The sequence below is a fragment of the Pseudophryne corroboree genome, chromosome 1 (assembly GCF_028390025.1).
Source record: "Pseudophryne corroboree isolate aPseCor3 chromosome 1, aPseCor3.hap2, whole genome shotgun sequence".
Lineage (NCBI taxonomy): Eukaryota > Metazoa > Chordata > Amphibia > Anura > Myobatrachidae > Pseudophryne > Pseudophryne corroboree.
Genome location: NC_086444.1, coordinates 600,785,666 through 600,929,844, shown reverse-complemented (window position 1 = coordinate 600,929,844; position 144,179 = coordinate 600,785,666). Strand labels below are relative to the sequence as shown.

The 144,179-nt window shown below is 47.1% G+C and overlaps 1 long non-coding RNA gene and 2 pseudogenes across 1 annotated transcript; 1 reads left to right on the top strand and 2 right to left on the bottom strand.

Moving 5' to 3' along the window:
- Positions 1 to 42,341: 42,341 nt before the first annotated feature.
- LOC134927306 (uncharacterized) lies at positions 42,342 to 97,565 on the bottom strand. The gene is made up of 4 exons (XR_010177612.1): positions 97,446 to 97,565; positions 84,521 to 84,685; positions 47,790 to 47,848; positions 42,342 to 42,928 (listed from the first exon to the last, which is right to left on the bottom strand). It is a non-coding gene; the product is annotated as an uncharacterized LOC134927306 (long non-coding RNA).
- On the bottom strand, positions 52,846 to 52,963 carry LOC134948608 (5S ribosomal RNA; annotated as a pseudogene).
- Positions 57,412 to 57,529, top strand: LOC134949340 (5S ribosomal RNA; annotated as a pseudogene).
- Positions 97,566 to 144,179: the final 46,614 nt, after the last annotated feature.

Here is a 144,179-nt window from a genome sequence, read left to right as displayed (position 1 = left end):
TAGATATAAAGAGAGAGTGGGAGCTGAGGGGGAGATAGATATAAAGAGAGAGTGGGAGCTGAGGGGGAGATAGAGAGAGTGGGAGCTGAGGGGGAGATAGATATAAAGAGAGAGTGGGAGCTGAGGGGGAGATAGATAGAGAGAGTGGGAGCTGAGGGGGAGATAGATATAAAGAGAGAGTGGGAGCTGAGGGGGAGATAGATAGAGTGAGTTGGAGCTGAGGGGGAGATAGATAGAGAGAGTGGGAGCTGAGGGGGAGATAGATAGAAAGAGAGAGTGGGAGCTGAGGGGGAGATAGATAGAGAGAGTGGGAGCTGAGGGGGAGATAGATATAAAGAGAGAGTGGGAGCTGAGGGGGAGATAGATATAAAGAGAGAGTGGGAGCTGAGGGGGAGATAGAAAGAGAGAGTGGGAGCTGAGGGGGAGATAGATAGAGAGAGTGGGAGCTGAGGGGGAGATAGATAGAAAGAGAGAGTGGGAGCTGAGGGGGAGATAGATAGAGAGAGTGGGAGCTGAGGGGGAGATAGATATAAAGAGAGAGTGGGAGCTGAGGGGGAGATAGATATAAAGAGAGAGTGGGAGCTGAGGGGGAGATAGAGAGAGTGGGAGCTGAGGGGGAGATAGATATAAAGAGAGAGTGGGAGCTGAGGGGGAGATAGATAGAGAGAGTGGGAGCTGAGGGGGAGATAGATATAAAGAGAGAGTGGGAGCTGAGGGGGAGATAGATAGAGTGAGTTGGAGCTGAGGGGGAGATAGATAGAGAGAGTGGGGGGCCAACGGACTGACAAAGAGATGCTGAACAGCACTTGCCACCTTTACAACTCGTTTGTTTTTCCTACCTGCTACTGTGGCGTGGACAATCATGCTGCTGCTGCACATTGATTCCCTCTCATGGACATGATCATGTCAGGGGACATGGAGAAGTATTGATAATTGACCCCTTCTCCCACCTCTAGCTGTGGAGTCCCAAACAGGCAGCATGGGGGAGAATGGGGGAGGAGCTAAGAGAGAGGCCCCTCCTCCCCCTCCGGCTGGCCAATTCACATCCACACAGGCTGTATTACTGACTCTGGGGGGAGGAGCTGAGAACGCGGCTCCTCCTCCCCCTCCTGTCCGGAACCCGAACACTACAGCAGTAGGTGGCCACATTACCGCGGACTCTGGGGCACTGGCAGCGGGCAGCGCAGCGATGGCAGCAACGCTGCCCGCTGCCAGTGCCCCAGAGTCCGCGGCCCTGAACACTGGCGCTGTCTGAGAAAGTCGGCGGCGGGCGGCTCTCGGTGGGGGGGCAGGATCTCCGCTGCAGCGCCCTGCATATAATCGGCTGTACAATCCAGCAGGGAGGGGGGGCGATTATTGGCCGCTGCTGGTATAAAATCGGGGGCAGGGGGGTGTGTTACTCGTATCTGCCAGCCCAAGAATGGGGAGTGGTTTGGTGCCGGGCAGCCAGTTCGGCCCTGCCCACTGCCCAATCACATCAGTGTTAGTGACAGGGGCGTGCTTTCGTATGAGCTGAAAGCACGCCCCTGTCGCAGAGGCACTTCTATGGGTGCCGCTTATGTGGCTTTTTTTAATGGGCTTCTACTGCCGCTTCTACTGTGTTTGGCCCCGCCCCCCATTTCCGGACCTTTTATATTGACAGCAGGAGGCATCGAAAACGGTGCCTCCGAACATGTTTAAAACTTTTTTTTTTTACATGCTTTAAATAATATAAAGAATAACAGATACATATGACACAGAACCTGTGTCATAACGTATCTTCTTTGTAATTTGAATGATTAGGGACAGGGGAGGCACTGCCTCCCCTGCCTCCCCTGACTGCACGTCCCTGCTAGAGACTGCTCATGGCACACTAGTGTGCGACGGCACAGTGGTTGAAAAACACTGCTGTTGCCTATGCAGAATCAAACCAATCAGATTATGTTTGTGCTTTTCACAGATTTACTCCGATTTTCTAATTGTTTTGTCCTGTCCGCCCCCTCCCGCCCAGCGAACGCCTCTGCCTGTCAATCAGGCAGAGGCGATCGCTGGGCAGAGATGCTAATCGCATCTCTGGCACCCGCTGTGTGAAAACGCACAGCAGCGATCTGGTCTGAATTAGCCCCATAGACCTTTTTTTTTGAGAATTATATTTCTAGGGACTGTTTAATGACCATCGAGACAAAAAAAAAATATAAAGTGAAATTTAGTCTGTTTGTCTGTACGTTCTGGTATCACACTAAAACTATTGTATGAATTTATGTGGCATTTCACTATTGTATAGTTTAGTGTCCTAGAAAAGAACTGAGGTATGTATGATCTCGATCTGACATCAGGGAGAGGAACAATAAATGAAAAAACAGACGCTTGCAGTGTGCAGGCTTCTCAAGTTCAAAAAGGATGCGGTTATGTGACCGGCGGTCAGAATACCGGCGCCGGCATCCCGAACACTGACTAGCCCGCCGTTTGGCATGCCGACCAACAGGGACTATTCCCATAGAACCTGTGGCGAGCCCGCTGCGTGGCAAGTAGAGATGAGCGCCGGAAATTTTTCGGGTTTTGTGTTTTGGTTTTGGGTTCGGTTCCGCGGCCGTGTTTTGGGTTCGACCGCGTTTTGGCAAAACCTAACCGAATTTTTTTTGTCGGATTCGGGTGTGTTTTGGATTCGGGTGTTTTTTTCCAAAAAACCTAAAAAACAGCTTAAATCATAGAATTTGGGGGTCATTTTGATCCCAAAGTATTATTAACCTCAAAAACCATCATTTCCACTCATTTTCAGTCTATTCTGAATACCTCACACCTCACAATATTATTTTTAGTCCTAAAATTTGCACCGAGGTCGCTGGATGACTAAGCTAAGCGACCCTAGTGGCCGACACAAACACCTGGCCCATCTAGGAGTGGCACTGCAGTGTCACGCAGGATGTCCCTTCCAAAAAAACCTCCCCAAACAGCACATGACGCAAAGAAAAAAAGAGGCGCAATGAGGTAGCTGTGTGAGTAAGATAAGCGACCCTAGTGGCCGACACAAACACCGGGCCCATCTAGGAGTGGCACTGCAGTGTCACGCAGGATGTCCCTTCCAAAAAAACCTCCCCAAACAGCACATGACGCAAAGAAAAAAAGAGGCGCAATGAGGTAGCTGTGTGAGTAAGATAAGCGACCCTAGTGGCCGACACAAACACCGGGCCCATCTAGGAGTGGCACTGCAGTGTCACGCAGGATGTCCCTTCCAAAAAACCCTCCCCAAACAGCACATGACGCAAAGAAAAAAAGAGGCGCAATGAGGTAGCTGTGTGAGTAAGATAAGTGACCCTAGTGGCCGACACAAACACCGGGCCCATCTAGGAGTGGCACTGCAGTGTCACGCAGGATGTCCCTTCCAAAAAACCCTCCCCAAACAGCACATGACGCAAAGAAAAAAAGAGGCGCAATGAGGTAGCTGTGTGAGTAAGATAAGCGACCCTAGTGGCCGACACAAACACCGGGCCCATCTAGGAGTGGCACTGCAGTGTCACGCAGGATGTCCCTTCCAAAAAACCCTCCCCAAACAGCACATGACGCAAAGAAAAAAAGAGGCGCAATGAGGTAGCTGTGTGAGTAAGATAAGCGACCCTAGTGGCCGACACAAACACCGGGCCCATCTAGGAGTGGCACTGCAGTGTCACGCAGGATGTCCCTTCCAAAAAACCCTCCCCAAACAGCACATGACGCAAAGAAAAAAAGAGGCGCAATGAGGTAGCTGTGTGAGTAAGATAAGCGACCCTAGTGGCCGACACAAACACAGGGCACATCTAGGAGTGCCACTGCAGTGTCACGCAGGATGGCCCTTCCAAAAAACACTCCCCAAACAGCACATGATGCAAAGAAAAATTAAAGAAAAAAGAGGTGCAAGATGGAATTGTCCTTGGGCCCTCCCACCCACCCTTATGTTGTATAAACAGGACATGCACACTTTAACCAACCCATCATTTCAGTGACAGGGTCTGCCACACGACTGTGACTGATATGACGGGTTGGTTTGGACCCCCACCAAAAAAGAAGCAATTAATCTCTCCTTGCACAAACTGGCTCTACAGAGGCAAGATGTCCACCTCATCATCATCCTCCGATATATCACCGTGTACATCCCCCTCCTCACACATTATCAATTCGTCCCCACTGGAATCCACCATCTCAGCTCCCTGTGTACTTTGTGGAGGCAATTGCTGCTGGTCAATGTCTCCGCGGAGGAATTGATTATAATTCATTTTAATGAACATCATCTTCTCCACATTTTCTGGATGTAACCTCGTACGCCGATTGCTGACAAGGTGAGCGGCGGCACTAAACACTCTTTCGGAGTACACACTTGTGGGAGGGCAACTTAGGTAGAATAAAGCCAGTTTGTGCAAGGGCCTCCAAATTGCCTCTTTTTCCTGCCAGTATAAGTACGGACTGTGTGACGTGCCTACTTGGATGCGGTCACTCATATAATCCTCCACCATTCTTTCAATGTTGAGAGAATCATATGCAGTGACAGTAGACGACATGTCCGTAATCGTTGTCAGGTCCTTCAGTCCGGACCAGATGTCAGCATCAGCAGTCGCTCCAGACTGCCCTGCATCACCGCCAGCGGGTGGGCTCGGAATTCTGAGCCTTTTCCTCGCACCCCCAGTTGCGGGAGAATGTGAAGGAGGAGATGTTGACGGGTCGCGTTCCGCTTGACTTGACAATTTTCTCACCAGCAGGTCTTTCAACCCCAGCAGACTTGTGTCTGCCGGAAAGAGAGATCCAAGGTAGGCTTTAAATCTAGGATCGAGCACGGTGGCCAAAATGTAGTGCTCTGATTTCAACAGATTGACCACCCGTGAATCCTTGTTAAGCGAATTAAGGGCTCCATCCACAAGTCCCACATGCCTAGCGGAATCGCTCCGTGTTAGCTCCTCCTTTAATGTCTCCAGCTTCTTCTGCAAAAGCCTGATGAGGGGAATGACCTGACTCAGGCTGGCAGTGTCTGAACTGACTTCACGTGTGGCAAGTTCAAAGGGCATCAGAACCTTGCACAACGTTGAAATCATTCTCCACTGCGCTTGAGACAGGTGCATTCCACCTCCTATATCGTGCTCAATTGTATAGGCTTGAATGGCCTTTTGCTGCTCCTCCAACCTCTGAAGCATATAGAGGGTTGAATTCCACCTCGTTACCACTTCTTGCTTCAGATGATGGCAGGGCAGGTTCAGTAGTTTTTGGTGTTGCTCCAGTCTTCTGTACGTGGTGCCTGTACGCCGAAAGTGTCCTGCAATTCTTCTGGCCACCGACAGCATCTCTTGCACGCCCCTGTCGTTTTTTAAATAATTCTGCACCACCAAATTCAAGGTATGTGCAAAACATGGGACGTGCTGGAATTTGCCCATATTTAATGCACACACAATATTGCTGGCGTTGTCCGATGCCACAAATCCACAGGAGAGTCCAATTGGGGTAAGCCATTCCGCGATGATCTTCCTCAGTTGCCGTAAGTGGTTTTCAGCTGTGTGCGTATTCTGGAAACCGGTGATACAAAGCGTAGCCTGCCTAGGAAAGAGTTGGCGTTTGCGAGATGCTGCTACTGGTGCCGCCGCTGCTGTTCTTGCGGCGGGAGTCCATACATCTACCCAGTGGGCTGTCACAGTCATATAGTCCTGACCCTGCCCTGCTCCACTTGTCCACATGTCCGTGGTTAAGTGGACATTGGGTACAGCTGCATTTTTTAGGACACTGGTGACTCTTTTTCTGAGGTCTGTGTACATTTTCGGTATCGCCTGCCTAGAGAAATGGAACCTAGATGGTATTTGGTACCGGGGACACAGTACCTCCAACAAGTCTCTAGTTGGCTCTGCAGTAATGATGGATACCGGAACCACGTTTCTCACCACCCAGGATGCCAAGGCCTCAGTTATCCGCTTTGCAGTAGGATGACTGCTGTGATATTTAATCTTCCTCGCAAAGGACTGTTGGACAGTCAATTGCTTGGTGGAAGTAGTAAAAGTGGTCTTACGACTTCCCCTCTGGGATGACCATCGACTCCCAGCAGCAACAACAGCAGCGCCAGCAGCAGTAGGCGTTACACGCAAGGATGCATCGGAGGAATCCCAGGCAGGAGAGGAATCGTCAGAATTGCCAGTGACATGGCCTGCAGGACTATTGGCATTCCTGGGGAAGGAGGAAATTGACACTGAGGGAGTTGGTGGGGTGGTTTGCGTGAGCTTGGTTACAAGAGGAAGGGATTTACTGGTCAGTGGACTGCTTCCGCTGTCACCCAAAGTTTTTGAACTTGTCACTGACTTATTATGAATGCGCTGCAGGTGACGTATAAGGGAGGATGTTCCGAGGTGGTTAACGTCCTTACCCCTACTTATTACAGCTTGACAAAGGCAATACACGGCTTGACACCTGTTGTCCGCATTTCTGTTGAAATACTTCCACACCGAAGAGCTGATTTTTTTGGTATTTTCACCAGGCATGTCAGTGGCCATATTCCTCCCACGGACAACAGGTGTCTCCCCGGGTGCCTGACTTAAACAAACCACCTCACCATCAGAATCCTCCTGGTCAATTTCCTCCCCAGCGCCAGCAACACCCATATCCTCCTCATCCTGGTGTACTTCAACACTGACATCTTCAATCTGACTATCAGGAACTGGACTGCGGGTGCTCCTTCCAGCACTTGCAGGGGGCGTGCAAATGGTGGAAGGCGCATGCTCTTCACGTCCAGTGTTGGGAAGGTCAGGCATCGCAACCGACACAATTGGACTCTCCTTGTGGATTTGGGATTTCGAAGAACGCACAGTTCTTTGCGGTGCTTTTGCCAGCTTGAGTCTTTTCAGTTTTCTAGCGAGAGGCTGAGTGCTTCCATCCTCATGTGAAGCTGAACCACTAGCCATGAACATAGGCCAGGGCCTCAGCCGTTCCTTGCCACTCCGTGTGGTAAATGGCATATTGGCAAGTTTACGCTTCTCCTCCGACAATTTTATTTTAGGTTTTGGAGTCCTTTTTTTACTGATATTTGGTGTTTTGGATTTGACATGCTCTGTACTATGACATTGGGCATCGGCCTTGGCAGACGACGTTGCTGGCATTTCATCGTCTCGGCCATGACTAGTGGCAGCAGCTTCAGCACGAGGTGGAAGTGGATCTTGATCTTTCCCTAATTTTGGAACCTCAACATTTTTGTTCTCCATATTTTAATAGGCACAACTAAAAGGCACCTCAGGTAAACAATGGAGATGGATGGATACTAGTATACTTATGGATGGACTGCCGAGTGCCGACACAGAGGTAGCTACAGCCGTGGACTAACGTACTGTGTCTGCTGCTAATATAGACTGGATGATTGATAATGAGATGAAATCAATATATATATGTATGTATATATAATATCACTAGTACTGCAGCCGGACAGGTAGATAATATATTTATTAGGTAATGATGACTGATGACGGACCTGCTGGACACTGTCAGCTCAGCAGCACCGCAGACTGCTACAGTAAGCTACTATACTCTATAGTAGTATGTACAAAGAAGAAAGAAAAAAAAAAACCACGGGTAGGTGGTATACAATTATGGATGGACTGCCGAGTGCCGACACAGAGGTAGCTACAGCCGTGGACTAACGTACTGTGTCTGCTGCTAATATAGACTGGATGATTGATAATGAGATGAAATCAATATATATATGTATGTATATATAATATCACTAGTACTGCAGCCGGACAGGTAGATAATATATTTATTAGGTAATGATGACTGATGACGGACCTGCTGGACACTGTCAGCTCAGCAGCACCGCAGACTGCTACAGTAAGCTACTATACTCTATAGTAGTATGTACAAAGAAGAAAGAAAAAAAAAACCACGGGTAGGTGGTATACAATTATGGATGGACTGCTGAGTGCCGACACAGAGGTAGCTACAGCCGTGGACTACCGTACTGTGTCTGCTGCTAATATAGACTGGTTGATAATGAGATGTAGTATGTATAAAGAAGAAAGAAAAAAAAAACCACGGGTAGGTGGTATACAATTATGGATGGACTGCCGAGTGCCGACACAGAGGTAGCTACAGCCGTGGACTACCGTACTGTGTCTGCTGCTAATATAGACTGGATGATAATGAGATGTAGTATGTATAAAGAAGAAAGAAAAAAAAAACCACGGGTAGGTGGTGGTATACAATTATGGATGGACTGCCGAGTGCCGACACAGAGATAGCTACAGCCGTGGACTACCGTACTGTACTGTGTCTGCTGCTAATATAGACTGGATGATAATGAGATGTAGTATGTATAAAGAAGAAAGAAAAAAAAAAACCACGGGTAGGTGGTATACAATTATGGATGGACTGCCGAGTGCTGACACAGAGGTAGCTACAGCCGTGAACTACCGTACTGTGTCTGCTGCTAGTATAGACTGGATGATAAATAATGATATAAAAAATATATATATCACTACTGCAGCCGGACAGGTATATATTATATAATGACGGACCTGCTGGACACTGTCTGTCAGCAGAATGAGTTTTTTATAGAATAAAAAAACACCACACAAGTCACACGACGAGTGTTTAACTTTTTCAGGCAGACAATCACAATATACTGGTGGTCAGTGTGGTCAGGTCACTGGTCAGTCACACTGGCAGTGGCACTCTGGCAGCAAAAGTGTGCACTGTTTAATATGTACTCCTGGCTCCTGCTATAACCTATAACTGCTCCCCAGTCTCCCCCACAATTAAGCTGTGTGAGCACAGTCAGATATTATACATAGATGATGCAGCACACTGGGCTGAGCACAGATATGGTATGTGACTGAGTCACTGTGTATCGTTTTTTTCAGGCAGAGAACGGATTATATTAAATAATAATAAAACTGCACTGGTGGTCTCACTGGTCAGTCACTAGTATAACTAACTAACTACTATCAGCAAAATTCTGCACTCTCTGAGTACTCCTCCTAAGCTCCAGTAAATGAAGTGTCTCACGCTCACTCTCCTATCTATTTCTAAACGGAGAGGACGCCAGCCACGTCCTCTCCCTATCAATCTCAATGCACGTGTGAAAATGGCGGCGACGCGCGGCTCCTTATATAGAATCCGAGTCTCGCGATAGAATCCGAGCCTCGCGAGAATCCGACAGCGTGATGATGACGTTCGGGCGCGCTCGGGTTAACCGAGCAAGGCGGGAAGATCCGAGTCGCTCGGACCCGTGTAAAAAAACATGAAGTTCGGGCGGGTTCGGATTCAGAGGAACCGAACCCGCTCATCTCTAGTGGCAAGCACAGCGAGCCTGCAAGGGGCTTTGTTGTGCTCCCCCTATCCCCCCGCTGGTTATCTGACAGACAGGATCCCTGCGTCGGTATGGTGACTACCGGTCTCCCAACCACCAGTCACCCCATACCAACCTGTCCAAAATGACTATACATTATGAGTGGAATTTTTAAACTCACTTAGTGCAGCTGGACTTCCAGCATGTAGCACTGCACTGACAGTTGGTGTTCCGGTCATGCTTCTGCAGACCTTGACTCTGCCCAGGTCATACAACAGAACCCGTCTTAAAGCATACTTGACTACTTTTGAAAAAATATTTGAGGGAGATGCAAAAGTAACATTTATCAGTGCGGACGTGTACTGCTACATCTACATCCAAATGTAAATGAGCCCCAAAGTTAGTAAGATCTACTTGTTGAAGAAAAGACACTTTGTGTATTGTGCTTTGCAAGAGGTTCCATATACTGTAAGTGGCCGCGAGAAACTTTATTTCAAATGCATGTAGCCACAGGGATCATTGTGCCTTATAACCAATGCAGGGAAATGGCAATGATGTTCCCATTTCAATTTTTTCCCCCCCCAAGAATGTAACCAGAGGCGTCACCGGGTGTGGTGACACCTGGGGCGCAACCTGTATCTCCCTACGCATCGGAGGCGCACTCGCAGAGAAAATGGAGTGTGGCATTGTATTAGGGGGCGTGACCACGTTAATAGAGGGCATGGCCTCGCAGGGATCCCAAACTTGTAACTCCAGGGGCGTGCCCAGCATCTCCGGAGATGCTGGGCTGTACTGGGAAGCCCCCGGAGACACTGTTTCTTAGCTGTCGGCTCCTCATCAGTGACAGGAGCCAGGTGCAGTACAAGGCTGTCACACTGCAGCACCTGGCTCCTGTCACTGCGGAGGTGCAAGCACTTTGGTGTCACCCCCTCCGAGGGTGACACCCAGGTGCGGGCCCCACCACCCGCACCCACCTTATGACGCCACTGAATGTAACAGTTGCATAATGGGGTTAAGGTGCAATAAAGTTGCAATCAGGGAGATTGCTGAATTATTCAGGGAGCAGAGGCGTAACTAGGGTTTTCGGAGCCCAGGGCAAGATGAAGAGAGGCGCCCCTCCCCCCCTAAAAAATACCCATAAAATGGGTACCCTGAAAAATGGGTGTGGTCACGCACCAGAAGGGGCATGGCCACAAACCAGAAGGGGCATGGTTACTGAAAATGGGGCATGCAAACATGACTATCACCTACCCCCGTGTCACCTCTCAGCACACTATCACCTACCCCTTGTGTCGTCTTTCAGCACACCTTCATTCAATTTTTGCACATTACAGCAGTAGAGTCCCCTTTTTACACAGTACACACGCAGAGTCCCCTTTTTACACAGTGTGCATGCAGAATCCTCTTTTTACACAGTACGCAGGAAGAGTCCCCTTTTTACACAGTACACACAGTGCCAGATACACAATTGCCCCACAGTGCCAGATACACATTGCCCCACAGTGCCAGATACACATTGCCCCACAGTGCCAGATACACAAATGCTCCCAGACGCGATAGCTGTCACGTGACCGGGTCTCTGGACATGTGATACTCACAGGGGATAACCCTGTGTTACTTACAACTTCGTCCCCATCCAATAGTGGTGCATTAAAATTATCTCCATAGTGACACTAGTCACAACAAATACATTGATTGGCTGTGAAGTACATTTGTACTTCCTGGTTCTCTCAGCTGCTAAAAGTACATATATGTTGTTTATTTGTATTTTATTATTAAAATTGAATTTTTGTCTACATTTTCCCCATCATATGAGAAGTAGGTCTGTCTTCTATACAATTCTGTTGTATTTATATGTTTATTATTTAGTAACCATGCAACACCAGTTTCAGGTGCTAATTAGCCACCATATTGAAATGGGTATATAAACCCCACACACTTAAACCAATGTTACCTTTGAAAAAGCTGCTATCTGACTGCAGCGAAACGCGTCAGGTGTACAGGGACCCATGCCAGGATTTTAATTGGAGACCGAACCATCCCCTACGGCAATCCAGAATACCATCTATACTTGGAGGACTTTGCATCTAGCTGAACCGATGAACTTTGCTCACCGCACTGCATGAGGAGCTCACCATTCAAATATCTGGAGCATCATACCCTCTAGCGGTAAAGTTTCAACATTGGACAATTGCATACCTCCAATTTAATTGCCTATGCTGGACTTTAATATTGGGGAAAACACTTTGGAACGGACTTCCTGTATTGAAAGCTTTCTCAACATTCCAGGCAGTTTGGGTAACCCTTGTTTTATCTATTGTACTAATTGTACTTTTTATCCTTATTATTGGTGCATGCATTAGGGTGTATTTACCCTAAAATTTTACTGTATTAATCCATATTATTAAATTTTGAAGTACTAAATACATCAATACTGTTGTTACATATTAATTTTAGCGCAGCCTCCATTCTGTTTTGTACCAGATACACATTACCCCACAGTGCCAGATACACAATTGCCCCATGGTGCCACATACACATTGCCCCACATAGAGACAGTCAGATACACATTGCCCCACACAGTGAGATACACATTGCCCCACACAGTGACAGATACCCACTGCCCCACACAGTGTCAGATATACATAGCCCCAAGATACACATTACCACCCCGCTCCCCCGCTGGCCGCTCACCGCTACCTCTGTAATGTGAGGGGAGGAGAACTCAGTGCAGTGCCTCTCCTGCCCCTCAATGCTGCTCCTTGAAGTCTGACTCTGGTCTCCGGCGGCAGGTATCTTCTTGGCGCTGGTTCATTAGCCAATCAGAGCTCGCAGACCGGCAGCCAATCAGGAGCCGGTCCGCGAGCTCTGTTTGGCTAACAAACCAAACGGAGACCAGACACAGCACATTGAGGGGCAGGAGAGGCGCTGCGCTCTCCTACCCTCACATAGCCGCGGGATGGGGGACGGCCCAGGGGCAGACAGAACAATAGTGGGGTCGAGTGGACATGATGCCCTGGTCGGCGGTGGCGCCCCCCCCTCTGATGGGCCTGCCAAGGTGCCCAGGGCACTTGCCCTGCTCGACCCCCCCATAGTTACGCCTCTGTCAGGGAGTCAGGGAGATTACTGTTATTTCAGGGAGTCTCCTGCAGAATGAGGGAGGGTAGGAAAGTATGGTATAAATAAATGTAGTACAGATAAAATTAGGTGATGTGGGACACAGATGATAACTGGAATTGGGCATCAACTTCTGATGTGAATAAGTCATATTTGCCTGATGTGAAAGTAACACCTATTAGTGCGGATATGTACTGCTACATCTGAGAGGCGTGTCATAATGATGACTTACAGTACCTCCATATGCTGCAGTGACCCCTGTTGAGTCACACAGTGCCCCCCTACACTGCAGTATCCCAACATGCAACACTGTCTCACCTGTTATGTTGCATAATGTCATTTGTTATGTCACACACAGAGGCGTAACAAGGGTAGGGAGAGTGGGGCACGTGCCCTGGGCGCCTTGGCAGGCCCAGGAGAGGGGGGCGCCGGCGGCGGCCAGGGCATCATGCCCCACTCGCCCCCGTCACGCCATAATGTGAGGGGAGGAGAGCGCAGCATCTCTCCCTCCCCTCACCGCCGCTGCCAGCACTAGCAGCGCTGCGTGTGTCCGGTCTCCGGCGGCGTTAGCCAATCAGAGCTTGCGGACCGGCTCCTGATTGGTTGCCGGTCCGCAAGCTCTGATTGGCTAGCGAACCGGTGCCACACAGCCGCCGGAGACCTGGAGCGGTGAGGGGAAGGAGACGCGCTGCGCTGCGCTCTCCTCCCCTCACATATCAACAAGCAGTGAGTGACCGCATTATCTGGCACTGAGTGGGGCATGTAACTGGCACTGAGTGGGGCATGTAACTGGCACAGTGGGGAATGTAACTGGCACAGTGGGGCATGTAACTGGCACTGTGGGGCAATGTAACTGGCACTGTGGGGCATGTATCTGGCACTGTGGGGCATGTATCTGGCACTGTGGGGCATGTATCTGGCACTGTGGGGCATGTAACTGGCACTGTGGGGCTATGTAACTGGCACTGTGGGGCATGTAACTGGCACTGTGGGGCATGTATCTGGCACTGTGGGGCATGTATCTGGCACTGTGGGGCATGTATCTGGCACTGTGGGGCAATGTATCCGGCACTGTGGGGCATGTAACTGGCACTGTGGGGCATGTATCTGGCACTGTGGGGCAATGTAACTTGCACTGTGGGGCAGTGTATCTGGCACTGTGGGGCAATGTAACTGGCACTGTGAGGCAATGTAACTGGCACTGTGGGGCAATGTAACTGGCACTGTGAGGCATGTAACTGGCACTGTGGGGCAATGTATCTGGCACTGTGGGGCAATGTAACTGGCACTGTGGGGCAATGTATCTGGCACTGTGGGGCATGTATCCGGCACTGTGAGGCATTGTATCTGGCACTGTGGGGCATATATCCGGCACTGTGAGGCATTGTATCTGGCACTGTGGGGCAATGTAACTGGCACTATGGGCCATTTACAGTGGCCACACTCCTTCTGGTGCGTGGCCGCGCCCATTTTTTTGCCGCGCACGCACATGTTTCTTTTGGTGTGTTTTGGTGTGGTCACACAGTTATGTCTATGCTGCCGTGTCCGATAGTATGCCTTACAGTGTCCTCGATATGCCACCATGTCCCCCGTATGGTACACAGTCAAGGACGCAGCTACCATAGATATGTGTTAAATACATTTTTCACCTTACAAACTTTGGCCTTGTGGCATGCAATATATCTAGGAATGCCCTGGGCCTGCTCATTGGAATGTGGTACCAAACGAACTAGAGGGCATTATAATGTTACATAATATGAACAATCCGTTAGGGTCATCCACTCATTTAAATACAGTATAATGTATTGAATCAGGTGGCATTCAGGGGTAGAAAAGCACAGGAGCAGACAGGGGTGGACTGGCCCACAGGGGAAACCACCGGTGGGCCCCACCTCTTCATCTAGGGACCAGGTTCCAGACTGTACACTTGAATTACCCCGGTGGGCCCTTCATGCCCCAGTCCGACACTGGGAGCAGATATAAGTGGCAGGGTAGTGGCAGACAGGATGGCAGTTTAATAAACTATACAACCCCACAGAAAGTAACCAAGAATGTTTTCATTAATCAAAAACTAGATCAGAGACCCAAAGGAGGTACAGGGAATGCAGGTAATAAAATTAAAAAATATTGATTGATTGTGGTAGGCAACTGTATGGTCCACTACGAAGGAGAGTGACTGATGTGAATGACTAATTATTCTCTGTGAAGCGACCGCCAAAAAGACAATAAAAAATTAACAAAATGATTGATTGATTGATTGATTGATTGATTATGGTAGGCAACTGTATGTAGAAGAATGACTGACTGACTGACTGACTGACTGATTGATTGATTGATTGATTAAAATTGATCCATGTGATGCACAGATTACTTCGTAATGTTGGAGAAATAACCAATAAATATGTTTGTCTTTGCAAAATAGACCATCACCAGTAAAATAAAATATCTCCCAGCACTTATATTTCTCAAGTGTATCAATATATTTCCTACTATAGTAATCAAAATATTCAAATTTATAAATAAATACAATAAAAATGTTTTTATAAAAATAATTATATATTCTTTATTCAAAATATGGTGTTTACAACACATAAAAGGGAATTTAATCTAACACTACTGTCCAATTAAAATCAATATAATTGTGATCCTAATACCGGTATACTTTAGACAAAAAACAAACCAACATAGAACATATACTATTGGTGATACGCTTATTTCAGCGGCTAACTTAAAAAGTCCACAGTTGCAATTTCCAAGCATGTTTTCATTCCTAGCTGGAGAATTGAATTTTTACTGGGGAAATAGATTCTGTGTTTCCAGAAAAAAAGGCTGTGCCCAACTGGATCAAATGGCTCTGCTCACCGCAGTAATTAGTCCTTAACTCACATCAGCATATTTCTATGGTTAAATCAGCATTCTTAGCCGGGAGTATGTCATGTATACATAGGCGTGCGCAGCACATTTTATTAGGGGGTGCACCGTCGGAGGGGTGTGTCTAGCACCACCTTTTGGGCGTGTCTAGCACCATCTATTGACGGTCATCGCAATATAAAATATCCACCCTTGTACCAGTCCTAATAAAGCAGATACATTGTCAGATATTGTGGTGTGCACCAAACAAACACCCCTGATGGCACTCACTGCAATTATACTGCTCCTCCTCTGCCTGGTCTGGCTCCCCCTCTCTTTCCCCTGCAAGCTGCAGCAGCTTACTTACAAGTCAGTCACTCACTGACAGTCGCAGAAGGAGAGAGGTGGGCATGTGGCGGGTGTGGCGGGTGGGCGTGCGAGCAGCATGACATAATCACATCACGCTGTTTTTGTACATGGAGGTAGAGCCGGGAGTTTGAAAGCCGGTGGCAGTGGCACCCTTGATTAACCCAGGCGTCCGTTCAGTAATGCAGTCCTGACAGGGTGCAGCGCAGAGGGGACAGTAATCAGCCTGCTCGGCTGCATCGGGCATGTGAGATCGGGGAGCCGGACATTAGGGGGTGCCTGTGCGCACCAGGCACCCCCCCTGCGCACACCTATGCATGTATAGACTTACTTAGATGCCAGAGGTCCAGAATGGTGCGGGTGTCTGCCGGCAGACAGTTGTTGGTGCCTCTGCGATCAACTAGTTTCGCCTGTCTAAGCAGGCTTCCTCAGGAAGCCTGCTTAGACAGGCGAATCTATTTCCCCAGTAAAAATTCAATTCTCCAGCTAGGAATGAAAACATGCTTGGAAATTGCAAATGTGGACTTTTTAAGTAAGCCGCTGAAATAAGCGTATCACCAATAGTATATGTTCTTTGTTGGTTTGTTTTTTGTCTAAAGTATACTGGTATTAGGATCACAATTATATTGATTTTAATTGGACAGTAGTGTTAGATTAAATTCCCTTTTATGTGTTGTAAACATCATATTTTGAATAAAGAATATATAATTATTTTTATAAAAACATTTTTATTGTATTTACCATATTTGCCGGCGTATAAGACGACTGGGCGTATAAGACGACCCCCAACATTTCCACTCAAAATATAGAGTTTGTTATATACTCGCCGTATAAGACTACCCCCTCTTCCGCACACCTTCCACACACCAAATAAAACGTAAAAGAAGTGGAACAAAGAAGTTTAAAACTTGCATCATATTTCTTTCTTTTTGCTGGTGCCATGATAGGGTTGATAGGGGTTTGACGGCTGGACATTTTCTATGCTGTATTGTACTGTACAATGGTGCAGTACTGTGGTTGGCTGTTGGCTGTATACAAAGCCTGATTGGATTGGTCCCTGCTCCCTGTCTGCCCTCCCTGTCTCCCTGTCAATAGCAGCAGTCTATTAATACCAAGTGACATACTGTATATTATGACCGCGTGTGCAAGGGGCGGGTTGGAGCGCCGCTGCTTCCCGCCGAGCAGAACGGGCCGGTCACGCCGAAAAGGCTGGCACCCCTGTATCGCTTCTGATGCTCGCCGCAGCCACGCTGATGACCCGCCGCGGCCGCAGTGCATCGGGAGGCCACTATGGCACCCGGCGTATGAAGTGCACCCGGCGTATAAGACGACCCCCCCACTTGGAGGCATGTTTTGCAGGGCAAAAAAGTCGTCTTATACGCCGGCAAATACGGTATTTATAAATTTGAATATTTTGATTACTATAGTAGGAAATATATTGATACACTTGAGAAATATAAGCGCTGGGAGATATTTTATTTTACTTTTTGGTTTAGATTTTAAGAGGCTAGTGGAAAGCCTCTTCTCCATAGCAGCTTTTACCGATCAAGTGAGACGAACAAGCGCAGTCCTCAAATCCCCCCCTTTTTGTTAGACCATCACCAGTGCCCCCAATACTACAACCCATAATGAAAAGTGGTGCAAGATGGTATTGACCTTGGGCAATCCACCCATTTTTATGTTGGATAGTAAAAGCTTGGACATGTAAAGTTTACCTAACCAACCACTTCAGTGTCAGGGACTGCCACTTTTGTGGCTGAAATGATTGGCTTGTTTGGGCCTCCACAAAACAATTTTTTGGAAGAATTACCTTTGATCACTAATGAGGAGTAAATAGTGAGGGTGTTAATTATATTATAATCTTGTAAAATATATTTCATGAACTTGCTGCAAATTATGTAACATGGAGGAGATGCCTACATGGTTTAATGTCCCTACCTCTACTATCTTTGCCTCACAAATGGAGCAGATGCCTTTAGAAACATTGCCAGGATTTGGGTAACAATTATTCCACACCCAATAGGTGGCATTTTTGGTCCTATGTCCAGTCATCACAGTAATTTTCTATTTTTTATAGGAAAGATCTGCAGCCACTGGTGGCTGACTTACACAAACATCAGTGTCAGATAGTAGTCATACACACATATCCTCCTCATCCTGTTTCACTTCCACACAAGCAACCTCAATTTCTATTATTATTTATTTATTTATTAACAGTTTCTTATATAGCGCAGCAAATTCCGTTGCGCTTTACAATTTGAAATAACAATAACAAACTGGGTGATAACAGTCATAGAGGTAGGAAGGCCCTGCTCGCAAGCTTACAATCTATAGGGAATATTATGTCCTCATCACCATCTTTACTTGCACTGCTCCAGGGGCTGGATTAACAATGGGGCTGATAGAGTTGCAGCTCCAGGCCCGCTCTCCAGAATAGGCTCACAGCTTCTGCAGATTTCACTGCTCTAAATAGGAAACAAATATTTCCTTCAATTGCAGCCTCCAAGGTCCTAAGCCCCGTCCCCTCCGACATAAACACCTCCCCTTTTACCTCTGTGCTTAGTTCATCCCACCATGTTGCTCACCTCTGCTGGTGTACCTGCTGGGATGCTGTTGCTGGTCCCTCCCCCAGCCATGGGATGTCCTGCTGCTGCATTTTGAGTGAGTAGGCAGAGACGTCCAGTTAGCCCCTCCCACCTCTAGGACCATGCCTCTCCAGCTCTTATACTCTCCCAGCTGCCTCCCTCTTTTCTTCTGTTCCACCCATCTCCACCCTCAGGCCCCTTCCCTTCTTACCCAATCCTATTTGATGCCTGTCCTTTTTATGCTGATTCTCTGGAAGCAGATCCTCTGTGCATGCAGCCAGGAACCCGTGGAAAGGGACAGAGACATCCTCCTTACAGGTAACTTCCTGTGTAGAGTATGTTCTAATGTAATGGGAGAGAGGATTAGTGGTGTGTAGTGCAGCGATGTAGTGTGGGGAGTTTATGCTATTCTGTAATGTGTGTGTGTGGGGAGCATTGTAGTGATATAGTGTGGGTAGGTAGGTAGTGTAGTGATATAGTGTAGTGATAGAGTGTGCAAAGGTAGGCAGTATGGTGGTGTGGTGTGGGAAGGTAGTGTGGAGATGTGCCCTGTGTCCCAGGGCACATCACCACAACAGTTTGCAGGGGATCTGTGTCCCCTGCAGAGCGTGAGGGTGGACAGCGCTGGGGCAGCTTGTCTGTTCCCAGCGCTGGGTGTGCGGCGGCGGCGGCGGGTGTCTGGTGCAGGGATCGGACGTTTCCCTGCACCAGGCTGTCGTTGGCGGCGGGTAGCGGCGCGGCAGCGGCGCTTTAAACTTGGCGCCATTCTGGCCGCCAATTAGAAGCGCCGCCCGCGGCTTTTCAAATCTGGCGCCGTCCGCGAGCCAATTGCAGCTCGCGGGGCGCCGGCCAATCGGAGGTGGACGTGGCGAGCCAATCGGCGCTCGCCGCATCATGGGCCCCGCCCCCGGCGTCTGACGTCAGACGCCGGCCGGGAACCAGAGAAGAAGCCGCGCGCGGGAGCGCGGAGGAAGTAGAAGACGCCGGGCGGGAGCCGAGGACGGAGGGCGCGCGGAAGAGCGCTGAAGAGCTCCGGTGGCCGCGGAAGAGGCCAGAAGACTCCAGGCTCCGGGAAGAAGATGTCCAGCGGCGGCGGCGCCGCTGGCCAGGACGGGCCAGCGGCCGAAGAGTGAAGGGGAGCGCCGGAGAGGCCACCAGGGGTGGGAAGGAAGAGAGCTGACGAAGCTCCCCCCTGGTGCCTCTCCCACCTGGTCAGGTAGGCCCTTATCAGGTGCCCCTGTACCCTCTCTCTCCTCCCTAGACCACTGGGTGTTCGGGCATTAGGCCCGTGGGCACAGTCAGGCCCTCCCGGCCTGTGGGCAGATAGTCGGGCCCTCCCGGCCCTTGGGCACTTTGTCGGGCCCGTGGGCACATAGTCGGGCCCCCGGCCCGTGGGGCATGTTAGGCGGGCATTAGGCCCGTGGGTAATTCAGGCATTAGGCCTGTGGGAGCATTAGAGGGCATTAGGCCCTAGTTCCTTTTGGCTTAGGGACATAAGGTGACCCTGGGCACCAGGCCCAGGTCACCCAACGAGGGACCAGTTAGGCGGGCGCTAGGCCCATGGGTAATGTCGGGCCTCGGGTCCGTGCGCAAATAGGGGACGCTAGGCCCAATAAATAAGCGGTTCCCCCGAAGTGAATAGAGGTGGCACTGGGCACTAGGCCCAATCCACCCCAACGTGTTTAGGTAGGCAGGCCCGCTCAGCCTGGGCCCCTGGAAAGACAGAGTACGGGAGGTGGATGAGCTGTGCGGCCCCCACTACCTGGTGCTCTGAGTCGGGTACGTAAAGGGACAGCACCGTGGTAGTTGCTTGCACTGTGTATCGTGATGTATGTTGTTACCGTGCGGGGCAAAGTGTAAGCTTGTTAAGTGTGTTTAGTTTTGTTGCACCACACCCACAGAGCTAGTTTGAGGGCTCTGCCGTTGTAGTTAGTGTATTGGTGTTACACTAGGTTAGAGTTAGGCCCTGCACGGCTGTTTGCTTGTTTGTTTGTCTCCTTACAGGGACCTGTAAGAGAAGAAGACGTTCGCAGTGCGGAACTGACGGTGAGTAGGTGTACGTTTGTCCCTTGTCTGTCCCCGAGCGCTGGAATAGGGATTGCTCACGGACGTGAGAATCCCCTTCATCACACTACGCGCGAGAGTGCGAGTGTGTGAAATCTGGGTGGCTGAGGCTTTGTGCCAGTGATGACCTTTCACCCAACCGATGAAGGTCGCCGTCACCCCTGGGGTATCCCCCTTTCCGGTGGAAGAAGGGTTGATACCCCCCTTAAGGTAGACTATTTTCTCCTCAGCTCTTTCGTCTGTCAGCTCCGAGAGGGAATCGCCGTGTCCGGATCCAACTGAAGATTGCCAGGTCCGTTGAAGGTTCCGGTACCTGAAGGTGAGAGAGAGCGGCGCCTGGTGAGTACCGAAACAACACCTGCACGGCAGCAGGCACCACCACACGCACCGCTGCCCTCTTACAGTAGCACAGTAATGTGGTGTGGGAAGGTAGCGCAGTACGGTGGTGTGGGAAGGTAGCACAGTAACGTGGTGTGGGAAGGTAGCGCAGTAATGTGTGGGAAGGTAGCTCAGTAACGTGGTGTGGGAAGGTAGTGCAGTACAGTGATGTGGGAAGGTAGAGCAGTACAGTGGTGTGAAAAGGTAGCACAGTATGGTGGTGTGGGAAGGTAGCGCAGTAATGTGGTGTGGGAAGGTATCGAAGTAATGTAGTGTGGGAAGGTAGCGCAGTAATGTGGTGTGGGAAGGTAGCTTCGTAATGTGGTGTGAGAAGGTAATGCAGTATGGTGGTGTGGGTAGGTGTGGAGGTGTAGTGTGGGGAGGTAGCATATTGATATACTGCAAGGATGTAGTGCAGTGTTGTAGTGTGAATAACTATCACAGTCTGTGGTGAAAGTAGAAAAAATGTCTTACAGGTACTGTGTGCGCGCGCCAAAAAATAGGTGTGACCAAATGCCACATGGGGCATGGCCAATGAAATGGGAGCGTGATACACATATGGGGGGGCAGATACACATATGACCCCAATAGTGCCAGATACACGTTACCCCACAGTGCCAGATATACATTGCCCCACAGTGCCAGATACACATTGCCCCATAGTTCCAGATACACATTGCCCCACAGTGCCAGATACACAAATGCCCCCAGAGTGCCAGATATACATTGCCCCACAGTGCCAAATACACAAATTCCCCCACTGTGTCAGCTATACATTGTCCCCCAGTGCCAGATACACAAATGACCCCACTGTGTCATTTATACATTGCCCCCCAGTGCCAGATACAGAAATGCCCTCACAGTGCCAGATATGCCCCCAGTGCCAGATACACATGTCCCCCCAGTGCCAGATATGCCCCTAGTGCCAGATACACCCCCCAGTGCCAGATACAGAGATGCCCTCAGTGCCAGATACAGAAATGTCCCCGCAAATGCCCCCAGTGACAGGTACACATGCCCCCTCCCCCCCTTCCCCTGCTGCTTACCTCGCTGCTGCTTCCTGTGTGTGAGGGGAGGAGAGCACAACCTGCGCCTCTCCTGACCCTCAGTGTCTACCTTGAATTAAGCGCCGATCTGTGAGCCAATCAAAGCTCGCGGACCGGCAGCCAATCAGGAGCCTTGGCTGCCGGTCCGCGAGCTCTGATTGGCTCACGGGCCAGCACCGAATTAAAGGAAAACACTGAGGGGCAGGAGAGGCGCAGACTGCGCTCTCCTCCCCTCATGCAGCAGCAGCGCTGGTGAGCAGCAGCAGGGGAGGGAGGTAGGGAGCGGCGACCCTGCGGCATGGGTATGGCGTACCCACGGCTAAATACTTAAGGGTACGCCAAACCCACGTGTACCCGCTCACTTGCAGAGCTGATCACAGTGATATAGTGTGGGTATGTAGTGTGGGGAAGTAGCACAGTAATGTAATATCGGGAGGTAGCTTAGTGATGTAGTGCAGGAAGGTAGCTTTGTGATGTAGGGCCTAATTCAAGGTTGTTTGCAAAAGCAAAATCTTCTTCTAATGCGCAAAACCATGGGCCCTCATTCCGAGTTGATCGGTCGCAAGGCGAATTTAGCAGAGTTACACACACTTAGTCTACGCCTACTGGGAGTGAATCTTAGCTTCTTAAAATTGCGACCGATGTATTCGCAATATTGCGATTACTAACTACTTAGCAGTTTCAGAGTAGCTCCAGACTTACTCTGCCTGTGCGATCATTTCAGTGCTTGTCGTTCCTGGTTGACGTCACAAACACACCCAGCGTTCGCCCAGGCACTCCCACCGTTTCTCCGGCCACTCCTGCGTTTTTTCCGGAAACGGTAGCGTTTTCAGCCACACGCCCATAAAACGGCCTGTTTCCGCCCAGTAACACCCATTTCCTGTCAATCACATTACGATCGCCGGAGCGAAGAAAAAGCCGTGAGTAAAAATACTTTCTTCATAGTAAAGTTACTTGGCGCAGTCGCAGTGCGAACATTGCGCATGCATACTAAGCGGATTTTCACTGCGATGCGATGAAAAATACCGAGCGAACAACTCGGAATGAGGGCCCATGTGCACTGCAGGGGGGGCAGATATAACATGTGCAGAGAGAGTTAGATTTGGGTGAAGTGTGTTCAAACTGAAATCTAAATTGCAGTATAAAAATAAAGCAGCCAGTATTTACTCTGCACAGAAACAATATAGCCCACCCAAATCTAACTCTCTCTGCACGTGTTATATCTGCCCCCCCTCCCCGCAGTGCACATGGTTTTGCCCATTAGAGGAAGATTTTGCCTTTGAAATCAACCTTGAATTAGTCCCGTAGTTTGGGGGTAGGTATGCAGTGATATAGTAAATCACCACACCCCCTCTTCCCACCCAGGAGAACTTCTCTACAGCACTTATCACACTACCTGCGTCGGCATATAATAGGTCATTCCTAAATCTCAGCTCCAGTCCCATGCGGAACTTATTCTGGCACTGACTGCTCCCCACATGTGTAGATGGTGCAGAAATTGTGGAAGGAAGCGAAAAACAGTGTGAGAAATGTCAGACTCACACATAGCTCACTCATGTGGACACCCCTAGACTCTCCTCAGGGATTTCTGAATCTGAACACTGGGGGTCATTCCGAGTTGTTCGCTCGCAAGCTGCTTTTAGCAGCTTTGCACACGCTAAGCCGCCGCCTACTGGGAGTGAATCTTAGCTTATCAAAATTGCGAACGAAAGATTCGCAATATTGCGAAAATACTTCTCTGTGCAGTTTCTGAGTAGCTCGAGACTTACTCTGCCAGTGCGATCAGTTCAGTCAGTTTCGTTCCTGGTTTGACATCACAAACACACCCAGCGTTCGCCCAGACACTCCTCCGTTTCTCCAGCCACTCCCGCGTTTTTCCCCGAAACGGTAGCGTTTTTTCACACACTCCCATAAAACGGCCAGTTTCCGCCCAGAAACACCCACTTCCTGTCAATCACATTACGATCACCAGAACGAAGAAAAAACCTCGTAATGCCGTGAGTAAAATACCTAACTGCATAGCAAATTTACTTGGCGCAGTCGCACTGCGGACATTGCGCATGCGCATTAGCGACTAATCGCTCCGTTGCGACAAAAAAATAACGAGCGAACAACTCGGAATGACCCCCACAGTTTGAGCTTTTGGGGGTATATATACTAAATGTCGATTTTCACTTTTAGTCCATTTTGAGGTGATTCTGAGGTGATTTGGTGGTGCATTTGACAATCAGGTATTTACTAAAGGCAAAACTGTCAGAAATTCAACTTGACACACAGACATCAAATACATCATCAGTACTTTCCCATAGACATCAATATGAAAAGTTAATTTACTAATAGATGATTTGAAAATAGGACCTCAATTTAACCAAAAATCGACCAAAAATCACAATTTCTATTTGATTTTAATTCATGTGGAATTGCCTGAAACCTCAATATGATGGAAAAACATTGGGAGAGAAGCATGTTGGGCAGTCTGGCTGCATATATCATGGCTTTTAAAGGCACATCATTCATATAAAAATAATGTGGATATACAAATTAGCCCATGAATGAAGGTGTTTGTGGGTAATACACTGAATGTGTCATGTTTTCACTAATAGGAATGCTTTTGTATAATTTTGTCGATTTTGAAGGTGACACCTTGGTGCGGTCTGCACCTCTCACATTCCCCTAGTGACGCTTTTGATATTTATGAATGTAGTTTGTGTCACTATGGGGGTAATTCCAAGTTGATCGCAGCAGGATTTTTTTTTAGCAATTGGGCAAAATCATGTGCACTGCAGGGGAGGCAGATATAACATGTGCAGAAAGAGTTAGATTTGGGTGGGTTATTTTGTTTCTGTGCAGGGTAAATACTGGCTGCTTTATTTTTACACTGAAAATTAGATTGCAGATTGAACACACCCCACCAAATCTAACTCTCTCTGCACATGTTATATCTGCCTCCCCTGCAGTGCACATGGTTTTGCCCAATTGCTAACAAAAATCCTGCTGCGATCATCTTGGAATTACCCCCTATATGCACCATGCTGCACTGCATTTTTTTCTCCTCTTTCAGTGCCTCTGAAATGGATTATAGTTTAGAAATAATCTACTGTACAGATGGAGGCACATTTAGGGAATAGTGATCACAACATAGTAATATTTAGCTTCAGATTCAATAAATATTATGAAAGGGAGCTAGAAAAACTATGAATTTTAGACAGGCAATGTTTTATCAGTTCAGAGAAGCATTGAAGCTTATTTACTGGGAAAGTGTACTATTACATAAAAGCACAGACACCAAATGGGAAATTTTAGAAGTACTTAAAATAAATATCGTTTGAAGTACATACATATGGCAACAAAATGTCTAGGAATAAAAGGCAACCAATGTGGCAAATAACAAAATATTGTTATGAGAGGAAAAAACAGAGCATAGATATTGTTGAAACCAGAATAGATTATAGAAAATTCATAAACTGCTTATTGGCTGAGAATTGCTATATCTTGGCACACTGCCCTAAAACCTGTGCACTTACTACACTTAGGGGGTAATTCAGAGTTGACCTCAGTAGCAAATTTGTTAACAGTTGGGCAAAACCATGGCCCTCATTCCGAGTTGTTCGCAGCGGATCATCGCATCGCAAACGGCAGGAAAACCTCATACTGCGCAAGTGCAAAAGCGGAAATACGCATGCGCAAAGATAGCGATACGACACTTGTGCAGAATTACTATAAGAAAAACTGCTCGTAATACACAAACGAAAACGGGGAGTGTCGGAGGCGTGGCAGAGGCACGGCTTCGCAATCCTACTAAATGGGCGTGAAAGTGGGCGGCTAGTGTGGGAGTATGCATCCAGCAGTAGGCGTGTTTTTGGCAAAAATGCGTATCCTATGTTAAAAGTACATAACAAATGTTCGCTATCTTGACGCAGCTGAAGAGTGAGTCTGCAGCTACTCAGCACTTGCGAAGTACTGTTACAAGTGTGTGTCTGCTCTAATTAGCAATTAATTAGCAACTGAATTCATCTGTTGAGCATTTACTCGCAAAACACTGCTCTTACAAAATAATACAAACAGCAATTATATGGCCACTTCATATTTGTATTGTTAGCACAAACAAATCTGACACACTCACAAATAATGCACTGTATTTTTTGTACCAATAAAAATTAACTGATGTTAAATGCATGTTTTAATTATTTGTTTAATAATCTCAAATGTGACTAAACAAACTTATAAACTACATCAGCTAAATCTTCTCAACATAGACATATTCCTTTGTACATACCAAATAACATGAGCACCATAAGGCAGCCTACATTTCATGTGACTTAATATGTTTTTTTTTTTTTGGGAATATGTGTCCATATCTAATACTATGGCATGTTGCCCCTAGTAACCCAAGTTTTTTTTTTTTTTTAATATGGTAAATTAAGTGTTGTGCAAGGCATACAGATTTAAAATTACACTATGCAATGTTTGTCTTAATATTCTGATTGTTCCCTTGTTCCACAAATGTCAATATGCCATGTTCAAGTTTACAGGGCACAGTTTTCATGAGTGCATAACCTTTAATAAAACACACAAACAATTGTAAAGTAATTTTTTTTTTACTTCAAAAAAAGTTCAAAATCAACAACACAACATGGCTACAAATGAGCATCACATACAGAGATGGACATAGCAGCAAGCAGATGGCATTGGGCAAATGCACATAGCAGAACCCAGTACTATGGTAACCCCTTCTTCTGACAAAATATGATGTTTTCAATTAAGTAAGTGAACCCCCAGCCAGACTAAACTTTTAGGGGAACTGAGGTAGAGTCCGGAACAAACACACAAACACAAACATACACAGCACGCTAGGAAGAGGAAGATGGCTCAGGTGTAGGCACAAATAACTCACAGGCTACAATTTAAAGAAAACCTTTCACTTTGAGGGAGTTCTACATTCTGGCCACACAAGCCAATATAAAAAAATACATTGAGGCAACATGTAAAACATGGGTGCTGCCCATCTGGAGAGACATCACTTTCTCTTTTTTTTCCCCGCCTGATGATGTTCTTCTTGGCTTGGTCTGCGGAGCAACCTTCGAGTGCCCTGCCCAGTGGGATGTTCTTCCTGGGCAGGGTGAGGGGAGGGAGCCGATGTGGCTGACTCTCTGCCACTGTGGGCAAGGGAGACAGCGATGTCCTGGAGCCCTTGCCGAATGGAATTGGCAAGTTCATGGAAGGAGGAGGCGAGTTGATCTTGTCCCTGCCTGATCTCTGCCAGACCTTGGCAGAGTTGAGCTACACCTTGCTCCACACTGGTTCTGTGCTCAGTGAGCCGGACAGGTATCTGGCTTACCTCCCAGAGCATCCTGTCCTGAAAAGCATTCAGGCTCTCACCATACCTGGCTATTTCAGTCAGGATTTCCGGGATAGCAGAGGGTTGGGTGAGGGGGCCAGTTGGAATCTGGATGGGTGGGATTTGTGGTCCCACGCTGCCAGACACACTAGGTCCCTCCACCTCAGCCTCAGCCACATAACCCTCCTGTGACTCTACCTGCTCACCCCCCTGTGCTGTGTTATGTGCAAAGCAAATAGAAGAATGAGTGGAAAAAGAGTAGATAAAAACAATATGAGACTTTTGTATCCAAAAAAATTTCAACAAAAAAAACGTGTGTAAACTTACCTGGCAAGTCATGTGCATGGAGTATTTCAGGCAGGTCCGTGTCCATATAAGACACCCCAACCCCCTCCTCGTAGCTCACACAGTCCATCGCTATCTCCTCCAGATCTGTGTATTCCACAGTGGCAGCTGGTCCTCCCCCTGTTGCCCTCGAGGCATTCCACTCCGCAGACCTCTTGCCCTTCAGGCGGGATTTGAAGTCGGCCCAACTACATATGTGGGGAAAAATAGGGGCAAGGTAGTGTTAAATTTTGAAAACCTGCTTTAATATATAGTACACATGCTATGCATTTGGTTGCTATAGGCAACATCACATCTAAGTTACTTTTTAATAATACTTGGCACAGAAAATGGACTGGCAATATACACTTACCGTCTTCGAACTTCCTGCGAGGTGCGGACTATTGAGCCGAATTCATTAATAGAATTAGTGATGTCCCTCCAAATTCTGTCTTTGGTTGCAGCACCCATGTTTTTGGGTCCTCAATGTATTTTTTGCATGGCCTGTGTGACCAAAATCCGTAACTCCCTCTTAGTGAAGGCGGGCTGTCTTTTCTTTATTTTGGAAGTAGCCTGTGAGCTATCACCCTGACCTTCATCACCATCTTCCTCTTCACTAGCTGCTTGTGTAGTTTGTGTTGGAGCTGCTAGTCCAGAATCACCCTCAGTTTCCCCACTAGCTATGTCTGGCAGGGGATTCACTCCTAACTCCTGGGTAGCAGAAGAAGGAGTTTGTATAGTACTGGGTCCTGCTATTTCTAAGTCAGCATTGGCAAAGTCAAGCATCTGCCTCCGCAGTGCTAAGCTTCTATGTGCTAAAGCTGCCATCTGCTTCTGCACCTCGTCCATCTCTGCTGCCGTCTGCTCACGAGTAGCCATGTTGCTGGTAGCATGTGTGTATGCACGAGTGTTCGGGTATTTATAGCTGCTTGCGTTTTCCGGTGCGGAATTCCGCGCAGGTGTATATTATGCTAATTGGTCCAGTAATTGCTGCACTGGCTATATGAACGCCCTGCATGCAGCCTATGTGTGGGTGTGTGCGGAAAATTACTGAAGCACGGTGGACATTTCTGAGTGAGCACATTTCTGAGTGAGTTTTGAGAGTATTTTATATTGTTTCAGTACATTTTCTCTAACGTCCTAGTGGATGCTGGGGACTCCGTAAGGACCATGGGGAATAGTGGGCTCCGCAGGAGACTGGGCACTCTAAAGAAAGATTTAGTACTATCTGGTGTGCACTGGCTCCTCCCTCTATGCCCCTCCTCCAGTTAGAATCTGTGCCCGGCCGAGCTGGGTGCTCCTAGTGGGCTCTCCTTAGCTTGCTAGAATAGAAAGTATTTTGTTAGGTTTTTTGTTTTCAGAGAGCTTCTGCTGGCAACAGACTCTCTGCTACGAGGGACTGAGGGGAGAGAAGCAAACCTACTCACGGCAGCTAGGTAGCGCTTCTTAGGCTACTGGACACCATTAGCTCCAGAGGGATCGAACACAGGTACCTAACCTTGATCGTCCGTTCCCGGAGCCGCGCCGCTGTCCCCCTCGCAGAGCCAGAAGCAGCAGAAGCATGAAGACATCGAAATCGGCGGCTGAAGACTCCTGTCTTCACTTAAAGTAGCGCACAGCACTGCAGCTGTGCGCCATTGCTCCCACAGCACACCGCACACTCCGGTCACTGTAGGGTGCAGGGCGCAGGGGGGGGGGGGGCGCCCTGGGCAGCAATTAAGTACCTTTTTTGGCAAAAAGAGGCATATATACAGTCTGGGACTGTATATATGCCAGAGCCCCCGCCATTTTTTACACATTAAAGCGGGACAGAAGCCCGCCGCTGAGGGGGCGGGGCCTTCTTCCTCAGCACACCAGCGCCATTTTCTCTTCACAGCTCCGCTGGAAGGACGCTCCCCAGGCTCTCCCCTGCAGTATACAGGTGCAATAGAGGGTAAAAAAGAGAGGAGGGGGGGCACATAAATTTAGGCGCAGTATATATATTAACAGCAGCTACAGGGTAAACACTAGGTTACAGTGTAATCCCTGGGTTATATAGCGCTGGGGTGTGTGCTGGCATACTCTCTCTCTGTCTCCTCAAAAGCCTTTGTGGGGTCCTGTCCTCAGTCAGAGCTTTCCCTGTGTGTGTGCTGTGTGTCGGTACGCCTGTGTCGACATGTTTGATGAGGAAGGATATGTGGAGGCAGAACAAGTGCAGCTGAGTGTGGTGTCGCCGCCGACGGTGCCGACACCTGATTGGATGGATATGTGGAAGGTGTTAAATGATAATGTAAACTCCTTGCATAACAGATTGGATAAAACTGTAACCGGGGGACAGTCAGGGTCTCAACCCATGCCTGATCCTACAGCGCAGAGGCCGTCAGGGTCCCAAAAGCGCACACTATCCCAGATAGTTGACACAGATGTCGACACGGAATCTGACTCCAGTGTCGATGACGATGAGGCAAAGTTGCAGCCTAAAATGACTAAAGCCATCCGCTACATGATTGTAGCTATGAAGGATGTATTACACATTTCTGAGGAAAATCCTGTCCCTGACAAGAGGATTTATATGTATGGGGAGAAAAAACATGAAGTGACTTTTCCCACTTCACATGAGTTAAATGAATTATGTGAAAAAGCGTGGGATTCCCCTGACAGGAAGGTGATAGTTTCAAAGAGATTACTTATGGCGTATCCTTTCCCGCCAACGGACAGGTTACGCTGGGAATCCTCCCCTAGGGTAGACAAGGCGTTGACACGCTTGTCTAAGAAGGTGGCCCTGCCGTCTCCGGATACGGCCGCCCTAAAGGATCCTGCGGATAGAAAGCAGGAAGCTATCCTGAAGTCAGTTTATACACATTCTGGCACACTGCTGAGGCCAGCAATTGCTTCGGCCTGGATGTGTAGTGCAGTAGCTGCATGGACGGATTCTCTGTCTGAGGAGTTGGATACCCTGGACAGGGACACTGTTCTACTGACCCTGGCACATATCAAGGACGCGGTCCTATATATGCGGGATGCCCAGAGGGACATTTGCCAGCTGGGCTCTAGAGTTAACGCTATGTCCATTTCTGCCAGAAGGGTCTTATGGACTCGGCAATGGACAGGGGATACCGACTCTAAAAAACACATGGAGGTTTTACCTTATAAGGGTGAGGAATTGTTTGGGGACGGTCTCTCGGACCTAGTTTCCACAGCTATGGCTGGGAAGTCAAATTTCTTGCCTTATGTCCCTCCACAACCTAAGAAAGCACCGTATTACCAAATGCAGTCCTTTCGTTCTCAGAGGAGCAAGAAGGTCAGAGGTGCGTCCTTTCTTGCCAGAGGCAGGGGTAGAGGAAAAAAGCTGCACCACGCAGCTAGTTCCCAGGAACAAAAGTCCTCCCCCGCTTCCACTAAATCCACCGCATGACGCTGGGGCTCCACAGGCGGAGCCAGGAGCTGTGGGGGCGCGTCTCCGACATTTCAGCCACCAGTGGGTTTGCTCACAGGTGGATCCTTGGGCTATACAAATTGTGTCTCAGGGATACAAGCTGGAATTCGAGGTAATGCCCCCTCACCGTTACCTAAAATCGGCCTTACCAGCTTCCCCCATGGAAAGGGAGATAGTGGTGGAGGCAATTCACAAACTTTTCTCCAGAAAGTGGTGGTAGAGGTCCCCCCCCCTTCAACGGGGAAGGGGCTACTATTCCACTATGTTTGTGGTACCGAAACCGGACGGTTCGGTCAGACCCATTTTAAATTTAAAATCCCTGAACTTTTATCTGAAGAAATTCAAGTTCAAAATGGAATCGCTCAGAGCGGTCATTGCAAGCCTGGAGGAAGGGGATTTTATGGTGTCTCTGGACATCAAGGATGCTTACTTGCATGTCCCCATTTATCCGCCTCATCAGGAGTACCTCAGGTTTGTGGTACGGGACTGTCATTACCAATTCCAGACGTTGCCGTTTGGCCTGTCCACGGCACCGAGAGTTTTTACCAAAGTGATGGCGGAGATGATGGTGCTCCTTCGGAAGCAAGGGGTTACAATTATCCCATACTTGGACGATCTCCTCATAAAGGCGAGGTCCAGGGAGCAGTTGCTGATCAGTGTAGCACACTCTCAGGAAGTGTTGCGTCAGCACGGCTGGATTCTGAACATTCCAAAGTCGCAGCTGATTCCTGCGACGCGTCTGCCCTTCCTGGGCATGATTCTGGACACAGACCAGAAGAAGGTGTTTCTCCCGGAGGAGAAGGCTCAGGAGCTCGTGACTCTGGTCAGAGACCTCCTAAAGCCAAAACAGGTGTCGGTGCATCACTGCACACGAGTCCTGGGAAAGATAGTGGCGTCTTACGAAGCCATTCCCTTCGGCAGGTTCCATGCGAGGATCTTTCAGTGGGATCTGCTGGACAAGTGGTCCGGATCGCATCTTCAGATGCATCGGATGATCACCCTGTCCCCCAGGGCTAGGGTGTCTCTTCTGTGGTGTCTGCAAGGTGCTCACTTCCTCGAGGGCCGCAGATTCGGCATACAGGACTGGGTCCTGGTGACCACGGATGCAAGTCTCCGAGGGTGGGGGGCAGTCACTCAAGGAGGAAACTTCCAAGGGTTGTGGTCAAGTCAGGAGACTTGTCTGCACATCAATATCCTGGAACTAAGGGCCATATACAACGCCCTGAGTCAAGGGGAGCCTCTGCTTCGAAATCAACCGGTGCTGATTCAGTCAGACAACATCACGGCAGTGGCCCATGTAAACCGCCAGGGCGGCACAAGAAGCAGGGTGGCAATGGCAGAAGCCACCAGGATTCTTCGGTGGGCGGAGAATCACGTACTAGCACTGTCAGCAGTGTTCATTCCGGGAGTGGACAACTGGGAAGCAGACTTCCTCAGCAGACACGACCTCCACCCGGGAGAGTGGGGACTTCATCAAGAAGTCTTCACGCAGATTGCAAATCGATGGGAACTGCCACAGGTGGACATGATGGCGTCCCATCTCAACAAAAAGCTAAAAAGATATTGCACCAGGTCCAGGGACCCTCAGGCGATAGCTGTGGACGCACTGGTAACACCGTGGGTGTTCCAGTCGGTCTATGTGTTTCCTCCTCTTCCTCTCATACCAAAGGTGCTGAGAATTGTAAGAAAAAGAGGAGTGAGAACAATACTCATTGTTCCGGATTGGCCAAGAAGGACTTGGTACCCGGAACTGCAAGAAATGCTCACAGAGCACCCATGGCCTCTGCCTCTCAGACAGGACCTGTTACAACAGGGGCCCTGTCAGTTCCAAGACTTACCGTGGCTGCGTTTGACGGCATGGCGGTTGAACACCGGATCCTAGCAGAAAAGGGCATTCCGGAAGCAGTTAATTCTGCGCTGATAAAGGCTAGGAAGGACGTGACAGCGAAACATTATCACCGTATATGGCGAAAATATGTTGCTTGGTGTGAGGCCAGGAAGGCCCCTACAGAGGAATTCCAACTGGGTCGATTCCTGCACTTCCTACAGTCGGGTGTGACTATGGGCCTGAAATTGGGGTCCATAAAAGTCCAGATTTCGGCCCTATCCATTTTCTTTCAAAAAGAACTGGCTTCACTGCCTGAGGTTCAGACGTTTGTTAAGGGAGTGCTGCATATACAGCCTCCTTTTGTGCCACCAGTGGCACCTTGGGATCTTAACGTGGTTTTGGCTTTCATGAAATCCCATTGGTTTGAGCCACTTAAGACGGTGGAGCTAAAGTATCTTACGTGGAAAGTGGTCATGCTGTTGGCCCTAGCCTCAGCTAGACGTGTGTCAGAATTAGCGGCTTTGTCATGTAAAAGCCCCTATCTGGTTTTCCATATGGACAGGGCAGAATTGCGAACTCGTCCGCAGTTTCTGCCAAAGGTGGTGTCATCTTTTCATCTGAACCAACCCATGCGGCTACTCGTGACTTGGAGGATTCCAAGTTGCTTGATGTAGTCAGGGCTTTGAAGATCTATGTTGCCAGGACGGCTGGAGTCAGGAAGACTGACTCGTTGTTTATCCTGTATGCATCCAACAAGCTGGGTGCTCCTGCTTCAAAGCAAACCATTGCTCACTGGATCTGTAACACGATTCAGCAGGCTCATTCTGCGGCTGGATTGCCGCATCTAAAATCAGTAAAAGCCCATTCCACAAGGAAGGTGGGCTCTTCTTGGGCGGCTGCCCGAGGGGTCTCGGCATTACAGCTTTGCCGAGCTGCTACTTGGTCGGGTTCAAACACATTTGCTAAGTTCTACAAGTTTGATACCCTGGCTGAGGAAGACCTGGTGTTTGCCCATTCGGTGCTGCAGAGTCATCCGCACTCTCCCGACCTTTTGGGAGCTTTGGTATAATCCCCATGGTCCTTACGGAGTCCCCAGCATCCACTAGGACGTTAGAGAAAATAAGAATTTACTCACCGGTAATTCTATTTCTCGTAGTCCGTAGTGGATGCTGGGCGCCCGTCCCTAGTGCGGACTTTCTGCAATACGTGTATATAGTTATTGCTTAATAAAGGGTTATGTTATGTTGGCATCCATTGGTTGATGCTTTATAGTTTGTTCATACTGTTAACTGGGTATGTTTATCACAAGTTATACGGTGTGATTGGTGTGGCTGGTATGAGTCTTACCCGGGATTCCAAAATCCTTTCCTTGTAATGTCAGCTCTTCCGGGCACAGTTTCCTTAACTGAGGTCTGGAGGAGGGGCATAGAGGGAGGAGCCAGTGCACACCAGATAGTACTAAATCTTTCTTTAGAGTGCCCAGTCTCCTGCGGAGCCCGCTATTCCCCATGGTCCTTACGGAGTCCCCAGCATCCACTACGGACTACGAGAAATAGAATTACCGGTGAGTAAATTCTTATTTTTTTAATGCAGTATTCTCCTTTTCATGTATGTTGTGTAAGATTGTTGTATCCAATGGTTTATATTTTTTTTAAATGTTTTTATTTTATATATATATATATGTGAAGATTAATATGTTTATGATTTTAAGCCATATTTGAATGATATGTGTGTGTTTCTGTGTGTGTGTCCGCGGGTGCGAATCACCGCCCATGAGAACTATACAAACTGTCCTGCACATCAATGTACACATATCAATAAAGTTTATTACAGATGACACCATACATTTCCAACCAATCACATGCAACCACAAACTATAAATATAAGCCCATATATGGAAAACGCCATTGCCATGATGCGCGCAGCAGCATTCACACGCCGCGAGCTGCGCGTCCTGGTGGCAGTGATGGACCGCCGCGTAGGCAAATAGGGTAAAGCGTGAGGCCTACGCGGAGGTCCGCCGCTTATTGAGGACCTGCGTCCGCAGCAGGCGGACCCTCATACAGCTGGAGAGGCGGTGGAGCGAACTCCGCAGGCGTACACCGGACCTGTTGGCGGAGCTCCGCCAACAAATCCGTAACCTACGTAGGCGCAGTAAGTAAAATATTACAGTACATAACAGATTTTTGCCATAAACTTTGCCTACTTTCACTAAGTGAGAGTGTGAAAATTAGCACACTTACAATAAACTATTGTAGAATACACATGACTGTGTGTGTGGGTAGGGCAAGCAGTACTGACTGTGTATCAAGGTGCTTCTGCAAAAGTTAATGTTGTTGTGCATAATTGCTACACAGGCTGTCACTGAACCCAATAGCTTGCTCAGTGGGTTTATTCTTATAATGTGGGTGGTTTTTGGAACTGGTGATGTTGGCTATATCAAACAATCAGATTCTATATATTATCTGATAGAAGCAGCTTAATAAAGTTTACGTATAATCTGATTGGTTGCTATGGGCAACATCACCAGTTTAAACATTTTACAAACTTATTAATGTTACCCCTGTATCTTTAACATAGGACAGAACAGAGTAATAGGAATATGCTGATGTTAAAAATGTATATGCTAAAACCTAAATATTACATATGTCATTCTAGGGCGAACACAACGGCAAGCTGCTGCTGCTACTGGGAGCCCACACCAGGCCCCTTCTGAGGCCCCCTCCCCCTCTCCAGCCCACTCCCCCTCTCCAGCCCACACCCCCTCTCCGGACCACTCCCCCTCTCCAGCCCATTCCCCCTCTCCGGACCACTCCCCCTCTCCAGCCACCTCACCCTCTCCGGCCCACTCCCCCTCTTCAGCCACCTCACCCTCTCTGGCCCACACCCCCTCTCCGGACCACTCCCCCTCTCCAGTCACCTCACCCTCTCCGGCCCACACCCCCTCTCCGGCCCAATCCCACTCTTTCCCAATCCCCCTCTCCAGCCCAATCCCACTCTCTTTCCCAATCCCCCTCTCCAGCTCAATCCCACTCTTTCCCAATCCCACTCTCTTTCCTAATTCCCCTCTGCCCCCCTCCCCCTCTGTGTCCCAAAAAACCACTCCACCACCCTCACCCTATTCATTCACAAACCCCCTCTGTAAGGACCTCCCCCTTCCATACTCTTACACAATTAGACCCTCCTTCCCCCATCCTGCCTCCTTCCCCCATCCAGCACCCATCCCCCATGCAGCCAACCTCACCCATCCAGCCTCCATCCCCCAGCCAGCCACCTTCGCCACCATGTGAATGGGCAGCAGAGTCCCCTGAGCCACTTGAGGGAGGTGGGCAAGTGGCAGAGGAGAGTAAGTTCACATTCATTCCTTAATTTTTATTTTGGTTCAAAAACAACACATTCAAATAAATGCAGTGTTGTACTGTGGCCAATCTTTTGTCAAGGTTAAATGCTTGTCTTCATCATGGTATGGATGATGCATTTACATTTGTGTAAGGAACATTATATGTACAGTGTCTACATCTGCAATGTTGAGGATGGCCACTCTGGTTCGCCAATCACTATGTCGACAGGTTTGGCTGCACAACAGGGTTTGTTTGTGATACATTATATGCAAAACATTTAGACATGAGTGGTACTTTTTGTGTGGTTTTACTTTTACAATTGTGCTTTGGTATTGCAAGATTTTCAAATTAAAGTCGCAGGAGTCACTTTGTTAGGCAGGCTAAGGACACAGTGATTTGTGTTGTGAAAGTTACACTCCTACTATTTAGGATTTATACATTTATAAAGCTGTTCGACCTTATGTTGTAAGGCAGGCTTTCATGGAGTGTGGGCATGCTACGATATGTGGTCCTTCTGAAGATGTTGATATGCAGTGTGATGATGCAGGGCCAACCCCAAAAAAGATAAGTTGGCTTCACTCCAGATGTGAATGAATGCCAACATGGTGTTACATTTACTAAGATGGTAGTTCTCTTTAAGATGGGATGTTGCCCATAGCAACCAATAAGATTATACTTGTAAATTTTTATACCCCTTCTACAAGATAATATGTCTTATTTGTTTGGTTGCTATGGTTAACGTCCCATCTTAAATAGAACTCCCATAGTAGTAAATGTACCCCATGGTGTGGTACACTTTAAAAAACAAACAAAAAAAAAACATTGCTGAGCAGGCTTGTGTGTTGTTCTGCTACTGATTTATCCTTAAAACAGCCATGATGTAGTCACTTTGGCATTAAAGTGTGCTTTCTGCCTTGCTTGTATAATAGGTAATGTGAGTAAGTTAGTAATGTTTTCTTTGACTCTTCTTTTCAGATGCTGCAGTTGGAGATCCCAACAGTTTTCCGGCAATTTTCCTGCGCAAAAAAGGCCATTTGAGGGCAGTAATTGCCGATATAGAGGCAATGAAGAAATTTTTTTAATTTTCAATTTTTTATTGGGTTAACAGTTTTATATCTGAAAATAAATAAATAAATAAATAAATACAAAAATTGATTAAGTTAAGCGGATGTTGTGTTTATTTATGCTATAAAGGAACAGCACATTGGCGTGCAGAAATTGGTGACCTAAAACAGTTCACACATCTTACTTTAGAATAATTTTATAAAAATACACCAACAAAAATTTTAATTAAAAAAACACGTTAGGAGGTTATGGATTATAAATACATGTGAACACATTTATTCACACACTACACATCTACACAATACTACAAACATTTGCATTAGACCAGGCACATTACCCATATCTATATTTGTAAATTTCCCAGATCAATGTTTACGGCCAATTATGCCTACAAAGTTTTCTTCTGGTATTCTTTGAAGACTTAATTGGTCAGGACCATTGTCATTCATTACACTAATTGGATTCGTAATTGAGGAGGGCTTGTGGTCTTTAACTGAAAGGTGTAATTTCACTCAATAGGAAAAAAAAACCCATTGTTGTGCGTTTTTCCGCAAAAGTGTGCACTTTTAAGAAGAATGTGTAAATCTACGAAAACGTAGTATTTTTACGTTGAGGTTTGTGTTAATGCGATGGTTTCGCATTGCTGTGATGTCATTTGGCATACGCCCACTTTGTGTTATACTGCGGACGAATTAGCAAAAACATGTTGGAGGCGGATATTCGCTATTTTGCAACATGTTCGCAATTTTGCGCATACCTTGTGCGAACGAAAAAAATAGCGAACAACTCGGAATGACCACCCATGTGCACTGCAGGGAGGGGGGGGGGGGGGGGAGCAGATATAACATGTGCAGGGAGAGTTAGATTTGGGTGGGTTATTTTGTTTCTGTGCAGGGTAAATACTGGCTGCTTTATTTTTAGTCTGCAATTTAGTTTGCAGTTTGAACATACCCCACCCGAATCTAACTCTCTCTGCACGTTATATCTGCCCCCCCTGCAGTGCACATGGGTGTTCATTCCGAGTTGATCGCAAGCTGCATTCGTTCGCTGTGCAGCGATGAGACTAAAAAAATGCACTTCTGCGCATGCGTATGCGGCGCAATGCGCACGCGCGACGTACTATTACAATGAACAATGTAGTTTCACACAGGGTCTAGCGAAGCATTTCAGTCGCACTGTTGGCCGCAGAGTGATTGACATGAAGTGGGCGTTTCTAGGTGTCATCTGACCGTTTTCAGGGAGTGTTCGAAAAAACGCAGGCGCGCCAGGAAAAACACAGGCGTGGCTGGGCGAACGCAGGGCGTGTTTGTGACGTCAAAACAGGAATTGAACAGTCTGAAGTGATCGCAAGCGCTTAGGTATTGAGCTACTCTAAAACTGCACAAAAAAACTTTGCCGCCGCTCTGCGATCCTTTCGTTAGCACTTCTGCTAAGCTAAAATACACTCCCAGTGGGAGGCGGCATAGCGTTTGCATGGCTGCTAAAAACTGCTAGCGAGCGTTCAACTCAGAATGACCATCCTGGTTTTACCCAACTACTAACAAATTTGCTGCTGCAATCAACTCTGAATTAGGCCCTTACTGCAGACCTAAACCTGAGCACTTACTACACTTACTGTAGACCTACACCGAGATTAGACTTGTGTTTGGCAACAAATTTTGACCCTGCACCAACAGACCTCGGCCACTACAGGGGAAAAAAAATTCCATCATATTAAGCCCCACACAGTAATAACCCTTGCACCATATTATGCCACACACCACAATGCTGTGATACATTATGCCCTACAGTAAAGCTTCTAATTACTTTAAAAATTACCTGCCAAGGGTTTCACACGCTGAGTGTCTTGCTCGTTGCCAGGGTTTTCATGCTCTGGGATCCATGCTTGTTGCCATGAGTTTCATGCTCTGGGATGGGTGTCATGCTCATTGCCAGGGGTTTTATGCTCTGGGATCCATGCTCATTTCCACGGGTTTCATGCTCTGGAACGGGTGTCATGCTCATTGCCAGGGGTGTGTAATGCTCGTTGCCACAGGTGTGTAATGCTCGTTGCCGGGGGTGTGTAATGCTTGTTGCCAGGGGTAATGCTCATTGCCAGGTGTGTGTAATTCTAGTTGCCAAGGGTGATGCTAGTTGCCAGGTGTGTGTAATTCTAGTTGCCAGGGGTAATGCTAGTTGCCAGGGGTGTGTAATGCTCGTTGCCTGGGGTAATACTCATTGTCAGGGCTCAGGGGTAATGCTAGTAGTTTCCAGGGTTGTGTAATGCCAGGGGTGCGTAATGCTAGTTGTCAGGCGTGTGTAATGCTTGTCATCAGCCCGCCAATTGCTCCCCCTTCTACTCTACCTCCCTGTCATAGTTCTCCGCTCGGGGGGCGGAGTTTCGTGAAATGACGTATTGCGTAATGACATCACTACACAAACGCGTCATTCCGTGAAACTCCCCCCCCCCCCCCCCCCGAGCGGAGTACTATTGTAGGAGGGGGAGCACCCAGAGCAGTGAGGGACATTGAAAAATGCCACAGCGGACGCCCCGTGCGACCGTACGGCTGGCCTGCCGCTAGAAACGGCACTGGGTGTATCCAGTGATCACAATACACATACAGCAACCAAGATGTGCATGCAGTTTACTCACTCGCAAGGTCTCCCTGCTAGGGTTGTGACATAAGCTCATCTCAGTCAAAATATCTCACAACTTACTCTGCACACGGTGATACACACATGCAACCAATGTGGTCAAAATGTGTATGGATTTTTACCTACAGTATATAAATTAATACCCATTTTTGCCTTTACCTCTTTACAAATAATGGGGTGGAGCAAGGGGGGTTATTCAGTTTTGTTAGCAAACCAAAATAGCACACTAATGGGCAAAACCATGTTGCACTGCAGGGGGTGCGGATGTAACGTGCAGAGAGAGTTAGATTTGGGTGGGGTATATTGTTTCTGTGCAGGGTAAATACTGGCTGCTTTATTTTTAGACTGCAATTTAGATTTCAGTTTGAACACACCCTGCCCAAATCTAACTCTCTCTGCACATGTTACACCTGCCTCACCTGCACTGCACATGGTTTTGCCAATTAGTATGCTTTTTTGGTTTGCTATCAAACCTGAATAAGGCCCAAAGTCCCCCATTTATCAAGCCTTGGAGAGTGATAAATAGCACGGTGATAAAGTACCAACCAATCAACTCCTACCTGCCATGTCATAGACTGTGTTTGAAAAATGACAGTTAAGACCTGGTTGGCTGGTACTTTATCACTCTGCTATTTATCACTCTCCCAGGCTTTATAAATCTGGGCCTATGTGTGGAGCAGGAGTTGGTGCAGTATGTACACTGTACAGTATAGAAGGGCTCAAGGGGAGGCAGTCAATTTCCCGGCTGTCGGGAACCCAGCTGTCAGGATACCGACACCGGAATCCCGTCAACTGGTGAAATACCAGAGGTTGGAATACTGACCGCCGACTGGAATCCCCACACGGGTGGTGGTCCACGCCACGACCCGAGGGGGAATATAACCCTGTGGCAACCAAAGGTCGCCACCGGGCATGAAGCATTGTGAATGCAGAGTGCCCGTGAGGGGACATGCTGCACTCGCCGCCGGTATCCCGGTGTAGGTCTACTGACCGCCGGGATCCCGACAGCCGGATATCATACTGATTCCAGCTCAAATGTATCCAATGCAGATGACAACAAGGATGCATAAACACCTGTCAGTAGAAAGATCACTTGCAGGTGACTGACCCATGGTGCAAAATACAAATGGACGATAATGGCAAGTGAAAAACCCTGCAGAGTGCATCACGATCTGTCCTACTGAAACTTTTACTATTTATTTATAGTGTGGCTGCTGTGATGGGTTCAGTATGGTATGCCGGCGGTCGGGCTCCCGGCGACCAGCATACCGGCGCCGGGAGCCCGACCACCGGCTTACCGACAGTGTGGCGAGCGCAAATGAGCCCCTTGCGGGCATGGTGGCATGCTACGCGCGCCACACTATTTTATTCTCCCTCCAGGGGGGTCGTGGACCCCCACGAGGGAGAATAAGTGTCGGAATGCCGGCTGTCGGGATTCCGGCGCCGGTATACTGTGCGCCGGGATCCCGTCAGTCGGCATACTGAAGACCACCCGCTGTGATCTATGCACATTGTTAAAGGGATACTTGCAATCTTTTCGTAGCACAAGAGCAAATTCCAATTTGATGTTTTAAGGGGGAAAACAAGGGATGTTTGTATTTAATTCAACTTAATTAATATTAATTGTATTTTACATGGTAACAATGCCTTTATTATTTATTAATAACATTGTCTAGACTTAGACAGACTGTATTGTGTATGAATTGTGTTTGTGTGCACCATGTTAGCATTTACAACTAGCAATGTGAAGCCACATATCCTGGCGTAAACCAGGTGCAAATGCTACCCTTGCAGAGTGACCACATCTTGTGATACATCCAGCTCCATAAGCAGCTGAAAACGCACCTCTTCTTGTTGATCATTTTATGCCTGCAGTTTTGGCACATAATCCGCCCAACTCATCACAAGCCCTTAAATGTTACTTGTCTCACACAGGGGGAGGCGGCGTTATGCATAAACAAGGTTCAAATTGTAAAAGCACCTGGCTTATATGGCATTCTGTGTTATTAGAGGAACTACGTACATTCAGGACCTTAAAAGAGAAACTGATTTCATTTAATAAAAGCTTTCAGTCCTGTTCCTCATAGCAGTCTGGTACTGTACCTAAGATGAGAATACTGGGTCTTAAGGGAAAAGAGAATGTGTATCTGTAGAAAACAGGACAAATAACAGAAGACAAGGGGGTAAATTTACTAAGGTGGGAGATTTTTAGAACTAGTGACGTTGCCCATAGCAACCTATCAGATTCTACTTAACATTTATCAAGCTGCTTCTAGAAGATAATAGATAAAATCTGATTGGTTGCTATAGGCAACATCACCAGTTCTAAAAAACTCCCACCTTAGTAAATTTACCCCAAGGGGTCTATTTAGCAAGATGTGCACAATGGTGAACATAATGATCTACGGTTTTTGCCATACTGTATTAGTGTTGTGACCACCATACTGTATTCACTAGTAGATACCTGCTGGAACAGCGCTCACGAAAACCACATTTTTTTTCTTTAGTTGCTGTCTTGCGCAAATGCAATAGATGGGAATATATGTTTGTAGGCTAGTGCCTATGAATGGGTGTCTCAGTTAGACACTAGTTGCCGCCAGACACTGCTACATGACAACTGAACTGACCAATGCCAAACATTGACCAAGACAGCAGTACTGTCTCTACTCTGCTTTTCTCCAGTGAAAAAGACATGGAGATGGTATTATGTTTAGAAAAAAAGATGAGAAAATAAAAGCTTCTCACATTTATAAAGAATGGACCTGCACAGCCACCATTGTGACCTATGGGGGCTGCTATAATATGACATCTGTGATTACTCTGCACCTTTGTGATCTGTTTACTGCGCTTTTGTGGTATACTTATGTAGCACTAAATAAAAATTATGTATCACTGAATAACGCGTTGAAAGAGACGCTACTACGTATACTTCAGTCATCCTGGAGGCTTCATGCCCTATCCTAAGATGGCCACTGGGATCTCTACTAAGAATGTGCAGGGGCCATCTTGTCTTTTACTGTGTGAGACTGTGTAGTGTGACATGGTGGGCTCAAGCTCTGATCCATAACCAGTATACATGTAACAGTTAATACAGTTGTGCCAGCTATCTTTCAATGAACGAACACCACTGGTTAAGTAATTGAGTTGTTCATACTGTAGTTTGATATATCCGCTGGTGTGTGCCTATATAACTGCAATATCAACACCTGTACACCCACTTTTCCAACATAACACAGTGATACCATGCCAGGGCATAGGACACCTGGAAACTAGTTGATTGGAAAGCTGAGTAGCAGTGACTGCAAAGGTGAATTAACCCTGGAAAACATAAAAAGACAAATAAATGCATGTGATTCAAACAAAGGGCTATCATTATATTAGATGACATGTTACTGTAAATATAGGAACCAATTTTGGACACTGAAGAGTCGGACATCTTTATTTAAAAAGGGAATGGAGAAGCTCATTTAAATTAAAGGAAGACATTACAAAAACAAGATTTGTTTGCTCTATAAAAAAAGGAGCGTGATAGATGATCCTGACGGTCGGGATGCCGACGGTCACATGACCGACACCGGCATCCAGGCGATTAGAATGCTGGCAGGTCACAAGGAAAATAATTTTGGGGGTTGGCGTCTAACGATAAGTCATGGGGGGTGGCGGCTAGGGCTAAGACTCAGGATGGGTGGCTGCTATGGCTAACCACACCTCTAGTGCCTAACCCTAACCTTTCCCCCAGGCTCTAACCTTAACCTTCACCCTGATACTTACCTTTGAGATGTCGCCGGTCTGTGTTCCGGTGCCGAGATTCCAGCGTCGGTCACATGACCTCCGGCATCCAGAACCCCAAGATGCTGACCGCATCCCAAAAAAAGTAACCATAAAGGTAACCTTATTAATAAGTCTACAGTACATTTGTTTTTAGAACATTTAAATTCACTAACATCATTTAAAAGTGGAGCTGATATGGAACACATCTGTGCTTTATAACACAATTTGTAAAAATACTTGAACCAATCTATGTTTAACTATGTTTTCCATGCAGTGGTGCACGCAAGGGGGTTTCCAAGTACCTGGAAACCCGCCTGATGACCCAATTTTTTATTTTAGAGACAGAGACAACTGTGTCTCCGTCTCAACAATAGCCACAACCGCAATCACAATCGCGGAGCTGCAGGATCGGAGAGCTCCGTAGCTCTATGCATATACAAAGGGTGTAATTCAGAGTTGTTACCAAACCAAAAAAGTTAGCTATTGGGCAAAAGCATGTTGTACTGCAGGTGGGGCAGATGTAACATGTGCAGAGAGATTTACATTTGGGTGGGTTATATTGTTTCTGTGCAGGGTAAATACTGGCTGCTTTATTTTTACACCGCAATTTAGATTTCAGTTTGAACACACCCCACCCAAATCTAATCTCTACTTGCACATGTTATATCTGCCCCACCTGCAGTGCACATGGGGTGTAATTCCATGTTGATCGCAGCAGGAATTTTGTTAGCAGTTGGGCAAAACCATGTGCACTGCAGGGGAGGCAGATATAACATGTGCAGAAAGAGTTAGATTTGGATGGTTATTTTATTTCTGTGCAGGGTAAATACTGGCTGCTTTATTTTTACACTGCAAAGTAGATTGCAGATTGAACACACCCCACCCAAATCTAACTCTTTCTGCACATGTTAAATCTGCCTCCCCTGCAGTGCACATGGGCCCTCATTCCGAGTTGTTCGCTCGCAAGGCGATTTTAGCAGAGTTGCTCACGCTAAGCCGCCGCCTACTGGGAGTGTATCTTAGCTTCTTAAAATTGCGAACGATGTATTCGCAATATTGCGATTACAAACTACTTAGCAGTTTCAGAGTAGCTTCAGACTTACTCGGCATCTGCGATCAGTTCAGTGCTTGTCGTTCCTGGTTTGACGTCACAAACACACCCAGCGTTCGCCCAGACACTCCTCCGTTTCTCCAGCCACTCCTGCGTTTTTTCCGGAAACGGTAGCGTTTTCATCCACACGCCCATAAAACGCCGTGTTTCCGCCCAGTAACACCCATTTCCTGTCAATCACATTACGTTCGCTGAAGCGAAGAAAAAGCCGTGAGTAAAAAAACTATCTTCATAGCAAAATTACTTGGCGCAGTCGCAGTGCGAACATTGCGCATGCGTACTAAGCAGAAAAACGCTGCGATGCGAAGAAAATTACAGAGCGAACGACTCGGAATGAGGGCCCTGGTTTTGCCCAACTGCTAACAAAATTCCTGCTGCGATCAACTTGGAATTACCCCCATGGTTTTGCCCAATTGCTAACTTTTTTGGTTTGCTAACAACTCTGAATAACGCACACACGGTAACCCCACAAAGTAAATTCTGTGTTTGCCCCTGTGATGTGTCCATTGTTACAGATGGGCCAAGACCCCATCATATGGTATAAATGACAGAGATGGGGAGTTCTCCATACTGGGAGGCTGAAACCTGTGCTCTTGGAGTCACCGATTAGCCCAAGCCAGGGAATTCTGCAAAGGAAACTTAGACGAGAGATCAAAAGCAAGTGTTCCCAGTTGAGCAGGAGATTGTTGAATCATAGTGAAATCTGGTACCATGGGGGTAATTCCAAGTTGATCGCAGCAGGATTTTTGTTAGCAATTGGGCAAAACCATGTGCACTGCAGGGGAGGCAGATATAACATGTGCAGAGAGAGTTAGATTTGGGTGGGGTGTGTTCAATCTGCAATCTAATTTGCAGTGTAAAAATAAAGCAGCCAGTATTTACCATGCACAGAAATAAAATAACCCACCCAAATCTAACTCTTTCTGCACATGTTATATCTGCCTCCCCTGCAGTGCACATGGTTTTGCCCAATTGCTATCAAAAATCCTGCTGCGATCAACTTGGAATTACCCCCTATGAGTAAATAAGACTCTGCATTTCGTTGAGAAATTAAATATTTTCAAAACATATTCCAATCCATATTCCATTTATAGATTAGGTAATCACCAAAAGTAATTCTATGATTTCACATATAGTATAAGTAGGCTTTAGTACACTTAGGGGGACATGTACTAAGCAGTGATAAAAGTAGAGAAGTGAGCCCGTGGAGAAGTTGCCTATGGCAACCAATCAGCACTGATGTAACATTTATCATTTGCATACTATAAACATATACAGAGCAGCTGATTGGTTGCCATGGGCAGCTTCTCCACTGGCTCACTTCTCCACTTTTATCACTGCTTAGTACATGTCCCTGTTAATCAGTGCTGTAATTAGACATTTTAGCGCTGTGTGCAAGAAACGGCATTGGCGCCCCCACCCCTCTTATGTAAAACAGGGGCAGTGCGCGCCGTGGCTTCATGGGGAAGGAGTGTGGCCACAAAATATTACCAATTCAAATTACGCAGCACAATAGCGCCACTATACCAGGTAAAGCCCCCTTTTTACACATTACGGCAGACAGAGTTCATCTTTTACACATTACAGGAGACAGCGTCCCCTTTTTACACATTACGACAGGCAGAGTCCATCTTTTACACATTATGGCAGACAGCGTGCCCTTTTTACACATTACGATATGCAAAGTCCACCTTTTACACGTTATGGCAGACAGCGTCCCCTTTTTACAAATTACGACAGGCAGAGTCCCCTTTTTACACATTACGGCAGACAGTGTGACCTTTTTACACATTCCGGCAGACAGCGTCCCCTTTTACACATTACGGCAGACAGCATCCCCCTTTTACACATTACGGCAGACAGCGTCCCCTTTATATAGCTGAGGCAACACAAATACTCTGTGTTTTTAGTTATGTGAACTCAGATTTGACATTTGGGCCTCAGACTACAGTGTTCTTTAAATAAGGCCCTGGCCGGGATGTACTTTAGCAAAACTGTTGTAAAAATCTTGTTTTCCTGGTTTTCATCGCATTTTCAGATGTACTAAGGGGTCTATTCATGCAGCAGAGAAAAGCCCTGTTTTGCGTTAAACAGGGCTTTTCTCTGCTTACCGCAATTCACAGAGCCGGTTACCGTGGAGAAGTCTCTGACTTCTCCAGCGGTACCCCCGCTCTGTGCCTGAATCGCACCACCATACCTTTGTATGGTGAGTGCAATTCATGAAGGTGCGGAAAGCTCTGCTTTCCGCTTCTCCATGGAGTTCAGGTTCGCCATCTGATGACGGTGTAACCTGAACTGCAGTGCGGAGACGTCAGGGAAGCTCAATGCTTCCCTGATCGCTACTCGGCACCTCGTGCTGGCTCCGCCCCCCGACCTCCCAGCAACCACTGCGGCCTGCCGGGAGGTCATCAAGCTGCGCATGCGCAAAGGGACCCGCCGCTGGACTCCGCGCATCGCAGGGAGGGACCGCTGGAGAAGACCTCACCGCAGGAGCCCCAGACACCGCAGCGCATCGTCGGAAGGGTGAGTATACATGAATTGCTACTTATCACAGCTATACATCGCATCGAAGAGATGCGATGTATAGTGATAAGTAGCAATTATGTTTTCGTTTTCTACATGAATAGACCCCTAAGTCCCGTCCACCTGCTTACCGATGCGGAGGGTAACGCATTTTGCTTGCATTACCCTATAGAAGCCTGTGGGCTTCTTTCCGCAACCCAACACCTCCACCGCATCCCGCCGCTCAGCGCCGATCACACCGGCCCCCCTCACCTGCGTGCTGCCAGCTTCCCTGGCGAGCTCCCAGATCCCCCAACCTCCCCCAGCAACACTGCCAGCTGGAAAGACAACCCCCCTACCCCCCGTTTCGGCAATTGTATGGATTTCTCTGACAATTGCTACCAGGAATCCATTAACTTTCACTGGGCTGCCCCCAACTTTTGCTTTCTACATTATATGTCCCTTCTCCCCAATTTATCTCCTACACCGAAAAATTCTCAATAAAGGGTTTTATATTGTTCCTAGTAGAGAACAGGCATATTATCAAATTGTAACATTTGTCTGATCACAAAGGGGTTAAAAAAGAGTAATGTTACAGGATCATGTTCTAATATTATAGACTACTAACCGCCCTACTGTATATAGGATAATATTGCAGAGTACCTTTGTTCTAACAGTGGCTTAGACAAAAAAAATATAATTGCACATATACAGTATCATGTCTGTAATAATTATATAGTATGTCCTTTAATGTGGACCTTTGTGTGGGCCCAAACAGAAAAATAAAAACATCACCTGGGACAGTGTTGCAACAAGAACAAGCCACTTCACTTCACCCTCCATCCGTTCCGTCTCTGAAACACATTGTAAGAGCACTTAAAATCCATTCTACTGTCTCTTTGCATAATGCACAATTGTGTGTGTGTGCCATTCACGTTAATTTAAGTCATTTTGTATGTGTTTCAATGTAATTAGTTGAATAGAAAAGATCCTCGCTAATTAATTCATTCGTACACAGCTCAACTAGTCTGAAGTTTTCCACAAGAGGGTGAGCGACTAATTTTGTTTTTAATGAGGACCATCTGTGTTGGGAGAGCAGTGTATGATAATAAAATAGTAATAAAGGCCACTGCTGTGGTGTGGTATTCCCACATTTGAAACAACACAGGACGCACTACCAACACAACAAAGCATGGGCTATAATAGCCATCCTGTCAGTGCTGCATTCACTCTTCCCTGCATTGTGCTTAACCACTTACTCCCATACTTTCAGTAGCTGTTGTATTTTATTCCTTTCCCACTCCAGTTTTGTTAGTTGCTAGTGACTGTCTTGTTGCTAAGTGACGTCTGTAAAAGCCATACTTGGCTTGATTTAGTGATGCTAAAGCAGGAGTCCAGATTAGCTTCTGGGCTAAATTTGGGTTCAGGAAGAAGAAGCAAACCATATGCCTCGACTGGAGACTTGTCTGCGTGACCTAAAACGCGAGCCAAGGAATAGTGTTTGGTGGCAGTGCTCCTGATCACTACTATGGGATAAACTGGCATGGGTGCAGAACACGACTTAGATCAGCATGCACTCTGTTAAAGTTGGCTGACAAAATGTCCAAAATTGGTTCTTTCCTCTGCTGATTTAAAGCAAGTTGCTAAACTGGAATAAGTGATAAAAAAGCAATAATCTAGTAATAATCAGTGGAAATGTTAACAGGACAATAACAGTAACAGAGGAAATGACTTCAGCAGGCTGGGACATTGGGCAGAATACGTACGTCCCTTGCTGTGTATGGGATAGGAATTCTAGGGGAGGGGGGGATAGCTTTGTGGAGTAGCCCAATGACGAGATTTCATTTCACGTAACATGACTATTGAAATGAAATAGCGAGGTGGAAAGGGTGCAATTATAGGGGAGTTCCACAAAAGGACTTGATTTTGCCTCAGCTCTACAATGGCAAAGATTGGGTTTATCTCCATTACTTTTAATGAGATGCATTTTCTTTCCTACAGTATTTCACTTCAGCAGGGAACACATTTCAAAGGAAAGAAAAGTGAAAAGTTTCAATTTTATTTTCACTGAATGAGATGATTAAATAGTGTGGGGAAGTGATACAAAATTATTATTTATTTAGCTACAGTATGTATCATTTTCTACTTTATAGCATTGTAATATTATTTTTGTTACTTTAATACATTTATTAGTAATCTAATGTCCTGACAATTGATAATGGTTAATACCAGTTATACAGTAGCATACATTTCGCAAAATTGCATACTTCATTTATTTATTTATTTTTGGCCCATTCTGGTTTAGGGGAATATTTAATAATTACACTGATCAACACTCATTGGGAGGAATTAAATTGCACCCCCCTCCGGCTGCCACTAGATGGCACCTAACGGGCCTCCTGAGGTGCGATCTGAAATGTGCGTCAACTCCGAGCACCCTAACCTGTACTTTGTACGGGTTTTGCCGCTTTGAGCGGTTAAACCCGGTACTAATGGGCGTGCATATGGGTATGTGTTCCCAATGGGGGCAATAATTAATTAGCCCGTTGTTCGCCCAATACATTTGGGTGCCCACAAGACAACTGAATCGGCCACATAGTATTGCCAATCATATTAGAGCAGGATAACTTTGTGGTACGGATTACAAATATGACCTGTTTTCTAGATTGGCTCTAATTTTTAAATACACAAAACACAAATGACAACGCTAACTGCTCAACTGGTAACTGATAGTGGTCGATCACATATATACGGAGGGGGAATATTCTACTATCATCATGAAATGAACACCTAGAATCTTTGTGTGTGTGTCTCACCTTCTAGAATGTTTCAGTAGATTCCCATATGCACGTGTTATGGATAAGTTCCCTATTAATTGAGGGTACAGTAGAAAAATGACTTCTTTAAAATTAGAAACCCCCCCCTCAAGAGAACCCCAAAAAACAAATTCACTCAAATATCCTTGGCAACTGACCAAATATACGTATGTATATCTATCTATCTACGCATGTATGTCTATATATATATATATATATATATATATATATGTGTTGCAGGCTGTGGTATTTGTGGGATAATCAGCAGTTTGCAGGGTTACCCACAAATATTAAGAATCCCTGGGATTTATGAAGGCGGGACTGCAGCAGATATCTCCAATATCTGTTTAGTCCTTCTATTTCTGACATCAAAGCAGCCCCCAAAGGTTTTTATTGGGGCTGCTAAGGGGTCAGATTTACCAAACTCTGGGATGTAGAGCATTGAGAACTACTGATGTAGAAGTCTGTTTGACTGGGTTCCTCCCTCTGAGTGAGAAGCAGCTTAGATGGCAAGCTAAAAAACACACCAGCACCAGGCACAGTTAGGAAATGTGTTAGTGGGACCAATAAATCTAGAATGGCCTTGAATCCCTCAGATAAGGAGATGGTTCAGATGTTTCCGTTGAATCACACAAAGCTCCTGAATCTCTATGAGCAGGTGAGAGATGATAAGAAGCTTTGTCAGGCAGAAACTAAGCAGTGCATAGACTGCATATATGATTGTGTCCTGCACTTTATAGCCACAGGCTACGTTGTGGTGTCCTTCTTTATGATCTCATTAAAGTGGTAGTAGACATTATAAATGCGTGCTGTATGCTTCATAATATTGTCCTACAGCAAGATAAGTCAGAACTAGACAATACAGAGTGTACAGAAAAGAGCCAGCGGTCGCTTTAGCATATCAATATGTGGTGAATACACAGTGGGAAAGGAAGTTAGAGGAAGGATCATCCACTAGTTCTGCACAGCTTTACATGTACTGTATGTCAAATAACCAGACTCTGGAATTATTTTGAGGTGTATGTTTTAGTAAGGTTTTCATAACCATTTTGTACCTTACATCACTCTACAGTTTTAAGGTGCTGACATTACTCTGCTTCTGTTGTATGTGGTACAGTAAGTCATAAGTCTTTGCCCCCAAAAATGTGAATAAATAACACAATGTACATTACTTTTTAATAGTGTAAGTAAGTTAGCTGGAAATTATTATCCAAGGAGCGCAAGTACTCAACAGTAGAACAAGAGTGCTTGGCAATTAAATGGTCAGTAGAGTCTCTAAGGTACTATCTGTTAGGGAGAGAGTTCCGGCTAATTACAGATCATGCACCCTTACATTGGATGCACATGAACAAAGAGGGGAACGCTTGTGTGACCTGATGGTTTTTGGCCCTATAGCCATACAAATTTGAGGTGCAACATCGCCCTGGGAAGTTCCACCTCAATGTAGATACTATCTCAAGTAAATGTATGAATCCCAACCCTCCAGTCAACCCTGTGGTGAAGCTAGGAAAGGGGGAAGAGAGTAATGAGGAGGGAAAGAGGTGGAGAAGATGTGTCTTCCCAGACGAGCAATGGGAATAAAGGTAGGCAAGGTAGTGCCTTTGCCTGGAGAACTTAACTTCACCAGGATGATTGAAGCTAAGGAGGAAGGAGTGTGACAGGGTCAGCATGAACATACATGGTATGGATATAGATCCTCAGGGTGTGGGTGGAAAGAATCCAGGCCAGGTGTTCGGGGTGGTAAAGGCTAGGAGCTGCAAGCCTGATTGCAGACATCTATCAGGTTGTTTTAAAAATGGTATCAGACAGAAGAAACAGTACTCCTAATGGTGAACTAGTCATCCAGGTTATACTGAAGGCCAGGGCGTGGTTACTGTTAAGGGTCCTAGTACTTAGCGTTCTCTGGAGAAGTTATACCCTGTTTGCAAAAGACCTGGTGTGATCTGTTATATGACCTGTGACTTGCTTGTAAACTGCTGACAAACTGCTAACAACTGCTTATCTGTGGAAAAATAAAACCTTTCAGTTGGAACATTTACCTGGTGTATGTGATCCTTGTCACAAATGCAAATAGCTATAGCACTGGGTTGATGGTGCGCCCAGATAATATTTCAGAAAACTGTTTTGCGTAAGATTTTTTGCTAAATGTAAAATTTTCACTCATTACAAGTCAATTTTGACCACCTCACAGCTCACAATATTGTTTTCATCCAGTTTAGGCCAAAAGGTTGCACTGAGGTAGCTGGATGACTAAGCTAAGCGACAGCTGTGGGCGGCACAAACATGTGACACTTAGACTTCCAACGTGGCACATTAACAGAATGGTCCTGCAGCGGCAGACCGGGTGGCAGGTTACAAACAAATATGGTTTGATTCCGCACTGGTAGTATTTTTATGAAAGATATGTATACTTAAATTATAATAACCAGTATGTAATCGATACTAGGGCCCCAATGCCCCTGTTAATTAAACTGGTGGTGCGCCCAGAAGTCAGTAATTGCTTACTGTGAGTCTAATGTACAAGAAAAAGAAAGTAGACTTCTTTGTGGGCGCACTCTTAAGAAACAATTTTAATGTGACATCTGTGTCAGATTAGTGAGTTAAAGCTTAACTTTTAATATATGTCCTTAAAAAATTATAGTCCTATATCTCCTGAGACAAAACAACATTCAACGTCCCTAGGGTATCTTGACAAAACAAAGATAGAAATTAAAGACAGTTACAAGTAATTACAAACAAATAACAAATATTAAAACAGCGGTAGGCAGTGGAAGCATGTATAGTCCATACATACAATTCGGACGTATATTCTGTCCATCAAAATTCATGCGAATTGTAACCGGCGGGCAGATCCTTTGTTTATTATTGAGTTTAGTAACATAACAAAGGATACTTTCTGAGTGTAGTAAATAAGAGCTGATGATAATTCCTAAATCTCAGCCCTTGGCCATAACTTAGGGATGCCTAATAGGAAGGTGAAAGATATAGAAGTGTGAATCTGCTGTCAATGTTAGACAGGAGGTTTCCTAGTTCTGAACCTACTGCACCAGGTATTCCCAGGTGGTCACCCACCAGGTACTAACCAAGCCCTCAGCTGTTTAGCTTCCAAGATCGGACGGTATTGGGCATGGGCAGTGAGGTATGAAAGTAGGTTTAGAGATGTTTGTAATTGCCCTTCTCCCGAATCATTGATGAGCGTTCAGAAACACTATAGTAGAGATGGGCACCGGAAATTTTTCGGGTTTTGTGTTTTGGTTTTGGATTCGGTTCCGCGGCCGTGTTTTGGATTCGGACGCTTTTTGGCAAAACCTCCCCGAAATTTTTTTGTCGGATTCGGGTGTGTTTTGGATTCGGGTGTTTTTTTTTAAAAAAACCCTCAAAAACAGCTTAAATCATAGAATTTGGTGGTAATTTTGATCCCATAGTATTATTAACCTCAATAACCATAATTTCCACTCATTTCCAGTCTATTCTGAACACCTCACACCTCACAATATTATTTTTAGTCCTAAAATTTGCACGAGGTCGCTGGATGACTAAGCTATGCGACCCAAGTGGGCGGCACAAACACCTGGCCCATCTAGGAGTGGCACTGCAGTGTCAGACAGGATGGCACTTAAAAAAAATTAGCCCCAAACATCACATGATGCAGAGATAAAAAAAAAAAAAGAGGTTCAAGATGGATTTGTCCTTGGGCCCTCCCACCCACCCTTATGTTGTATAAGCAGGACATGCACACTTTAACAAACCCATCATTTCAGCCACAGGGTCAGCCACACGACTGTGGCTGAAATGACTGGTTGGTTTGGGCCCCCACCAAAAAAGAAGCAATCAATCTCTCCTTGCACAAACTGGCTCTACAGAGGCAAGATGTCCACCTCCCCCTCATCGTCCGATTCATCACCCCTTTCACTGTACATCCCCCTTCTCACAGAGTATTATTCGTCCCCACTGGAATCCACCATCTCAGGTCCCTGTGTACTTTCTGGAGGCAATTGCTGGTGAATGTCTCCACGGATGAATTGATTATAGTTCATTTTGATGAACATCATCTTCTCCACATTTTGTGGAAGTAACCTCGTACGCCGATCGCTAACAAGGTGAGCGGCTGCACTAAACACTCTTTCGGAGTACACACTGGAGGGGGGGGGGGCAACTTAGGTAAAATAAAGCCAGTTTGTGCAAGGGCCTCCAAATTGCCTCTTTTTCCTGCCAGTATACGTACGGACTGTCTGACGTGCCTACTTGGATGCTGTCACTCATATAATCCTCCACTATTCTTTCAATGGTGACAGAATCATATGCAGTGACAGTAGACGACATGTCAGTAATCGTTGGCAGGTCCTTCAGTCCGGACCAGATGTCAGCACTCGCTCCAGACTGCCCTGCATCACCGCCAGTGGGTGGGCTCGGAATTCTTAGCCTTTTCCTCGCAGCCCCAGTTGCGGGAGAATGTGAAGGAGGAGCTGTTGACGGGTCACGTTCCGCTTGACTTGACAAGTGTCTCACCAGCAGGTCTTTGAACATCTGCAGACTTGTGTCTGCTGGAAAGAGAGATACAACGTAGGCTTTAAACCTAGGATCGAGCACGGTGGCCAAAATGTAGTGCTCTGATTTCAACAGATTGACCACCCGTGAATCCTGGTTAAGCGAATTAAGGGCTCCATCCACAAGTCCCACATGCCTAGCGGAATCGCTCCGTTTTAGCTCCTCCTTCAATCTCCCCAGCTGCTTCTGCAAAAGCCTGATGAGGGGAATGACACGACTCAGGCTGGCAGTGTCTGAACTGATTTCACGTGTGGCAAGTTCAAAGGGTTGCAGAATCTTGCACAACGTTGAAATCATTCTCCACTGCGCTTGAGTCAGGTGCATTCCTCCTCCTTTGCCTATATCGTAAGCAGATGTATAGGCTTGAATGGCCGTTTGCTGCTCCTCCATCCTCTGAAGCATATAGAGGGTTGAATTCCACCTCGTTACCACCTCTTGCTTCAGATGATGGTGGGGCAGGTTCAGGAGTGTTTGCTGGTGCTCCAGTCTTTGGCACGCGGTGGCTGAATGCCGAAAGTGGCCCGCAATTCTTTGGGCCACCGACAGCATCTCTTGCACGCCCCTGTCATTTTTTAAATAATTCTGCACCACCAAATTCAATGTATGTGCAAAACATGGGACGTGCTGGAATTTGCCCACATGTAATGCACGCACAATATTGGTGGTGTTGTCCGATGTCACAAATCCCCAGGAGAGTCCAATTGGGGTAAGCCATTCTGCGATGATGTTCCTCAGTTTCCGTAAGAGGTTGTCAGCTGTATGCCTCTTATGGAAAGCAGTGATACAAAGCATAGCCTGCCTAGGAACGAGTTGGCGTTTGCGAGATGCTGCTACTGGTGCCGCCGCTGCTGTTCTTGCTGCGGGAGGCAATACATCTACCCAGTGGGCTGTCACAGTCATATAGTTCTGAGTCTGCCCTGCTCCACTTGTCCACATGTCTGTGGTTAAGTGGACATTGGGTACAACTGCATTTTTTAGGACACTGGTGAGTCTTTTTCTGACGTCTGTGTACATTTTCGGTACCGGGGGCACACTACCTCAAGAAATTCTCTAATTTCCTGTGAATTAACGGTGGATACCGGACACACGTTTAACAGCAACGCAGCTGCTAAGGCCTGAGTTATCTGCTTTGCAGCAGGATGACTGCTGTGATATTTAATCTTCCTCGCAAAGGACTGTTGGACAGTCAATTGCTTACTGGAAGTAGTACAAGTGGTCTTCCGACTTCCCCTCTGGGATGACGATCGACTCCCAGCAGCAACAACAGCAGCGCCAGCAGCAGTAGGCGTTGCACTCAAGGATCCATCGGAGGAATCCCAGTTAGGAGAGGACTCGTCAGACTTGCCAGTGACATGGCCTGCAGAACTATTGGCGTTCCTGTCTAAGGAGGAAATTGACACTGAGGGAGTTGGTGGTGTGGTTTGCAGGAGTTTGGGTACAAGAGGAAGGGATTTAGTTGTCAGTGGACTGCTTCCGCTGTCACCCAAAGTTTTTGAACTTGTCAATGACCTCTGATGAATGCGCTCCGGGTGACGTATAAGGGAGGATGTTCCTAGGTGGTTAACGTCCTTACCCCGACTTATTACAGCTTGACAAAGGCAACACACGGCTTGACACCTGTTGTCCGCATTTCTGTTAAAATAATTCCACACCGAAGAGGTGATTTTTTTTGTAATTTGACCAGGCATGTCAATGGCCATATTCATCCCACGGACAACAGGTGTCTCCCCGGGTGCCTGACTTAAACAAACCACCTCACCATCAGAATCCTCCTTGTCAATTTCCTCCTCAGCGCCAGCAACACCCATATCCTCATCCTGGTGTACTTCATCAGTGACATCTTCAATTTGAATATCAGGAACTGGACTGTGGGTGCTCTTTCCAGCACTTGCAGGGGGCGTGCAAATGGTGGAAGGCGCCACCTCTTCCCGTCCAGTGTTGGGAGGGTCAGGCATCACAACCGACACAATTGGACTCTCCTTGGGGATTTGTGATTTAGAAGAACGCACAGTTCTTTGCTGTGCTTTAGCCAGCTTAAGTCTTTTCATTTTTCTAGCTGGAGGATGAGGGCTTCCATCATCATGTGAAGCTGAACCACTAGCCATGAACATAGGCCAGGGCCTCAGCCGTTCCTTGCCACTCCGTGTCGTAAATGGCATATTGGCAAGTTTACGCTTCTCCTCAGACGCTTTTAATTTAGATTTTTGGGTCATTTTACTGAACTTTAGTTGTTTGGATTTTACATGCTCTCTACTAGGACATTGGGCATTGGCCTTGGCAGACGACGTTGATGGCACAGAGCTTCAAGATACAGCAATGGCCTACTGTACTGTACTATATGTATACTGCTGGTCACTAAAATGCTGCACTGTCCTACTATATACTGCTCACAATAATGCAGCACAGAGATAGTATACTTGACACAGAGCTGCAAGATACAGCAATGGCCTACTGTACTGTACTATATGTATACTGCTGGTTTCCAAAATGCTGCACTGTCTTACTATATACTGCTCACAATAATGCAGCACAGAGATAGTATACTTGACACAGAGCTGCAAGATACAGCAATGGCCTACTGTACTGTACTATATGTATACTGCTGGTCACCAAAATGCAGCACACTGAGCACAGATATTTGCAGCACACTGAGCACAGATATGGAGCGTTTTCAGGCAGAGAACGTAGATATTTGCAGCACACTGAGCACAGATATTTGCAGCACACTGAGCACAGATATGGAGCTTTTCAGGGAGAGAACACAGCCACGTCCTCTCCGTTCAATCTCCAATGCACGAGTGAAAATGGCGGCGACGCGCGGCTCTTTATACAGAATACGAATCTCGCGAGAATCCGACAGCGGGATGATGACGTTCAGCCGCGTTCGGGTTAACCGAGCAAGGCGGGAAGATCCGAGGCTGCCTCGGAACTGTGTAAAATAGGTGAAGTGTCCAAACTAGGAGAGTCCAAACTTTCTCTCCTAGTTTGGACACTATAGTGTTTCTGAACTCTCATCAATGATTCGGGAGAAGGGCAATTACAAACATCTCTAAACCTACTTTCATACCTCACTGCCCATGCCCAATACCGTCCGATCTTGGAAGCTAAACAGCTGAGGGCTAGGTTAGTACCTGGTGGGTGACCACCTGGGAATACCTTGTGCAGTAGGTTCAGAACTAGGAAACCTCCTGTCTAACATTGACAGCAGATTCACACTTCTACTATATCTTTCACCTTCCTATTAGGCATCCCTAAGTTATTGCCAAGGGCTGAGATTTAGGAATTACCATCAGCTCTTATTTACTACAGTCAGAAAGTATCCTTTGTTATGTTACTAAACTCAATAATAAACAAAGGATCTGCCCGCCGGTTACAATTCGCATGAATTTTGATGGACAGAATATGCGTCCGAATTGTATGTATGGACTATACATGCTTCCACTGCCTACCGCTGTTTTAATATTTGTTATTTGTTTGTAATTACTTGTAACTGTCTTTAATTTCTATCTTTGTTTTGTCAAGATACCCTAGGGACTTTGAATGTTGTTTTGTCTCAGGAGATATAGAACTATCATTTTTTTAAGGACATATATTAAAAGTTAAGCTTTAACTCACTAATCTGACACAGATGTCACATTAAAATTGTTTCTTAAGAGTGCGCCCACAAAGAAGTCTACTTTCTTTTTCTTGTACATTAGGGAGGCAGGTTAATAAACTATGAAGATGTTTGTTGTCTACACAAGAAGACAGTCATCAATACTCCAAACAGCACATAGGGGGTCATTCCGAGTTGATCGCAGCGCAGCGATCAGGTGAACAAATGGCATTTATGCGCATGCGCATGCCCCGCAATACGCATGCACGACATACGGGTACAAAGCCCTTTGTGGTTGTGCTCAAGTTCTAGTAAGAAGATTGGCAGGGTGTCGACTGTCCGTTTTCAGGGAGTGTTTGCAAAAACGCAGGCGTGTCTGAAAATACGCAGGCGTGGCTGGGCGTTTCCTGGGCGGGTGTATCGTCAAATCCGGACACGAATAGGCTGAAGTGATCGCAAGCGCTGAGTAGGTTCAGAGCTACTCTGAAACTGCACAAACTGTTTTTGCAGTGCTCGGCTGCACAAGCGTTCGCACTTCTGCTAAGCTAAAATACACTCCCCAGTGGGCGGCGGCATAGCGTTTGCACGGCTGCTAAAACTAGCTAGCGAGCGATCAACTCGGAATGACCCCCATAATGCACAAAAAAAAGAGGTGCAAGATGGAACTGTCCTTGGGCTCTCCCACCTACCCTTATGTTGGATATATTAAATAAGACACAGTTTAACAAACCAATTACTTCAGTGACAGGGACTGCCACTTGTAGCTGTAATGATTGGTTTATTTGGGCCCCTACAAAACAAGCTGCCATTGGTCTCTACATACACAAACTGGCTCTACGTAGGTTTGATGTCACCATCGTCATCCTCATCCAATTCCTCTTCCCCATCAGTGTGTACATCCTCTTCTTCACACACTATTAATTTGTCCCAACTAGAATCCACCATTACGGGTTATTCTGCATTTTTTGGACGTAATTGCCGGTAAAGGTCTTCCTCGTGGAATTTGTAATTAATTTTGATGACAATATTCTTTTCCACATTTTGGGGAAGTAACCTCCTATGCCGATGGCTGACAAGGTTCGTGGCTGAGCTGAAAACTCTTTCTGAGTACACACTGGAGGGTGGGCAACTTAAGTCAAGCAAAGCCACTTTGTGCAAGGTCCTCCAAATTGCCTTTTTTTCCTCCCAGTAGTGAAATGGACTATCTGACATGCCTATTTGTATGCTAAACACATGGCACTAAAATAATCATCAACCATTCTTTGACTGGTGACCGTATCATATGCAGTCACGGTAGACAAGTTCACTTATTGAAGGCAGTTCCTTCAGTGCGGATCAGATGTTAAACGTTTTTGCTGACTGATCTGCATCACCACCAATTGTACTCTTAGGAAAATGTAGTGTCTTATCCTGGCAGCCACAGTTGCCAGAGAAACTGAAGGAGGAGATGTTGCTGCATCACATTTCACTTGAGCTGACAATTTGCTCACCAACAGCTCTTTGCATCTCTTCAGATTTGTGCCCATTGAAAAGAAAGACACAATGTATGGCTTAAACCTAGGATCAAGTATGGTCACCAAAATATAGTGATCTGATTTCAAGATATTGACGACCCTTGGATCCTGGTGAATTGAATTAAGGGCTTGATCTACAAGTCCGACATGCTTAGCGGAATTACTTTCTTTCAGCTCTTCCTACAGTTTCTCCAGCAGCTTTTCCAAGAGTATAATAAGGGGAATTACCTGCCTCAAGCTGGCAGGGTGTGAACTAACTTCACATTAGGCAACTTCAAAGTTTTTGAAACCTTGCACAACACAGAAAGTGCATTCCCCCTCCTTTCCCTATGTCATAGGTCACTGTGTAGCCTTGGATAGATTTTTGCAGTTCCTCCATCCGCTGAAGCATATAAGGGGGACCCCGTTACTAACTCTTCCTTTGACAGTCCTTGCGGGTGCTGCAGTCTTCTACATGGACTTGCTGAATGGCGAAAATGTCCCAACATTTTTCAGGCCACAGAGAGCATCTCTTGCACACCCTTGTCATTTTAAACAAGAAATTTGAACCACTAAGTTAATTGTGTGAGCAAAACATGGGACATGTTGGAATTCACCCAGCTGTAATGCTCTCACAATATTGGTGGCATTGTCAAAAATCACAAATCCTGAGGAGAGTCCAAGCAGTTTAAGCCATTTCGCAATGATTTCCCTGACTTTTTCTAAGAGGTTGTCAGCTGTATGACTCTTTGTGAAACCGGTGATACACAGTGTAGCCTGCCTCTGAATGAGCTGGCATTTGTAAGATGCTTTTCTAGTGGAATGGAGTCTAGATGGGATTTGGTAGCGGGGACATAGGACCTCAATTAACTGTCTAAAACCCACTAAATTATTGGAAGATTCTGGACGCACATCTAATACCAGCATAGCTGTTTTGGTGTCAATGATCTGCTGTACAACTGGGTGGCAGCTGTCATACTTGCTCCCCCTTGCAAAGGATTGTTTAGCAGTCAATTATTTTGTTAAACTACTACAAGTAGTATTCCTGGTCCCCTTCTGGGTTAAGATCCACTTACAGCAGTAGCAGAAGGTGTAGCACTCAAGGATCCTTCTGAGCAGGGACGTGCGGTGAGCTAAATGGCTCAGGAGGCACTGGCTAACCCCAGAGCCAGATTTTCATGCAATATATAAGCCAAAGGGTGCATCTGGACATTATACAAAGGTACAGCAGTATATATATATACTTTATTCAATCAAAACTCTGGTTTAAACGTAAGTATGACAGGAAAGGCTCTGCCTCACCCCACCACACGTCACTGCTTCTGAGGAATCCTGGATAGGAGAGAAGTCATTCATGCTTATGAAATTGCATGCAGGACTACTATCAATCATGATTGAGGAAATTGACAATGAAGGTGTTGATGGTGGAGATTGCAGGTGCTTGGATCTAACAGAGAGACAGGAGTTAGGTGACGCTGGACTGGTTATTATGTTTTTAGCCAAAGTTTTTGAATTTGTCCAAAACTTTTGGTGAATACGCTGCAAGTAACATAAAAGGGGGAGGTTCCTAGATGGTTAAGGTCCATAACTCTACTTACTATGGCTTTACAAAGGGTGGCTTGACAGTTCTTGACAGCCTTGACAGGTGGCTTGACAGTTCTTGTCCAGATTCTGGTAGAAATAGTTCCACACATAAGAGGTGGATTTTTTAGTCTTTTCCCAGGCATGACAATGGGCTTTTTTATATCATGGGCAACTACTGTTTCCACTGGTGCCTGATTTACACAAACAACATCTTTACCAACATCCTAATCATCAACATCCTTATTAGTGCCAACCATATAAATATACTGCTCATCCTGGTGCACTTTCACAGGAAGCATCCCCAATTTCTATAACAGCATGTTGACTTTTGCTGCTCATCCCCACATTTGCAGAGGGCTCACAAATGGTGGAAGAAGCCTCCTCTTCGAGTACAGTATTGGAAAGGTCAGTCTCACACATGGCACTTGCAGACACACTTAGACTCTCTTTAGGATTTGTGTTGTCTCTGAGCACTCAGTTGTTTCCTGTGCCTTGACAAGTTAAATCTTTTTGACACTGCTACAATAAAAAGGCATTATGCAGGATGGATTTGAGAGCAATGAATGGACAAAATGAACAACAGACACCATCTTGTTACATAATTTTGTGTCTCCTACAACAGGGTACCACCTACAGTGTCACAATATGTGTATGAATATTACACCGCGGTATGACCTACAGTGTCACAATGCATGTATGAATTTTACACTGCAGTACCAACTACAGTGTCACAATACATGTATTTATATTACACTGCAGTACCACCTACAGCAGACATGTGAACTGCACATATGTGCACTGACAGATTCAGGGGGTGGCACCAAGGCACATGCCCCCCTGTCATTTTTTTTTTTTTTATTAAAATTGCTGCTCTGCCGAGGAAGCTGTTTCAGCTGCTGCTACTGGCAGCCAGTTACATAGCGGCTGCTGCAGCAGGTGGCTGAAGAGCTCCGCATCCTTGAGCTCTGGTGAGTCTGCTCTGCAAGCTTCTCGGCTACTCATTCCCCACGCAGCGCATGTAGTGGAGGCACTGCGGACATGTTGGCAGAGCAACAGCACCTCTACCTGCTGAGCCCGGACAATGGCACCAGGAAACAGACCGAGGTGAGTGAATGTATGAGCAGAGCATTGCAGTGGCAGGAGGCGGGCTGTTCTGCTAGGAGGCATCCTGTGCCCAGCTCTTATCTCTCGCTTACTTGGCAGAACCCCATGAGTGAGTATGATAGCACTGTGCAGCTTTATCCTGCCCTATGACTGTGTGTGTGTCCCATAATTATAGGTACTGTCTACTCATTGCCACTATTGCTGTAGCCATAGCCATAGGTCTGTGCTGGGCCCCATGCTCTGTGCCTCTGCTGGGTGTGGGGGGTTGGGGGCACTGGGTATGATGCTGCCGCACACTGTCACTATGCTCAGCCAAAACTTTCCAGCAGCAGCCCTTGTGTCTTTTTTGCTCTTAACCCCTCTAAGCAGGGAGTCCTTAGGGTTGAGTTTAAATTCAAGTGGTCTAATGGACCTTGGCTAAATCTAACTCTAACCCTGCCCCCCGGTGCCTAACCCTAACCTCCCCTACCTTAGCCTAACCCTAACCGCCCCTTCTCCCTGTGCCTAACCCTAACCTCCTCTCCCGCAGCCTAACCCTATCCTCCCCTTACTCAGCCTAACCCTAATCATAATTGCATACACTGTAAGATGGGTTTTTTTTTCTTACGGCTTACACAAATCATAGACATTGATTATTCAGCCAGGTTGGAATTTTGAGTTTGACATGTCAGACCTACAGTGTCACAATATGAATATTACACTGTGGTACCACCTACAGTATCACAATACTTGGATGAAATTGTGGACCCACCTACAGTTTCACAATACTTGTATTAATATTATACTGCAGTACCAGCTACAGTGTCACAATACTTGTATGAAATTTGGGTACGACCTGCAGCATCACAATACTTGTATAAATATATTACACTGCGGTCTAACCTGCAAATTTACAATACTTGTATGAATATTACACTGCGGTCTGACCGGCAGTGTCACAGTACATGTATATGAAAAATAATAGTATAGTACACTGGGGTGCAGCACAAACAAACAAAAAATATATCCCTGGATGGACAGACAGAGCACCCTTGGAGGACAGAGCATCTCTGGAGGCAGGGCCGGTGCTAGAGTGTTCGGCGCCTCCTTGCAAACTATAAATTTGCGCCCTCTCCCCCATTTTTGATAAAAAGGATAGCGTGCGGCATAGGCGCGAGCCACATAAAAGGGGTGTGGTCTCCCAAGGAAGGGGCATGGCCACACAATAGTACCTCCAAGTCAAATTACGCCACACAGTAACACACTCTAATTCACATTATACCGTACATAGGGGGTCATTCCGAGTTGAAAGGACGTAGCAACTTTTTGCTGCTCGTGCGATCAACTAGACGCCGCCTATGGGGGACTGTATTTTAGCATAGCAGGGCTGCGATCGCTTGTGCAACCCTGCTATGCTAAAAAAGTTTTGTGTAAAACAAGACTAACCCTGCAGTTACTTACCCTGTGCGATGGATCCAGCGATGAAGGTCCCGGAATTGACGTCAGACATCTGCCCTCCAAACGACTCGACACACCAGCGTTCGGATCTCCACGGCCGGAAAACGGGGAGTTGATGCCCCGGAATGCCTTCCTCCTGTTAATCTTCTTGCGGGTGCCGCTGCGACTGCTCTCTTCGTACGCGGCATCGCATGCGCAGTTCCGTCCCGTTCACACCGCTGCGATGAACTGCAGCGTGCGAATGGGTCGGAATGACCCCTATAGTGCCCCTGATTCATATTACACCATAAAGTAGTAACCGTTATTCACGTTATGACACACAATTGTGCCCCTTAGATATAATGCACATAGTATTACTCATTATACTCATTATGTCCACAATAGTAGTGCCCCTTATACACATTACAGTATGTCTACAGTACACACACACACACACACACACACACACACACACACACACACACACACACACACTGAGTATATCTACAAACCCCCTTCCTGCATCCTAACCCTAATTCTCCCTTCTCCGCAGCATAACCATAACCCTCCCCGGTGGTACCTAAGCCGCCCTTTCCACAGCCTAAACCAGGGTTGGGAGCCATAACCCCCTCTCTGCAGCCTAACCCAAACCCTTCTTCCCTCGCAGCCTAACCCTACCCCACCTCCCCCCCCCCGCAGCCTAACCCTAACCTGCCACCCCCCGCGCAGCATAATCCTAACCTTCAACCTTCCCCCACAGCCTAACTCTAACCCTCCCTGGCGTTGCGTAAACCTAATCCTCCCACCCTCACAGCCTAACACCATCCCACTCCCGCAGCCTAACCTTAACCCTCACCATGGGTGCCTAGCCATAACCAGCCTCTCTGCATCCTAACTCTCCCCCAGCAGCCTAACCCTAACCCTCTCCCCACAGCCTAAACTTAACACACAACAACCCCCCTGTTCCCCCCCACCCCCCGTGCCAGAGCTCGATCGGGATCCTGGCGCCTGCATTTCGATCCATGTTGTGATTCTGGCGTCGGCATTCTGACTACCGAAATGCAGAACGCCGGTATCCTGAATGTATCCCCTCCAATGTATAGTACAGTCCACATGCACCAATATATTGTATAGCACAGATTCAAACCCCCCCCCCCGCCCCAGCATTTCTCTTGTTACAGTACTTACCTGCTCTCTACTTCTGTCTTCTCTCTGTGCTGCTTCTCACAGGCTGGTCTCTTGCTTGCTGGCTCTGGCTGCTGCTCTTCTGGGTATGAGACTTCCTCTTGCTGTCTCACAACCCTGTGAGGAGGGGGACTCAGGCTGGGACCGTTGAGTCTGTCTGTCAGTGTCACATTCGGGCTGGGTGCACCCTCACTTCCCCACGTGATCGCGGCCCACATAGCCCCGACCCTTGCAGAAATGGGCGTGGCTTTAAAGCAGCGGTGGCAATCTGTGGATTACCTGGCTCCAGAACGAACCCTCTGTTCTTGATAGAACCTGTGCGGCTGTAAGTTTGGAGAGGGAGGGTAGGGGGGGGGGGGGGGTGTAGTGCTTTTGGCTGCAACATCCAGCTTAGTGGGAGAGGGGGAGTTGCTCTATCAGCGCTGGTTGCAAGCTCCAACTCCTCCCTCCCTTAACTTGTAAGGGCACAGCAGCACTTCTCAGCTCTGCAGGCTCAGCCTAACTTGGAGAGCCGATGCAGGCAACACATATCCCTTTTAAGCGACTGTACAGTAGTCTTCAGAGCGCTTCCTGCATGGTAGTACACTCAGCGCTCAGCACAGGGATGCAGAGCAGAAAGAGCGCCTCTCCTGCCTGGCGCCTACCTGCTTTGCATCCCTTTGCTGAGCGGGTTGCGCCGAGCCTGCCTGGAGGACATAGCAGCACTTGGATGGACGGACAGAGCACCCTTGGATGGACAGAGCACCCCTGGAGGACAGAGCCACCCCTTGATGGACAGCACAGCACCTCTGGATGGACAATACAGCATCCCTTCACGTACACAGCAAAAGGATGGACACAGCATGTCTGCACTATACAAGTTCCACAGCCAGAGTGAAAATGGAGCAATCACCAGGAACCTTTATAGAATCAAAGGGGGAGATTCAAATGTTTGAAAAGTCAGTTGGGTGTCTGTTTTTTCCTATCTTATAGACAGGAAAAAACAGACACCCAACTGGCTTTTCAAACATTTGAATTCCACCCAAAAACTAAGTAGAATACGACAGTGGGAGGTTGAGCCTGAGCTGGCTCGGATCGTGAAGTTTGGGTGGGTCCAGCTCCCGGAGAACTGGAACTGCTCATCTCTAGTAAAAAGCAGACTATGGGCCAAATGTAATAGAGTGAGAGATTCAGAAAGTGAGAGATTTGGTTAGGTTTTTCAGTTTTTTTTTTAAAGTGGCAATCATTTACACTGAAAAACCAGGTTGATCTTACTGTGAAAAATGATTGCCACTTTAAAAAAAAACGGCAAAACCTTACCAAATCTTACCAGTTTCACTTTCTGAAACTCTCACTCTATTACATTTGGCCCTATATGTATTTTCTGGGGCACACTTTAAGTAAATTGTTAACATTTAACTTTTATTATTATACACATAGAAAGGCAAAACATAAATAAATACATTAATTAATAAATAGAGTAAAATATATCTCACTAATATATATATATATATATATATATATAAAAAAAAAATATATATATATATATATACACAGTGGGGCAAAAAAGTATTTGGACAGCCACCGATTGTGCAAGTTGACCCACTTAAAAAGATGAGAGAGGTCTGTAATTTCCATCATAGGTATACTTCAACTGTGAGAGTCAGAATCTAAAAAAAAACACCTAGGAAATAAAATTGTATGATTTTTAAACAATTTATTTGTATATTCTTGCAGAAAATAAATATTTGGACAATCAAAAAGTTTAACTCAATACTTTGTAATATAACCTTGGTTGGCAATTACAGGTCTTGACCAGGTTTGCACACACTGTAGCAGGTATTTTGGCCCACTCTTCCATGCAGATCTTCTCTAGATGTGTCATGTTTTGTGGCTGTCGCCGGGCAACACGAACTTTCAACTTCCTCCACATATTTTCTATTGGGTTGAGGTCTGGAGACTGGCTAGGCCACTCCAGGACCTTGAAATGCTTCTTACAGAACCACTCCTTAGTTGCCTGGGCGGGGTGTTTTGGGTAATTGTCATGCTGGAAGACCCAGCCACGTTCCATCTTCAATGCTCTTACTGAGGGAAGGAGGTTTTTGCCCAAAATCTCACGATACATTCATCCTCTTCTTAATACAGATCAGTCGTCCTGTCCCCTTTGCAGAAAAGCAGCCCCAAAGCATGATGTTTCCATCCCCATGCTTCACAGTGGGTATGGTGTTCTTGGGATGCCATTCATCATTCTTCTCTCTCCAAACAAGGCGAGTGGAGTTTATACCAAAAAGTTAAATTTTGCTCTCATCTGACCACATTACATTCTCCCAATCCTCCTCTGGATCATGCAGATGGTCACTGGTTTAGACGGGCCTGGACATGTGCTGGCTTAAGCAGGGGGACCTTTCGGGCGCTGCAGGATTTCAATCCATGACGACGTAGTGTAATACTAATGGTAACCTTTGTGACTGTGGTCCCAGCACTCTTGAGGTCATTGACCAGGTCCCCCTGTGTAGTTCTGGGCTGATTCCTCACTGTTCTCAAGATCATTGATACCCCACGAGGTGAGATCTTGCATGGAGCCCCAGGTCGAGGGAGATTGTCAGTGATCTTGTATTTCTTCCATTTTTTAATAATTGCGCCAACAGTTGATCTCTTCTCACCAAGCTGCTTGCCTATTGTAGAGTAGCTCATCCCAGCCTTGTGCAGCTCTACAATTTTGTCCCTGGGGTCCTTAGACAGCTCTCTAGTCTTGGCCATGGTGGAGAGGTAGCAGTCTGACTGTTTGAGGGTGTGGACTGGTGTCTTTATTACAGATAACCAGTTCAAACAGGTGCCATTAATACAGGTAACGAGTGGAGGATAGAAGAGCTTCTTAAAGAAGAAGTAACAGGTCTGTGAGAGACAGAAATCTTGTTGCTTGGTAGGTGTCCAAATATTTATTTTTCACAAGAATATACAAGTTAATTGTTTAAAAATCATACAATGTGATTTCCTGTTTTTTCTCTCCCAGATTCTATCTCTCACAGTTGAAGTGTACCTATGATGGTAATTATAGACCTCTCTCATCTTTTTAAGTGGGTCAACTTGCACAATCGGTGGCTGTCCAAATACTTTTTTGCCCCACTATATATATATATATATATATATATATATATTTCAAGGTATGGCAATTGTTCAATAATTGCTTAAGTATACCCATTTAAGACTGCTTTACCCTTTCAGACAGGCTGCTTTGCGGTCTGAAAGGGTCCAGTTGAAATAATCCGGGATGATCAACCTGGTATTTCAATCCTGGTAGCGACCAGGGTTGAATACGGCTTCAACCCGGGTCACTGTGCAGTGTGTGAGGGGGAAAGCCGACGTGACCGGGTACCTGTTCACTGTATAGGATGAGGCAGAATTTGGAGATCATCTGATCACCAAACTCTGCCTCTGCACGTGTCACCGCTGACGTCACCAACCTGGCAATATGCTGGGCTGGGGACACCTTCTGAATGGGGTCTCAAGCGAGTTGCACCCGGGTAGCACCCATGTATGATGCTCTACATCAATTAGCAAGTCAGAGCTCTTTGAGAATACAGCATAGCAGAGGTTATGTGATATATGCAATATTGGAGTGGATGCACACATTGTGATGCTTTCAACTGAAAGAAGGTTGAGATTGCGCTTTGTTTGTATTAGAATGAATGAGTGATTGTGCAGGAGGTCCAATGTGCTGTACTAAAACACAGTTCAAAGATTTGTGGTGATGGGAGATGAACAGCCTGGGGTTTTCCCTTAATATTGACATAATTTAATTCAATTGATTTAATTCAATAAGGAAAATCTATTATAGTTTTATCATTCTCACATCCTACTTTCCCTGCTATATGGCAAACTCTTTATTTGATGATTGATATATGACCATAGGGAAAAGCTATTATAATTCGCCATTGCTATGCTCACTAATTGAGCAATTATTGAGCAATAATCACACATTGAGACAGAAATAAACGAATGAGATATATTTTACTCACACAGGTTTATTTTTCTATTTTTTAATATTTTGCCCTTTTAAGTGTATAGTAACAAAAGTTACATTTTAACAATTTTACTAAAAGTGTGCCCTGGAAACGACATACAGTATACGGCTAAGGGTGCGTACACACTATGCAATATCGCATATGGGGGGAGATTCCGAGTTGTTCGCTCGCTAGCTGCTTTTAGCAGCATTGCACACGCTAAGCCGCCGCCTACTGGGAGTGTATCTTAGCATAGCAGAATTGCTAACGAAAGCTTCGCTAATTTTCTCGTAACGATTACCCCGCAGTTTCTGAGTAGCTCCAGACTTACTCAGCCATTGCGACCAGCTCAGTCCTTTTCGTTCCTGGTTTGACGTCACAAACACACCCAGCGTTCGCCCAGCCGCTCCCCCGTTTCTCCAGCTACTCATGCGCTTTGCAACTCGAACGCCGGCGTTTTTCCGCACACTCCCATAAAACGGCCAGTTTCCGCCCAGAAACACCCACTTCCTGTCAATCACACTACGATCAGCACAGTGATGAAAAAGCTTTGTTATGCCGTGAGTAAAATACCTAACTTTTGTGTAAAATAACTAAGCGCATGCGCTCTGCGAACCTTGCGCATGCGCAGTAAGCGACTAATCGCAGTATAGCGAAAATCGGCAACGAGCGAACAACTCGGAATTACCCCCATGATCCGGTTGATATCAATATTGTGTTTTATGTGCGCTCCCACAAGTTGTATGCTGCATCGCACGTCGGACCTGCATGCAGGTTTATTTACTAACCATAGATTTTATTTACTAACCATACAGTATATTAGTGTTGACACACAATTACATCAACAGAGCAATCATATCTGTATATGTGGACAGCTTCATTATCTCCTTTGTTCCCACATTAAGTAGAGATGAGCGGGTTCGGTTTCTCTGAATCCGAACCCGCACGAACTTCATGTTTTTTTCACGGGTCCGAGCAGACTCGGATCCTCCCGCCTTGCTCGGTTAACCCGAGCGCGCCCGAACGTCATCATGACGCTGTCGGATTCTCGCGAGACTCGGATTCTATATAAGGAGCCGCGCGTCGCCGCCATTTTCACACGTGCATTGAGATTGATAGGGAGAGGACGTGGCTGGCGTCCTCTCCATTTAGATTAGGGTTGAGAGAGAGAGAGATTGACCTGAGGCTGTGATACTGTAGAAGAGAGTGCAGAGTTTAGTGACTGACGACCACAGTGACCACCAGACAGTGCAGTTGTTTGTTTTATTTAATATATCCGTTCTCTGCCTGAAAAAAACGATACACACAGTGACTCAGTCACATACCATATCTGTGTGCACTGCTCAGCCCAGTGTGCTGCATCAATGTATATATATATCTGACTGTGCTCAGCTCACACAGCTTATAATTGTGGGGGAGACTGGGGAGCACTGCAGTGCCAGTTATAGGTTATAGCAGGAGCCAGGAGTACATAATATTATATTAAAATTAAACAGTGCACACTTTTGCTGCAGGAGTGCCACTGCCAGTGTGACTAGTGACCAGTGACCTGACCACCAGTATATATAATATTAGTAGTATACTATCTCTTTATCAACCAGTCTATATTAGCAGCAGACACAGTACAGTGCGGTAGTTCACGGCTGTGGCTACCTCTGTGTCGGCACTCGGCAGCCCGTCCATAATTGTATATACCACCTAACCGTGGTTTTTTTTTCTTTCTTTATAGTCATACTAGTTACGAGTATACTATCTCTTTATCAACCAGTCTATATTAGCAGCAGACACAGTACAGTGCGGTAGTTCACGGCTGTGGCTACCTCTGTGTCGGCACTCGGCAGCCCGTCCATAATTGTATATACCACCTAACCGTGGTTTTTCTTTCTTTCTTTATACATACATACTAGTTACGAGTATACTATCTCTTTATCAACCAGTCTATATTAGCAGCAGACACAGTACAGTGCGGTAGTTCACGGCTGTGGCTACCTCTGTGTCGGCACTCGGCAGCCCGTCCATAATTGTATATACCACCTAACCGTGGTTTTTTTTTCTTTCTTTATACATACATACTAGTTACGAGTATACTATCTCTTTATCAACCAGTCTATATTAGCAGCAGACACAGTACAGTGCGGTAGTTCACGGCTGTGGCTACCTCTGTGTCGGCACTCGGCAGCCCGTCCATAATTGTATATACCACCTAACCGTGGTTTTTCTTTCTTTCTTTATACATACATACTAGTTACGAGTATACTATCTCTTTATCAACCAGTCTATATATTAGCAGCAGACACAGTACAGTGCGGTAGTTCACGGCTGTGGCTACCTCTGTGTCGGCACTCGGCAGCCCGTCCATAATTGTATATACCACCTAACCGTGGTTTTTTTTTCTTTCTTTATACATACATACTAGTTACGAGTATACTATCTCTTTATCAACCAGTCTATATTAGCAGCAGACACAGTACAGTGCGGTAGTTCACGGCTGTGGCTACCTCTGTGTCGGCACTCGGCAGCCCGTCCATAATTGTATATACCACCTAACCGTGGTTTTTTTTTCTTTCTTTATACATACATACTAGTTACGAGTATACTATCTCTTTATCAACCAGTCTATATATTAGCAGCAGACACAGTACAGTGCGGTAGTTCACGGCTGTGGCTACCTCTGTGTCGGCACTCGGCAGCCCGTCCATAATTGTATATACCACCTAACCGTGGTTTTTTTTTCTTTCTTTATACATACATACTAGTTACGAGTATACTATCTCTTTATCAACCAGTCTATATATTAGCAGCAGACACAGTACAGTGCGGTAGTTCACGGCTGTGGCTACCTCTGTGTCGGCACTCGGCAGCCCGTCCATAATTGTATATACCACCTAACCGTGGTTTTTTTTTCTTTCTTTATACATACATACTAGTTACGAGTATACTATCTCTTTATCAACCAGTCTATATTAGCAGCAGACACAGTACAGTGCGGTAGTTCACGGCTGTGGCTACCTCTGTGTCGGCACTCGGCAGCCCGTCCATAATTGTATATACCACCTAACCGTGGTTTTTTTTTCTTTCTTTATACATACATACTAGTTACGAGTATACTATCTCTTTATCAACCAGTCTATATATTAGCAGCAGACACAGTACAGTGCGGTAGTTCACGGCTGTGGCTACCTCTGTGTCGGCACTCGGCAGCCCGTCCATAATTGTATATACCACCTAACCGTGGTTTTTCTTTCTTTCTTTATACATACATACTAGTTACGAGTATACTATCTCTTTATCAACCAGTCTATATTAGCAGCAGACACAGTACAGTACGGTAGTTCACGGCTGTGGCTACCTCTGTGTCTGCACTCGGCAGGCAGTCCATAATTGTATACTAGTATCCATCTCCATTGTTTACCTGAGGTGCCTTTTAGTTGTGCCTATTAAAATATGGAGAACAAAAATGTTGAGGTTCCAAAATTAGGGAAAGATCAAGATCCACTTCCACCTCGTGCTGAAGCTGCTGCCACTAGTCATGGCCGAGACGATGAAATGCCAGCAACGTCGTCTGCCAAGGCCGATGCCCAATGTCATAGTACAGAGCATGTCAAATCCAAAACACCAAATATCAGAAAAAAAAGGACTCCAAAACCTAAAATAAAATTGTCGGAGGAGAAGCGTAAACTTGCCAATATGCCATTTACGACACGGAGTGGCAAGGAACGGCTGAGGCCCTGGCCTATGTTCATGGCTAGTGGTTCAGCTTCACATGAGGATGGAAGCACTCAGCCTCTCGCTAGAAAAATGAAAAGACTCAAGCTGGCAAAAGCAGCACAGCAAAGAACTGTGCATTCTTCGAAATCCCAAATCCACAAGGAGAGTCCAATTGTGTCAGTTGCGATGCCTGACCTTCCCAACACTGGACGTGAAGAGCATGCGCCTTCCACCATTTGCACGCCCCCTGCAAGTGCTGGAAGGAGCACCCGCAGTCCAGTTCCTGATAGTCAGATTGAAGATGTCAGTGTTGAAGTACACCAGGATGAGGAGGATATGGGTGTTGCTGGCGCTGGGGAGGAAATTGACCAGGAGGATTCTGATGGTGAGGTGGTTTGTTTAAGTCAGGCACCCGGGGAGACACCTGTTGTCCGTGGGAGGAATATGGCCGTTGACATGCCAGGTGAAAATACCAAAAAAATCAGCTCTTCGGTGTGGAGGTATTTCACCAGAAATGCGGACAACAGGTGTCAAGCCGTGTGTTCCCTTTGTCAAGCTGTAATAAGTAGGGGTAAGGACGTTAACCACCTCGGAACATCCTCCCTTATACGTCACCTGCAGCGCATTCATAATAAGTCAGTGACAAGTTCAAAAACTTTGGGTGACAGCGGAAGCAGTCCACTGACCAGTAAATCCCTTCCTCTTGTAACCAAGCTCACGCAAACCACCCCACCAACTCCCTCAGTGTCAATTTCCTCCTTCCCCAGGAATGCCAATAGTCCTGCAGGCCATGTCACTGGCAATTCTGACGAGTCCTCTCCTGCCTGGGATTCCTCCGATGCATCCTTGCGTGTAACGCCTACTGCTGCTGGCGCTGCTGTTGTTGCCGCTGGGAGTCGATGGTCATCCCAGAGGGGAAGTCGTAAGCCCACTTGTACTACTTCCAGTAAGCAATTGACTGTTCAACAGTCCTTTGCGAGGAAGATGAAATATCACAGCAGTCATCCTACTGCAAAGCGGATAACTGAGGCCTTGACAACTATGTTGGTGTTAGACGTGCGTCCGGTATCCGCCGTTAGTTCACAGGGAACTAGACAATTTATTGAGGCAGTGTGCCCCCGTTACCAAATACCATCTAGGTTCCACTTCTCTAGGCAGGCGATACCGAGAATGTACACGGACGTCAGAAAAAGACTCACCAGTGTCCTAAAAAATGCAGTTGTACCCAATGTCCACTTAACCACGGACATGTGGACAAGTGGAGCAGGGCAGGGTCAGGACTATATGACTGTGACAGCCCACTGGGTAGATGTATGGACTCCCGCCGCAAGAACAGCAGCGGCGGCACCAGTAGCAGCATCTCGCAAACGCCAACTCTTTCCTAGGCAGGCTACGCTTTGTATCACCGCTTTCCAGAATACGCACACAGCTGAAAACCTCTTACGGCAACTGAGGAAGATCATCGCGGAATGGCTTACCCCAATTGGACTCTCCTGTGGATTTGTGGCATCGGACAACGCCAGCAATATTGTGTGTGCATTAAATATGGGCAAATTCCAGCACGTCCCATGTTTTGCACATACCTTGAATTTGGTGGTGCAGAATTTTTTAAAAAACGATAGGGGCGTGCAAGAGATGCTGTCGGTGGCCAGAAGAATTGCGGGACACTTTCGGCGTACAGGCACCACGTACAGAAGACTGGAGCACCACCAAAAACTACTGAACCTGCCCTGCCATCATCTGAAGCAAGAAGTGGTAACGAGGTGGAATTCAACCCTCTATATGCTTCAGAGGTTGGAGGAGCAGCAAAAGGCCATTCAAGCCTATACAATTGAGCACGATATAGTAGGTGGAATGCACCTGTCTCAAGCGCAGTGGAGAATGATTTCAACGTTGTGCAAGGTTCTGATGCCCTTTGAACTTGCCACACGTGAAGTCAGTTCAGACACTGCCAGCCTGAGTCAGGTCATTCCCCTCATCAGGCTTTTGCAGAAGAAGCTGGAGACATTGAAGGAGGAGCTAACACGGAGCGATTCCGCTAGGCATGTGGGACTTGTGGATGGAGCCCTTAATTCGCTTAACAAGGATTCACGGGTGGTCAATCTGTTGAAATCAGAGCACTACATTTTGGCCACCGTGCTCGATCCTAGATTTAAAGCCTACCTTGGATCTCTCTTTCCGGCAGACACAAGTCTGCTGGGGTTGAAAGACCTGCTGGTGACAAAATTGTCAAGTCAAGCGGAACGCGACCTGTCAACATCTCCTCCTTCACATTCTCCCGCAACTGGGGGTGCGAGGAAAAGGCTCAGAATTCCGAGCCCACCCGCTGGCGGTGATGCAGGGCAGTCTGGAGCGACTGCTGATGCTGACATCTGGTCCGGACTGAAGGACCTGACAACGATTACGGACATGTCGTCTACTGTCACTGCATATGATTCTCTCAACATTGATAGAATGGTGGAGGATTATATGAGTGACCGCATCCAAGTAGGCACGTCACACAGTCCGTACTTATACTGGCAGGAAAAAGAGGCAATTTGGAGGCCCTTGCACAAACTGGCTTTATTCTACCTAAGTTGCCCTCCCACAAGTGTGTACTCCGAAAGAGTGTTTAGTGCCGCCGCTCACCTTGTCAGCAATCGGCGTACGAGGTTACATCCAGAAAATGTGGAGAAGATGATGTTCATTAAAATGAATTATAATCAATTCCTCCGCGGAGACATTGACCAGCAGCAATTGCCTCCACAAAGTACACAGGGAGCTGAGATGGTGGATTCCAGTGGGGACGAATTGATAATCTGTGAGGAGGGGGATGTACACGGTGATATATCGGAGGGTGATGATGAGGTGGACATCTTGCCTCTGTAGAGCCAGTTTGTGCAAGGAGAGATTAATTGCTTCTTTTTGGGGGGGTCCAAACCAACCCGTCATATCAGTCACAGTCGTGTGGCAGACCCTGTCACTGAAATGATGGGTTGGTTAAAGTGTGCATGTCCTGTTTTGTTTATACAACATAAGGGTGGGTGGGAGGGCCCAAGGACAATTCCATCTTGCACCTCTTTTTTCTTTTCTTTTTCTTTGCATCATGTGCTGATTGGGGAGGGTTTTTTGGAAGGGACATCCTGCGTGACACTGCAGTGCCACTCCTAAATGGGCCCGGTGTTTGTGTCGGCCACTAGGGTCGCTAATCTTACTCACACAGTCAGCTACCTCATTGCGCCTCTTTTTTTCTTTGCGTCATGTGCTGTTTGGGGAGGGTTTTTTAGAAGGGACATCCTGCGTGACACTGCAGTGCCACTCCTAGATGGGCCCGGTGTTTGTGTCGGCCACTAGGGTCGCTAATCTTACTCACACAGCTACCTCATTGCGCCTCTTTTTTTCTTTGCATCATGTGCTGTTTGGGGAGGGTTTTTTGGAAGGGACATCCTGCGTGACACTGCAGTGCCACTCCTAGATGGGCCCGGTGTTTGTGTCGGCCACTAGGGTCGCTAATCTTACTCACACAGTCAGCTACCTCATTGCGCCTCTTTTTTTCTTTGCGTCATGTGCTGTTTGGGGAGGGTTTTTTGGAAGGGACATCCTGCGTGACACTGCAGTGCCACTCCTAGATGGGCCCGGTGTTTGTGTCGGCCACTAGGGTCGCTAATCTTACTCACACAGCTACCTCATTGCGCCTCTTTTTTTCTTTGCGTCATGTGCTGTTTGGGGAGGGTTTTTTGGAAGGGACATCCTGCGTGACACTGCAGTGCCACTCCTAGATGGGCCCGGTGTTTGTGTCGGCCACTAGGGTCGCTTATCTTACTCACACAGCGACCTCGGTGCAAATTTTAGGACTAAAAATAATATTGTGAGGTGTGAGGTATTCAGAATAGACTGAAAATGAGTGTAAATTATGGTTTTTGAGGTTAATAATACTTTGGGATCAAAATGACCCCCAAATTCTATGATTTAAGCTGTTTTTTAGTGTTTTTTGAAAAAAACACCCGAATCCAAAACACTCCCGAATCCGACAAAAAAAATTCGGTGAGGTTTTGCCAAAACGCGTTCGAACCCAAAACACGGCCGCGGAACCGAACCCAAAACCCAAACACAAAACCCGAAAAATTTCAGGCGCTCATCTCTAACATTAAGTCTTTCTCACAATCATACTGCTTCCACCTGTAATCTCTATAATGAGACCTTTTCTCACCATGGCATACCTCTCAACTACCCACATTCAGTGGAGCAGTCCCATTTTTCTGGAACTGTCCCGCTGTCCCACACACAGGCCGCAGAGACCCACTGTGGGGGGGAGTTAGGGGGGAGGCCACACACAGGATAAGTAGTGGCATGCACACACAGAGACGTAAATGGGGGTGCTGCAAGGTTCTACCCCTTTCATCAAGTCTTTGTCCCCTTTTCGGATGTGCACGCAGTTTCCTGCCTCTGTAGGGAACACTGTTGGGAGGTATGTCATGAATGTTACCAAAACTCTCCTTGATGCCCTTGTCATTTTCCACCTGGACTATTGCAACCTCCTTCAATTTATCCTTAATGCTTCCACCTATCTCCTTTACCTCTCCAGCCACTGTACTTCTACCTCACTAACTCTACACATTGCTTTAATCGCTCTCCATCCAGAATAGTTTAATCTAATCATCCACAGATATAAAGCCCTCAGTTGCACCACTAACTCCTACATTTTCAACCTCTTTTCTGTCCACACTCCATCTTGCCCTCTCCACTGCTTCACTGACTCAACGTTGCTTTCGTTACCTTCTCTAAAATTTGCATCTGGAACTTACTCTCATTATTAAACTCTTTGCCAGCATCCATACCTTCATGAGTCATTAAGATTCACCTCTTTATAAAAGCATATCAACCCTCATTTTAACATCACCCCATTTTCTCATTCACTCATCCTAGCATTTGTCCTGCCACCAGTGAACCCCAGTTCCTTTTTTACCAACCAACAACTGTGATGCTTTCTGTCTGCAATCTTGTTGGGTACAGGTTCATTTACTTCCTACTCCCCCTTTCCCCACACTTATCACTGCTTGTTTTTACTAGAAATAGTGAGTCCCAATGCACTAATCAGGAGGATTACATACGTAATCCCGCCGGGCGGGATGCCGACCGTCAGTATCCCGACAGCAGCATCCCGCCCGGCAGTGGGGCGAGCAGTGCGAGTCCCTTGAGGGCTCGCTGCGCTCACTACAGGTTCTTATCCCACTCTATGGACACCCACAAGTGGAAATAGCCCCTGTGTGCCGGTATTCCGGCTGGCGGAATTACCGGCTGGTGGGATTACGGCGTAGGCATCCCGGTCACCGGGATCTCAACAGCCGCCAAATTGAAGGGATCCCATTGTGGAGATGTGTTCCAGCAGCCTCACTGCAGCAGATGGCGCTGGGATCAGGTGTTAGATGCCAGCACTGGAGATAAAACCATGGCGATTGTCTGGCACCGGGACCACCTATAGGCTCCCAGTGCTGGTCTGGTGTTGGTTTAAACTTGGACTGGTAGCCAATAGAATGTGGTGGAGGCAGACTTTTGAATATGGCGGCACCCACCAGCCAATCACGGCTCATGGATTGGCAACCAATAGGAAAAGGCACCCTCTCACAGCACCTTATATTTAATGCTGCCAGTCAGAACACACAGTCCATCTGCAGAGAGGGAGCAATGAACAGCTCCTGAAGAGAGGGAGAGTTCCAGCAGTTATGGAAAATGCCAGAAGCCAATGAGATCAACTCAGAAGATCGCAGGAACAGACTTGGAAGATCTGATGGTGGCTGAGCTTGGAAGCAGCGTCAGTCAGCAGCAGAAGATGACGGAGGGCCAGAGAGTGCTGCTAGTGGTGGGATGCAGAAGAACTAATGAAGCTCCCTATTGCAGCCTCTTCCAACAGACTAGGAAGGTACTCAGTGAGGCCCTGTGTCAATAACTCCAACCTAGACTACCAGAATCAGGCACTAGGCCTCTGGGCATAGTCAGGCTTTAGGCCTGTTGGCATAATATGCAAGCACTAGGCCCATGGTCATAAGTCAGGCCTGTGGGGAATTAGGCCCTGAGGTTCTTAAGTCTGCACCCCTTTCTCATCCAGGTGATTAGTGATCTGGGCACTAGACTCAGGTCACTTGGTGCTATTAATAGGCATGCTTTAAAACCTGATCCCCATAATTAGAGTGACTCTGGGCACTAGCCTCAGGTACAATGGGGGTCATTTCGAGTTGATCGTTAGCTGCCGTTGTTCTCTGCGTAGCGATCAGTGAAAAAAATGGCTAATCTGCGCATGCGTATGCTCCGCAATGCGCACGTGCATCGTACGGGTACAAAGTCCATTGTGGTTTTGCACTGGTTCCAGCGACGATTCCAATCGCACAGCCGGCCGCAAGGAGATTGACAGAAAGTGGGCGTTTCTGGTTGTCAACTGACCGTTTTCAGGGAGTGCTTAGAAAAAAGCAGGCATGGCAGAAAAAATGCAGGCGTGGCTGGGCGTTCGCTGGGCGGGTGTATGACGTCAAAAGCCGTCCCTCCGTCCTTAGAATCAACGCACACAAAGAGTAACTACAGGGCCACTCTTGTTTTGCACAAAAAGATTTTGCAGGCACTCTGATGCACAAGCGTTCTCACTTCTGCAAAGCGAAATTACACTCCCCAGTGGGCGGCGACAATGGGTTTGCACGGCTGCTAAAACTGTTAGCGAGCGATCAACTCGGAATGACCCCCAATATCTCCAACTGGCCACAATTAGGCGTGCCAAAGGGCCTAAGCCTATGTCTGATAAAGTGGGTCTGGCCAGATGAATATTGTGTGTGGGATCCTTGGTGAGTGTGGGAAGCTCTTCAAAAGTAGAGGGCTGTCAGGCCCCCAATTAAAAAGTTGATTTCCTGCCACATTCCTTAGGTCCTTACTAGCTAGAAGAGGAGCTGGCCAGCTCTCCAGAGGCATTTCTATGTTATTCTTTTCTTGTCTGATATAACTGCTATTGCTGTATTGTTCCGTGGAGGGTTAACTGTATAGTAGTTTGTAGGTTGTGTTGCACTATACTTACTGTTCTCATACTGTACATTAGGTCAGTAAGTTGAGGGCCTTGTTTATTATACAGATGGAGCCACGCTAATTGTGGCTCAGTCTGTGCCGCAGCGAGCCCACCGAGGCGTTCCTATCGCAGGGTCTGGGACGTGCATGCGTGTGAGACGCTCACACGCCTCAATCAATGCAATGAGAGCATCTCTGTGAACTCCCGTAGTGTGACTAGGCGCCGGATTGCGCCAGGAGTGCATGTTTGCGATGGAGCCGCATTAGATGAGCGTGGCTCCATGTGTAGTTTTGTTAGTGAGGATAGAGTTGTGACCAGGGCTGCCATCAGAAATTGTGGGGCCCGGGACCGCCATAACAGGCAGGCTGCTCTCCCTCCCCTCCCCATCACCCCCTCCCGACTGAACAAGTGGAGAATGGGAACAACCTTAGAGTCTCTGAGGATTCCAAGGCTGGACATGAGTTTCATCAGGCTCCTCTGAGCTTGACCTGGGCTCCATCTGTTTCTTCATGATAGCTTGTCATGGTAGTGACAGAATCCCCCTTGCAATGCCAGTTCCAGTGGCAGAAAGGGGCTTCTCATCTCTTCTCCTTCAAGTGTGATGTGATGAGTTATCTCTCATTCCCCAGCAACAGCAGAGGAGAAGGAGAGTGGATCAGTTCCAGCCTGCAGTCAGCCTATCCCCTTACCTCTGCTACTTGCATTAGTGAGTCACCAGCACAGCAGCGTAGTATTTTAATGAGTGACTCCCACTATGATTGTCTGGAGAGTAATGAATAACCATAGTTATTCATATCATTCATATAACTAGTCATTCATATCACTCTCCAGCCAATGCCAGCCACTTGCACTGTCCTGTGTGACAGTGATTAATTAGCAATTAACTCGGCCGGCAGCTGGGCCCCCTCGGCTGTCTGGGCCCAGGACAAAAGTCCCCTCCTGATGGTGCTCTTGCTTGTAACCAATGCTATTTTTGTTGAAAAATAGGTTCAGGAACTCCCGTGTATGGGCAGTGGTGGGTGGAGCTCTAGGTAATGTGGGAGGAGCTACAGTGGGTGTGGGGGGGTCACCTTTGCAAGAATAAAGAATTTGCGGTGTGGCCTCGCTGTAAGGGATGTGGCTTTGCTGCAAGGGGCATGACCTTGCAGGAAAAGACTACCTTATACACCAGTTTTTGCAACCCATACACCCAGATATTGCCTACCACAGGAAAAATTAAATCCTGATTCATGCCCCTTACATTATTTGTCATTTTTCCTCCTTATAGTAATGCCCATTGCACATTATGCAATACACCGTAATGCCCATTACACATTATTCCACACACCGTAATTCCAATTATGCAATATACCACACACCATAATTCCCATTACGCCACACACCGTAATGCCCATTATGCATTATGCCACACAGTAATGCCCATTACACATTATGTCACACATTGTAATGTCTATTACACGTTATGCTACACACCATGACACCCATTATGCGGTATGCTACACACCGTAACGCCCATTACATATTATGCCACACAGAGGTATGGCCCTGACACCATATTATGCCCCACACACAATAATGGCCTTTACAAATTATGTCACAGAGTAAGCCTTCTAATTACTTTTACGTTACCTGCCTGTTGTCAGGGGTCTCATGCTCATTGCCAAGAATTTCATGCACGTTGTGAGGGGATTCATGTTCTGGGTTCCATGCTCGTTGCCAGGGGTCTCATGCTCATTGCCAGAGGTTTCATATGCGTTGCCAGGGGTCTCCTGTGCGCTGCCAAGGGTTTCATGTGCTTTGCCAGGGGTTTAATGCATGTTGTCAGAGGTCTCCTGTGCATTGCCAGGGGTTTCCGTCGCTTTGCCAGAGGTTTCATGAAAGTTGTCAGGGGTCTCCTGTCCGTTGCCAAGGGTTTCATGCACTTTGCGAGGGGTTTCATGCACGCTGACAGGGGTGAGGGTGGGTGCGGGCTGTGAGTAAGCATACCACTAGCCCCGCAGTGGATTGAGACATGCTGGGAGCTGCGGAAGCACTTCCATCCGTAGCAGTGTAAAAAATCTTCTTAAAATGCCCGCCACCAAGGAGATAGACGCTAGAGGTCAAATGCGGCCATTTTTAGTGGGTTTTTTACACTGCTACAGATGGAAGCACTTTAACATCCTCTGCGTGACTCATTCCACTGCGGGGTATGCGGGGGCTTGTGCTTTACTCACAGCCCACACGGCCCTCCCAAACTGTGCTGGCACGGCGGCCAGGATGTTCCGGAATGCCGTTCTAGGTGACGTAATTTTTCAGAATACCTTCAGGAATGGCGTTCCGGAGTGTTCCAGCTGAAACATAGCCCTGCTAGTAACACACCCAAGTTAGCATTACAGCGAGGCTGCTGTGTTTATTGTGCTGTGTTTATTGTAGGGATCTGTAAGGAAGTAAGCGGACAAAGTACAAGAGTAACATAGGTAAGGACAAACTATTTTTTACTTATCTCTTTTCTTTTTGTCTATCTTCCTTCTGGGCGGACAGTGTACCTTGCACTCCTGTACAAGGTCAGATCTTCACCTGATACATGAGTACCCGTAAGTTAAAATCAGGGTCTGAGGCCAAAAGATTCAGGGGGGATTTTCACTGAAAGTCCTTATTTTGCAAATTCTTGGATCATTAGGGCATGTCAGTCGTGTATTTGGAAGGACGGTACTCATCTTCTCCTTTCTCCTAGACCTCCTCCTTTGTGTCGGCTTCCCGTCTGCGTACCAGAACCGTCCGTTACCCAACGGCCTGAAGGTGAGAGGGTGCAAACCAGGTAGGCCAGCAACTACCCCTACACAACAGCATGCAACACCACATCACCACACCTGTCTCACACTGCTTTTCACTTCACCCATAGGCCACCCTACCTCTGCTATCATTGTTGTACTGATTGCTATCTTATTTTATTTGATATATCTATTCAGTGGCATCACAAGGGAAGTGCTGGGGGTGCGGCCCGAACCTGGGTGTCACCTGCCAAAGTGTGACACCAAAATGCAAGTTCCTGCTCAGTGACAGTGCCTTGCACCCTCCTGTGAAGCAAAGCCCATGTGTCGTGGTGCGCTCCTATGGCACACAGATGGACTCTATACCAGCGGCATAACTCCCACCCCCGCAGCCACTGTGGAGGCGCAGGGCTGCGGGGGCGCCGCCACTGATTGCTGCTGTTTGTGTGTGACTGTGAGTTCGGGAAGGAGCCGGAGGGCACAGCTCGCCTCTCTGGTGTCCCTCCTGGGTCTCCGGCGGTGGTGGTGGCATGTCTGTCAAACGAAGGGCCGGTTCGTGAGCCAATTTGAGCTCGCGGACCGGCAGCCAATCAGGAGCCACAGCTGCCGGTCCACGAGCACTGATTGGCTCACGAACCGGCGGTAATTCATTTGACAGACACACATTTAAAAGTGATTAGAAGCCTTACTGTAGGGCTTAATGTGTAATGGGCATTGCGGTGTGTGGCATAATGTATCACGGACATTGCGGTGTGTGGCATAATGTATCACGGACATTGCGGTGTGTGTCATAATGTGTCACAGACATTGAGGTGTGTGTCATAATGTGTCAGTGGTAATATGGTGTGTGGCATATTGTGTAATGGGCATTATTGTGTGTGGCATAATGTCTAAGGGCCATTGCAGTATGTGGCATAATGTATACTGGGCAAGGAGGGAAAATGACAAATAATGTAAGGGGCATGAATCAGGATTATTTTTTTTCCTGTGGTGGCCAACGTCTGGGCGTGCAGGTTACAAAACTGAGGTATAAGATAGTCTTTTCCTGCAATGTTACACCCCTTTAAGCAAAGTCACACCCATTTTGGCAAGGTCATGCCCCCTTTTTGAGGCGTGCGCAGATTCTTCCCTTTACTATTGCCAATTATGGGTGGGGGTGCACAAGAGAATGTTTTGGCTGTTGTGGCACCGGGTGTCACTTTGGTAAGCGACGCCTCTGCATCTCGTGGCACCATACAAATAAAAGATAATAGTGATAATGTTATGTTATGAAATCTTACATGGCTTGGGTTACAGCAAAATGTATTCCACATTTTTCTCTGCGTGTTGATGTGTGAACAAAGTAGAATATTCTACAAGAAATTGAGGGAATAGTAATCAATTCCGTTTTCTCTCTAGGCCACAAGTTTTACATTTTAAAACTTTTTGCTGAATATTATTTCAGTTACACAAAAGTACATTTTCTTTATATTATTCACATATATAGGGAGATGACTCAAGCCTTGGAGAGAGATACAGTGGGGATGTAGCAACCAATCAGCTTGTAAAGGGCCATACATACAAGATGACTTTTTTAAAAGATATGGACGAAACAGACAATTTTGGACGATATATCGTTCAAGTCGTCTAGTGTGTATGGCCACCCTGACGGCCGATGCTCGCACCCGCATGCAGCTCAATGTGAGCAATGTCACTTGCTTATCACGGCACGTGTGTACGGAGCCACAATGAGTGATGTGCACAATGTGACATTGCTCCTCCTCCCCGGCAGCGGCTCCATTCTAGCTAAGCCGCTGACGGGAGCCCCACAGCGTCTCTGTCATAAATTCTCCCACAGCCCCACCAATGAATTATCTCCCACCAATTATATTTCCACTGTACCACCAACTTAATAAAAAATTCATTATATTAGGTTCATAAATGTTATATATTATATCTCAAATTGGCAATGTTTCAGTGCCGTTTACTTGCGTGGCACATTTGTCAGGAGTGCTGCTTATCTGGATCCATTGTTAATTGTGTATGCGAGCACCAGGCGCTATTGAAGAGAGGGCCGGACATTCTGGTTTTTATTATTTATATGATATATATATAGATCACAAATCCAGCACTCCAACAATAGCACTGTAATAGGTACTTGCCAGGGTGCACTCTTATGGGCTAGCCAGCCCCATATATCTCCAGAAAGGTGGCACTCCTGGACTCCACTCTTCAAGTGAAAAGGTGCTTTATTAATGAAACGTTTCAGGGTTTTTACCCCCATCATCAGAACACACCAAATAATCAAACAGTGTCAAACAGTGAAAAAATATATACTTACAGCTCCCCTGAACAGCAGCCAAATGGCGTGCGCTCCCGATGACCGCGGCGCACTTCCGGTTTCGGGCGTGACGTCATCCTGGAAGTGACGCCCGCCGGGACACAATGCCAGTACTGCCCAGGTCTCCATGGTAACGTGTCAGCTTCATGCATGCACCAGAAGAACCTGTGAATTAATTCAAAACACTAAGAATATTTGAAAACACAACAATATAGCTCATAAGTGCATATTACAAACAGTGACTAATATAATAATAATGTGCAAAAAACAAATTAAATAACTGGGCTAACAGGGACTTGCTGCGATTATGTCTGAATTAGGCCCCGTGTTCACTCATCTCCCCTCTGACAGGACAGGTAAAGGTCAGGTCCAGCTGCCACAATCTTTTCCACAGTAAATGTGTCTTTTCACAATAAAGGGCCTAATTCAGATCTGATCGCAGCAGCAAATTTGTTAGCTAAAGGGCAAAACAATGTGCACTGCAGGTGGGGCAGATATAACGTGCAGAAAGAGTTATGCCCCCTACTTATTCAGCAACCCGCTGCCGAGCTGCCCGACAGCGGATACGGCTGACGGGCGACCCGGCGGCCGGGGGGAGGTGACAGTTACCCGGCTCCATAGCAGTTCATGCTAATATAGACGAGATTGTCCATATTGGCCTGCATGCATAAGCAACCCGGCACCAACAGTGAACGACCGTGGGGCCGTCGTTCATCGTTGGTGCCTACACACTGAATGATATGAACGAGTTCTCGTTCATTAATGAACGAACATTCATATCGTTCACTTATATCTTTAAGTTTGTAGGGCCCTTTAGATTTGGGTGGGGTGTGTTCAAACTGAAATCTAAATTGCAGTGTAAAAATAAAGCAGCCAGTATTTACCCTGCACAGAAACAATATAACCCACCCAAATCTAACTTTCTCTGCACATGTTACATCTGCCCCCCCTGCAGTGCACATGGTTTTGCCCATTAGCTAACAAATTTGCTGCTGCAATCAGATTTGAATTAGGCCCATAGTACAATGCCTACACACCAGGATCCCAGTAGCTTAGGAAGGTGACACAGTAAACTGCGCTACTGACAGGACTGCATGAGAAATCAATGATTTCTCTGCAGAAACCCATTTAGCAAATTGACTTAACAAGTGGTAATGCCTTTTTCAGCAGAAAAAAAAGGTTATCACTGCTTTGTAAATATAACCCCAATGCTAGGAATAGCAAATAATAAATAGTTGTACTACAGACCTTTATTGTTACTAATGCAAATAAATCCTAAACACTTTTATGCAGCTACCTGTTTGCCTGTTTTGGTTGAAGGCGCTCAGCTAAGGAATTAGCAGCACCAACCAATTGTGACTGTAATATTATTATTATTATTATTATTAATAATAATAATAATAATAATAATTCAGTCATGTGGGAGTGCAAGCAGCCTAGCTGTCTGCCCTATTCCAGAGTCCGGGGTGGGACTCATGGGTGACACCTTGAGCCTGATTGAGATCTGATTGCAGCAGCAAATTTGTTAGCTAACGGGCAAAACCATGTGCACTGCAATGGGGACAGATATTACATGTGCAGAGAGTTAGATGTGGGTGGGTTCATTTGTTTCTGTGCAGGGTAAATAAATACTGGCTGCTTTATTTTTACACTGCAATTTAGATTTCAGTTTGAACACACCCCACCCAAATCTAACTCTCTCTGCACATGTTATATCTGCTCCCCCCCCCCCCCCCCTCGCCCTGCAGGGGTGGTCTTCTGGTTGCCGAATGTCGGGATCCTTGCACACAGTATACCGGTGCCGGAATCCCGACACCCGGCATACCGACACATATTCTCCCTCGTGGAGGTCCACGACCCCCCTGGAGTGAGAATAAATAGCGTAGCGCGCCACCGTGCCTGCAGCGTGGCGAGCCCGCAAGGGGCTCATTTGCGCTCGCCACGCTGTCGGTATGCCGGCAGTTGGGCTCCCGGCGCCGGTATGCTGGTCGCCGGGAGCCCGGCCGCCGGCATACCATACTACACCCCCCTGCAGTGCTCATGGTTTTGCCCATTAGCTAACAAATTTGCTGCTGCAGTCAGATCTGAATTAGGCCCCTTGTTTTGATGTTTGGTTCACCCCTGGGGTCAGGCTTTCCTACCACAATGATCTCTGCAGGGCCAGGAGCGTTTTAACAGAGGAAGGGGCCCGTGTGCACCTCCAGGTAGGCCCCCTCCTCTGCATGACGCAGTAGTCTCCGTCATTGTGCCGGAGTCTACTGCAGATACGCAGGTCTCTGGAAACATGGCGCCTGCCATGTTCTAGAGATCAATTTGACTACTGCGCATGTGCGGTGGGCATTTTGACTGCGATTTTCACCGCGACTGCAGTGCCAGACGCTGGGCTCCAGAAAGGCAAATATTGGTGCGGTGTGTGCGGTGTGGCCGTTCCCAGGGGCCCATGTGCACCGCACACGTTGTACCTAGAGATGAGCGCCTGAAATTTTTCGGGTTTTGTGTTTTGGTTTTGGGTTCGGTTCCGCGGCCGTGTTTTGGGTTCGAACGCGTTTTGGCAAAACCTCACCGAATTTTTTTTGTCGGATTCGGGTGTGTTTTGGATTCGGGTGTTTTTTTCAAAAAACACTAAAAAACAGCTTAAATCATAGAATTTGGGGGTCATTTTGATCCCAAAGTATTATTAACCTCAAAAACCATAATTTACACTCATTTTCAGTCTATTCTGAATACCTCACACCTCACAATATTATTTTTAGTCCTAAAATTTGCACCGAGGTCGCTGTGTGAGTAAGATAAGCGACCCTAGTGGCCGACACAAACACCGGGCCCATCTAGGAGTGGCACTGCAGTGTCACGCAGGATGTCCCTTCCAAAAAACCCTCCCCAAACAGCACATGACGCAAAGAAAAAAAGAGGCGCAATGAGGTAGCTGTGTGAGTAAGATTAGCGACCCTAGTGGCCGACACAAACACCGGGCCCATCTAGGAGTGGCACTGCAGTGTCACGCAGGATGTCCCTTCCAAAAAACCCTCCCCAAACAGCACATGACGCAAAGAAAAAAAGAGGCGCAATGAGGTAGCTGACTGTGTGAGTAAGATTAGCGACCCTAGTGGCCGACACAAACACCGGGCCCATCTAGGAGTGGCACTGCAGTGTCACGCAGGATGTCCCTTCCAAAAAACCCTCCCCAATCAGCACATGATGCAAAGAAAAAGAAAAGAAAAAAGAGGTGCAAGATGGAATTGTCCTTGGGCCCTCCCACCCACCCTTATGTTGTATAAACAAAACAGGACATGCACACTTTAACCAACCCATCATTTCAGTGACAGGGTCTGCCACACGACTGTGACTGATATGACGGGTTGGTTTGGACCCCCCCCAAAAAAGAAGCAATTAATCTCTCCTTGCACAAACTGGCTCTACAGAGGCAAGATGTCCACCTCATCTTCACCCTCCGATATATCACCGTGTACATCCCCCTCCTCACAGATTATCAATTCGTCCCCACTGGAATCCACCATCTCAGCTCCCTGTGTACTTTGTGGAGGCAATTGCTGCTGGTCAATGTCTCCGCGGAGGAATTGATTATAATTCATTTTAATGAACATCATCTTCTCCACATTTTCTGGATGTAACCTCGTACGCCGATTGCTGACAAGGTGAGCGGCGGCACTAAACACTCTTTCGGAGTACACACTTGTGGGAGGGCAACTTAGGTAGAATAAAGCCAGTTTGTGCAAGAGCCTCCAAATTGCCTCTTTTTCCTGCCAGTATAAGTACGGACTGTGTGACGTGCCTACTTGGATGCGGTCACTCATATAATCCTCCACCATTCTATCAATGTTGAGAGAATCATATGCAGTGACAGTAGACGACATGTCCGTAATCGTTGTCAGGTCCTTCAGTCCGGACCAGATGTCAGCATCAGCAGTCGCTCCAGACTGCCCTGCATCACCGCCAGCGGGTGGGCTCGGAATTCTGAGCCTTTTCCTCGCACCCCCAGTTGCGGGAGAATGTGAAGGAGGAGATGTTGACAGGTCGCGTTCCGCTTGACTTGACAATTTTGTCACCAGCAGGTCTTTCAACCCCAGCAGACCTGTGTCTGCCGGAAAGAGAGATCCAAGGTAGGCTTTAAATCTAGGATCGAGCACGGTGGCCAAAATGTAGTGCTCTGATTTCAACAGATTGACCACCCGTGAATCCTTGTTAAGCGAATTAAGGGCTGCATCCACAAGTCCCACATGCCTAGCGGAATCGCTCCCTTTTAGCTCCTTCTTCAATGCCTCCAGCTTCTTCTGCAAAAGCCTGATGAGGGGAATGACCTGACTCAGGCTGGCAGTGTCTGAACTGACTTCACGTGTGGCAAGTTCAAAGAGCATCAGAACCTTGCACAACGTTGAAATCATTCTCCACTGCACTTGAGACAGGTGCATTCCACCTACTATATCGTGCTCAATTGTATAGGCTTGAATGGCCTTTTGCTGCTCCTCCAACCTCTGAAGCATATAGAGGGTTGAATTCCACCTCGTTACCACTTCTTGCTTCAGATGATGGCAGGGCAGGTTCAGTAGTTTTTGGTGGTGCTCCAGTCTTCTGTACGTGGTGCCTGTACGCCGAAAGTGTCCCGCAATTTTTCTGGCCACCGACAGCATCTCTTGCACGCCCCTGTCGTTTTTTAAAAAATTCTGCACCACCAAATTCAAGGTATGTGCAAAACATGGGACGTGCTGGAATTTGCCCATATTTAATGCACACACAATATTGCTGGCGTTGTCCGATGCCACAAATCCACAGGAGAGTCCAATTGGGGTAAGCCATTCCGCGATGATCTTCCTCAGTTGCCGTAAGAGGTTTTCAGCTGTGTGCGTATTCTGGAAAGCGGTGATACAAAGCGTAGCCTGCCTAGGAAAGAGTTGGCGTTTGCGAGATGCTGCTACTGGTGCCGCCGCTGCTGTTCTTGCGGCGGGAGTCCATACATCTACCCAGTGGGCTGTCACAGTCATATAGTCCTGACCCTGCCCTGCTCCACTTGTCCACATGTCCGTGGTTAAGTGGACATTGGGTACAACTGCATTTTTTAGGACACTGGTGAGTCTTTTTCTGACGTCCGTGTACATTCTCGGTATCGCCTGCCTAGAGAAGTGGAACCTAGATGGTATTTGGTAACGGGGGCACACTGCCTCAATAAATTGTCTAGTTCCCTGTGAACTAACGGCGGATACCGGACGCACGTCTAACACCAACATAGTTGTCAAGGACTCAGTTATCCGCTTTGCAGTAGGATGACTGCTGTGATATTTCATCTTCCTCGCAAAGGACTGTTGAACAGTCAATTGCTTACTGGAAGTAGTACAAGTGGGCTTACGACTTCCCCTCTGGGATGACCATCGACTCCCAGCGGCAACAACAGCAGCGCCAGCAGCAGTAGGCGTTACACGCAAGGATGCATCGGAGGAATCCCAGGCAGGAGAGGACTCGTCAGAATTGCCAGTGACATGGCCTGCAGGACTATTGGCATTCCTGGGGAAGGAGGAAATTGACACTGAGGGAGTTGGTGGGGTGGTTTGCGTGAGCTTGGTTACAAGAGGAAGGGATTTACTGGTCAGTGGACTGCTTCCGCTGTCACCCAAAGTTTTTGAACTTGTCACTGACTTATTATGAATGCGCTGCAGGTGACGTATAAGGGAGGATGTTCCGAGGTGGTTAACGTCCTTACCCCTACTTATTACAGCTTGACAAAGGGAACACACGGCTTGACACCTGTTGTCCGCATTTCTGGTGAAATACCTCCACACCGAAGAGCTGATTTTTTTGGTATTTTCACCTGGCATGTCAACGGCCATATTCCTCCCACGGACAACAGGTGTCTCCCCGGGTGCCTGACTTAAACAAACCACCTCACCATCAGAATCCTCCTGGTCAATTTCCTCCCCAGCGCCAGCAACACCCATATCCTCCTCATCCTGGTGTACTTCAACACTGACATCTTCAATCTGACTATCAGGAACTGGACTGCGGGTGCTCCTTCCAGCACTTGCAGGGGGCGTGCAAATGGTGGAAGGCGCATGCTCTTCACGTCCAGTGTTGGGAAGGTCAGGCATCGCAACCGACACAATTGGACTCTCCTTGTGGATTTGGGATTTCGAAGAATGCACAGTTCTTTGCTGTGCTGCTTTTGCCAGCTTGAGTCTTTTCATTTTTCTAGCGAGAGGCTGAGTGCTTCCATCCTCATGTGAAGCTGAACCACTAGCCATGAACATAGGCCAGGGCCTCAGCCGTTCCTTGCCACTCCGTGTGGTAAATGGCATATTGGCAAGTTTACGCTTCTCCTCCGACAATTTTATTTTAGGTTTTGGAGTCCTTTTTTTACTGATATTTGGTGTTTTGGATTTGACATGCTCTGTACTATGACATTGGGCATCGGCCTTGGCAGACGACGTTGCTGGCATTTCATCGTCTCGGCCATGACTAGTGGCAGCAGCTTCAGCACGAGGTGGAAGTGGATCTTGATCTTTCCCTAATTTTGGAACCTCAACATTTTTGTTCTCCATATTTTAATAGGCACAACTAAAAGGCACCTCAGGTAAACAATGGAGATGGATGGATTGGATACTAGTATACAATTATGGACGGGCTGCCGAGTGCCGACACAGAGGTAGCCACAGCCGTGAACTACCGCACTGTACAGTGTCTGCTGCTAATATATAGACTGGTTGATAAAGAGATAGTATACTCGTAACTAGTATGTATGTATAAAGAAAGAAAAAAAAACCACGGTTAGGTGGTATATACAATTATGGACGGGCTGCCGAGTGCCGACACAGAGGTAGCCACAGCCGTGAACTACCGCACTGTACTGTGTCTGCTGCTAATATATAGACTGGTTGATAAAGAGATAGTATACTCGTAACTAGTATGTATGTATAAAGAAAGAAAAAAAAAACCACGGTTAGGTGGTATATACAATTATGGACGGGCTGCCGAGTGCCGACACAGAGGTAGCCACAGCCGTGAACTACCGCACTGTACTGTGTCTGCTGCTAATATATAGACTGGTTGATAAAGAGATAGTATACTCGTAACTAGTATGTATGTATAAAGAAAGAAAAAAAAACCACGGTTAGGTGGTATATACAATTATGGACGGGCTGCCGAGTGCCGACACAGAGGTAGCCACAGCCGTGAACTACCGCACTGTACTGTGTCTGCTGCTAATATATAGACTGGTTGATAAAGAGATAGTATACTCGTAACTAGTATGTATGTATAAAGAAAGAAAAAAAAAACCACGGTTAGGTGGTATATACAATTATGGACGGGCTGCCGAGTGCCGACACAGAGGTAGCCACAGCCGTGAACTACCGCACTGTACTGTGTCTGCTGCTAATATAGACTGGTTGATAAAGAGATAGTATACTCGTAACTAGTATGTATGTATAAAGAAAGAAAAAAAAAACCACGGTTAGGTGGTATATACAATTATGGACGGGCTGCCGAGTGCCGACACAGAGGTAGCCACAGCCGTGAACTACCGCACTGTACTGTGTCTGCTGCTAATATAGACTGGTTGATAAAGAGATAGTATACTCGTAACTAGTATGTATGTATAAAGAAAGAAAAAAAAACCACGGTTAGGTGGTATATACAATTATGGACGGGCTGCCGAGTGCCGACACAGAGGTAGCCACAGCCGTGAACTACCGCACTGTACTGTGTCTGCTGCTAATATAGACTGGTTGATAAAGAGATAGTATACTACTAATATTATATATACTGGTGGTCAGGTCACTGGTCACTAGTCACACTGGCAGTGGCACTCCTGCAGCAAAAGTGTGCACTGTTTAATTTTAATATAATATTATGTACTCCTGGCTCCTGCTATAACCTATAACTGGCACTGCAGTAGTGCTCCCCAGTCTCCCCCACAATTATAAGCTGTGTGAGCTGAGCAGTCAGACAGATATATAATATATATAGATGATGCAGCACACTGGCCTGAGCCTGAGCAGTGCACACAGATATGGTATGTGACTGACTGAGTCACTGTGTGTATCGCTTTTTTCAGGCAGAGAACGGATATATTAAATAAACTGCACTGTGTGTCTGGTGGTCACTCACTATATAATATATTATGTACTCCTGGCTCCTGCTATAACCTATAACTGGCACTGCAGTAGTGCTCCCCAGTCTCCCCCACAATTATAAGCTGTGTGAGCTGAGCAGTCAGACAGATATATATAATATTATATATAGATAATAGATGATGCAGCACACTGGCCTGAGCCTGAGCAGTGCACACAGATATGGTATGTGACTGACTGAGTCACTGTGTGTATCGCTTTTTTCAGGCAGAGAACGGATATATTAAATAAACTGCACTGTGTGTCTGGTGGTCACTCACTATATAATATATTATGTACTCCTGGCTCCTGCTATAACCTATAACTGGCACTGCAGTAGTGCTCCCCAGTCTCCCCCACAATTATAAGCTGTGTGAGCTGAGCAGTCAGACAGATATATATAATATTATATATAGATAATAGATGATGCAGCACACTGGCCTGAGCCTGAGCAGTGCACACAGATATGGTATGTGACTGAGTCACTGTGTGCTGTGTATCGCTTTTTTCAGGCAGAGAACGGATTATAAATAAAACTGGTGGTCACTATCAGCAAAACTCTGCACTGTACTGAGTACTCCTAATGCTCCCCAAAATTAGTAAATCAAGTGTCTCTCTAATCTATTCTAAACGGAGAGGACGCCAGCCACGTCCTCTCCCTATCAATCTCAATGCACGTGTGAAAATGGCGGCGACGCGCGGCTCCTTATATAGAATCCGAGTCTCGCGATAGAATCCGAGCCTCGCGAGAATCCGACAGCGTCATGATGACGTTCGGGCGCGCTCGGGTTAACCGAGCAAGGCGGGAAGATCCGAGTCGCTCGGACCCGTGAAAAAAAACACGAAGTTCTGGCGGGTTCGGATTCAGAGAAACCGAACCCGCTCATCTCTAGTTGTACCCATTATAGAAATGCCGATGTGCAGTGCTCACCTCTACAGATAGCAGCTCTCATTGTAGTCTGCTCATTTGCATCCTATTGATGCTCCTTACAGGCTGGGCGCAGTGGGAACACTGCATGGCATGACTGTCACACAGTCACTCCGACCAGCACAGGTAGAAGTCTTCATGTTTGGCTGCGTGGCTGGGTCAGCACTGAAACTAGGATTATCGTCACCCGGGGCATGGCAGTAATTTGGCCCGCCTCCCAATTAATAAAAACAACCCCATCAGACTAAAATAATCAGATTATCAAAGATTTTGAAAAAAAGGGGATACTATTGGATAACATTCCCCTATGTGCCTCAAACAACATTCCCCTATATGCCTATGCGTCACATGCCCCTCCAGCAGCGTGTTCAACTACACGCTACTTTGTGTGTCCCCATATATTGCACTATATCACTGTACTACATTCCCCTATCCACTGCACTACATCACTATACTACACCCCCTACACGCTGAACTACATCACTACATTACATGCCCGTATACACTGCACTACATACCCTATATGCTACACTATATCACTACACTACATCGCCTTATATGCTACACCACATCAGTGCACTACATGCCCCTATATACTGCAATACATTTCTACACTACATACTCTATATAGTACACTACATCACTACACTACATCCCCCTATAAGCTACACCAAATCCCCCCATCTGGGATGCAAAGCAGAGCTTGATACTGCTAACTGGGAGCACAGTGCCGATAATAAAGTCTGTCTTTAAATTCACCACAAAGCTGCTGTAGTGATACTGTACTCAGTGAGAGTTGGAGGTTGTCCAGGCTCTTAGTTTCCACTGTCAAGTGGATAGCTAGCAAAGTGAGCCTTTGATTTCTGTAACATCGATAACTGCACCTATTAAAAGCACGGGGCAGCGTGTCCTCTCAGTGGTGTGTATCCGACAGGTTGTTATTGGTTGGTGCTGGGCAGGCATCTGGGATCATTCCCTGCTGAAAAACACAGCACCAACAGCTCATTTCTATAGCTTGTACGGTGCGCTGCACGCTAGTCACAGCACTGCATGGCAAAGAAGAGAGTTTAAGACAGTAGCCGGCATAGGAGAGATCCCAGGTACTGGAGCTCACCCGCACAGCATCGGAGCCAGCTGCAGGCAGACAGGGGGGTCACCTGTCTCACTGGAGCAGCACAGCACTGCCGGTTAAAAAAAAACAACCCTGCTCCTCTGTAACTTATTGGCGCCGCCTCAAATCCTGCACCCGGGGTGCATGCCCCCTTAGTCCCCCTAGTTGTGGCCCTGAGGGGTACAGGAGAGCTTTTATCATGCTCCAGAGGCAATCCGGGTTCCGAACTAACAGCACCCCCAGAGCTCATGGAAGTAATTGACGCCTTTGTATTTGTCTATACAGTAGGAGCAGATCTGTCATGTATTGATGTGACTGCTCAGCAATAACATTCTGTCATCCTGTATCTTTCAGACCAGGGCCGGTGCTAGGGTGTTCGGCGCCCTCCTGCAAACTATAAAATTGCGCCCTCCCTCTCTTAACTCATAAAGGGTCAGTGTGCGTCACAAAAGAGGGGGATTTACCGGGAGAGTGAAGGCAGGGGCAGTGACAGGGAGTTACAGGGAGGGTGAGGGCAGGGATGCTGAAGGGTGGTTACAGGGAGGGTGAGGGCAGTGACAGGGAGTTACAGGGAGGGTGAGGGCAGGGACGCTGAAGGGTGGTTACAGGGAGGGTGAGGGCAGTGACAGGGAGTTACAGGGAGGGTGACGGCAGGGACGCTGAAGGGTGGTTACAGGGAGAATGAGGGCAGTGACAGAGTTATAGGGAGGGTGAGGGCAGGGACGCTGAGGGAGAGTTACAGGGAGGGTGAGGGCAGGGACGCTGAGGGAGAGTTACAGAGAGGGTGAGGGCAGGGACGCTGAGGGAGAGTTACAGGGAGGGTGAGGGCAGGGACGCTGAGGGAGAGTTACAGAGAGGGTGAGGGCAGGGACGCTGAGGGAGAGTTACAGGGAGGGTGAGGGCAGGGACGCTGAGGGAGAGTTACAGAGAGGGTGAGGGCAGGGACGCTGAGGGAGAGTTACAGGGAAGGTGAGGGCAGGGACGCTGAGGGAGAGTTACAGGGAGGGTGAGGGCAGGGACGCTGAGGTGGAGTTACAGGGAGGGTGAGGGCAGGGACGCTGAGGGAGAGTTACAGAGAGGGTGAGGGCAGGGATGCTGAGGGAGAGTTACAGAGAGGGTGAGGGCAAGGATGCTGAGGGGGAGTTACATGGAGGGTGAGGGCAGGGATACTGAGGGGGAGTTACAGGGAGGGTGAGGGCAGGGATGCTGAGGGGGAGTTACAGGGAGGGTGAGGGCAGGGATGCTGAGGGGGAGTTACAGGGAGGGTGAGGGCAGGGACGTTGAGGGGGACTTTGAGAGGGTGAGGGCAGGGACGCGTACGGTGGTCTTCCTGGGCAGACAGGCGCAGTGGCGGAACTAGAGAATAGTGGGTCCAGGTGCAACAATATGCATTGGGCCCCATCCCATATTAAAAATAGGGAAATAGCATCCCCCAAAATATGGTTGGCTCACTAATAAGGTGTGTCGCCACACAATAGTACTCCCAATTCACGTTACACTACACAGTAGAGAGCCTTATACACCGTATGCCACAACAGTAGAGAAGCTTAAACACGGTACGCCACACAGTATAGAGCCTTATACACGTTGCGCCATACAGTAGAGAGCCTTATACAGGGTATGCCAGACAGTAGAGAAGCTTATACATGGTACACCACACAGTAGAGAGCCTTATACATGTTGCGCCACAGTTTAGAGCCCTATACAGGGTACGCCACACAATAGAGAAGATTATACATGTTAAAACACATAGGGGGTATTCAATTATTGCCAGATTTTTCGACCAGTCGAAAAATCGGCAAATTATCGTCTGTTTTTAGGGCAAATTAGATTCGCCCTATTCAATGCCTGTGCCGTTTTTTTGACTTGTTGAAAAGTCCGGCACTGGCAAAAACCACGTGAATCTGCGAATTTGCAGCCGATCTACAAGTTTTGTCGAATTTGGGGGCGTTTTCACCCATGCCGATTCGACATAAAAAGGGGGAAAATTCATGGGTGAAAAGAGATTTAAAATCTGGCTCAAAACGCCCGCAATTGAATACCCATGGTCCAATTTGGCACATAATTGAATACCCCCTATAGTAGAGAAGCTTATACACATTACGCCACACAGTTGAGAGGTTTATACACGATATGTCACACAGTACAGAAGCTTATACATGGTACGCCGCACAGTACAGAAGCTTATACACGGTACGCCACACAGTACAGACGCTTATACACGGTACGCCGCACAGTACAGAAGCTTATACACGGTACGCCACACAGTACAGAGATGCACACGTCAACATTTACTACCGGGAATGTGAGATAGATAGATAAAGATGTGGCCAGGCTCATTGTTGCCGCAATGTGTAGGAACCGGCATACGCATCATGGCAAGCAGACAGTGAACGCCGTGCTGCGGCTATTCGCAGCCTCCGTTCACTCCATAGAAGTACACATGCGCGATTCATAGACATGGGCACACCAGTGGCGCCATCCATGCCGCGATGCGTACGCATCATGGGATGGAGGAGTGTGGCTACTGTAGATATTGATATACACACACATAGTAAAACACACACACAGCAAAACACATATACACAGAAAACACACACACAAACACATACATACATACATACATACAGCTAAACACACAGCAAAATACATATACAGTATACACAGAAAAACACACATAGCTAAACACACACACCTAAACAGACATAGGAAAATACATATACAGTATATGCAGAAAGACACACCCATAGCTAAACACACACTCTTTACTTTCCATGTGTTTTCTTTTTCCACACTTTTACACTGTGCACCTCCTGGCTCTGGCTCCATCAAGGCTCCTCACTGCAGGGGCTGAGTGCACTGACTCACTCTTCAGTACACACACCACAGACTGCTGCTGAGACTCCCCCTCCTCCCTCCCCCGTATGTCCCAGCATGCAGTGAGGGCAAACACGGAGACCAGGAAGCTGAGAGCTGCAGCAGCAGTGCGGTGCAGAGATGAAGGGTGATGTGACTGATCACCCTCTCACTGGCGCCAGGGACCAGTGCCAGTGAGGCTTTCTCTGTTAGAACATGCAGCTCAGTGGCGGCAGCGTGTAATGAGTCAGTGTGACTCACTACACTGCTGCGGGCTCCTACACAGCACTGGGCAGCTCCATCAGTGAGGAGGCAGGGAGAGGGGCGGCTCCATCAGTGAGGAGACACGGAGAGGGGCGGCTCCATCAGTGAGGAGACACTGAGAGGGGCGGCTCCATCAGTGAGGAGGCAGGGAGAGGGGCGGCACCATCAGTGAGGAGGCAGGGAGAGGGGAGGCTCCATCAGTGAGGAGACACGGAGAGGGGCGGCTCCATCAGTGAGGAGACACTGAGAGGGGCAGCTCCATCAGTGAGGAGGCAGGGAGAGGGGCGGCACCATCAGTGAGGAGGCAGGGAGAGGGGCGGCTCCATCAGTGAGGAGACACGGAGAGGGGCGGCTCCATCAGTGAGGAGACACTGAGAGGGGCAGCTCCATCAGTGAGGAGGCAGGGAGAGGGCGGCACCATCAGTGAGGAGGCAGGAAGAGGGGCGGCTCCATCAGTGAGGAGACACGGAGAGGGGCAGCTCCATCAGTGAGGTGCCGCTGCTGTCGTCTGTCAGAATGACAGGCGCTGCCAGCCGGCATCAACAGCGCACATCAGAGCAAGGTCGCAGAGCGGGGAGAGCGCCTCTCTGACCCAGCGCCTCCCTGCTTTGCAGGACCTTGCTGAGCGGGTAGCGCCGGCCCTGTCCAGACATTGCTACAAAAGCACAACTGTCAATGTTATACTGCCATCACCAACCTGTGTTGTAGACATCCAGAAGACAAGTCCAATGAACCCAAGAAATTTAGCAAATCCTGCCTCTCTGTCCAGAATAAAACAACATGGGATTCATCGCATCAGGCAACATTTTCCGAAACCTACAATGTGACACCAATGTTGTGCTCTACCTTTATGTGACTGAGGACTATCAGTTACTCTGCACAACATGGGACTGATTCTGAGTTTGAAGTAAAGTAAAAAACAAGGAAAAAGTATATTTGTTTCTGGACCATGTTGCAATGCAAGGGACATAAATACATTTGACAGGTTTATTTTAACACTACAATTTAGATCTGAGCTAGGACACGCCGCTCTCAACTCTAAATCTCTCTGCACATGTTAATTCTGCCCACCTGCAGTGGTTTTGCCAAGGTGCAACTTACATGCATTTTATTGCGTTACTCCCAACTCATGCCCAGTGTGTCTGCTTCCTTCTGTCTATTCCTGACAAGATCACCAGTGAGTGTATATTATTTAGGAGGTGGCCTATTCTGCACACATTATACCATTGTGATTGCATTGTCGGCATTACTTTTCCTCAATGGGTGTCATTCATGGTGGTGCATCTGGTGCCGAATACCTTGTTACTAAGCACTAAAAAGTATGTGGGAGAATAGAAAACATATAGAAAGCGCAGTCAGTGGAGGACCCACAAAACACTAATATAAATATAAATTTATACTCTGAAAACAGTAATCAGAGAATTTTTTTATTCATGACTATTATATGAACTATGGCCCTGATTCAGCATGATTTGTAGTTGTGTGACTATTCGCACAACTACAGCTCATCACACTAACATGCTGGGGGCTGCCCAGCGAAGAGGAAGCCCTCCCCACATGCCAGGTTCCCCCCCTCCCCCGCTATTATGCGAACGCTAAGCAGCGAATCGCTCGCATAAAAAGGGTAGCCCCCTGCCAGGCGGAGGGCCGTCATGTTGTGGGTCTCAGTGGCCCTAGCCATCAGCCCAGACGGGTTAGGCTAGGGGACAAGGGAGGTTTACAATAATTACCCCATTCCCTGTCGGCATTCTCATTGTCGGGTTGCCAGTAATGGTCATGTGACCTGCCGGTATCCCGACTGCCAGTATATTGTATCACACCTGTGAGTTGTTGGTGATTTCAAATAATGTCATCACTGCAAACATATCAAAATGTTTGAATACGTTTTGTGTGGCAGATGTGTCAGTGGCAAAAAGTGGTCTCTAAAAAAGAACATAGAGAAAGCCAGGGGCAAGCTAGACTTGAATTGGGGGGCAGGGAACCCACATCCATCCTACCCAGATACATACAAAGCCATGCTGATAACAATGCAATTCTAGCATAGCCAACTAATATTTTACTGGATGAGAGAGAAGATTACTATAAGCCGCTCATAACTTTATTGTGATTACATAAACCTTTTACTTAAGCTAGCTTATCACTAAATAAAACCACACCACACACTGAAATAAAGACACGGACACAGTAGCTGGAGTTAAAGGTCAGACGATGTTTATTAATCGCTGACCAACTCTTTAAACTAATAATTGAGGCCGAATTAGAATTGAATTGAATATATATTAACTTTAGTTTGGAGGATGGCAAACAGAAAACCGCTGCCAAACACCAGCACCCGTCACCTAGATGACAAACCACCAAACCAAGGAGGGGAGTACACATACCCCGCCTCCTTCCCGCATAACCCGCATTGTGCTGGCCTTACCCCTCTTTCTCTGGCAAACGTTCGGTTCCCGCAGGGGAACGTCTAAATGTCCAACCGCAAGAAAAGGACACACCTGCCGTCCATTTAAAGAGGGAGCCCCACAATGACCACTTATGCCTGTGTGACAGCTGGTTGGCAGCGATTTCCCGCCACCAAGGTTTTCCAAACCGCCACCGCCATCCGCAAACAGAACCTTAACCAACCAGAAACTAACTAGCTCTAACGAAAAAGACCGAAAATATCTTCCAGAAAAAACTGCACTCCTTCCGGAGAAAGGTGAACCCCATCGTCTCTATAGAACTGCCTGTTCCGCAGCACCAGCAGAGGATGCTTAATTGCCACTCCGCCTATGGCCTTGACAAACAGAGACACCGTCGAGTTCACCTTTTTGCGTGCTTTCTCCAGCGCCGAGAAACGCACCGCACCACGCCAATGGAAACGGGGCACCATTTCCGACCAGACAATGCATACCCCAGGCCAGTGACAACGTATCGCCACCACATCCGCCTTTATAGACAAAATCAAGTCTATGCCTTTAACTCGGCCCAGATCATTACCACCCAGATGAATGATAATACAACTGGGGCGACCCCAGCGGCGCTCCCTAGAAAAAAGGACGCGCAACAAATCACCCCATAACATGCCCCTAACACCTAACCATCTAAATTGCCGGGACCCAAAAATCTCAGTCGCCCTAGATGCCATGGGATGTTTCTCCGCCCAAAAAACATATGAATGACCAACCATCCATATGTGGTCTCCAAAATTGCTGACAGCTGTAAAAGAAAATATCCTAATGTCAGATTATGCACATAATCTGTAACTTAAACACAACGTAACCAATAAAACCCAAGTGAAGGAGAAAACTCAAAAAACCTCCCGTGGACCTTGGTAGAACAGCCAATTGAAATTAGGCCCCCTCGGAGGAAAAATTTTAAAAATTCGCTTCACACCCTCGATTCCTGAACGGTAAGCGTTCAAAAACCGACGAGTAAACACGTTTTTGGGTTAGCGCAACAGGCGCACTTATAACTTATCTATACGGACATAGGACTTATAGGAGGCCGACTTCCAGCGACCCAACTCCCGAATAGCCGCTGGTGATGAACCAGCGGCCGCCGCATGGGTAGCCGCCCCAATCCGAAAGGAATGAGTACCGAAGTCCGCCTCCTGCAAGCCCAACGCCGTCAAACATTTCTTGAACACCGATGAGAACTGAAACTTTGTCAGAGGGTCCAACTGCGCGTGCACCAGCAACTGGTTGCCCCCCGGAGGTCTTAACCGCACATACTCTTGCGTCAACCGCAGCGGGCAAACGCCCATACCTCCCTGAGCCTCCAAGGACAACCAGCGACCCCGACCTGTTTGATCTGTCTTGGACCGCACAATCCTACAGAGCAACAGGCCCTCCTGCAAGCGCACATTCTCGTAGAGCAGACCCGATTCCCGGGACGCCTTGCTGCTCGCCACTAGCTCGCTCACCCGAAAAGCCCCGAAAAAGGCCAGGGCATACGCGCTACTAAACAATGCCACCTCAAATTCCGAGGACGCAATCCGAGGTAGCACACGCAGCAATTCCGCTAGCAGCTGCAACGTTATAGGCCTACGTGAATCCGCAGGCGCCGGGTGCAACCTAGCCCAACCTTTCAGCGCTCTGGAAAGGACAAACGACCCCGTGGGGTCCGTTGTCCCGTGGAGTCGCGAGTGAAAGGCGATGCCCGCAAGGGCAGTAGCCATGGCCGCTTTTGACCTACCGTTTTGGTAATGCTCCCAAACAAAGGTCAACAGGGCGTCGGCCGAGGACTCACCTGCTACCCCGTACCTACTCTGAAAGGCTGACCAATCCCGCCATGCAGCATCATACGCTCGTAGCGTAGAGGGAGCCAGTGCACACCTGGCCAACGCCGTTAGACCGCTTCGACCATCTGCCAGACAGAAGGTGGGCACTGTAACCCCTCTGCCTCCGCTCCCGGAACCAACGTCCTGAATTTGTCAAACTGGAACCGGGACAATGCATCCGCAATTCCATTGTCAACTCCAGGTACGTGGCGAGCCCTAAAATTAATATTGCGCTGCAAACAAACCAACACTAAATGCCTTAGCAATCGCAGCGCCTGCGGAGATGAGGAACGCTGGTTATTAATAGCATGCACTACCCCTAAGTTGTCGCAAAGAAACAAAATGTCCCTATTTGCGAACCGTCCGGCCCATAACTCAAGCGCCACTAAGATCGGGAACAATTCCAGCAGAAGCAGGTTCTTGGTAAACCCACGCGTTACCCAAGATGCCGGCCAGGCCGCAGCGCGCCATGAGCCAGCGAAGAACGCGCCGAAACCTCGACTGCCTGAAGCATCCGTGAACAACTGCAGCTGCTTACTGGAACAACAAGGAGCGGGCCACAACACTTCCCTGTTGAAGGACACCAGGAACGAGACCCAAATCCGCAAATCATCCTTGATCTCGCGGGGAAGGTACACGGAGTGATTCTGTCGAACCGTCCCCGCGGTGGCCCGCTCAAGTTTGCGACAGAAAATCCTACCCATGGGGATAATCCGACACGCAAAATTGAGAGAACCAAGCAAGGACTGCACCTGTTTAAGCCGAACCCTGCGTTTTCCTAAACAGTCTGTAATCAAACCCAATAGTTTCCGCACCTTATCCTCGGGCAAGCGACAGCACCCCCCTACCGTGTCAATCTCGATACCTAAATAGCTAAGACAAGTGCAAGGACCCTCGCACTTATCCTGCACAACCGGTACCCCTAAAGCGCAGAATAACGACCTGGCCACCGAGAGAATGTCCCCACAGACCGAACTGTCTCCGGGGCCTACAAAAAGAAAGTCATCCAGGTAGTGAGCCACCCCCATCTGCCCGGAGGCGGTCTGGACGCACCAGTGCAAAAACGTGCTAAAGCACTCAAAGTAGGCGCAGGAGACAGAGCAACCCATGGGGAGACACCGATCGACGTAGAATTCGCCCCCTATTTTGAAACCCAGAAACCGCAGGGAATCTGGGTGTAGCGGGAGTAGCCGAAAGGCCGACTCCACGTCCAATTTTGCCAACAGACTCCCCGGACCACAATCCCGCACTAATCGCAGCGCGTCGTCAAACGACTGATATCGAACTCTGCATTGGGCTTCCGGGATAGCGTCGTTGACCGACAGCCCCGGCGGGTGCGACAAGTGCTGTATCAAACGAAACTTACCTATGGCCTTCTTGGGCACTACCCCTACTGGGGAAATGCACAAGGAGGGCAACGGGAAAAGGGCGTAGGGCCCAGCCATGCGCCCCAGCCCAATCTCCCCGTCAACCTTCCGCCGGACTTCCTGCGGGAATTCCCGAGCCGATCTCAAATTCTGGCGTGCAACCACATACACCGAATCCGGGATTGGCAAACGAAAACCGTGCTGAAAGCCCTGCAAGAGAAACAATGCCGCCGACTCATCGGGGTACAAGGTAAGCCAGCGCTGCAACTCGGGAACTATAATCGGGGAGAAGGCCTTACTTGCCAATTCCACCGGCCTCGGTGGAAGCGGCAGGCTTACCGCCTGTCGCCGCGGTGCATTCCTTGGCCAGGTGACTGGCTCCGCACAACCTGCATGAGTGGCGAAAACGACAGCCCGTTCCTTTGCCGCATTTGCCGTCGTTGTAGGCAAAGCACTTGCCTTTTCCCGTCAATCGAGAAGCCACCGCCCCGGCCGCCCCGGGCTTCTTGGCCGTGACGTCCGGGGTGGGTTTGACCTGCTGCGTGACCTCCAACCACACCTCAACATCCTTAAAACCCGCGGGCAGGGTGGGGTTGCCATCCTGATTGCGACGAAACTTCTCGTCGTAATCCCGCCACGCGGAACCCTTGGATTTTAAGTACATATCGTGTACTAAAAACAAATATTTCACCAAGTTGGCATACTCCGCGGGACGCGATTCCGTGTAGCAAGCCATGAACACCAAAAACCCACGCAGCCACTGGTGAAAATTGCGAAACGCATTTTCCCCAATACCACCTGGTTTCTTGGCCGCGTCAAAACCCTGCCGCATTTCCTCTGTAAGGGTGAATATGTCTACATACTTCCCCTTACGTATTTTTTCCCGCATGTGCTTACGAACCCCTCTTGTCACTGCCGTGTTGGCGCAATGTACCATCTCGCCGTAACGGGGAGGGTCGGAGGGGACCACCTGCGCAGGAGCGGCCACCTTGTGCGCCTCCTTGGCCATTCGCCGCGCGATGAGCCTAGCTAATTTACGCGGGCGCCGCGGAGAGCCGGATGATACGCTGCTAGAAGACGAGGAACTACAAGTTGAAACGTGTAAAGGAATATTTAGCTCACCGGAGTTTGAAGGACCCGGAACCGCGTCGTCTGCTGCACCCGCCTCCGCTGATGGCCGTACCTCCACGTTCGCAGTCGCGCTTGTCCGTGACCTTCGCCTCGTGACGGGCGTAGCCCCTGAATTAGACGGAACCTGCAAGCCCGTCCCCCCGTTCCGTGGCGGATGGCCGCCCGGCAGCTGCAGGGAGGGGGCCCCCGCCGAGGTGTACCCGATCGACTGCGTAAAGGCTGACCCGCTCACTGCACCGAAACTCGCGGGGTAAGACGGCCGCCACGCCGTATGCGGCGGGCAGCCGCCCGCCCCCGCCCATCCGTATGACGCCGGAAGGAACTGAGGGGGCGCCGCGAGAGGGCCACCTGATACCAACTCTGTGCCACCTGATACCCACCGCCCGGTGCTTGCCCTGACTGCAGGCCCGCAAAGGCCGGCAAGGGCACCGCGACTCGGGGGCCACCGACCGACCACGTGGACTGCACGCCGGCGCCCGCGCTGGCCCCGTGCGGGGAAAACTGTGTGCCGGACACCGTCATGAAGCCCATGGAAGGCATGCTGGCGGCTAAGGGGAATGCTGGAGCCGGAGGCCACGCAAAACCCCCGGGGAAGGACTGGCTCCCCGCGAAGCCTTGCTGCGCTGCTACCGAAAGCGCCCCGCCGGGCGTCATATAAGCCGCCGAGACGGATGTCTGTGTGGACCCAAACTGAAAAGGACCGGGAAGGGCGTGGAGAGGGGTTTGAAAACCGACGAGCGGGGGCGCCGTTAATGGCGTCGGGGCGTCTGACACCCAGGAGGAGCCCGAGCAGGCCACCGAGGCCGGGGGAAAACCCTGCCATGTGACTGCCGCCGGGGCGGGAGTGGCGGCCGCCGCTGCCACGTCCCCCGCCCCGGCGACACTAGGCCCAAACGGCCCAATATTATTTAAATTGAGGTGCGGTGTGCTAAACCCCCCGCTGGAGGGGGGTAGTATGGGGCCCTGTATTGTCCCGGGGACAGCGGGAGCCGCTACCCGCTGCCCTGGGCTCATATCCCCCAGCTGCATATTGACCCCCCCCTCGCCCCCCGCAGCTCTGCCGCGGCCGTCCGGCACAGCTTGTGCCCCCAGGACGCCGCCGAGAGCCGACCGCGGGGATGGAGGAGGAGGGCCGGAGGCACTTATGGAAGGAGGGAGGGAAGTCGTTTCGCCCGCGGGAGACGCCGGGGAGCGCGGCCCAGCCGGACCGCGCGCACCCGCGCCACGTGCAGAGCGGCCGCCGGCCGCCGGAGGGGAAGTGCTGCAGACGCCCGAGGCAGGAGGGAGAGGAGAGGCCCGTCCCGCTGCGAGCGCCGGGACGCGCGGCCCGGCCGAGCCGCACGCATCGGCACCACGTGACGAGCGGCCGCTGGCCGCCCGTCTCCGTGCGGCAGGGGAGCGGGCTGTAACTGCCCGTCCCCGCCGCCTGTCTGAAACAGGGGGAAGTCCTCTCTGTGGCGCAACGCTCGGGGAGCGGGAGCGGAAGGCGCTCCCCGCATCCACGAGGCGCCGGGGGGGGGGAGCTGCACGTTTTGGACGAGGCATGGCAGAGGGGGGAGAATCTGCAAAAGTATACAATGACACGCAGAGAGGGGGCACAGCACTGTATAATGCCCTAGAGAAGGCAAATGAAATTAAAAAAAAACAAAACAAAAACAATTTACAGGCAGTGAAAATAAGCAATAGTACTTATCCTTCCTGGGGCATAAACTGAAAGGCAAGAGGGAGTCTAGCAAGATGGCCACCCCCTATATACTAACCTAAGACCCTCCTCTTCATCCTGATGCACAACCCCTTAAACCAATAGGAAAAAACCAACCGGGAAAACTGATCTGCCTAGCAACTGCTTAGTCATTTAACAACCAATCACAAAAAGTTGATCGCTTATATGGCCTCAGGCTTATGCAGCCTTCAGCTTATCTTATACAGGTTGTATTTTTTTCTCTGTATAGTACAGACCACTGCTGTTGCTGCGCCATCTGGCCGCCTGCGGCTCCTCTCTATGGGAGAGACGTCATGACGTCTCTCCCATAGCAGCGCCGCACAGACACTAGAGGTTAATGATGACCTCTAGCGTCTGACAGGTGCGCCGGCTGTAGCGGACGCCCACACAGCCCATGGCGTCTGCTGCAGCTGGGGAGCAGGGAGCGGGTAGGTGGTGGGCGCCTTCGGGGTGACTGCGGCCGCGCCCCCAGGCCGCAGCTCCCCGGGCGTAGACACTGCTTATCCACACCAAGAACCGCTCCTGAACCTATGCTACTTCATTAAGTAAGGCTTCTGAATTTGAATATTAGATTTGCAAAATATGCCATGCATCACTTTTTAACTACTCTGCAAAATATATAGTACATTTTAAAGCATTTTAAAAATGAGCTCATGGTTGAATACCAGCAGAGGAAAAGTATTCTAAAATTACATTTTCCAAATAGATTTAATTAAAGGAATGTGTCATCTACACAGACAACATATAAAAAATATAAATGGATTGGTTATAAATACTGCGCTCGCTGTGCTGTATCGTAAATGGTGTCCAGTCTTTAGTTTATTTTGCTGAAAATCAAGGTACAGTACATACAGCCATGCAATTTGGAAAAGTGTGTGTGTGTGTGTGTGTGTGTGTGTGTGTGTGTGTGTGTGTGTGTGTGTGTGTGTTGGAGGGTGGAGACATGGGAGGTAATTCCAAGTTGATCGCAGCAGGATTTTTTTTAGCAGTTAGGCAAAACCATGTGCACTGCAGGGGAGGCAGATATAACATGTGCAGAGAGTTAGATTTGGGTGGGGTGTGTTCAATCTGCAATCTAATTTGCAGTGTAAAAATAAAGCAGCCAGTATTTACCCTGCACAGAAATAAAATAACACACCCAAATCTTACTCTATCTGCACATGTTATATCTGCCTCCCCTGCATTGCGCATGGTTTTGCCCAACTGCTAAAAAAAAATCCTGCTGCGATCAACTTGGAATTACCCCCTTGGTGGGGTGCTGTATGGCAGTATGTGTGGGGATGTGGGTGATGAGAGTGTGAACCTGAAATTATCAATGCACAAAAAGTGAGTAAAATGTGTTTATTGGTTTTACTTACAGATTATCCACAGTGCTCTTGATTAAGGTTGTATCTTTTAGTGATTGCCCTTATCTTGTTCATTGCTAGGAGATCGGTATACTCCAAATTGTTGGTGATGAATCCTATAGTATTGGTGGATACAGTAATTCTTTAGGAACACCTCTAGTATAGCTAAGCTATATTCCATACCTCCCAACATGACCCTCTCCAGGAGGGACACAGTGCTCTGCTTCTGGACTTTTCTCTTAATTTATGATTGCCGGCACCTGTGTAGAACAGGTTAATGGGTAAGAAAGGTGTTTCAGTACAGGTGCTAGCAATCATAAATGAAGAGAAAAGTCCAGAAGCAGAGCAATCTGTCCCTCCTGGAGAGGGTCATGTTGGGAGGTATGTATATTCTACTATATAGTGATTGCAGGTGACCTTTAAATGATAGGTAGCCTGGAACAGTTCTTGCAGTTTACAGGATTTTCTAACACCGCATGCATGAGTCACTATTCCAGCAGCGCTATATATATATATATATATATATATATATGTATTAGGCAGATACCTAAACTAGTGATGAGCGGGTTCGGTTTCTCGGAAACCGAACTCCCCCGAACTTCACCCTTTTTATGCGGGTCCGAGCCATACTCGGATTCTCCCGTATGGCTCGGGTAACCCGAGCGCGCCCGAACGTCATCATCCCGCTGTCGGATTCTCGCGAGATTCGGACTCTATATAAGCAGCCGCGCGTCGCCGACATTTTCACTCGTGCATTGGAAATGTTAGGGAGAGGACGTGGCTGGCGTCCTCTCCGTTTATGTTGATGCATTGCAAATATTTTGTGCTTGCTTATTACTTAATTGTGGGGACTGGGGAGCAGCTGTATATAGGAGGAGTACAGTGCAGAGTTTTGCTGACAGTGACCACCAATATACGTTGTCTGCCTGGAAAACACTCCATATCTGTGCTCAGTGTGCTGCTTTATTGTGGGGACTGGGGACCACCAGTATAATATTATATAGGAGGAGTACAGTGCAGAGTTTTGCTGACCAGTGACCACCAGTATATAATATATAGCATTACGGTACAGTAGGCCACTGCTGTACCTACCTCTGTGTCGTCATTAAGTATACTATCCATCTACATTCTATACCTGTGGTGCATTTCAGTTGTGCAGTTTGCTGACACAGTGACCACCAGTATATATAGCAGTACGGTACGGAAGGCCACTGCTGTACCTACCTCTGTGTCGTCATTAAGTATACTATCCATCTACATTCTATACCTGTGGTGCATTTTAGTTTTGCAGTTTGCTGACACAGTGACCACCAGTATACTATATATAGCAGTACAGTACGGAAGACCACTGCTGTACCTACCTCTGTGTCGTCATTAAGTATACTATCCATCTACGTTCTATACCTGTGGTGCATTTTAGTTTTGCAGTTTGCTGACACAGTGACCACCAGTATACTATATATAGCAGTACGGTACAGAAGGCCACTGCTGTACCTACCTCTGTGTCGTCATTAAGTATACTATCCATCTACATTCTATACCTGTGGTGCATTTTAGTTTTGTAGTTTGCTGACACAGTGACCACCAGTATACTATATATAGCAGTACGGTACGGAAGGCCACTGCTGTACCTACCTCTGTGTCGTCATTAAGTATACTATCCATCTAGATTCTATACCTGTGGTGCATTTCAGTTATGCAGTTTGCTGACACAGTGACCAGCAGTATACTATATATAGCAGTACGGTACGGAAGGCCACTGCTGTACCTACCTCTGTGTCATCATTAAATATGCTATCCATCTAGATTCTATACCTGTGGTGCATTTCAGTTGTGCAGTTTGCTGACACAGTGACTACCAGTATATATAGCAGTACGGTACGGAAGGCCACTGCTGTACCTACCTCTTGTGTCGTCATTAAGTATACTATCAATCTACATTCTATACCTGTGGTGCATTTTAGTTTTGCAGTTTGCTGACACAGTGACCACCAGTATACTATATATAGCAGTACGGTACGGAAGGCCACTGCTGTACCTACCTCTGTGTCGTCATTAAGTATACTATCCATCTACATTCTATACCTGTGGTGCATTTTAGTTTTGCAGTTTGCTGACACAGTGACCACCAGTATACTATATATAGCAGTACGGTACGGAAGGCCACTGCTGTACCTACCTCTGTGTCGTAATTAAGTATACTATCCATCTACATTCTATACCTGTGGTGCATTTTAGTTTTGCAGTTTGCTGACACAGTGACCACCAGTATACTATATAGAGCAGTACGGTATGGAAGGCCACTGCTGTACCTACCTCTGTGTCGTCATTAAGTATACTATCCATCTACATTCTATACCTGTGGTGCATTTTAGTTGTGCGCAGTATATATAGTAGTAGGCCATTGCTATTGATACTGGCATATAATTCCACACATTAAAAAATGGAGAACAAAAATGTGGAGGTTAAAATAGGGAAAGATCAAGATCCACTTCCACCTCGTGCTGAAGCTGCTGCCACTAGTCATGGCCGAGACGATGAAATGCCATCAACGTCGTCTGCCAAGGCCGATGCCCAATGTCATAGTAGAGAGCATGTAAAATCCAAAAAACAAAAGTTCAGTAAAATGACCCAAAAATCAAAATTGAAAGCGTCTGATGAGAAGCGTAAACTTGCCAATATGCCATTTACGACACGGAGTGGCAAGGAACGGCTGAGGCCCTGGCCTATGTTCATGGCTAGTGGTTCAGATTCACATGAGGATGGAAGCACTCATCCTCTCGCTAGAAAAATGAAAAGACTTAAGCTGGCAAAAGCACAGCAAAGAACTGTGCATTCTTCTAAATCACAAATCCCCAAGGAGAGTCCAATTGTGTCAGTTGTGATGCCTGACCTTCCCAACACTGGACGGGAAGAGCTTGCGCCTTCCACCATTTGCACGCCCCCTGCAAGTGCTGGAAGGTGCACCCGCAGTCCAGTTCCTGATAGTCAAATTGAAGATGTCACTGTTGAAGTACACCAGGATGAGGATATGGGTGTTGCTGGCGCTGGGGAGGAAATTGACAAGGAGGATTCTGATGGTGAGGTGGTTTGTTTAAGTCAGGCACCCGGGGAGACACCTGTTGTCCGTGGGACGAATATGGCCATTGACATGCCTGGTCAAAATACAAAAAAAATCAGCTCTTCGGTGTGGAATTATTTCAACACAAATGCGGACAACAGGTGTCAAGCCGTGTGTTGCCTTTGTCAAGCTGTAATAAGTAGGGGTAAGGACGTTAACCACCTCGGAACATCCTCCCTTATACGTCACCTGCAGCGCATTCATCATAAGTTAGTGACAAGTTCAAAAACTTTGGGTGACAGCGGAAGCAGTCCACTGACCACTAAATCCCTTCCTCTTGTAACCAAGCTCCTGCAAACCACACCACCAACTCCCTCAGTGTCAATTTCCTCCTTACCCAGGAAAGCCAATAGTCCTGCAGGCCATGTCACTGTCAAGTCTGATGAGTCCTCTCCTGCCTGGGATTCCTCCGATGCATCCTTGAGTGTAACGCCTACTGCTGCTGGCGCTGCTGTTGTAGCTGCTGGGAGTCGATCGTCATCCCAGAGGGGAAGTCAGAAGACCACTTGTACTACTTCCAGTAAGCAATTGACTGTCCAACAGTCCTTTGTGAGGAAGATGAAATATCACAGGAGTTATCCTGCTGCAAAGCAGATAACTCAGGCCTTGGCAGCCTGGGCGGTGAGAAACGTGGTTCCGGTATCCACTGTTAATTCAGAGGCAACTGGAGACTTGATTGAGGTACTGTGTCCCCGGTACCAAATACCATCTAGGTTCCATTTCTCTAGGCAGGCAATACCGAAAATGTACACAGACGTCAGAAAAAGAGTCCCCAGTGTCCTAAAAAATGCAGTTGTACCCAATGTCCACTTAACCACGGACATGTGGACAAGTGGAGCAGGGCAGACTCAGGACTATATGACTGTGACAGCCCACTGGGTAGATGTATTGCCTCCCGCAGCAAGAACAGCAGCGGCGGCACCAGTACAGCATCTCGCAAACGCCAACTCGTTCCTGGGCAGGCTATGCTTTGTATCACCGCTTTCCAGAAGAGGCACACAGCTGACAACCTCTTACGGAAACTGAGGAAGATCATCGCAGAATGGCTTACCCCAATTGGACTCTCCTGGGGATTTGTGACATCGGACAACGCCAGCAATATTGTGCGTGCATTACATCTGGGCAAATTCCAGCACGTCCCATGTTTTGCACATACATTGAATTTGGTGGTGCAGAATTATTTAAAAAACGACAGGGGCGTGCAAGAGATGCTGTCGGTGGCCAGAAGAATTGCGGGCCACTTTCGGCATTCAGCCACCGCGTACAGAAGACTGGAGCACCACCAAACAATCCTGAACCTGCCCTGCCATCATCTGAAGCAAGAGGTGGTAACGAGGTGGAATTCAACCCTCTATATGCTTCAGAGGATGGAGGAGCAGCAAAAGGCCATTCAAGCCTATACATCTGCCCACGATATAGTCAAAGGAGGGGGAATGCACCTGACTCAAGCGCAGTGGAGAATGATTTCAACGTTGTGCAAGGTTCTGCAACCCTTTGAACTTGCCACACGTGAAGTCAGTTCAGACACTGCCAGCCTGAGTCAGGTCATTCCCCTCATCAGGCTTTTGCAGAAGAAGCTGGAGACATTGAAGGAGGAGCTAAAACAGAGCGATTCCGCTAGGCATGTGGGACTTGTGGATGGAGCCCTTATTTCGCTTAACCAGGATTCACGGGTGGTCAATCTGTTGAAATCAGAGCACTACATTTTGGCCACCGTGCTCGATCCTAGATTTAAAACCTACGTTGTATCTCTCTTTCCGGCAGACACAAGTCTGCAGAGGTTCAAAGACCTGCTGGTGAGAAAATTGTCAAGTCAAGCGGAACGTGACCCGTCAACATCTCCTCCTTCACATTCTCCCGCAACTGGGGGTGCGAGGAAAAGGCTAAGAATTCCGAGCCCACCCGCTGGCGGTGATGCAGGGCAGTCTGGAGCGAGTGCTGACATCTGGTCCGGACTGAAGGACCTGCCAACGATTACTGACATGTCGTCTACTGTCACTTCATATGATTCTCTCACCATTAAAAGAATGGTAGAGGATTATATGAGTGACCGCATCCAAGTAGGCACGTCAGACAGTCCGTACGTATACTGGCAGGAAAAAGAGGCAATTTGGAGGCCCTTGCACAAACTGGCTTTATTCTACCTAAGTTGCCCTCCCTCCAGTGTGTACTCCGAAAGAGTGTTTAGTGCAGCCGCTCACCTTGTCAGCAATCGGCGTACGAGGTTACTTCCAGAAAATGTGGAGAAGATGATGTTCATCAAAATGAATTATAATTAATTCCTCCGTGGAGACATTCACCAGCAGCAATTGCCTCCACAGAGTACACAGGGACCTGAGATGGTGGATTCCAGTGGGGATGAATTAATAATCTGTGAGGAGGGGGATGTACACAGTGAAAGGGGTGAGGAATCGGAGGATGATGATGAGGTGGACATCTTGCCTCTGTAGAGCCAGTTTGTGCAAGGAGAGATTGATTGCTTCTTTTTTTGGTGGGGGCCCAAACCAACCAGTCATTTCAGTCACAGTCATGTGGCAGACCCTGTCGCTGAAATGATGGGTTCGTTAAAGTGTGCATGTCCTGTTTATACAACATAAGGGTGGGTGGGAGGGCCCAAGGACAATTCCATCTTGCACCTCTTTTTTCTTTCATTTTTCTTTGCATCATGTGCTGTTTGGGGACAATTTTTTTGAAGTGCCATCCTGCCTGACACTGCAGTGCCACTCCTAGATGGGCCAGGTGTTTGTGTCGGCCACTTGTGTCGCTTAGCTTAGTCACACAGCGACCTTGGTGCGCCTCTTTTTTTCTTTGCATCATGTGCTGTTTGGGGACAATTTTTTTGAAGTGCCATCCTGCCTGACACTGCAGTGCCACTCCTAGATGGGCCAGGTGTTTGTGTCGGCCACTTGTGTCGCTTAGCTTAGTCACACAGCGACCTTGGTGCGCCTCTTTTTTTCTTTGCATCATGTGCTGTTTGGGGACAATTTTTTTGAAGTGCCATCATGCCTGACACTGCAGTGCCACTCTTAGATGGGCCAGGTGTTTGTGTCGGCCACTTGTGTCGCTTAGCTTAGTCACACAGCGACCTTGGTGCGCCTCTTTTTTTCTTTGCATCATGTGCTGTTTGGGGACTATTTTTTTGAAGTGCCATCCTGCCTGACACTGCAGTGCCACTCCTAGATGGGCCAGGTGTTTGTGTCGGCCACTTGTGTTGCTTAGCTTAGCCATCCAGCGACCTCGGTGCAAATTTTAGGACTAAAAATAATATTGTGAGGTGTGAGGTGTTCAGAATAGACTGGAAATGAGTGGAAATTATGGTTATTGAGGTTAATAATACTATGGGATCAAAATGACCCTCAAATTCTATGATTTAAGCTGTTTTTTAGGGTTTTTTGAAAAAAACACCCGAATCCAAAACACACCCGAATCCGACAAAATTTTTTCGGTGAGGTTTTACCAAAACGCGTCCGAATCCAAAACACGGCCGCGGAACCGAATACAAAACCAAAACACAAAACCCGAAAAATGTCCGGTGCACATCACTAACCTAAACTGCTGTAGCGCTTCTGACTTAGCTGTGGGGGTGTGACCTCCTCTACTTAAGGGTACCAGAACAATATAAGGGTAGACGGCATGTACTGGATTAGGGTAAATCTGTTTTACAACCACAGTGGGTGCTGAAGAATGGGCTCCCCTGGCTCCTCCCTCAATATAGACACTGGGAGTTGCTGTATTATATGGGGAATACTCCCAGACCGTACCTCAGCGCCTCCTCCTCTAGTGCTCAGCTCCGCACACTGGCGCCAGTTGCTATGGAGCCCCCTCTACTGAGCCCGGACTGCCTCTGCTTATGGCCACCTTCACTGATTACTGGAGACCTCAACCCCACAGATGCCGGTCACTCCTCCCCTGCATGTACAGTTCGCACCACAAGCTTGCTTGCCTGTGTGTTACAAGTCCCGCTCCTTTGCGCCGGGTGCCTGACTCCAGATGCGGTAATGTTACCGCGATGCCTGCCAGCTCCTTCCCGCTCCATTCACACACTTCCACTGGTAAGTAATTAGTCTACCACTTACCAACACCACCGCACTCCTGGCGATACTCTCCTCTCCCACCGGCTTATCCCATCTCCCTCTCTGCTTTTCCTAACCGTCCTCCCCCAGGGGGTTGAAGCCTGCGCATGGGGTCTCCGGCAGCGCGTGGGGGCTCCAGAAGCTTCCCGGCCATGGTACATTGCACTTCTCTGGTCAGCGTTTGTGCAAATATATCACCCATTACAACGTCCCCATTATTTATATATACAATTGACATACTCATATGCATAGAGAAATTAACAATCAGTACATTTTACCTGAACAGCCTTTAATATAGCATTATAAGCAATATAGGGGTGTTACACTATCCCCCTGGGGATTCTACAATTCTATGCCAGCACAAGTGGAAATCCCCATATAACCTCTGGTGATAACATATCCCGGGCACCTACTCCTAGGGGGTCATTCAGACCTGATCGCATGCTAGCTTTTTGTGCAGCGCTGTGATTAGGTCAGAACTGCGCATGCGTATGCACCACAATGTGCAGGTGCGTTGCCCTGCGGCAACGGGGATCGCTGGACAGCGATGGAACGAATAAAGAAAGCGATCGCAAGAAGATTGTCAGGAAGAGGCCATTTGTGGGTGTCACCTGACCGTTTCCAGGTAGTGTCCAGAAAAACGCAGTCGTGTTCAGCCATTTGAAGGGAGGGTTCCTGGCCGGATCATCGCACTGGAAGAGTAAGTCCTGAGCTGTGCAGAGACTGCACAAACTTTTGTTTGTGCAGCTCTCTGCACGAGATTGCACCCCTGCACAGCGACTACCCCCTCCCCCTGTAGGCTGTGAATACCTGATCGCAGGGATACAAAAAACGCACCCTAGCTATCAGGTCTGAATTATGTCCCTAGTGCCGTACATATCACTTTCAAAATAGGGCCACAACATTATAATACTAGGATGTATCATCAACTGAATCTCAGTGGGAGTCACTAATTGCTCACATGTAAGTATCCGAGGAGGTTTCCGGTCCCTTTGCTGCCTGGGAGCTCTCACACTTTCTACCTCAGTTACAGGTGATTCTCTATCCGACTCTTCAGTAATGGGGGGATCCGAATCTATTCCCCACTACTCGTAATCCTCCCCATGAGGTAATTCACCCTCACATTCTATTACTGAGCCCGGGATTTCAGGACTGGTTGTGGTGATTGGCTTTCCCCCACCGTATGAGCTAGCGCCTCTTTGTGGTAATCGTATCCAGGCCCATACTCAGCTATCTCAGTTTCTCTTGTATCAGGAATCTCCCTGGTTTCTCTGTAAAGTGGCAACCCCTCCTTAGCCCTATCCCTAGATTTAACGCTTTCCTCCTTTACCTCTTCCAATCTGACATCTTGAGCTATGGGTAACAGATGTTGTCTGTGATACATTAACACAGGCCCTGTTCCAATTTCAGGGGATAACTGGTATACCAGAAAATGAGGCAGTTGTCTCATGACAATGTAGGGCTCAGTCCTCCATCTATTGGCCAATTTCTGTTATGAGTATGTTGCTTCACCTGCCGGTCATGTCTCACCTTATTCTTATCTCCTACTTTCTGAGCCTCCAACTGAGCTAGAGAGTGAGCATCCTTTAATTGTTGTCTGAGTTGGCTAACATACTGAGTATGGAAGGGCGCTGAGGATGTGGCTGGCTTGATATCTGTCCCTAAACAAATATCAATGGGCAGTGATAAAGCCTACAGATTTACCCTATGTTAAACACTATAAAAGGTTAAGAGACACAGTACGCAATTGGCGCACGAGGTACCGTAAGGGTACGCCCTTAGCGTAGCGGACGCTGTATCGGGAGCGAGCCGCTCGAGCGACACAAACGCTCGCGAGAATACGCTGTTGGTATCAAGCACACCATAGGCTGCCGATTACCGTAATGATACGCTACCAGCGTAGCGGACGCTCGAGACCACGAGGAGATCACAAGCGGCGCTGACGCTCACAGAATTAAACCTTAATAACTATACCTTAAAGAATGTACTTATACTGTAAACCTTTATGCAGTGATAATGTGTAGATGCAACGCAATGTAACCTTGTTAGTTTAAAAGCTGTATGAGCGACTGAGACGCTCAGAGAACCCTTAGAAATATAATAAACACTCAAATACCGGTCTAAGGTTCTAACACCTTTAAGAGAGAGAATGAACGTTCAATTGCAAAAGAATATACAGTACAGTTTATACACTACCAGGCTAACATAAATATCTAACAGAATTACTACACGTTAAAATACAATAGCAACACTATTACATTTAAAGGGGAAGGAGAGAGAGAATGGCTTACAACAAATTAGGAGGTAAAATGGCTGCAGAGAACTTACGCACAAGGGGAAACAATCGCATGCGCCTTCCTGGATATCCAGTTCCCGATTATCAGTGATGAGAACCGTTGAGAAGAGTAGAGTAGAGCTGGCCCAGGTCGGCTTGTCTTTATATACACTTACACACAGTACAGTACAATGGTCCCTACATTCTTATTGTTCATTGGACACAGGAATCCGTCTCCGCATTATAACAAAAGGTCATAGGTTGGTTCATACAGGTGGGCTGTGACTATTTCAAACTGCTCAAGTGGGAGGGAAACTCAGGTTTCCCGCCGCATGGGTAATAAACTGCAAATATAGTAAATGTCTATAAACTTCTTATAGTCATAACTATACGCACGAGCGATTAATCAGTTTCTAACCAACACCGGAATATTGCTAATTATATACCCTTCCGATGGATACTAAACACCACTGTGTAACCCCTGTCTGACCCTTCGTATCAAACAAAGAGGGATCTCTTTGTCTCTGAACATGCTACATTAACTAAACTTTCAGATTCTATCAACGGGACCATAATCTACAAAATACATTATATGACTAAAATATGTAACGATTGAGTCGCCCGCTAGACGCACACAAACTCTACCGTAAATGCGCATACCGTGCGCCTGCGAGTGCACGTGACTGCGAGTATACGCACGCACGGGAGAGCTCATGCCCGTGCAGCGGGCACACGCATGAGGTGCATATATGGCAATGTGCAGCGTGATATTTTTCTGACTTGGACAGTCCACCCTTTGGCAGTCACCAATAACTGCCACTTCCTAAAACAGTTCAAAAAGAGAAAAATATATGTCATGTATAATACATTTCTATGATTGGGTAAGGGAGAAGAGAAGAAGGTGGGAAAAAGGTATGACCTAGTGAGATAGTAGAAGCATGTATGTATGAGTCCATGTTTGAGGGGTCATGTATCATCGTGCCGTACGTGTTTTAAATTAAGCTTCGAGGTATTGCGAAGTATACATTTGAATTCCTTCTTATCCCGTGGTACAGGTCTGTGGATGGGCTGTCAAACTTTACCAAGCTCTTTTCGGCTTTTGGTTGCAACAAAATGGGGGAGCACATTTTAGTTGATGATACATGAATGGGGGGATATGTGAGTGCTGATATCTGTGCCTATATTCCCTATCGACTATGTGTGTCATTACCTGAAGGTTATAGAGATGAAGATAAGGAGCAATTATGGTAAATGCAGTCATAAACTATGTGAGTTTAATATACATTTGTTGATTGAAGTCTTGTCTGGTGTCTTGTCTTGATGTACATGTTGACTGTAGTCTCCCGATGCTTTTGCTATAATTGCTTGAGCAAAAAGCTTTCTCAATGTCCATAGACTTACAAAAGTGTTGGGCTATCGTAAAATTTTAAAATCGCTAGGGATATTGGGGGTCTATGGCATTGTCCATCAATGGTTTGTGTAAAAGGTTGTCAAATTCTTCTTCCAAGCGGATGTCTTTTTACCTTGGAGGAAAACAAAGGAGAAGCGGGTGAAAGAAACGGACCGTGGAATCACATTTTCATCACAACATTGTCTCAATGGTTGGGTCGTAAATCAAATCAGTCGTTGTTATTACAGTATCTTCACTTCTTAAAGTCATCACTCGGGCGCTACGTTTACACTTTGTTAAAACCCGAACGCATCTAAATATCAGACCGACCAATATGATGACACCCAGAATACACAAAAGAAATTTACCTACATCCATTATAATTCCTTGAGCCCATTCTCCTAAACCAGAGAACCAATTTCGTGGGTTCAACCATGACACCCAACTGGTCAGCTCATTACCCACAGCGGCAAGGGTGAGATTGTGTTTCCTTCGGAACTCCCATTTTAATTGCAAAATGTCATCCATCTTTTGGTCTATGACCTCGGCTGGGTCCTCAGTGCTGTTTGTAATATACGTGCAGCACTTTATTCCATACTGAGTCGCTAGGGTAACACAATACCCGCCTGTCACAGCCGTGAGATAATTGAGAATCATCCTATGCTGAACCAGTTCTGTTTTGTAGGCTTGTAACTCTCTCCCAGTATACCTGAATGTGTCATCATACATTTCAGTGATATTGTCTAATAAATTTGCAAGCGCAGATATATATTTATAATTTATCACTCCTCTGGCGGTACGAGTGATATCTAACGCGATTAGGAATTGAATCCCGGTGGATTCATGGATCAGGTCAGAAGCCGGATGCTCTGTTCTTTCTATCAGGTGCCGTTTAACGATGTGCTCGTAATGAGTGTGAGTATAAGGAGCTGGGGCACTGCGGTGAATATCTTTCATTTTGGTATGTGATACAGTCATTACCTCAGGCAATACTTTTCCAATATAACACAATCCCTCTGAGTTTGGGGCAAGCCACTTATACGCCTTTCTCCCGCATATGAAATATGCATCATCGGGGAGAACATATGGGACTGAATATGTTAGAACCATGTTACACATCTTCCATGTGAACCCTCCTAACCCTAATTCTCCCATCTGTCTAGTACACGTATCCGGTTGTATGATATGTGCACAGTATCCTGGTGATACTTCTCCAACTCTTATGGTCCTACTTCCTAGGGTATACCTATATCGGAAATATTTTCCACTATCGGCTATGTGGCGTATAAGCTCTGTATCTGTAGGCATTCTATCGGCTCTATATGAAAAGGTCATGGTTTTGTTATTCCATGACACTTCCCAATTTCCCGGCTTTCGGGGATTGGAAATGTTAAAGCACACTAAGGACCTATCCACATGGTATTGGTGGAGCTTCAAACTAGGAGGACTAGAGATGTTAAACCTCTTGTCCACCGGCCTCCCACCGCTTAACTCAAGTACCTCCCCTATAGTTAAAGGAAATGGTACTAGTCCTGACTTGCTTTGATTTGAGGTACTTGAGAGCATACCCAGCAGTCTGTTTGGTTTAACACCTTACCCACTAATGAGTGATAGTCACCCAATGGATGCCGGTCCATGTTAATGTTAAAACTGGACTGACATTTCTTGATGCACCCATCCTCAACTAAGTTATCACAATGCCTACAGATGCAATTTTCTTCAGCTAACAATCCTTCACAGTTCCTTCTATGGTCAATGCTACCAGATCGTTTTCTGATACTCGCCTTTGCTTGGTGATTATGTTGTTCTTGGAAATCTACGCCTCCATCTCTGTCATCAGAACCCATTCCAGAACCTCTCTCGACCTCCATGGTACTCTCGCCGGAACAGACTGCTCTGGTCAACATCATGGTCAACAGGAAAATCCGGATCACAGTCTCTTGGGGCAAGTCCATCTTATAGGAGGAAATGGAGAAAAATGAGAAGGGGGAAAGAAATAATTGAGGGAGACGGGATGGGAGGTGGAGAAAAACAATAAAAGGGAACAGGGGATCGACAACTGCCTCCGATCTTATTATTCTCAATGCTCAGGTGCCGTCTCAATCTTCCTGAAACAGACACTCCAGTGATACAACTTCCTCTACCGTCTGTTCTTTATCACGAGACCTCTCTGGATCAGCAACCTTCTTACAATGGGACGAATGAACCCAAGTCTCTCTCTCGGCAACCTTCAATGCTGTCGTGCTAATCAATAAGACTTGGTATGGTCCTTCCCATCTGTCAATAAGGCAACCTGAGCGTAGAAAATTCCGTATCATTACATAATCCCCAGGTTCAATGTCATGACAATTACTATCTGGCAGATCAGGAATCACCAACTTCAAGTTATCATTCTGATTCCTTAGCTGTTTACTCATCTTAACCAAGTACTTTATAGTCACTTCATTGTTACACTTCAAATCATCCTGAGGGTTAATCATAACATGCGGTTGTCGACCAAACAGAATTTCAAAGGGGGACAGATTAAGAGGGGACCTGGGAGTGGTTCTGATGCTGTATAGTACAATGGGTAAATCTTCTGGCCATGTCAATCCTGTTTCTGCCATAACTTTGCTCAATTTATTTTTAATAGTGCTGTTCACTCTTTCTACCTTCGCACTCGCCTGGGGGCGGTACGGAGTGTGCAGCTTACTATTAATTCCCATCAACTTACACATTCCTTGAAAGACATCACCTGTAAAATGGGTACCCCTATCACTTTCAATTATTCTGGGGATACCGTATCTACACACAAATTCCTGCACAATTTTCTTAGCAGTAAACATAGCGGTATTTGTGGCCACAGGAAATGCTTCGACCCAATTTGAAAACACATCTATACAAACTAGTACATACTTCAAATTTCGGCAAGGGGGTAATTGTATGAAATCAATCTGTATTACTTGAAAAGGGCCGTCTGTTGGTGGGATATGAGATGGTTCTGTTGGTATTGCTTTCCCGATATTCTTCCTCAAGCAGGTGAGGCATGTCATTGCTCTCTTACCTGCATGGGAAGAAAATCCTGGGGCGCACCAGTAAGCTCTTACTAGCTTACACATCCCTTCTTTGCCCAGATGAGTCAGCCCGTGTGCTGCTTCCGCTAGACTTGGAAGGTATGCTCTTGGTGCCACTGGTTTACCCTGTCCATCTGTCCAGAGTCCTGAGGACTCCTGGCCATATCCTTTTAACCTCCAGACTGCCTTTTCCTGTGGGGAACACAAATTTTGCATTTCACACAATTTCTGTGTGTTAACAGTATTAAATACCATCAGTTGTGTGATGTCTGTCTGTCTGGGGGTACCAGCTGCTAACTTAGCAGCTTCGTCTGCTCGGCTGTTACCAAGTGATATTGGGTCTTGGCTATATGTATGTGCTTTACACTTGATAACAGCCACTCTGTCGGGTTCCTGTATCGCTGTTAGAAGCCTTTTGATGTGAGCTGCATGCGCTACCGGTGTACCAGCTGCCATCATGAAATTTCTGAGGCGCCATAGGGCTCCGAAATCATGGACTACCCCGAAGGCGTATCTAGAATCGGTATAGATATTGGCTGACTTTCCCTTAGCCAATTCACATGCTCTGGTTAGGGCAACCAGTTCAGCAACCTGGGCTGAGTGAGGTGGGCCTAGCGGTTCTGCTTCTATGGTGCCTTGGTCATCTACGACTGCGTATCCAGTACACAAGTCTCCCGAGTCCGTCTGTCTGTGACAACTACCGTCAGTGTAGAAAGTAAAATCTACATCTTCCAGTGGGTTGTCACTGATGTCAGGCCTTGCCGTGAAATTTTGGGTCAAATATTCCATACAATCATGCATGTCTTTTCCTGTGCTAAATCCTCCTTCACCATTACTCTCATCCTCCATCCTTTGTGCCTGTCCAGGCACACCTGGGAGATACGTTGCAGGATTTAATGCGCTGCATCTCTTTATGGTGATGTTTACGGGGGCCATCAATGCCAATTCCCATCTTGTAAACCGCGCTGATGAGACGTATCTGGTTTGGGCAGAATTTAGCAAGGCTGACACTGCATGTGGCGTGTGGATTGTGAGGTTGTGTCCTAGCACTACATCTTCGCTTTTTGTTACTAGCAATGCTATCGCAGCAACACTTCGCAAGCATGTGGGGAGGGATCGCGCTACCGTGTCTAGCTGAGCGCTGTAGTATGCTACCGGCCTGCTGGCATCACCGTGCTTTTGGGTTAGGACGCCTGCCGCGCAACCAGCACTTTCTGTTCCGTACAGCTCAAAGGGTTTCCCATAGTCAGGCATACCTAATGCCGGTGCCTGCGTTAGGCACTGTTTAAGTCTCTCAAATGCCATCTCGGATTCGTCTGTATGCGAGATCCGATCAGGTTTGTTTGATGAGACCATCTCCTGCAAAGGTAGGGCTAGTATGGAAAAACCTGGGATCCAGTTACGGCAATACCCACACATTCCTAAAAACGTTCTGATCTGTTGCTGGGTTTGTGGCAGAGTCATGTCTCGAATTGCTTGAATTCTATCAGCGGTCAGGTGTCTCAGTCCTTGTGTCAGACAGTGTCCCAAATATTTTACCTTAGTCTGGCATAATTGCAACTTATCTTTTGAAACCTTGTGTCCGGTTTCTGAGAGATGAATCAGGAGTTGTTTCGTATCTCTCTGGGACGATTCGAGTGAATCAGAACACAGAAGTAGATCGTCTACATACTGTATTAGTATTGATCCACTCTCAGGTTGAAAAGACTGTAAACAATCATGTAAGGCTTGTGAGAAAATACTTGGACTGTCAATGAAACCTTGTGGTAAGCGAGTCCAGGTGTATTTAACTCCTCTGTATGTGAACGCAAACAAATATTGGCTGTCAGGGTGCAGAGGTACCGAGAAGAAGGCAGAGCAGAGGTCAATAACAGTGAAAAATTTCGCAGTGGGAGGGATTTGCATAAGGATGACAGCTGGATTTGGCACTACGGGGAACTGACTCTCAACTATTTTGTTAATCCCCCTTAGATCCTGCACTAGCCTGTAACCCCTCCCCCCACTCTTTTTAACAGGGAAGATGGGACTATTGGCAGTGCTGGATGTTCTTACCAGAATGCCCTGTTGTAGCAAGCGCTCTATTACGGGGTACACTCCTAACTCCACCTCTGGCTTCAGAGGGTATTGTGGGATTTTTGGAGCTATCCTACCATCTTTTACTTGCACAACTACTGGAGCTACGTTTGCCATTAATCCAGTGTCTTGTCCATCTTTAGTCCAAAGTGACTCTGGTATTTGGGATGTCATTTCTTCTACCTGGGATGGACTCCTATTTATCATAACAGTATGTGACATTAATTTTGATGGGGAGTCTAGCATATCTTGCACTTCCTGAGCGTGGTTCTCAGGTATGTCTAGGAACACACCTTCAGGAGTGCAATATATGACGCACCCCATTTTACACAATAAATCTCTTCCCAGGAGATTAGTCGGTGCCGATGCAGCCAGCAAAAAGGAATGCTTGGTATGCAACGGCCCTATTGTAATCTCTGCTGGTTTGCTAACCGGGTAGTGCTGTACTACTCCCGTTACTCCCATGGCTGGAATTGTCTTACCAGTGGTTCTCATGCCCACTGTCGAATTTATCACTGATTTGGCCGCCCCCGTATCTACAAGGAAATTTAATGGTTTACCAGCTACATCAATTGTGACCTCGGGTTCACTTCCAAGACTCGCAATTAATTTCACTGGCTGCAGATTACAGGTATGGCCACACCCCTATTGGGTATGGTGACCTCCCTGAATCGCACTGGCAGCAATTACTTGTGGTGGGGGTAGATGGGAACTATCAGAGATTTGCCAGTCTCTTCTTGGGGGATACCTTTTTGTTTCCCCTGCATGTGGCTCATAGCTCCGCCTCTGCGGTCCTTGATCCCAATGTCTCGTATCAGGTCGTTGTCTAGGGGGTTGATATGAATTTTGTATTTGTCTTGTTTTACAATCACGTGCCATGTGTCCCTCTCTGTGGCAACCATAACATTTTACACCTCTTGACTTACCCACAGGGGTCACAGTTCTGGGCTGAGGTGGCCAGGTAGTAAGGGCCTGTATGCTTACAGCCATTAGCTTATCACTCTGTGACTCCCTGTGTCTGATGATATTCCGATCATGCCCAGCAGCAGCCTCTCCCAATGCATCCACCGACATACCTCTCCAATCAGGCCTAGTGGTTTGTATTCTATTCCTTAAAACCTCTTTTAACCCATCCATTAATACAGAGACAGCTACTTCCCTGTGGTGTACATTAGTTTTAATGTCATCTATACCAGTGTACCTAGCCATATCCTGCAGAGCCCGGTGAAAATACTCTGGTGTGGATTCACCTTTTTTTTGTTTTATTGTAAAGATTTTATTCCACTTTACTACTGCAGGAAAATATACTCCTAACTGTAAGTTGATTCTCTTTACATTATCCTGATTATACTCGTCTGTTAGTGGTACTTCCTCATCTAACTTGCAATCAGCGATAAACTTTAACGAATCAACATTGGGGGGTAAACATGCCCTCAAAACTGTCCTCCAGTCTTTGTTATTTGGCTCTGCAGAATTTCCTAGCTCTCTAATATACTTTTGACATGCAACTAAATCTTTCCTAGGATCAGGGAATTCAGACATCATTGATCTTAACTCTGCTCGGGAAAAGGGACAGTGCATGGCAATGTTCCTGACAGGAGTTGCTCCTGAGGCTTCAGTTTTCCCATTGGGCACTGCTATTACCCTAACGGGATTGAGTCTAATAACTTCTGTCTGTGTAGATTCTACAATACTTGGTGAAATGGTTTCAGCGTAGTGCATGGTGCCGTACTTACCAGTCGATACGACCTCACCTGTCCCTCCGCTAGGGGCCTTTGCTACTAATCTTACGGGTTGGGTCGTGCCCACTGCTGTTTCTGATATGGTGGCTGCTAGGGAGAGTGCTGATATTGTTGTGGGCTCATCCTCTTGGTCACAATCCTGGGGAAAGTTCAAAACAGGGTACAACTTGCACGGATTAGTGTTAGCATTAATTACTTTAGTTACATTATCTTTAACTTCTATACATTTATCATAGCCCTGTGTGCCATTCTCTGCAACCAATTTCTCTCCAGATATGTATGGTGGTGGGGGTGCGGTGGCTATCAGTTTCCTGATAGGGTTAGATCCAGTGGCTTGCGCCAACCCCCTTTGTATTTCACCTTCCTGTTGCCACAATGTTAAATAGTCATAATGTCTAATACGCCTTTTTGAAGATTTAATCAGGCAAACTCTTCTCCTTAAATTCTGTAATACTTCTGGGTTAAAACTACCTACCCGGGGAAACTTCTCCCCGTCATGCACAGTCATCCTTTCCCATTCATTGCACAACATCTCTGTGTGATGACCATATTTCTCACACATGATATACCTTGCCGACCCGATTGGTCGGTTTACCAAATCAACCTGAACCTCGGTTGATCGCCCCTTACCTGAACAACTGGCCCCCATCTTTGCAGGTGCTGCTTTCACTACCTCTGACTTCAAATCAGGGTCTTCGGCAACCCTTACAAAAACCAAGATGTCCGGGGTAAGGCTGCGGTGGGGGTTTTGCCTCGAGGTCCGCCCACTTAACTCCCGCCCACGCTGGCCAATACGGCGACCAAAGTTCCCAGAGGTTCCGTACCCAACCTAGGGCACCTATGAACGTCTACTTGCTCGGGCGTGTGGAAGTATGCTATCCTCCCCAGCAAGTATCAGTCGTTGGAATGTCCCTGAGTGATCAGGCTACTTCCCTTAAAATAAAAAATATTACACAAATCACGTTAACAATGTGCAAGTAGCGTTCTTATGAATATTCAAGACACGCTAATGCACACAATCACATGCGGTACAATCGTATCTGCACACAAGCAACTAATCTTATGTGCGGAACGATCAGTGGAATCGAAAATTTTGGCTGCGAATTCCTTCAGCAATGAGCTTTATTGGCCTATATGGGTCTCGCACCAACCCTCTTCGGTTGTGCTCTCTACTTCTAGTCTGCTGTACCTGAACCTCCTGGTCCTTGACCTCCTGGTCTGTTATGTACAGCAGACTCTACTGCTCATTAATATGTCGAGACTAACAAGGGACGCCTCCCAAGCCACCCCACGCTATCACTCTCGCTGGTGTACCTCTTTCTACTGGCCTATGGTTCCCACGTTCGTAAAAAAAAGAGAAATCTTATATATACACACTCTTACATTCGAACACTCTTATTTCTGTACAGAATTCCTTTCATTCAGTAATAGTCTAACCCAGAAGAATTGCAACAGAGAAGGTTTTTTTCTTTTAACTTTAACTTTTGGATTTGAGATAGATTTGCGTTATTATCGCGTTGCTTCCTTATCGCCTACTAAAACAATACTATCGTGCGGTTTGAATTATGTGGGCGTATCCGTACGCTCCGTTGCGTAATATACGCTCCGTGCGTCGACCCTTGCGTCGTGTACGCCCGCCCTTGTAAGGACACGTGTACACAGACCAAGTACGTCCACAGTAACACAACTACACGTTTATCAATGTAAATGATCTTTAAGTGTAATCATTTACTGGACACCACCCAAATCTCCCTTGTATTTCTAGGCGAGACTGTGTGCGTGCCTTTTACAATTATTCCCTTAAATATTACTTTTTATCTTTTAACTATTAATAACAACAAATCTCTCAGCACGTTATCACTGGTATGTGGCAATCAGGAGAATGATATACGGACAAATACTACTAAACAAGAAATACAGGTGTGTGTGCTTATGCGTACGTACGCAAAACAGAAACTAAACAGTTTTAAAAGACAATAACGTACTGTTCTTACCTTCCGGTTCCGGATTCCCTCAGCACTCCTTACTAAGCGAAGCAGACGCTTATCTGGTCAGCACTGCGAGGGATAACACCTTCCCGCCCTTTGCTGACCGATAATGTCTGCTAAAGTTACCTAGTGCAGATATGTGAAGAGCGGAGGAGCCCCCAATTGATAAAGCCTACAGATTTACCCTATGTTAAACACTATAAAAGGTTAAGAGACACAGTACGCAATTGGCGCACGAGGTACCGTAAGGGTACGCCCTTAGCGTAGCGGACGCTGTATCGGGAGCGAGCCACTCGAGCGACACAAACGCTCGCGAGAATACGCTGTTGGTATCAAGCACACCATAGACTGCCGATTACCGTAATGATACGCTACCAGCGTAGCGGACGCTCGAGACCACGAGGAGATCACAAGCGGCGCTGACGCTCACAGAATTAAACCTTAATAACTATACCTTAAAGAATGTACTTATACTGTAAACCTTTATGCAGTGATAATGTGTAGATGCAACGCAATATAACCTTGTTAGTTTAAAAGCTGTATGAGCGACTGAGACGCTCAGAGAACCCTTAGAAATATAATAAACACTCAAATACCGGTCTAAGGTTCTAACACCTTTAAGAGAGAGAATGAACGTTCAATTGCAAAAGAATATACAGTACAGTTTATACACTACCAGGCTAACATAAATATCTAACAGAATTACTACACGTTAAAATACAATAGCAACACTATTACATTTAAAGGGGAATGAGAGAGAGAATGGCTTACAACAAATTAGGAGGTAAAATGGCTGCAGAGAACTTACGCACAAGGGGAAACAATCGCATTCGCCTTCCTGGATATCCAGCTCCCGATTATCAGTGATGAGAACCGTTGAGAAGAGTAGAGTAGAGCTGGTCCCTACATTCTCATTGTTCATTGGACACAGGAATCCGTCTCCGCATTATAACAAAAGGTCATAGGTTGGTTCATACAGGTGGGCTGTGACTATTTAAAACTGCTGAAGTGGGAGGGAAACTCAGGTTTCCCGCCGCATGGGTAATAAACTGCAAATATAGTAAATGTCTATAAACTTCTTATAGTCATAACTATACGCACGAGCGATTAATCCGTTTCTAACCAACACCGGAATATTGCTAATTATATACCCTTCCGATGGATACTAAACACCACTGTGTAACCCCTGTCTGACCCTTTGTATCAAACAAAGAGGGATCTCTTTGTCTCTGAACATGCTACATTAACTAAACTTTCAGATTCTATCAACGGGACCATAATCTACAAAATACATTATATGACTAAAATATGTAACGATTGAGTCGCCCGCTAGACGCACACAAACTCTACCGTAAATGCGCATACCGTGCGCCTGCGAGTGCACGCAACTGCGAGTATACGCACGCACGGGAGAGCTCATGCCCGTGCAGCGGGCACACGCATGAGGTGCATATATGGCAATGTGCAGCGTGATATTTTTCTGACTTTGACAGCAGTCAGGCTTCTCAGCCGAACATCAGGAAATAGGGGGAGTACCCAGTAGCCTCATTTCGAGTGCAGTTGTAGGCGTGCACTAGATGAGCGAGATATTGATTCCACCGAGGCTTGATATTACTACTTACAGTAAATGTCCCCAACATATTCAACAAGGTGCGATTAAACCGCTCCTGCTGCGGATCTCCTTGTGAGTGATACGGAGTGGTCCAAGACTTTTTAATGCCACAGCAATCCCATAATTCCTTAATCAGCCGACTCTCAAAGTCCCTACCCTGTTTGGAATGTATCCTAGCTGGAAGTCCGTAATGGGCAAAGAACTTCTCCCATAATGTATTAGAGACTGTAACAGCTCGGTGATTGCTCGTGACATAGGCTTGGGCGTACTTGGTAAAATGATCAGTAACAATCAAAATATTGCTATCATTGCCCTTCAAATGGCAAAAAATCTATGCATATCAGATCCATGGGTCCCGTACTACTTATATTCGTCAGTGGCACCGCCGCATGAGTAGGCAGCGTTTTTCTCATTATACAGTTCCCACAGGTCCGGCAGAACTGATTGATTTCCCTATTCATAAACGGCCAATTGAAATTTGTCCGCAATTAACCCTTGAGTTTTTTCATAGCCCAAGTGACCATGGTTGTCATGTAGCGCTTCCATCACCAACGGCTTATACTTGTCAGGCAACACTAGCTGCAACTCATATCCTCCATTCGGCCTCCTGGTACGTCGATATAATACTCCCTATTATATGACTAATTTTTGTTGTTGTTTCAGCAACAACTTGGAAGTACTTGCAAGGGTTAATCTACTTTTACCTCTGACGGGATCATGACAATTTGTATTACTGGAGATATGATTTTATCCTCCCATTGATCTGATGCCATTTGCGTATTTCCCACAACATCCATTCATTCCAGGTCAACATGATTCAGCCAGCAATAAAGTGGTGGTATGACGTTCTCGGGCACGCCTAATGAGGTGATAAGAGCATGTTGCTGGTGTTGCCCTACATAGGCCTGATGCCCCGTACGTCTGCAGCCGACACCTCTTTCCATTCCTCAGCTGCCGCTGTCTCTGTGGTATGAGGTCATCGTGACAGAGCATCAGCATCCTGATGCGTAATGCCTGGTCGATATTTAATAGTGAAGTTATAATTAGACAAGGAAGCAAGACATCGGTGCCGGTTGCATCCAATCTGGCAGTTATTTGGACATACGATAGAGGGTTGTTATCCGCCTGTACCGTGAAATGTACTCCATATAAATAATTGTGGAATTTCTCCCACTTCAAAGCCAAGAACTCCAGTTTATGCACTGGGTACTTCCTTTCACTGGGAGATAGTGCACGGCTCACATAGGAAACAGGTTTTAGTTGTTGGGTCTGTATCTGATAGAGGACTCCCCCAAGTCTGTCGAGAGAGGCATCGACATGGACATCGTACAGGAGTTTGGGATCGGCATAGGCCAACATGGGGGCATTGGTCAAACAATATTTCAGTTGTAGGAATGCCTCTTCACACTGGCTGTCCCACCTTTCCCCAAAGGAGTCCTGAGGTCGGTAATATTGAACCTTACTGCTTATTCTTGTGTTCCCCTTGGTCTTAGGTGGCAGATACCCCTTGTTAAGCTCCGTCATAGGCCGGGAAATTTTGGAGTAATGCAACACAAACTTTCTATAGTACCCACAAAATCCTAAAAAGGATCTACTATCCTTCAGATTGGTGGGGTTTGGCCATTTCTGCACGGCTTCTAACTTGGCGGGGTCAGTAGCAATACCTTCCTGACTGACGATGTAGCCAAGAAATTCAAGTTTGCTGACAGAACTTGCACTTGTCTACCGACAATTTTAATCCCCTAGCTTGTAACCTGTCCAACACCTTGAGTAGTCTTTCGTTATGTTCCTCAATATCCTTCCCAAACATGATGATATCGTTGAGGTAGACGAGCACCTCCCAGTAGCACATGTTGCCAACCGTCTTCTCCATGGTCCGCTGGAAGGTAGCCAGTGCCCCTTTTACCCATTGAGGCATCTAACTTGTAAAAACCAATGGGGAAGATAAACGCAGTCTTCTGTTGATCTTCGGTGTTCATTGGGATCTGATAGTCCCCAATCGTAGGTCCAAAACTGAGAACCACTGGCTATCCTGAAGGCATTCAAGGGTTACATCAACCTTGAGGATGGTGTATTGGTCTGGAATGGTGTGACTATTCAGAGTCTGATAGTTGATACACAGGCGCACTTCTCCATTTTTCTTCCTAGCTAATACTATTGGAGAAGCATATGGACTCTCTGAGTCAGCATTCACCTTGTTCTCCAAGAAATGGCGCAGATGTTGTCGTACATCTTCAAAATCGGCTGGTGCAAAACCACCGGGATCTCTCCCTAAATGGGGTTTCATCTGACATCTTTATGCGGTGCTCTACACCTGAGGCCGTGCCCAGGTCCCAATCCCTGGTGAAAAAAACTTTGGCTCTACTAAGCAACTGGGCCACTATCTGATCCTTTACCTCAGGGGTGATATCACTACCTTTGAAGCTAGGGATGAGGATGAGAAACAGGCCATCAATTCTAACTGGTCAGTGGAGCTATCGAGGATAGGGTCCACTTGTGCACACCTATATCTACCATTCTCCTCTGTCTTCCTGGCAGCGCTCTGCTGGAGTTCCTTTTCCTGCTTGTCGCACCACTTTATCAAATTTTTGAACATGTTGGTATAAGTTCCGTCTACAGTATGACAGGCAGCTCTCCATTGTCTCCAGGAGAATTGGGGCACACTAAAGCTACTAATGGAACGGTATCATTGGGGATATTTAACCCAGGCTTGAAAGTGATCTGAGTGACTACATACCCCAAATAAGGGTATTTCTGTTCACTTAGTCCCCAGATAGTAAGGCCACTGAGTGGCTGTATGGGAACATCCGCCAGGTGAGATCGATACCATGACTCGAAGATTATAGATATCTGTGACCCACTGTTCATCAGAATGCTACAGTCATGCCCGTTTATCATAGCCTTGAATTGGGGGCCTGTCCCATCTTGCTAGCTGGAATAGCTCTTATGTTTATTGTGGTGGAGCCTGTGAGGGGATCACAGGGCTCCTGTTGGAGTTTTCAACCTGGGCTGTCATTCTCCTGGGATAGGAACGATTCCCTCTCACATTTGTTCCATTCACCGGACGTTCAAACGAGCGATGTCCCACTTGGCCGCACCTATAACAGGTAAAAGGCAACTAATTCTCTCCCTGACATTACTTTCCTCTTCCTATGCCAGAGGGCATATAAGGCCGAGTCTGCCTGGCAGTCTAAAAGGTTATAAGTTGGTTGATTTTTTTGTTTTGTTCTTCCAACAAATTCAATAATCCGTCATCCATAGCTGGAGTCAGGGTAAGTACTACCACTTTCACCTTCTTGAGAGTTTTATAGTAGTTCTCGATCTGCACATCTTCCAATTTCACCTCTTTCACGAACTTACTCAAAGTAGGTGTCAGGCTACTGGCCATAGTACAGTACATCGTAACCTTTGAGCAACAGGGTTCGTGGTCAGTGCCCCTTTTAATAGTTGTCACATCTGCCTTTCATCCACAGATTCCTTGTCCAAACCCCCTTTCTCCACAAGTTTATAAATAAATGTATCCACTCTATAGATGTAATTAGTGAGCGTCTCTCCGTGTTCTTGATAAGTGTGTTTCAACCACGCTAATAAATTGCCCACATCTTCTAGCGTACCATATGAGAAATCCAATGCTTCGAAATATTTTCTTAATGTGGCTTGAGGGTTGCTCCGTCTAGTGGCCTGAATCACTCCCATTGCGAGCCCATGAAGGCTTTCCACCACTCGCTGCCTTTTAATAATATCACGGCACTGACAGTCTTCTGAATGCTGTATGGCGGCCTCCCTCCATTGCTCGTATGTCTCCTCTCCAGCGAATACCAGCACTATCCCATAAAAAATCCTTAACCGCCAATAGCCCCCCTCGTAATGCCACTCCAAATGGCTAACAACTTTATCCATAACCAATTCGGCCTAGAATCCTTCAAGCTCTGGCCTATTTAGGGTCCCAATGGACGTGTCAGCATTATTGTGAAAACACTTCCCAGTAATCGGCCCTCTGGTTCCAGAGTCGCCCCCAGGAGTGGCTTCCAGGTCTTCAACCTGAGTGCCGGTGGGTCAGAGAAGTTGTAAACATCTACGTGGACTACACTTTAACACATTCATTTTGGATAACAAGTCAGGCTACAAGGGATTCTTATTAGTATCCCCATATTGTCCCTTTCATTTGTCTACTATGTTGGGTTGACAGATTCCATATAGTAATGACAATTCTGTCAACACATTATCATCAGTGATGATGTAGAAATTGCCAGCTAATCCCAAAATGCATGCCACGTTCACATCCCTCTCTACACCATTGGTACACATCATCCCCTGTCATAATCTCCATTTCTCTACAACACTTTCCTGAGACCTGAGCTCTCAGCAGTGCCTCCAAAATGTAACCCTACCTCACTGGGCTCTAACACCTGCTGGGTTACACTATGGATATACCAATGCCTCCACCCAAGCTGATATTTGTAGGCTTGCCTGGGTAAGCCTAGTACTAAAAGGAATACCCCATTTTAATGGGTAATACAGTAGTCCACTACTACTACCTGCTTTACCTGTAACTTGTGCAGTATTACTAGATAACACTCGTATTGATGAAATTATTTGCTGTAGATTTTATTGAAATACAGAGGTATCTCAACACCCCCAAGTAACTTCAACGGTTATTAGTACTCATATATAACTTATTATAATGATCTAATATTATCCCTACAGGTTCCTATACACAAAATGGTTTGCATGCAATACACAGAAATATAAAAAAAGACACTCTCCAATGGCCTATTAGAGTTACCTTAGGAACACCCGAGTATTCCAGCAGTTGTGCAGTCAATGAATGTCTAAATGACTACGTTTGGGCCTGTGTTGATGACGATTCTAATAGACTGTAGCTTAGTCCTGTCACAAGCAAAAGGGTTCAATATAGTATTCACCCTTCCTGAAGTCAAGTGTCCTGGTTGCTACAGCTTACCATGGTATTCTTTACATACAAAGCTCTGTCTCTGCACTTGCACTGTAACAACATAACCTTTATGAAGGGCATACTTTGTAACAATCCTCAGTCAAACAAATAGTGGGTGAGTTTAGATACAATGTAGTTCCTACCACTTGACTCTGTTCATTATAAATCACTTCAATGATGAAGTGCTACATCATTGACTTTAATTCAAAGGTCTTGTCCTCTCAAGCACAGAAAAAATTATAATATTCCTCCTCCTGATCGTTACTACTCTGGGTCTAGGAGTACCTGAACTGGTTTTCTCACAGGCTGGTGGATGAGATGAAGAATTGCGCCTTCTAACACTGCTTATTAGAGTCACTCGAGTACAGGGCAGGGAGTGATACATACTCTTAGCCTTCTCTGCTGCTCCTTATGTTATAACAGTGGAAAGTATGCTATGTAGTCCATGCATGTAGGTTTCGCCTTCCACTACCTGCTGAAGGTTAGTTATATCCAGGGGTGTAGCGAGGGTGGCTCCGGTGGAGCGCAAGATCCGGGTGCCAAAAAAGTTAGAGGGCGCGTGACGCATCACCACCTTCCCTTCTCACGCTGCACTGTGTACTGCTGTATAGACAGCTGCAGAGTAGGAGCAGAGAGGGTGCAGAAAATACAGTAGATAGGGAACAGAGCAGGCCAGAGGCAATACAGCAGAAGGCACTGACAGGCGACACATGCCGGAGCTCTGCCCATCCTCTTTATATGTCTCACTGTCTGTTTGTAGCTGTGCAGCAGGGCTACTTCTGTCCCGCAGCACCTGGAGTGCCTTTTTTTGCCCAGCTGATAAAGCACCTCTCTCTGTCCCAGCTTCTGCATCATCTCTCTCTTTTCTGGAAGCTGCAGCACATGTCTATTTTAGATGCTGCAGCACCTCTTTCTGCCCAGGCTTCTGCAGCACCACTCTCTGTCCCATGTATAAGCAAATATACTGTGTTGTAATGTGTATAAGGGGCTCTACTGTGTGGTGCAATGTGTATAGGGGGCTCTACTGTGTGGTGTATTGTGAACAAGGGGCTGTACTATGTAGCATAACATATATAAGGGGTACTACTGTATGATGTAAGGTGAATAATGGACACTACTGTGCTGTTTGATGTGGATTGGTACTATTCTGTGGCCACCCCATCACCATGTAGCCACACTCCTATATTTTTGATGCACCCTAAGTTCCACAAGGTCTAGAACTGGCCCTATCACCAATTTAGAATTTTTAAATATGCTTTCTTTTCAAATGTAACATGCCACGACATGTTGGCTAGGCTCTTAATTCAGTACAGTGGAGGGGGGCGCTAAAACATACCCTTGCTCCGGGCACCATGGCACCTAGCTACACCTCTGGTAATATCTCTCTTTAATGACTAATATCTTAATCCAGCAATATAGTTACAATGTGTAACACCGCATGCATGAGTCACTATTCCAGCAGCGCTCTATATATATATATATATATGTATAGATACATATATATACAGTACATATATATATATATATATATATATTAGGCAGATACCTAAACTGCTGTCGCGCTTCTGACTTTGCTCTGGGGGGGTGCGGTGACCTCCTCTACTTAAGAGTACCAGAACAATATGAGGGTAGACGGCATGTACTGGATTAGGGTAAGTCTGTTTAACAACCACAGGGGGTGCTAAAGAATGGGCGCCCCTGACTCCTCCCTCAATATAGACACTGGGAGTTGCTGTATTGTAAGGGGAATACTCCCAGATCGCACCTCAGCGCATCCTCCTGTAGTGCTCAGCTCCGGAAACTGGCGCCAGTTGCTATGGAACCCCATCTACTGAGCCTGGATTGCCTCTGCTTATGGCCGCCTCCACTGATTACCGGAGACCTCAACCCCACAGATGCTGGTCAGTCCTCCTCTGCATGTACAGTTCGCACCATCAGATTGCTTGCCTGCGCGTTACAAGTCCCGCTCCTTTGTGCCGGTTGCCCGAACCCAGATGCGGTAATGTTACCGCGATGCCTGCCAGCTTCTTCCTGCTCCACGCACACACTGCCTCCGGTAAGTAATCAGTCTACTGCTCACTGCCAGCACCGCACTCCTGGCGATCCTCTCCTCTCCCACCGGCTTATCCCGTCTCCCTCTCCGCTTTTCCTAACCGTCCTCCCCCAGGGGGTTGAAGCATACTTGCCTACCTGACCCTCTCCATGAGGGAGAAAATGCTCTGTTCCTGGACTTTCCTGGTAATGTATGATTGCCATCACCTGTGTTGAACAGGTTAATTGATAAGAACGGTGTTTCACGACAGGTGATGGCAATCATACATTACCAGGAAAGTCCAGGAACAGAGCATTTTCTCCCTCATGGAGGGGGTCAGGTAGGCAAGTATGGGTTGAAGCCTGCGCATGGGGTCTGCGGCGGCGCACAGGGGCTCCAGAAGCTTCCCAGCCATGCTACACTGCACTCCTCTGGTCAGCGTTTGTGCATATATATCACCCATTACAACGTCCCCATTATTTATATATACAATTGACATACTCATATGCATAGAGAAATTAACAATCAATTCTTGACATTTTACCTGTACAGCCTTATAATACAGCATTATAAGCAATATTGGGGGTGTTACATCAGTCTGCAGTAACAGTGATAAATACCGGTATCCCGCTGTTTGTGGTGCCCACTTACCAGTAAGTGGTGTGGGGATGGTACTTCCGCATCGCCACAAGCTGCTGGGCTTTTTATGTGGATGTGAAACGCAAGAGATATGCTGAATGCATGGCTACTGCATGCCAACTATCCTTCTGAGTCTGCACTGTCTGATCCTGGCATTGTGAAGGTTTTTTGGAGGCGCTCACAGATTTAATGTGCTTCTTGCTTCCTCAGGAAAGTATGCAAGTAATAGTAGTACCTACAACCCATTGGGAATATCCTGATGTGCAGTAGTGATGAGCGGGTTCGGTTCCTCGGAATCCGACCCCCCCCGAACTTCAGCCTTTTAACACGGATCCGAGGCAGACTCGGATCTTCCCGCCTTGCTCGGCTAACCCGAGCGCGCCCGAACGTCATCATCCCGCTGTCGGATTCTCGCGAGGCTCGTATTCTATCGCGAGACTCGGATTCTATATAAGGAGCCGCGCGTCGCCGCCATTTTCACACGTGCATTGAGATTCATAGGGAGAGGACGTGGCTGGCGTCCTCTCCATTTAGATTAGAAGAGAGAGAGTGAGAGTGAGACACTTGATTTACTGGAGCTTAGGAGTACTCAGAGAGTGCAGAGTTTACTAGTGACTGACCAGTGACCACCAGTGCAGTTTTCTTATTATATTATTATTTAATATAATCCGTTCTCTGCCTGAAAAAAAAACGATACACAGTGACACAGTAACAGTATACCATATCTGTGCTCAGCCTCAGTGTGCTGCATCATCTATGTATATCTGACTGTGCTGAGTGCTCAGTGCTCACACAGCTTAATTGTGGGGGAGACTGGGGAGCAGTAGCAGGAGTACATATTATTTAACAGTGCACACTTTTGCTGCCAGAGTGCCACTGCCAGTGTGACTGACCAGTGACCACTGTCTGACCACCAGTATATTGTGATTGTCTGCCTGAAAAAGTTAAACACTCGTCGTGTGGTGTTTTTATTCTATAAACGCATTCTGCTGACAGTGTCCAGCAGGTCCGTCATTAATTATATAATATATACCTGTCCGGCTGCAGTAGTGATATATATATATTTTTTATATCATTATCATCCAGTCTATATTAGCAGCAGACGCAGTACGGTAGTCCACGGCTGTAGCTACCTCTGTGTCGGCAGTCGCTCGTCCATCCATAATTGTATACCACCTACCTGTGGTGTTTTTTTTTTTCTATCTTCTTGATACTACTAGTAGCTTACTTTAGGAGTCTGCAGTGCTGCTGACAGTGTCCAGCAGGTCCGTCATTATATAATATATACCTGTCCGGCTGCAGTAGTGATATATATATATTTTTTTTATATCATTATCATCCAGTCTATATTAGCAGCAGACGCAGTACGGTAGTCCACGGCTGTAGCTACCTCTGTGTCGGCAGTCGCTCGTCCATCCATAATTGTATACCACCTACCTGTGGTGTTTTTTTTTTTTCTATCTTCTTGATACTACTAGTAGCTTACTTTAGGAGTCTGCAGTGCTGCTGACAGTGTCCAGCAGGTCCGTCATTATATAATATATACCTGTCCGGCTGCAGTAGTGATATATATATATTTTTTATATCATTATCATCCAGTCTATATTAGCAGCAGACGCAGTACGGTAGTCCACGGCTGTAGCTACCTCTGTGTCGGCAGTCGCTCGTCCATCCATAATTGTATACCACCTACCTGTGGTGTTTTTTTTCTTCTATCTTCTTGATACTACTAGTAGCTTACTTTAGGAGTCTGCAGTGCTGCTGACAGTGTCCAGCAGGTCCGTCATTATATAATATATACCTGTCCGGCTGCAGTAGTGATATATATATATTTTTTATATCATTATCATCCAGTCTATATTAGCAGCAGACGCAGTACGGTAGTCCACGGCTGTAGCTACCTCTGTGTCGGCAGTCGCTCGTCCATCCATAATTGTATACCACCTACCTGTGGTGTTTTTTTTTTTTCTATCTTCTTGAAACTACTAGTAGCTTACTTTAGGAGTCTGCAGTGCTGCTGACAGTGTCCAGCAGGTCCGTCATTATATAATATATACCTGTCCGGCTGCAGTAGTGATATATATATATTTTTTATATCATTATCATCCAGTCTATATTAGCAGCAGACGCAGTACGGTAGTCCACGGCTGTAGCTACCTCTGTGTCGGCAGTCGCTCGTCCATCCATAATTGTATACCACCTACCTGTGGTGTTTTTTTTCTTCTATCTTCTTGATACTACTAGTAGCTTACTTTAGGAGTCTGCAGTGCTGCTGACAGTGTCCAGCAGGTCCGTCATTATATAATATATACCTGTCCGGCTGCAGTAGTGATATATATATATTTTTTATATCATTATCATCCAGTCTATATTAGCAGCAGACGCAGTACGGTAGTCCACGGCTGTAGCTACCTCTGTGTCGGCAGTCGCTCGTCCATCCATAATTGTATACCACCTACCTGTGGTGTTATTTTTTTTCTATCTTCTTGATACTACTAGTAGCTTACTTTAGGAGTCTGCAGTGCTGCTCACAGTGTCCAGCAGGTCCGTCATTATATAATATATACCTGTCCGGCTGCAGTAGTGATATATATATATTTTTTTATATCATTATCATCCAGTCTATATTAGCAGCAGACGCAGTACGGTAGTCCACGGCTGTAGCTACCTCTGTGTCGGTAGTCGCTCGTCCATCCATAATTGTATACCACCTACCTGTGGTGTTTTTTTTTTTTCTATCTTCTTGATACTACTAGTAGCTTACTTTAGGAGTCTGCAGTGCTGCTGACAGTGTCCAGCAGGTCCGTCATTATATAATATATACCTGTCCGGCTGCAGTAGTGATATATATATATATATTCTATATCATTATCATCCAGTCTATATTAGCAGCAGACGCAGTACGGTAGTCCACGGCTGTAGCTACCTCTGTGTCGGCAGTCGCTCGTCCATCCATAATTGTATACCACCTACCTGTGGTGTTTTTTTTTTTCTATCTTCTTGATACTACTAGTAGCTTACTTTAGGAGTCTGCAGTGCTGCTGACAGTGTCCAGCAGGTCCGTCATTATATAATATATACCTGTCCGGCTGCAGTAGTGATATATATATATATATTTTTTATATCATTATCATCCAGTCTATATTAGCAGCAGACGCAGTACGGTAGTCCACGGCTGTAGCTACCTCTGTGTCGGCAGTCGCTCGTCCATCCATAAGTATACTAGTATCCATCCATCTCCATTGTTTACCTGAGGTGCCTTTTAGTTGTGCCTATTAAAATATGGAGAACAAAAATGTTGAGGTTCCAAAAATAGGGAAAGATCAAGATCGACTTCCACCTCGTGCTGAAGCTGCTGCCACTAGTCATGGCCGAGACGATGAAATGCCAGCAACGTCGTCTGCCAAGGCCGATGCCCAATGTCATAGTACAGAGCATGTAAAATCCAAAACACCAAATATCAGTAAAAAAGGGACTAAAAAATCTAAAATAAAATTGTCTGATGAGAAGCGTAAACTTGCCAATATGCCATTTACCACACGGAGTGGCAAGGAACGGCTGAGGCCCTGGCCTATGTTCATGGCAAGTGGTTCAGCTTCACATGAGGATGGAAGCACTCAGCCTCTCGCTAGAAAAATTAAAAGACTCAAGCTGGCAAAAGCACAGCAAAGAACTGTGCGTTCTTCGAAATCACAAATCCACAAGGAGAGTCCAATTGTGTCGTTTGCGATGCCTGACCTTCCCAACACTGGACGTGAAGAGCATGCACCTTCCACCATTTGCACGCCCCCTGCAAGTGCTGGAAGGAGCACCCGCAGTCCAGTTCCTGATAGTCAGATTGAAGATGTCAGTGTTGAAGTACACCAGGATGAGGAGGATATGGGTGTTGCTGGCGCTGGGGAGGAAATTGACCAGGAGGATTCTGATGGTGAGGTGGTTTGTTTAAGTCAGGCACCCGGGGAGACACCTGTTGTCCGTGGGAGGAATAGGGCCATTGACATGCCTGGTGAAAATACCAAAAAGATCAGCTCTTCGGTGTGGAAGTATTTCAACAGAAATGCGGACAACATTTGTCAAGCCGTGTGTTGCCTTTGTCAAGCTGTAATAAGTAGGGGTAAGGACGTTAACCACCTCGGAACATCCTCCCTTATACGTCACCTGCAGCGCATTCATCATGTCAGTGACAAGTTCAAAAACTTTGGGCGACAGCGGAAGCAGTCCACTGACCAGTAAATCCCTTCCTCTTGTAACCAAGCTCACGCAAACCACCCCACCAACTCCCTCAGTGTCAATTTCCTCCTTCCCCAGGAATGCCAATAGTCCTGCAGGCCATGTCACTGGCAATTCTGACGAGTCCTCTCCTGCCTGGGATTCCTCCGATGCATCCTTGCGTGTAACGCCTACTGCTGCTGGCGCTGCTGTTGTTGCTGCTGGGAGTCGATGGTCATCCCAGAGGGGAAGTCGTACTCGTAAGACCACTTTTACTACTTCCACCAAGCAATTGACTGTCCAACAGTCCTTTGCGAGGAAGATGAAATATCACAGCAGTCATCCTGCTGCAAAGCGGATAACTGAGGCCTTGGCATCCTGGGCGGTGAGAAACGTGGTTCCGGTATCCTTCATTACTGCAGAGGCAACTAGAGACTTGTTGGAGGTACTGTGTCCCCGGTACCAAATACCATCTAGGTTCCATTTCTCTAGGCAGGCGATACCGAAAATGTACACAGACCTCAGAAAAAGACTCACCAGTGTCCTAAAAAATGCAGTTGTACCCAATGTCCACTTAACCACGGACATGTGGACAAGTGGAGCAGGGCAGGCTCAGGACTATATGACTGTGACAGCCCACTGGGTAGATGTATGGACTCCCGCCGCAAGAACAGCAGCGGCGGCACCAGTAGCAGCATCTCGCAAACGCCAACTCTTTCCTAGGCAGGCTACGCTTTGTATCACCGCTTTCCAGAATACGCACACAGCTAAAAACCTCTTACGGCAACTGAGGAAGATCATCGCAGAATGGCTTACCCCAATTGGACTCTCCTGTGGATTTGTGGCATCGGACAACGCCAGCAATATTGTGTGTGCATTAAATATGGGCAAATTCCAGCACGTCCCATGTTTTGCACATACCTTGAATTTGGTGGTGCAGAATTATTTAAAAAACGAGAGGGGCGTGCAAGAGATGCTGTCGGTGGCCAGAAGAATTGCGGTACACTTTCGGCGTACAGGCACCACGTACAGAAGACTGGAGCACCACCAAAAACGCCTGAACCTGCCCTGCCATCATCTGAAGCAAGAAGTGGTAACGAGGTGGAATTCAACCCTCTATATGCTTCAGAGGTTGGAGGAGCAGCAAAAGGCCATTCAAGCCTATACAACTGAGCACGATATAGTAGGTGGAATGTACCTGTCTCAAGCGCAGTGGAGAATGATTTCAACGTTGTGCAAGGTTCTGCAACCTTTTGAACTTGCCACACGTGAAGTCAGTTCAGACACTGCCAGCCTGAGTCAGATCATTCCCCTCATCAGGCTTTTGCAGAAGAAGCTGGAGACATTGAAGGAGGAGCTAACACAGAGCGATTCCGCTAGGCATGTGGGACTTGTGGATGGAGCCCTTAATTCGCTTAACAAGGATTCACGGGTGGTCAATCTGTTGAAATCAGAGCACTACATTTTGGCCACCGTGCTCGATCCTAGATTTAAAACCTACCTTGGATCTCTCTTTCCGGCAGACACAAGTCTGCTGGGGTTCAAAGAACTGCTGGTGACAAAATTGTCAAGTCAAGCGGAACGCGACCTGTCAACATCTCCTCCTTCACATTCTCCCGCAACTGTGGGTGCGAGGAAAAGGCTCAGAATTCCGAGCCCACCCGCTGGCGGTGATGCAGGGCAGTCTGGAGCGACTGCTGATGCTGACATCTGGTCCGGACTGAAGGACCTGACAATGATTACGGACATGTCGTCTACTGTCACTGCATATGATTCTCTCCCCATTGAAAGAATGGTGGAGGATTATATGAGTGACCGCATCCAAGTAGGCACGTCAGACAGTCCGTACTTATACTGGCAGGAAAAAGAGGCAATTTGGAGGCCCTTGCACAAACTGGCTTTATTCTACCTAAGTTGCCCTCCCACAAGTGTGTACTCCGAAAGAGTGTTTAGTGCCGCCGCTCACCTTGTCAGCAATCGGCGTACGAGGTTACATCCAGAAAATGTGGAGAAGATGATGTTCATTAAAATGAATTATAATCAATTCCTCCGTGGAGACATTGACCAGCAGCAATTGCCTCCACAAAGTACACAGGGAGCTGAGATGGTGGATTCCAGTGGGGACGAATTGATAATCTGTGAGGAGGGGGATGTACACGGTGATATATCGGAGGATGATGATGAGGTGGACATCTTGCCTATGTAGAGCCAGTTTGTGCAAGGAGAGATTAATTGCTTCTTTTTTGGTGGGGGTCCAAACAAACCCGTCATTTCAGTCACAGTCGTGTGGCAGACCCTGTCACTGAAATGATGGGTTGGTTAAAGTGTGCATGTCCTGTTTATACAACATAAGGGTGGGTGGGAGGGCCCAAGGACAATTCCATCTTGCACCTCTTTTTTCTTTCATTTTTCTTTGCGTCATGTGCTGTTTGGGGGGTGTTTTTTGGAAGGGCCATCCTGCGTGACACTGCAGTGCCAGTCCTAGATGGGCCAGGTGTTTGTGTCGGCCACTAGGGTCGCATAGCTTACTCACACAGCTACCTCATTGCGCCTCTTTTTTTTCTTCTTTGCGTCATGTGCTGCTGTTTGGGGAGTGTTTTTTGGAAGGGCCATCCTGCGTGACACTGCAGTGCCACTCCTAGATGGGCCAGGTGTTTGTGTCGGCCACTAGGGTCGCTTAGCTTACTCACACAGCTACCTCATTGCGCCTCTTTTTTTCTTTGCGTCATGTGCTGTTTGGGGAGTGTTTTTTGGAAGGGCCATCCTGCGTGACACTGCAGTGCCACTCCTAGATGGGCCAGGTGTTTGTGTCGGCCACTAGGGTCGCTTAGCTTACTCACACAGCTACCTCATTGCGCCTCTTTTTTTCTTTGCGTCATGTGCTGTTTGGGGAGTGTTTTTTGGAAGGGCCATCCTGCGTGACACTGCAGTGCCACTCCTAGTTGGGCCAGGTGTTTGTGTCGGCCACTAGGGTCGCTTAGCTTACTCACACAGCTACCTCATTGCGCCTCTTTTTTTCTTTGCGTCATGTGCTGTTTGGGGAGTGTTTTTTGGAAGGGCCATCCTGCGTGACACTGCAGTGCCACTCCTAGATGGGCCAGGTGTTTGTGTCGGCCACTTGGGTCGCTTAGCTTAGCCATCCAGCGACCTCGGTGCAAATTTTAGGACTAAAAATAATATTGTGAGGTGTGAGGTGTTCAGAATAGACTGAAAATGAGTGGAAATTATGGTTATTGAGGTTAATAATACTTTGGGATCAAAATGAACCCCAAATTCTATGATTTAAGCTGTTTTTTAGGGTTTTTTGAAAAAAACACCCGAATCCAAAACACACCCGAATCCGACAAAAAAAATTCGGTGAGGTTTTGCCAAAACGCGTTCGAACCCAAAACAC